The sequence below is a fragment of the Megascapheus bottae genome, chromosome 18, assembly GCF_031878675.1.
Source record: "Megascapheus bottae isolate mThoBot1 chromosome 18, mThoBot2.hap1, whole genome shotgun sequence".
NCBI classification, from domain to species: Eukaryota; Metazoa; Chordata; class Mammalia; order Rodentia; family Geomyidae; genus Megascapheus; species Megascapheus bottae.
Genome location: NC_143526.1, coordinates 11,738,767 through 11,870,121, shown reverse-complemented (window position 1 = coordinate 11,870,121; position 131,355 = coordinate 11,738,767). Strand labels below are relative to the sequence as shown.

General features: G+C 42.0%; 6 protein-coding genes and 1 pseudogene across 13 annotated transcripts; 6 read left to right on the top strand and 1 right to left on the bottom strand.

The window, feature by feature from the left end:
- The first annotated feature begins 2,792 nt into the window (after positions 1-2,792).
- Positions 2,793-7,001, top strand: Nxt1 (nuclear transport factor 2 like export factor 1). Of its 2 annotated transcripts, XM_090352766.1 has the most exons (3): positions 2,793-3,121; positions 3,413-3,553; positions 6,224-7,001. In XM_090352766.1, exon 3 carries the CDS (start codon positions 6,283-6,285, stop codon positions 6,703-6,705), a length of 423 nt encoding a protein of 140 aa, XP_090208892.1. In that variant the 5' UTR covers positions 2,793-3,121; positions 3,413-3,553; positions 6,224-6,282; the 3' UTR covers positions 6,706-7,001. The 2 variants fall into 2 exon arrangements, with proteins under 2 accessions (XP_090208892.1, XP_090208893.1); XM_090352767.1 differs by lacking the exon at positions 3,413-3,553.
- Positions 7,002-11,794: 4,793 nt separating this feature from the next.
- LOC150050108 (small ribosomal subunit protein eS4, X isoform-like) lies at positions 11,795-12,582 on the top strand (annotated as a pseudogene).
- A 6,391-nt stretch (positions 12,583-18,973) lies between these two features.
- Positions 18,974-30,271, top strand: Gzf1 (GDNF inducible zinc finger protein 1). Its single transcript, XM_090351913.1, has 6 exons — positions 18,974-19,047; positions 21,096-22,552; positions 24,165-24,259; positions 26,187-26,354; positions 27,540-27,697; positions 28,163-30,271. Exons 2-6 carry the CDS (start codon positions 21,117-21,119, stop codon positions 28,496-28,498), a joined length of 2,193 nt encoding a protein of 730 aa, XP_090208039.1. The 5' UTR covers positions 18,974-19,047; positions 21,096-21,116; the 3' UTR covers positions 28,499-30,271.
- Positions 30,272-34,083: 3,812 nt separating this feature from the next.
- On the bottom strand, positions 34,084-69,802 carry Napb (NSF attachment protein beta). 2 transcript variants are annotated; one of them, XM_090351911.1, is made up of 11 exons: positions 69,635-69,802; positions 55,672-55,751; positions 51,209-51,325; positions 48,429-48,475; positions 48,215-48,292; positions 42,669-42,724; positions 42,421-42,505; positions 36,997-37,101; positions 35,751-35,819; positions 35,035-35,085; positions 34,084-34,672 (listed from the first exon to the last, which is right to left on the bottom strand). In XM_090351911.1, exons 1-11 carry the CDS (start codon positions 69,730-69,732, stop codon positions 34,562-34,564), a joined length of 897 nt encoding a protein of 298 aa, XP_090208037.1. In that variant the 5' UTR covers positions 69,733-69,802; the 3' UTR covers positions 34,084-34,561. The 2 variants fall into 2 exon arrangements, with proteins under 2 accessions (XP_090208037.1, XP_090208038.1); XM_090351912.1 differs by lacking the exons at positions 48,429-48,475; positions 55,672-55,751; positions 69,635-69,802 and having other exon boundaries at positions 51,209-51,268.
- Positions 69,803-79,785: 9,983 nt separating this feature from the next.
- On the top strand, positions 79,786-83,734 carry LOC150050105 (cystatin-12-like). 2 transcript variants are annotated; one of them, XM_090352764.1, is made up of 3 exons: positions 79,786-80,057; positions 82,532-82,642; positions 83,541-83,734. In XM_090352764.1, exons 1-3 carry the CDS (start codon positions 79,863-79,865, stop codon positions 83,619-83,621), a joined length of 387 nt encoding a protein of 128 aa, XP_090208890.1. In that variant the 5' UTR covers positions 79,786-79,862; the 3' UTR covers positions 83,622-83,734. The 2 variants fall into 2 exon arrangements, with proteins under 2 accessions (XP_090208890.1, XP_090208891.1); XM_090352765.1 differs by lacking the exon at positions 83,541-83,734 and adding an exon at positions 80,778-80,847 and having other exon boundaries at positions 82,532-82,614.
- A 3,520-nt stretch (positions 83,735-87,254) lies between these two features.
- LOC150050104 (cystatin-8-like) lies at positions 87,255-95,156 on the top strand. Its single transcript, XM_090352763.1, has 4 exons — positions 87,255-87,409; positions 88,250-88,642; positions 91,028-91,141; positions 94,985-95,156. Exons 2-4 carry the CDS (start codon positions 88,412-88,414, stop codon positions 95,066-95,068), a joined length of 429 nt encoding a protein of 142 aa, XP_090208889.1. The 5' UTR covers positions 87,255-87,409; positions 88,250-88,411; the 3' UTR covers positions 95,069-95,156.
- An 8,523-nt stretch (positions 95,157-103,679) lies between these two features.
- On the top strand, positions 103,680-109,845 carry LOC150050103 (cystatin-13-like). 5 transcript variants are annotated; one of them, XM_090352759.1, is made up of 4 exons: positions 103,680-104,245; positions 105,854-106,209; positions 108,292-108,405; positions 109,627-109,845. In XM_090352759.1, the coding sequence occupies exons 2-4, from the start codon at positions 105,982-105,984 to the stop codon at positions 109,786-109,788; spliced, it is 504 nt and encodes a 167-aa protein (XP_090208885.1). In that variant the 5' UTR covers positions 103,680-104,245; positions 105,854-105,981; the 3' UTR covers positions 109,789-109,845. The 5 variants fall into 5 exon arrangements, with proteins under 5 accessions (XP_090208885.1, XP_090208883.1, XP_090208884.1 ...); XM_090352757.1 differs by having other exon boundaries at positions 103,680-104,255; XM_090352758.1 differs by having other exon boundaries at positions 103,680-104,301.
- Positions 109,846-131,355: the final 21,510 nt, after the last annotated feature.

Here is a 131,355-nt window from a genome sequence, read left to right as displayed (position 1 = left end):
AAATACCCTAGTGTAATTTGGCCTCATTAACATTTTCTGGATGTTATTTTGGGCTCAGTCCTATACAGAGCCCTTCCCACATGCTGTTTCCTTCACTCTTCATCACACCAGCCAAGAATATGAATAGTCACACCAGCTCCCTCTCCAGAGGGAGACACTATCACTTGATCCATATCTTCACTGCTGGGTTTTGGCTAGTTAACAGAGGTAAAAATCTCAGATTTGTCTGCTGGGGCTCACTGCAAGCCTCATTTTTTAGATCCCAGACTCCCATGTAGCTAGGCTTATAGGTGTAAGCTACCACCACCTGACAAGTAACTACTTGTGTGCCTAGCCTTCTACACTGACTCATGAAACTGCAAAGTTCAAAAGTGAATGTTGATTTGGCTCAACAGTCATCAAGGGCCTGATAGCTTCTTACTTGTCCTGTCTAACTCATCAACAATATGTTCCTTTTCAAGGTGACAAGTGACTGTAAAGGTGCCATTCACACACCAAGAGTGAGAGAAAAGGTTCCTTTCCCAGAATCCTTTAGCAGATACCTTCTCCAGGTTCTGTGGCCTTCAAATATGCTCAGGGTCTGTATTGCTGGTAGTAAGCCCCAGACCTAGTGGTACCTCTAGCCTCCACAAACTCAAAGACCACAGAGAGAATAAATCCCAGGGTTTCTTCCAAGAGAAGGGAGAAGTTAGTGAGGGCTCACTTCTGCTATAACTTTACAGAGCAATCATTTGAACCCAGGCTTGTATGTTAATTCAAACAAGATTTATTGAGGCTTTGCTGTGGCCAGATACAATTTTAGTTGCTGGAGAAACCAATCTGAATGGCATTTTGCCTTCTATCCCTCTGCTGTTGGCTCTGCTACCTGTTATGGTTGAAGTCTTATGTCCTTACTGTCATAGGACAGTTATGAGATAAAGGATCTCATAACCAGCCTTTCTAGGTGTTAACTGACTCTGTGACTTCCACACTGGTTATCTAATTTATCTCTAGGCCCCTTTCTCTATGCAAATCAGGATAACAACACATTCCCAAAGAAGTAGGAGACAGAACTGAAAAGAGGATGGTACATATGAGGAAATTTAAAGCAGAACAACATTCAGCCTACTGAGCTTTGGAATAAGTGTGCAATAAGTCAACCATCATTCTAATTTTCTCTCCATTGATGCTGTTATCTGGATTTCAGACAGGAAATCCTAATATCACTCCCCTGAGGGTTAGCCATTTTGGTGTGACCACTGCTCCAAAGACACCCATTCTCCCTCTCAACTTAGCCTCCAGATTCATTTTATTAACATATATTAGTTGTACAAGGGAGGTTTCCTTGTGACATTTCCACACATGTATTCTATTATTCTCCATTACCCATTTCCTTTATTAAAAGGTTTAAGAGTTTTCACTGTTCTATTTTCATTCGTGTACATAAATTATGTAGTATTTATCCTCCCACCTCCAGCTAGTATTTATACCTACTCACCTCCATCAGATCCTGTTTTTACTTTGTCACTTTTTCACTGTATATTAATCGAGGAGTTTCAATATGGCATTTCAGATGTACACCACACACACACACACACACACACACACACACACACACACACACAGCCTAGAAATACCCTCTCAATTACTTTCTCTTCCTGTGTGTGCTTGTGAGCGAGCTGGTTCTAGGACTTGAACTCAGTACCTAGGCAGTATCCCTTTCTTCTGCTTGAGCCTAGCGCTGTTCTAACACTTTGAGCCACAACGCCACTTCCAGTTATTTTGGTAGTTGGAGAGGAGTCACAATGGCTTTCTTACTTGGACTGGACTTAAAGGGTGATTCTCAGATCTCAGCCTACTTCGCAACTAAAAGTACAGGCAAAGCCACTGAACCCACCTACTTGAAGTAGCTTATATTAAAACAATGCAGGTGGTTTCTTAAGTTGTCTTGTAGTCTGAGAACAAGGGTCTTCAATGGTTGTCAATAAAGTATAAGTTAGGAAACTAGGGTGTGGCTTAGAGTAGACCACTTGGCTAACCCTGGTTTCTATTCTTTGCATAGGAAAGAAGGAAGGGAGGAAAGGAGAAAGGTAGGGAAGGATGAAGAAAAGGAAGTTATTTTTGTTTAACCAGACATTCCTAGAGTGCTCTTCCAGCCTGACAAAAGAATTATTTAAACCAGCAAATGAGCTTTATGTTGAGGAAAAGACGGTGTCTTGTTTTTCCTTTAATTTACATTTCAATCTCCAAAATGGTTCGATCTAATTTATCATTAGCTCCTCGTTGGCGTTCTTCTCCACGTGCAGGTTAGGACGTCAACTCTCAACACCTGAAACTAAAAAGGGGCGTGATCACCAGGTAGACTTCCAAAAGAACCCCGCGGGCAGATTCAATACTCCTGTGATCCCACGTCCGCCCGAGAGCCTTAGTTGTGAGCTGCGGCCTGCGGTGGGAGGCCGACCCAAGAAGTTTCACGAACCCTCACCGGAATCAGTCCAACACAGGTGATTGGAGAAGGCAGAAAAGACACCTTTGCCACACCCCAACACACCTTCTCCAGCTTCTTCAGGGAGCGCCGGAAGGCCCGCCCCACCCTCAGTTCCGGGGGCGGGCCCTGAGCTATTTCACCCAATCACACATCTGTTCGGGCCGAATGGCCCAATGAAAATCCCAGTATGGATTCGCTGGCAGCGTCTAAGAAAGAGTCTGACCCGGAAGCCACGTCTTCCCTCCAGCCACACTTAGGCGGGGCTAGCCTTAGTCCCACTGTCCTACTGGCTGATCAAGCTGCCCATGACGGGGAGGAGGGCGTGGCCAGGACGCCTGGTGTCGGCACCGGAGCGTGGCAGGCCGCGCGCGGGAACCTGCGGACCGCGCCGCGGTAACGCTCGTTCCCCGCCGCTGGGATCTGGGCTGCTCGGGCGGAGCCTCCTGGGAGGAAGAGGAGGGGAGGAACTAAAGAAAAACGCCACTCCCGAGCCCCGACCCAAGGCGAGCGGTGAAAGGTGCTGAGCTTCGGTAGGCCCACTCGGTTGACCTTCGGGGGCTGGTCCCCCTGGAGAGCCGCGGCCCGCGCGGGGGGCGCCCGGACGCCAGTGGCCGCCGGCGGCCGGCGCTGATCCCCGGGGACGTTACGGCGCAGGTAGGTTACCACCGGTGCCCGGGGTATCGGGGTGCGGGGGAGAGGGGAGGCGGGAAGAAGCGTTCCCCCCCTCCCTCCCTCCCTCGGAAATCCGTTCGCCGCCCCTCCATTGTCAGTTAAGATCGGGTCTTGTCGGTTTCCCTCCGCCCCCGACGGTTCTCGGGTCCGTGCAGTTGTGGGTGAGGTTTTGTGGGTCTGCCCCGCGGGGAGGAGGAGAGCGCTGCGGGGACCGGAAGACGGCCCCCGGAGAGCGTGCTGGTTAGTTAACGACTCCCGGCGCTACTGTTGCAGCTTCTCCGGCCCCAGCTCCCGAAGAAGCGGCATCGCGGAGATCATCGAGTACATTGTTTCAGTCTTAAGTCCCTTCGACCTCCCAGCCGGCCTGGTGTCGTAGGTTAACCTGGAGAACCTGAAGCCCGGCCTCGGAAAGGGGTAAGGGAATGGGAGCCGGGAACGCGGCGGCCCGAGGCGAGGCATGGCCCGAAACCGGGTGGTGGGAGAGGGAGGGACCAGCTTAGTAAGGGAGGGGGTGGGGAGAGTGAGCTACAAAGGGTGATAAGCTGAAGCTAGAGGATAAATGGTTGACCCTGGGAGGAAATGTCTCCTGAAGCACGCTGGAGTTTTCACACCGGTTCTCCAAAGCGCAGGAACTTGTGTAACAACAACAGAAAAAAAATAGAGCAACTACAAGAGCAGTGGGATCCTAACAGAAATACTTAAAAGCCCCTCTCATTTCTAAAATTGTGATAGTAATATCCTTCTCCATCCCCTTATGACAAATGAGGGACCACAGACACTTAAATACAGTCCCAAGTGAGACTTCCCCGAGGTTCTGAGAGTGAAAACATAGTGGCTTGGGCTGGGCTGGATCTTTACTGGTGAATAGATAAATTAAAAACAAACATGAGGCCTTACACCAATTTCGTTCATTATTTTTATTGGCTCAACTAAATTATCAGGTCTTCTCATTCATTCGTGCCTACTCTTCAAGTTATCAATAAAACTAAGCAGTACCACTGCTGTGTTTTCAGGATTCTGATATAAAACACAATCTTTAGTCCATTTCTTACCAGAAGAAACACCAGTTCCACTGATTCCTACACTAATTGAAACTATTAAGCCTGTTTATTCAGCCAATAGCTTAGCCATATGGTTAACCACAAATATTACAGCAGACTGCAGTTTAACCCACCAAGTTGGAGGAACAACCTTATTTCTTCAGAAAGTACTTGAGGTTTTTTTTTCACTACATTTATAATGTAGCTGGGTATTGACATTTTTTAAGGCACCCTGGTCACCAAAAAGTGTGATTTGTGTTTGGGTATGTCAGAAGTACCTAAGAGAGCTTATTTTGCCCTGCCTTAGAGGGCTTATAAGCTTGTTCCCTTCCAGCTCTTTGCCTTAACAGTACATAACCTAGCCCTTATAGAATATTCTTTCATATCCTCACATTAAGGGGAAAAAAGGTGACTTGGCACCAGTGGCTTACACCTTTTATCCTGAGATCTGAGCATCACAGTTCGAAGCCAACCCAGGCAAGAAAGTCAATGACACTTATCTCTTAATTAACCACTAGAAAAATGGACGTGGTTCTGAGGCCCAAGTAGAGTAACTAGGATTGAATGAAAAAGCTCAAGGACAGCACTAAAGTCCTGATTTCAAACCCCATTACCACCAATAAGAAAAAAAGTGAATCACTATTTTAAATTTCTAAGTCTACACATCTATTCCTTTGTACTATTCTCACAGATATTACCCAGAAAAACTCCCCCAGAATTGGGGAATTGTTCATTTCTTTGTGCCAGTAACGAGGCTTGAACTCGGGGATTGGCTGCTATCCTTTAGCTTTTTAGCTAAGTCTGGTGCTCTGTCCCTTCAGCCACAGCTCTCCTTCTGGTTTTTTGGTCGTTAATGGAGTCAGTATAGACTTTCCTGCCATGATTGACTTCAAACCATGATTCTCAAATCTTAGCTTCTTAAGTAGCTACAGTTACAGGCACCTGGCTCAACAGGTTTGTATTTTAAGTGAGTTACTTTAATTGTAGTTGAAAAATTGTGTCTTCAGATTGCTCGAGACCTGTGAATTCTAAGGTGTGTTTCTTTTGTGCCTTGGCAGCTACCCTGGACTTAACCTGGGTGCCTGTTAGTGCACCAGAAGCTAGGCCTCCTTAGGTTTGCTGCTTTAGCTTATGTGGATTGTGACCACTTATTCTCTTACCTTAAGCCTGCCTTCCCTGGGTATGGTGGCATTCAAGAAGCTGAGGCATCTTTACCCTCCCAGTCCTTGTGGGTGTACTGGTGATAAGTCTTTCCCAGACTCACCTAGAGATAGGTTTCTCTGTTTGGCCTTGGTTGGGCCACAATCTACTTGTTTGGCCCACCCCTCTTACCAGTACTAAAACAGTGTTCTTGATTGTCTGAAGGCTAGTGCTCCTTTTTGAAGCTTCCTGAAACTTGTTTCCAATGTACCTGGATTTTTTTAAAAGTCATAGTCATAGTGCTAGTAACTCATGCCTGCAATCCTAGCTACTCAAGAAGCTCAAATCTGGAGGATGGAATTTTGAAGCTAGCCTGGACAGAAAAGTCTGGGAGATTCTTATCTCTAGTTTACCATATGTTTAATAAAAGAAATAAAATATCACGGCTGGGAGTTTGGCCTAGTGGTACAGTGCTTGCCTAGCATGCATAAAGACCAGGATTCAATTCCCTGGTACCACATACATAGAAAAAGCTGAAAGTGGTGCTGTAGCTCAAGTGGTAGTAGAGTTCTGGCCTTGAAAAAGCCCACGGACAATGCTCAGGACAGTGCTCAGGCCCTGAGTTTAAGCCCTAGGACTGGCAGAAAATGAAATGCTGTAAGGTGAATGTATAGGTCTCACATTTCTTAGCACTTGATGTGTACATTGTCCCATTTTGTTCTACCACAGCTGCTATAGTAAGATTATAGTGAGCAAACTGAGGCTCAGTAAGTGAATTTGAGTTTAAAGCCATCCATCTGTAGTTTGTCATTGTTTTGTCACCAGTAGAAATGGAGGATGGCTTGGGCAAGATGCACTTGAGCAGTCACATGTGGTCTCTTCACCCTTCCACTTTCATTCACAGCCTCTGAGTCCACCAGGTCACGGGAGACCACTGGCAGGCACTGCCAACCACAACCTGAGATGGCCTCTGTGGACTTCAAGACCTACGTGGATCAGGCCTGCCGAGCTGCGGAGGAGTTCGTCAATGTCTACTACACCACCATGGACAAGCGGCGGCGGCTGCTGTCCCGTCTGTACATGGGCACAGCCACCTTGGTGTGGAATGGAAATGCTGTTTCAGGACAAGAATCCTTGAGTGAGTTTTTTGAAATGTTGCCTTCTAGTGAGTTCCAAATTAACGTGGTAGACTGCCAGCCTGTTCACGATGAAGCCACACCAAGCCAGACCACAGTCCTTGTGGTGATCTGTGGAACAGTGAAGTTTGAGGGCAACAAACAACGGGACTTCAACCAGAACTTCATCCTGACTGCCCAGGCCTCACCCAGCAACACAGTGTGGAAGATAGCCAGTGACTGCTTTCGGTTCCAGGACTGGGCCAGCTAGTAGGGGTGGAAGGCCTCTTGGCTTCAGTGACAGCTCTGTGGAGGAATTCGTCTCAAATCTCAGGATGTGATAAATACAAGTTTGGTTCTGTCTCTGCAGCAACCCTGCAGTCCACACTGTGCTGAAGTTGAATTCATGTGTGTGGTATGTGTGTGTGGATCCTAGCACCCCTTTTCCTGAGTATTTACTCATTTGTCATAGTTGCCTTTTAAAAGTAGTAAACTTTTTCTATTTTTCTACTTATCCAGTAGAGACATTGATTTGGGAATTCTGACAAATAAAGTACACAAATGTTGTTTCTGTTCCTTTGCCTGATGTGTTCAGCTGCTAGGTTTGGAAAAAGGAGAAGGAAGACATAAGGCAGAACAGACAGTAGTTGCAGAGTTGAGGTCTTGAGCTGAGCACCTCCTCCATGTACCTGTGTGTACCCAGGTGATGCAGAGCTGTGCATCTTATCCTTCTAAATGTTAAGTATCACATGAAACGCCGAAAATTATCCATGTCCAGACCCTAACCCAGACCACTACCAGAATCACTAGGGGAAGCTGGGAAATAGCATTTTATGGGTCATAGCACCCTAGTTGCTTGAAGGTATGATTCACTTCAGGTTATACCAGAATCACCTGACAGTGCTGACTTTGCTCTACCTGAGTGATGAGGATAGGTGAAATGTTACTAATAACTTTATACACGAGCAGTTACAGGATGCTTCTAAAAAGAAAACAACAGCACTGCTTTTAAGAAACACCAAAGTTGGGATGGACATTTGAATTTGAAGTTCCGCTTTTGACCCTAAAAGCTAACTCTTTAGTTGTACTTTTCCAATGTAAAGGAAGAATGGAAAACACGCAGATAACATCTCACCTGCTTCCTCAGTTAAGTTTTTGTTTTTTATAACAATGTGCTAGTTTAGGGGTAGATTGTAAGGATACTGAAATGGGGAACTGAAACCCTGGTCACATCCTGATAATCCCTCTCCTCCTAAACCTGCTGTTTGAAAGAGACGTTTACCTTAAAGATTTGGCTTTCTAGTCCAATATACAGCTTTTGGGTTTTTTGCTGGTACCATAGTTTGAACTCAGTCTTGTGCTTATTCAACTTGCTTGCTTGGCTGGTACTCTACCATTTAAGCTATGTCCCCAGCTTGGCCTTTTCTGGTTAAAGATAGAATGTCCTGAACTTTTCTGCCCAGGATAGCTTTGAACCTCAGTCCTTGGGTTTTCAGTCCCTGGAGTAGCTAGAGCTACAGGCAGGAGCCACTGGCATCCTAGATATAACTAGATTTAACATGATTAATCATGTTGATAAAGTAGAAGCTGAAGGATGAAACTAGTTGGAATTTTGCTTCTACCTTGCTGCCTGGAAGCAGTTAAAATGGCTAGACCACCACCCTGGCTCCATCTTGAAGGTTTGGTTCCTTAATGATTATGGAACTGCCAAATAGCTCTGGGTTATATACCACAAGACTTTCCAAATGAGAAATGAGCCTGATCTTTAATCATTATCAATTGAAAGTATATGACTGTAGCAATACTTCAAGAAAGACAAGACTGGTTTAGTATAGTTCTACCATGGCACCCTGGGGAACCCCAGGAGGCTATAATGCCTTCCTGGCACTTTACAGGCTTCCTAATTAATCAGGAGATACTGAATATGCAAATTAAGTATAATCTTGTGCAACCTACTGGTGTTTCAATATATTTCCTTGTATTTGAGCCAGTCTTAGTTGATGTTCACATAAAATGAGAACATGCCTCTGTTGGCCCTATCATTAAGCAAGGCAAGACTATAAATGAGTTTTAAAGCTCTATAGAGTGGTCAAACAGGTCCTACAGATTTATACATAACAAGCTGACGCAAGCCATTCAACCGAGACGTTAGTAACACGAGATACCAAAATGAGATTCCAAACCAGCATGCAGAACTGTTTGAGACCTTGGAACACTGAACATCATCAGACAGTAATATACCATGGAAGAAGAGTGGTATAGAGTGAGGAAGTTTTGATTTGACGGAGATGCTGATGTACTTTAAATCTCAGATGCCCTAGCCCTACCCAAGGAGTGAGGTAGGAGGTAAGCTTACCATTTTTCTCACCTAGGCCTGGTGGCAAATGTCAGAGAAGCCCTTGAGACATAGTGTGGTCACATACTGTGATCCAGAGATGCTCCTAAATAACAGGTCCTTAATCTTACTCTCAACATTCCAAATGAGCAACAACAGAATGGGTGTGCCAGGAAAAGATGAAATCCTGAATCATCCTAAATTTCTGGTACTCGAAATACTTTAACAAGTCTCAGAGTACCCCTTAGCTTTACTCAATGACCATTTCACATCCCATTCCACTCCCATTTCTCTTCTAGAATCCTAAAATGTTCTCTTTTCAGCTTTGTCCGTGCCTCAGACACCATGCCCTGTCCCTCTACACTGACCAGTTTTTTTATATCAGCCCATGTTCTTGAGCTGACCAGCAGTGGGGATTTGAAGAAATAAGACTGGAGAGTAAATCAAGGAGAGGGGAGGACGCCTTCTCTTTTTTAATTTTAAATGATCTGTTTTTATTGTTGCTTTGGAACAGGCAAACAGAATGTCTTTAAGGTTAGTCTGTACTGCACTTTTTAACCAAAATCACAAATCTTAGTTTGTGTAACCTGTATTTCATGGCCAAACTCAAGTCTAAATTTGCTGTTACTTGTATTTTGCTTTTGTAAAGACTTAGGCTGCTTTATAGGAAAGGTGCTGAAGGAAACCTGGGAATATAGCTCAGTGTAGCATGCTTGTCTGGAAGTGCCAGACTCTGGGTCCCAAACACAGCTCAGAAAAAGAAAAGTGTTGAAGGCCTTTCCCTTAAGCAATATGATAAAATCAATTAAGACCAATCACCAGGAACCACTTTCTCTTACCTGTCCAAGGCCTCAGTGACCTTGGCTGGGCTGGGTCTCTACCCCTAGGAAGAATTGTAGGGATAGGCTTCTTAACAGTTGGCCCCACAGGCGTTGGAGTCTCCTTTGTCCTCCCATCTCTTGTTGGATCTCTAGTTGCAGTCTCTCCTCAAGAGTAATACCTCCACTTTCCTTCCTGTTAATGGTTGTACTTCATTAGACATATACTCATTTTAATTTGTTACCTATTTGGGGGGGGGGGCTTTTACTATGGCTTCAGTCCTTCATTATCCTCCAGAGAGCTGGGGTTACAGATGTGTGCTACGAAGCCCAACATTTTATTGACTTTTCAAAGAACTAGCTTTATCATTAATTTTTCTCTACTTTTTTTCCCCCTTCTGTTTTCAGGTTAGTTGGTTTCTATTCGTTTCCATCATGCTTGTTTGGAAGTTATCTTTTTTCTTCTTGATATCTTAGAGATGTAGATAACTGATTTGAATTATTTCACTACAAGTACTTCATAAGCATTCCAGTACCATCAATGCTATCACTGCCCTATATTCTCAATTGGAAGCATTTTCTGGATGCTATTGGAATATTCTAAATATTCTTACTTAGACCTCCTGGAACACGGCCTAACTTGGAGTATTTTGGAGCATCGGGATCGCACATTAGGGATAACTGTCCCACAGGGAAGGGCGATGGTGTTCCTCCATTGGAGATATTGCCCACAGCCGAACAACAGCTATCCGCGGCAGAATTCTGCTTCCTCCATCTCCCCGTAAACCGAGCTGCCCGCGGTCCTCACTCAACACCCTCAGCCTGAGGGCAGAGCAGGGGGCGGGCGCGCCACCCGCGTGGCCTAACGTCGGGCCTCACGTCGGACCTTACGTCACTACTCCGCGACCTCGCCGGACCAATTGAAACACTGCATTTAGGAAACCCAGGCGTAGGCACCACGTGACTCCGGAGGCACAGCTCCGCCTTCGGTTTCCAAGGAGACCCGAACAGCGAGCCCCGCTGCGTGAGAGGGCGTAGGCTGTGACGTAGGCTGTGGTGTCGCGAGAGACCTGGGGGCGTGGTCTGGCCCTTTGGAAATTCAGGGTGTGGGCGGGGCCGGAGTTTTGTCCTCGTTGGGTTGAGTTCAGTACGGGACTTTGCAGTCCACTTCTGTAGCGTTAGTTGTTTAAATCAGATCAGGACGTTTGTGCAGTCTTGTAGCTCTCTTCCTCATGTAGCTCTAATTGGGTTAGCATTCCCGCAAGTTATAAAACAACGACAAAAACCAGTCTTTAAACAGACTGTGCTGGGACGGGGTGTGGTGGCTCCCGCCTGGAATACTAGCTACATAGGAGCTTGAGACCTGAGCATCTTGGTTCAAAGCCAGCCGGGGAAGGAAAGTCCGTGAGTCTCCAGTAAACTATTAAAAAAATAATAATAAAATAAAAACGCTGGAAGTGGAGCAGTGGCTCAAATGGTAGAGCACTAGCCTTGAGCCAAAAAGCCCAGGAACAGTACCCAGGGCCAAAATTCAAGCCCCACGTCCGACGAAAAATAAACTAACACAAAAACCACACAGGCTATGTTGGTGGGGGCGGGGGGGGGGACATGTACCAGGAAAAATGGGCCAACGGGAAAGAGTGAACGAGAGTGAATTGCATGGAAATACATCGTATGCGTATATGAAAATAGAACAGTGAATATGCTTATATAATTGTACACTCATTTACTTCTACAAGATGGCTAAAGGTGGGGCAAGTCTCTGTATACGGGTATATATATAATATATTAGGTATACATATGCATATTTATGCACATACATAACCTATATAGTGCATATACATATTTGGGGTTTATTTCCAACTGCCTCTGAGATTGCTTTTCTTTTGAATGCCCTGCAACATCAAGCATTGCTTAATGTTTTTGTCAGTTCCATGATGCTGTTTTGTCATTTTTGTTTGTTTTTGTGCTAGGCCTGGTGCTTGAACTCAGGGTCTGGATGCTGTTCCCTGGGCTTTTGATTTCAAGGCTAGCACTCTACCACTTGAGCCAGATCTTGATGTCAGCCTTTTAGGTGGTCTACTTTAGATTACATTTTTGTTTCATGGATTTTCTTGCCTGTGCACCACCAGTGTCTGAAATTTTTACAAAGTACTGTGTTAATGATTCTGGCTTAAAAGACTGTCTTTTTTCGTTCCTACACAGCCATGGCTGCTGGTCCCAGGAAACATCCAAAGCAAACGTCAGCCCCAAAGCATTGGATGTTGGACAAGTTGACTAGTATGTTTGCCTTTTGTCCATCCACCAGGCCTCACAAGTTGAGAGATTGCCTGCCTCTCATTGTTTTCCTAAGGAACAGACTTAAGCATGCACTGATAGCAGATGAAGTAAAGAAGCTTTGCTTGAAGTGCTTCATTAGGATTGATGATAAAGTCAGAACTGATATAACCTACCCTGTGGGTTTTATGGATGTCATCAGCATCCACAAGATAGAAGAGAATTTCCATCTGATATAGGACACCAAAGGTAGCTTTGCTGTTCATCAAATTACACCTGAGGAAGCCAGGTACAAGTTGTGCAAAGGGAAAAAAGTGTGGACACAAAAGGAATCCCTCATCTATTGACCCAAGAGGCCCACACCATTTGCAACCCTGATTCTCTCATTAAGGAGAATGACACCATTCAGATTGATTTGGAGACTGGCAAGATAACTGGTTTCATCAAGTTTGACACTGGTAACCTGTATATGGTGATTGGAGGTGCTAACTTGGGAAAAACTGGTGTGATCACCATCATAGAGAGACATCCTGGTTCTTTTGATGAGGTTTTTGTGAAAGATGCCAATGACAAAAGCTTTGCTACCCAGCTTTCCTACATTTTTGTTATTGGCAAAGGCAACAAAGCTTGGATTTCTCTCCCCAGAAGAAAAGCAATCCACCTTACCTCTGCTGAGGACAGAGACAAGAGGCTGGCAGCCAAACAAGGTAGTGGGTGAAGAGACTCTAGGTAACATGTTGGAAAATAGAAATTAAGTGATTTTACTAAGGATAATCTAGCAGGATTAAAAGAAGCCTCAGTGGCCATATTAAATTACCCCAAAAATGCTCAGAAATGAGAGTATTTTTGTATTTGTACCTTTTAATAGAATCTAAAGTCTTCCCCAAAGGATCATTTGTTAGTATGTTTCTCATTTCCCCACCAATTATAATTTTTTTCTTGTATACATTTTAAAACAATTCGATTTTTACAAATAGACTATTGGGCTAAAAATACTGTCTTATGTATTTAGACTACTGTCTTTAGAATGTTTTAGTACAATGGTGAAATGTGGAAAAACTGCCAACCGGTTCACTGCTGGAGGAATGTAAAAGAGGCAGCTGTTGTTCCTAAAACAGTTCATCTACATGGTAAAGCACATGCTTAGCAAACAGAAAGCTTTGAGTTCAAACTCCAGTATCACCAAAGAGGAAAAACAGAAATAATAATTGAGGAGCCTAGAAGTGTGGCCTAGTGGTACAGTGCTTACACGAAACCCTGGGTTTGATTCCTTCATACCACATACACAGAAAAAGCCAGAGGTAGTGCTATGGCTCAAGTGGTAGAGTGCTAGCCTTGAGAAAGCTCAAGGAGAGTGCCCAGGCTCTGGCTTCAAGCCCCAGGACTGGCACAAAAAAATAATAATTGAGGGGGAGAATTTGATCAAAGCACATGTGCATGTGCAGTGAAACTGCTTTGGACAATTAATATATACCAGTCAAAAAAGTTTGGTTCAAATGAATATGGGAAAAATGTAATCATAGACAAAAGGAAGAAAAAAGTTACAACACCAAATTAACACATGATCCAGCATTTCTATTTGTAAGTACGTACTTAAACTCAAGCAGGATCACAGACACACACACTATGTGTGTATATATTTATCTATCTATATTATATATATATATATATATAATTCAGAATGGCTAAAGGATGGAAGCAACCTACTCATCAATAATGACATTATTACCTAAACCAGTGATATTCTAGGGAGAAGTTCTAGGAAGGAGGCCTCTACCTGGTCCTTGGGCACTAAGTTTATGATGTTACCAAAAATAATTTAAGGACACATTGCAGTAGACACCATGAAAGTTTATTGGTAAAGCAGAGCAAAGATAATACTTAACCCAGACATACATGCATGCACATATGATGATGGAAATGGAGTGCTCAAGTCAGTCTATTTATGGTGAAAAGTAGATAGGGAGTGATTCTTCAGATTCTTCAGATCTGACACTCCCTTCTGATCTCACAGCTGGTACATTTAATTGGTCTTGCTGTAGCTTATCATCTCAAGGTTGGTGTACTTATTTGTCGGGAGCAAGAGTGGAAACAAACTGTACTTTGATTTGCATCAGATAATTGCTTGATTGTCTTATTGTTTTTTGGCCTTCTCCTGTTCAATTGATCTGAGATTTACCATATGAATGTAACCCTCAACAGCTCCCTGATTAACGATCTGGATGTAACACCTGGGAGGGCCCTGGTCTCGGGAGGGGATAAAAACTTTGTGTTAAGAATAAACGAGGCGGCAGTTTTTGCTTGGGCTGCAGACCTCCTGGACCCGATGTGTTTGTCTCTCTTCTAATTTTTCCAGTCCCTGCCCCTTATTTCAGGAACCCCAATTTGCTGCCGGGAGGCCCCGGCACTTATTAACATTTGAACACTCTTCACCTCTTAAAAAAAAAAAAGAAGCATGAGTTCTACCAGATGCTTGTTTAAAGACATTGGACATTGTTGAGATACGAATTTTTCTTTACTAATAGTTTTTGTGTTTAGAGGAGTCCATTTTAGAAGTGTCTTTCATTCTGGATAAATATCTTTAAGTTACTTAAGTATCTTTAAGTTGCTCAGGAAGTGGCACTGTGGCTCAAGTGGTAGAGTGCTAGCCTTGAGCTGAAGAACTCAGAGACAGCCCCTAGGCCCAGAATTCAAGCCCCATGGCATATATATATATATATATATATATATATATATATATATATCCTTGCTCGGTCCCAGGGTACAGTATTTATTTGACCAGGTTAGTAGTAGGGAGAGAGCCACTCTTTATACCCTACCCCCTTTATTTCTTTTGACTAAATGTAGCTTCCGGAGGGAATGTAAAGCTTAATGAGTGCCTGCATATTTTAATCAGGTTATTAATGCAGTGTTCGTCTCTGATTCATTTTCCCTGATCTATTTCCACCTCAAGATGACTAAAAAATATGAGGGGCTGGCCGGGAGTTTGGCCTAGTGGTTAAAGTGCTTGCCTAGCATGCATAAAGACCCGGGTTCGATTCCTTGGTACCACATACATAGAAAAAAGCCGGAAGTGGTGCTGAGGCTCAAGTGGTAGAGCTCTAGCCTTAAGAAAGTCCAAGGACAGTGCTCAGGCCCTGAGCTCAAGCCCAGGACTGGCAAAAAAAATAAAAAAAATAAAAAAAGAGGGGTATACATATAACAGAATAGTGAATCTTTAAGTGGAATAAAATCCTGATGCATAGTATGGCATAGATAAATCTTGAAAATAAGTGAAATAAGTCAAACACAAAAGGGCATGTATTGTACAGTTTTATTGATGTGAGGTACCTAAAATAAATGAATTAATGGAGAGAAAAAGTAGAAGGATCAGGCACTAGAGTGAAGGGTAGATAATTGTTTAATGGATACAGTTTCTGGTGTGGATGATTAAAAAAACAAAAGTTCCAGAACTGGCACGTGTAATCATGGGTAATGGCCAGTGTGATACAACAAAAAGTTAAATTAGTAAATGCCCTTATGCATGTTTTTCCATTATTTTAAATTAAGCAACAACCATCAAAGTGTCTTGAGAAGTTCTTTAAGGTTAGTATCTATAGTTAGAAAACATAATAGGCAAAGGACCTTTTTTACGTCCTTCAGTCTTTAGTGCTTAGCACCTTTGCCACATGGAGGACATGCATCTGTCACCAGAAGGCTGGAAAGATGCTACCTTCATTTTCAGTTCTTGGCAGGCAGGAAAGGAGGAACCATGTGAGATGATGTAGGACAGGGAGGAGGCTGGTGTCAGCCATAGTTCACTCTGTCCAAATGGCCATACATATCAAACCCAAAATTTATTTATTTATTTATTTTTATTTATGTTCACCAGTCCTGGGCCTTGAACTCAGGGCCTCAGCACTGTCTTTGGGATTTCTAAAGAACTCTACCACTTGAGTCACAGCACCACTTCTGGCTTTTTACTATGTATGTGGTACCAAGGAATCAAACCTAGGCTTTTGTGCATGTTAGGCAAGCACTTTACCACTAGGCCAAACTCCTGGCCCCACCAAAAATCTTTTTGAAAACAAAATTTAAGATACCAAGGAAGGATCTGTGTCAAAATCGAGTGCTGCTGGCTCAGCTTTGTCAGTAGGAGAGCATATGTTAGTATATCATCACGTCCAAGGGTTGGCAATAAGTGATCCCCTGAGCCAGTACACTGCTTTGAGTCTGGAGATTGTATATAGGTCAGGAAGAGGTTCACCTTAAGGGGTAGTGAACTTGATCTAGATGTAGCATTTTACTAATGTTTTAATCTCTAATCAAGGCTCTGGAGGCCTGTGGAAAGTTGCATGTTTATCTTCTTTGGGGAGTTGTTTTTTTTTTTTTTTCTTTTTGGTACTAATCTTGGAGCTTGAGATCAAGGGCCCAGATACTGTCCCTGATCTTTTCTTCTCTAGGCTAGGTTCTGTCATTTGAGCTGTAGCTATACTTCTGGCTCTCTAGTGGCTAATTGTCTTTGAACCACAATCCTCAGATATCAACCTCCCGGTAGAGAGAATTACAGGTGTGATCCAGTGGCTTTTACATGTTTCGCTCTCTTTTTCTTTTTCCCTCCCTCCCTTTCTCTCTCCCTCCCTCCCTCTCTCTCTCTCTCCCTCCTTCCCTTCTTCCCTCTCCCTCTCTCGCTCTCTATTTAATTTTATTTTCAAGGTGATGTACAGAGGGATTAGAGTTGCATATGTAAGGTAATGAGTACATTTCTGGTCAAACATTGTTACCACCTCCCTCATTTTTATTTGACTTCCCCTCCCTTCCAACTCCCCCGCCCCCACACACAAGTTGTAAAGTTCATTTCCAACATATTATCTTGTGAGTATCGCTGATACAATGGTTCACCCTTTGTCCTTTGTTTACTATTTTGTTGTTCCTTTTACATACCCAAATCAGACCCAGGGTACCAAAATTAAATACAGTGACACAGGGAGAGGAGGGAAGAAACGAAAGAAAAAAGTAATAAGTTCACACAGTGCATTAAAAGCAATAAAAACCTCTTTTTCCCATATCTTGGAGTTCATTTCGATTAGCATCATTTTATATGGTCATCTGTACATGGCTATTGAGTTATTGTGAGCTTCTGCTAGGACTATCCTAGACATATACTAATTTTACAAATGAGGGAAACTATGGAGCCTATGTTTCTTTGTGTCTGGCTTACTTCACTTAATATGATGTTTTCTAAGTCTTTACATTTCCATATGAATGGGGCAATGTCATTTTCTCTGATGGAAGCATAGACTTACATTGTGTATAAGTACCACATTTTTTTAATACATTCATCTACTGAGGAGGCATATGGGTTGGTTTTATATCTTAGCTATGGTAAATAATAGTGCAATGGTTTATGCTAGTAGCTTTAGTATGGCCTTGTTTGTGGTCCTTTTGGTAAATGCCCAGAAGTGGGATTGCTGGGTCATAGGGGAGCTCTCTGTTTAGTCTTTTGAGGAACCTCCACACTGCTTTCCAGAACAAGTTTACACTCCCGTCAACAGATGAATGGCCATGTAGTCATTCATTTCATAATGCATTTATATGGGCTCCATTCTGGTCAAAGCACTGAAGTTGTCTTTCCTAGGGAGGAGACAGTTGAATGGAGACTGAAGCTGTATGCAGGTATTAACTGCAGAACAGAGGAAAGCAGAATGGTGTGTTTAAGTGGCCTATAGCAAGGGGCATGTAGCCACTACCAGGCGGAAATCAAGACCAGGTAGTACAGTCAGACAGATTTATCTATCAGTCAGGTAGATTTAGCTGGCCAGATCTATCCAGCTTTTTCAGAAGCCACCATTACACCTCCCTCTGTCTCCTCTTGCTTCCCCCCCCCAATCTATTTTCCAGACACACTTCACAATCACTTTTGGATTTATGAAACCAAAGACATGCTTCTTAATCATTAATCATTAAGAATCTCTATTTAGTTCCATTTATATTATTCTATCTGCGAAGAAACAATTCCTTTGTGTAGTTGGAGAGATGATCTGTTCTGGGCAGAACTAGTGTTCTGAGAGTTCAAATCCAGGCACTGTGCTTTCTAGGATTATCTTTGTGATTAGCTAAATTTATTAAACATCTCTGTTTCTGTTTTCTCTTCTATAAAAGAGAGATACTGCCCCCTTCTGGAGTTTTGAGAAATGAGGGGCAGCAGTAACATGCAAAGCATGGTTCATCACTCCCTGGGAGAAAGAAACATGTTGTCCTTGTTTTCATTGTTATTCCACACCAGGACTCTGTTTGGAGACAGTTACAGGGAGGGGATATGCTTACAAGAAGAAGGCCTTGATTTGTTCCTGGATGGGATGCGGGAAACAAAAGTCTTTGTCTAGTCTAGGAAGTCTTCCAGGGAACTCAACAAATGGAGAATGGTTCAAACTACCAGGAAGGCTTCAGGGCACAAAAGACAAGGCTGGAGGGAAAGAGCCAGGGGAGGTGAACTCATCTGAGGCATTTGAAGTTTTTTTGTTTTTTGTCATCTATAAGGTACCTGAAACCACCCCCCCCCTTAAATATTGAGAAACTGTATTTATAAGTCGTTTACCTAACAGAGGACTTTTCCTCTAAAATGAGGATTTCTGCAACTCAATAATAAAAAGAAAATTAATGTTTTAAAAAATGAGCCAAGGGGCCAGGAGTGGCTGCTCATGTTAGTTACCCCATGTGCCCGGGAGGAGGCAGAGGTCATCAGGAGGGTCGCGGTCTTAGGGCCACCCAGGCAGACCTCATCTTAACGCACAAGCTGGTCCGCTCCAAGCCTCACCCGGGTCACGGAGTGTCCCGCCCGGATCTTTCTCCACTAGCCCCAGGGCCCCAGCTATTCTGTTAGCGCCGTGGCTGTCTACTGCGCAGGCTCAAGCTTTGCCCCGCGGCTCTGGTCTGTCTGGCGTTCCAACCACGGAAGCCCCGCCCATCTTACGTCAGATTACGTAACTCGTCGGCACTGCCTCTGCAGCTGGACGTGCGTGCGCAGCCCCTCCTTCACCCTCGAGGAGGTGGGGCCCGTGAGGGGCGGGGCTGTGCCTACGGGGGCCAATAAGCGGCGCCCGCGCTGGACTTCACCCCGCCCCGCAAGGCCGGCTTTTCCTGTGGGCCTGGTCCAGCCGATGGTAGCGAAGGTGGAGAAGGTGGCGGGGTTGCGGGCTTCGAGGTGAGCGCACCGTAACGCTGGGTCCTTGCTGGCCCCTCTCCTTCCCGCCGCTTCCTGACGGCCCGGTGCGCTTGGCTGTCCGGTGTGTGAGGATGCAGCAGAAGCAAGGCTGGGGACCGCCTGGGCCGAGGTCCAGGCCAGATCATGCGGTCCCGGATGCCTGCGCTGGGGAGGAGGGTTGACCCTGGTTGCAGTGATTTGTTCTTTCTCCCTGCGGTCTTTCAGGGTGCTGCGGTGGGGGTGGGGAGGTCGGGGTTCGGGGAGTTGCAAGATAGAGGCGACAGCGGCTGGCTCGGGGTGGGGGTGGCGCGGTCAGCGCGGCGATGGCGACTCAGGCTTGAAGCCCAGCGGGGGAACCAGGCTTTCTCTGCTGCGGGGCGGGAGTTGTAGAGCGGGGGAGTTCCTGGGGAGGGCCCTGGCCCGTGCGCCCCGGGACCCTCCGGGGGCTGCCTGCAGACCTTAGCGCAGACGCTCGGTGCTCCGGGAAGGCAGCCAGAATGCTAATGAACTGCTATGGGACGCACGCAGCCTTCGCCAGGCCGCGGATAGCCTCTGCTCTGGCCTGGACTTACTCTCCAGGCCGAGGCAAACTAGGAAAGCGTGCGGAAAACCCACTTCGTTACTTGAGAAGTCTCTGCCAGGCCACCTGTAAGGACGTAATGTCCTCTCCCAGGACTGATGGCAGAGGAATGGGGAAGTCGGGACTGCAGATAAGGGCATAAAGCTGAGAGAGAGAGGGAGAGAGCCATCTGTAGCCTTTTGTCGCCAAGCTGCTGTGGGATCACCCCCTCCCCCCTTCACCCCACTGTGCCCTTTGACTTGGGATTCCTCAGTGTTCTGTTTACCGAGAAGCGAGTCTCCTTCAGGCGACATTGCTCTGGCCTTCTGGATGCTGATTCTACATCTGCATGCCACAGTGGCCATGTTTGGGGGCTGGTGGCTGTGGGAGCAGTGTCTTTGATGGGATCAGAGAAGGGTGGGGTAGACTTTTCAGAAATAGGAGCTTCTAGAGATGCTAAATCCAAAGTAATGTCTAAAATCTGGGTGGTGGGTAGCAGTGTTTGGGTGGGTGCAGGAACCTAAGTAGATTTGGAAGAGGAAGGTGGAATCCGGGAACAGAAAGTCAGAATGAACCTGGAAGGGAAAGCTGGCCCTCAGGAAAAGCACAAGAGTGAAGGGTGGGATCCCAGGGGAAGAGGTCTTAGGATGCAAGCAGTCTGCCTTCTGCAGAGGTTGCTTTTCATACATGCCTAGCAGAGGTATACTGAACCCAAAGAGCCTCACCAGGCTCAGGCTTCAGTCTTCACAAATGATGTGCAGTTCCTCATCTGTGAAGAGGGGATCATAATAGCAAGTTTCAGGCACAGCTATAAGCATATAGGGGTGCTGCATTCATCGAACCCCTACTGCAACCTGTGAGCCTTCTACAGAGGTGGAAGCTAAGGTCCAGAGAGGTTGAGTTACCTGTTCAAGTTAACCCAGCTTATAAAAGTGATGGAAATTTTGTGCATTATTTCTGTAGAGTAACTAATTCAAATTGTGTGTTTAGAGGCCTTAGGATATGGAAAATTTTCCTCCTGGGGTGGGGGGGGAGTGTTTTATCAGTTACTTTCACTGATAGAAGTGATTTCTCTCCCCAGGCAGTGGCAGCTATGTTTTCATTTTCATTATCTGGTTTCCTGATCAAAATTCTCTTACAGCCTTAGGAGTGTGTTTGAGTCAAGGACCTTGATAAGCAAATGACTGCTTTAATGTATTCCCCTAGTCATAACTTTAGTCATTTGTGTTTATCATTGGGGAAAATCTTGCCAGTAGTCTGTTTGGATGCAAATGTCATAAGAATATTCCAGGAACTTCAGAAACCTGCTAAGAAGTGGAATGTGATTTGAACCTTTCAGTGAGAAAATTTGGGTTGTTAATCAGTGTACATCCCTTGAAGAACTGAAATAAGCTTCATAGTTAAGTGCTCTTGTTACTTTACACTTAAGCTCTCGTTACTCCAGTGGCTGTGAATGCAAATGAAACAACTCTTGTTTTTGTTTTTAAAGCTGTTTGGGGGAAGAAGAAAGATGGAAAGTGGTGCAGTTCTCTTGGAGTCAAAGTCCTCCCCTTTTAACATTCTGCATGAAATGCATGAGCTCCGCCTTCTGGGCCATCTGTGTGACGTCACAGTCAGTGTTGAGTATCAGGGAGTCCGTGAAGACTTCATGGCCCACAAAGCAGTGTTGGCAGCCACCAGCAAGTTTTTTAAGGAGATGTTCCTTAATGAGAAGACTGTGGTTGGTACCAGGACTAACGTCTACTTAAATGAAGTACAAGTTGTTGACTTTGCTTCATTTCTAGAGTTTGTCTACACCGCCAAGGTACAAGTAGAAGAGGATCGGGTGCAGCGAATGCTGGAAATGGCTGAAAAGCTGAAGTGTTTGGACCTATCAGAAACGTGCTTTCAGTTAAAGAAGCAGATGCTAGAGTCAGTCCTCTTAGAATTGCAGAATTTCTCAGAGTCTCAGGAGGGGGAGGCGAGTAGTGGCCCCCAGGTCACTGTTGCCCTCGGCTCCAGGACAAGTGCTGTCACCGCCAGGGACTGTGCTCACTCTGCCGGCCTTGTAGATTCCACAGATTACCCAGGGGAGAGAGTCAGCAATGGCCTGCCCCAGGATATGCCACCCAGGAAGGCCAAGGAGAAAGTAGATAAGAAGAAGGAGGTGGCTAAGCCTCCCTACCCCAAAATCAGAAGGGCTAGTGGAAGGCTGGCTGGAAGGAAGGTGTTTGTGGAAATCCCTAAGAAGAAATACACAAGACGCCTCCGAGAGCAGCAGAAAAGTGCTGAAGAAGAAGAAGAAGAAGAAGAAGAGGACGACGACGCAGAGGACGACTACAGGTGTCCCCAGGACCAAAGCCCAGACACTCTGGGAACGGAGATGGGACCCATTGTGCAAAACGAGGGTCGCAGTGCTGGTGTGGAGGTGGAGGAGGCGCTGCCCAAAGCCTCAGGGGAAGGGGAACGGGATGAGGAAAGAGAAGGGGAGGAAGGGGAGGGGGAGGAGGAAGAGGAGGAGGAGGAGGAGGAGGAGAAGAAGAAGAGCAACTTCCAGTGCACCAGCTGCCAGAAGGCGTTCCTGTACGAGAAGAGCTTCCTGAAGCACGTCCAGCACCACCACGGCGTGGCCACCGAGGTGGCCTACCGCTGTGACACCTGCGGCCAGACCTTCGCCAATCGCTGCAACCTGAAGAGCCACCAGCGCCACGTGCACAGCAGCGAGCGCCACTTCCCGTGCGAGCTGTGCGGCAAGAAGTTCAAGCGCAAGAAGGACGTGAAGCGGCACGTGGTGCAGGTGCACGAGGGCGGCGGCGAGCGCCACCGCTGCGGCCAGTGCGGCAAGGGGCTGAGCTCCAAGACGGCGCTGCGGCTGCACGAGCGCACGCACACCGGCGACCGGCCCTACGGCTGCACCGAGTGCGGCGCCAAGTTCTCGCAGCCGTCCGCGCTCAAGACGCACATGAGGTGCGTGGTGCGCCCCCCCCACCGGGGACGGGGACGGGGAGGGGGGCGCGGGGCCTGGAAACGCTGCTAGGGGAGGGGGTGGTGAAGTTTAAGGGCTCATCCAGGCCCAGAGGCCTCTGCACACCGCCTAGACATCACACTCGTCGGCTTGCCCTTATGCCACGGCAGGCAACTACAGTGGCTGTGAGAAGCTCTCCATCCTTGGGGGCAGGGTTGGAGTTGCTTATACCCCTTTTAGAGCTCCTTTCCTCCTCATCGACCAACTCCTGTGAACCCCTGGTGCCCACAGTCCATGGAGATGACCAGTCAGGGTCATCAGGGTTGTCCGTGGTTATAACCTTTTAAGTTCTGAGGGTGTGTGAAGTGGTCTAGTCACTCCACAAGTCAGAACAGATCAGGGTTTTCTGCTCATTTACAGTAAACTTCTCCAGAGTTCTCTTGTAGATGTGGGGGGATTCCAGGCAAGCACTGAAGTTTTTCGGTTCTCCTAGGTCTGCCTTTAAACTTAGACTAGTCCTTGTGGAGGTAGCATGGTGTTCATCTTTTAAGATGTTTAAGATAACTGTTTAGGAAGCTGGGTGCTGAAGACTCATGCCTGTAACCTTAAACTACTCAGGAGGGTGAGATCGGAAAGACTGATACATGAATCCAGTCTGGACAGAAAAGTTCATGAGACTTCCATCTCCAAAATTCTAAGCAAAGAGCTGACTTAGAGGGTGGTCACTAGCCAAGTAAGCAAGCTGAGTAAACATGAGGCTCTGAGTTCAAATCTTTGTATAGTATGAATAAATAAATAAATAAGTAAGTAAATGCCATTTGCTGGTGGCTTACATCTGTAGCCCTAATTACTTGGGAGGCTGAGGCCTAAGGATTCTGGCCTAAAGCCAACCCTGGCATATAAATCAGAGAGACTGGTATTTCCAATTAATCGGCAAAAAAGAAAAGAAAAAGAAACCAGAAGTGAAAGTGAGTCTCAAGTGGTAGCAACAGCAGCTTTGAGTGAAGAAGCAAGGACTTAAGTTCAAGCCCCACTACCAGTAACCCTTCTCCATGCCCCCCTCCCCACCTCCAATCCACAGATCAAACTTGTTTAGGAATGCTTAGTCTAGTGTGGTTGATGGCCTCATCATACTGGTTGTTATTGAAAATGCTACTCTCCAGAAACCAAGTTCTTTCAGCATTTTGAGAGCAACTGTCTTTTCCAGACTGGTTAAGTCATACTGTGGAATGATGGTAAAGTATTGAATCATGTGGTCCTTTGTCAGCAAAAGTTCCTACGGTGTGGCTGACTTTCCTAAACAAGGAAGCTTTATACATATTAGTGTTCCCCAGTATTTAAGAGGAATACTCAAAAGCATAGTAGTCTCTTTCCTGTGCCTATTCTTCAGTGTAAATATGGCCCAGGAACAGCTGCAGGTGATTATATACTAAATGTCAGATCTTGTACAGAAACTAATTTATCTGGGGGTAAAGACCATAGACTTCAGCTATTCCTTTTGTCACGCTCATCAGATCTTTTGGAGTAAATGATTTTTGCAGAACAGATGGGAAGTTTTATTGCGAAGTTAGCTTTGAAATACACCCCTAAGTTATGTGAATGTTGTACTTTCAGAATTCATACAGGGGAAAAACCGTTTGTCTGTGATGAATGTGGTGCAAGATTCACTCAGAACCATATGCTGATTTATCATAAAAGGTGCCACACAGGTAAATACCAACACTGTTGTCACTCAATGTCTTTCCTAGCTGTAGAAGGGAAATGTCATTGGCTAAGCGAGATGTTGGCATCCCCCGAGGTGATGAGGGTTAACATCATGTTCTAGCTTCTCCAGCTAGGAAGAAGAACTGATGAGCATTCCTGCTGTCCACAGTGCCGTGGCCTCCACACCCCAGGACATCAGGACCCGACAAATGGATATTAGGTGTCCAGCTGTGTGGAATCATCTGTACCAGTTCTAGCCTGAAACTGCTTTTCCAACAATCAGCCCTAAAGAAATGGTCCAAAATATAAGAAAAGCTACAGTGCTTTTCTTGCCATTTATAATAAGATAGAACTGGAAACATCCAAGAAATGATTCAGTAAAGTGATTGGCGGAGAAAGGACTGAATGTCTGGAAACATCATGGATGATGAATTTAGAAATGTACCAAGTATACAGTTAATTCCAATTGTATTGAAAATTTAATTATACCTACAAGAAAATGAGTTATGGTAAATTATCATATAAATGATAATGATAGAATTAGCTTCTTTCTTTCACGGATTTTGGTGATATAAAGGGATTATTTTTTTAATTATGTTTTTTGCCAATCTTTGGCTTTAACTCAGGGCCTGAGCAGCTTTTCTATGTATGGTACTGAGGAATCAAACCCAGGTCTTCGTGCATGCTAGGCAAGCACTCTACCAACTGGCCAAACTCCCAGCCACCCAATTTAAGTTTTGATGAAGTAAACTAATGATCAGAATCTGTAAGCTATAGTTATCCTAAACCAGTTCTTCCTCTACTTATTGTTTTACTTGTAAGTACTGTTGCACTGGCCTCAAGTTCAAATGTAAGTGAGAGTTGAGTTATTTAATGATATAAATTTCTAGACTGCAGAATGAGCAGAATTTGTGTCTCATGGAAGTTGCAGGGTAGAGACAATACAATATTTTAAAGGACAGCATTAAAATTGGTAATTTGATAAGAATATTATGATTTTATTAGTCACTATTTTTATTTTAATGTTTTCTTGGCCTTTTTTTTGTCTTGTTTTTTCTTTTCTTTTTTTTCTTTTTTTGTTTTTTATTGTAATTAGTAAAAGGGTTACATGATATTTGCCAGATAGAAGGTGCATTAATTCACATACATTGATACCCTTTCACATGTCTTGGTACCCATTTCCCTCCCTCCTATTTTAATGTTTTCTAAATCATGTTATGTCTCTTAAGTAGCTGAGTCCTGGTTGTGAGAACAGAAGAATTATATTTATTAGTATTTAAGATTGTTTCTTGCCTTCTTCGGTTGAGTTGGAGCTGCTGCTCTTGAAGTAGTCTATGATAATCCATTATAATCTTCCTCTCCTTTTAAGAGGAACTTTAATTCTGATAAAGATCTACTTTAAAAACAATCCAAGTCTTCTAAAGAGAAAGAAATTATCTTCTTGTTTGGAATGACTGAAGTTCTCAGATGTGACTGGCTGACTGTAGTTCAATGCTCTACACCACCTTTCAGCAAAAAGCAAGCATCTTGCATGAACAAATATTGTATGATAGTTTTGTTTTTATTTTTATTTATTTTTTCTGGTTGTGGGACTTGAACTCTGGGCCTGGGTGTTGTCCCTGAGCTCTTCAGCTCAAGGCTACCACCCTACCCCTTGAGCCACAGCGCCACTTCCGGTTTTCTGGTAGTTAATTGAAGATCAGAGTCTCACGGACTTTTAGTGCCCAAGGCTGGCTTTGAACCACGATCCTCAGATCTAAGCCTCCTGAGTAACTAGGATTACAGGCGTGAGCCACCGCACCTGGCTTTGTATGATATTTTTAATTAGAAAAATCATATTCTCCCCACCAAGGGCTAGCTGTGAATTTACTCTTTCCAATTTTCTTTTAAATGCTTGTCTTGATTTTAATTCTATTTCATCTTTTCCTGTAGGTGAAAGGCCTTTTATGTGTGAAACATGTGGCAAGAGTTTTGCTTCTAAGGAGTATTTAAAACACCACAATAGAATCCATACTGGATCAAAACCCTTTAAATGTGAAGTATGTTTCAGGACTTTTGCTCAGCGGAATTCTCTTTATCAGCACATTAAGGTCCATACAGGTATGGCTGCAGTGTCCTCAGGAAGAAAGTCTTTCCAGAAGTATTTAGAAGCATTAGGAAAAATCATATGCACTTTGGCATTCTTTTTAATTTTGAGTTTGTAGTTGATTGTTCTGAGAGCCTACAGAACGGAAGCACTGGTGTGTACATATGGGGGACAGCCAAGTCCCTTTGGAGCTTTTTTTTTTTTTTGCGGGGGTTGGGGGGGAGGTGTTATCTCAGGGCCTGGGTAGTCCTTGTGCTTTTGTGTTCAAGGCTAGTGGCTCTACCACAGCGCCATTTCCGGTTTTCTTGTGATTAAGTGATTTCACAGACCTTTCTGCCTAGACGGGCTTTGAAACATGATGCTCAGATCTCAGTCATCCGCATAGCTTGGATTGCAGGTGGGAGCTGGCAGCACCCAGCTGGGGTGTGGAGTTTTTATTGAAAAGGTCAGACAAGTGACATTGTCTGCCATGTGAATAGTTAATGTGTGTATGGATTTAAATTTTTCCTTTTCTCCCTTCCCTCTCAACATCCCTCCTTCCCTCTGTCCTGTCCTTTCCTTCCATCCTTCCTTCCATCCTTCATTCTCTCCTGCATTCTCTCCTCCCATTCATTGTTTTCTTCCTCTCCCCCCCACCCTCCCACCCCCCTGCAGGCATGGGGCTTGAACTCTGGGCCTGGGCATTGTCCCTGAGCTCTTCAGCTCAAGGCTAGTGTTCTACCACTTGAGCCATAGCACTCCTTCCTTTTTTTTTTTTTTTTTTGTTTCCTTTTTGCTAGTACTGAGGCTTGAACTTAGGGCCTCGGTGTTTTTTTTTTTTTTTCTCAAGACTGGTGTTCTAGATCTTGAGCCACATCTATACTTCTAAGGACTCAAGTTTCTTAACTGTATATTAGTTATAAGCACACACGAACTGAGCTACTATGTGACTTGCAAATTCTACTCCTTGTCATGGAAATATATTATCATTTTTATAGATATGGTATCAACCGCTGGCAAGGATTTTGGCTGGCTTTTGGTATCTTGGAATAGATCAATGCCTCCATCAGTTGACCCTGGAGTTGTTCCCAACACAGCCTTCCTTAGGTGGGAGTGCTAACACTTTCAAGGGGTTTGGAGACTTGAGTCCAGGGTTTGTACTGACTTAATACAGTGAGCTGAAGAGATCACCCACCTGTTTGTTTCTCTTCCTGCCTCAGGAGAAAGGCCCTATTGTTGTGACCAGTGTGGGAAGCAGTTCACCCAGCTTAACGCCCTCCAGCGCCATCATCGCATCCACACAGGAGAGAAGCCATTTATGTGTAATGCATGTGGAAGGACATTTACTGACAAGTCAACGCTCCGGCGGCACACCTCAGTGAGTGAGGGAGGCCTGTTTGAGAATGAAATCCTAAACCCTGCTGGTCCTTGATCCTGATCAACTAGAAATGCCTGTCACCATTCCCCTTAGAGAGGAGGCAGCAGCTGTTTGCTCCTTAGGCATTCTCTGTAGTCCTTCTACCCTGTGAAAGAAGGTCCAAGGCCAGCAAAGCCCCTGATAGATACGTTCCAACAGTGGCAATGGTAATCAGCTGTTTGATAGTTAACAGATTTCACTGCAATAGAACTGCAATTTGTTAGTTTCATGATGTAGCATGGGCTGGCCTCAAACTCAATCTTCCTGCGTCTTCCTCCTGAGTGCTAGGATAAACAGGTGTGTGCCACCATGTCTGACTCCAAAGAGACTATTTTACAAGCTGTACTTGTTATTTAAATAAGCATTTGTACATTGTGAGAGTTACAGAGACAATAATGGTGACTTGTATTTGTGTTTGATTTGTAGATACACGATAAGAATACTCCATGGAAGTCTTTCCTTGTTATTGTAGATGGCTCCCCCAAGAATGATGAAGATCATAAGACAGAGCAGCCTGATGAAGAATATGCATCCCCCAAACTTTCAGATAAATTGCTATCTTTTGCAGAAAATGGCCATTTTCACAACCTGGCCACTGTCCAAGGTGGTGTACCCACCGTGCATGAAAACACAGACACAACCTGCAAGGCCAATGACTCTCAGGACACACTGCTCACCACCACCATCAGTGAGCTCAGTGAGCTGACTCCACAGACAGACTCAATGCCCACACAGCTTCACACTCTGACCAACATGGAATGAAAGCTTGCTGTTGCGTACCAAGCTGTGATTGTATGGGATTGTGATATTCTTGGGAATTCCAGACTAGCTGAGAAAAAGAACGGTGTGCAGAGGTGCGCAAGAATGACCTCTACAGATGTTCCCGAACATCCACTCACTTGCATGGCTTTATCATACCACTTCTGAAGCTTTCCTGTAAAAATTCGGATCTGCATGATCGCAGCTACACTTTTATCAGCAAGCAAGGCAGATAACATAAGCTCACTTAAACCTGCTGTAGGCTGTGTGCACCAATCCTTCTAATGCTTGATTCTCTTGATATTTAATCCACTGCTTGTCTTAATTGCAGAGTACAGAGCGTTGACCCAGCTCATGAAATTGCTGTTAATAGTCTTCCTGGTCTCGCCCTGCCTTATTCTTCCTTGAGTGTTTACTTCTTTGATCCTCTAAGATATTTTTCTAGTAAGCTGAAATTAGAATGGGTCTACCTATTTTCAGCAATTTCTTCCTTGTGAGTCCAATCAAATCAGAAGACCCTTGAGTGGGACCGAAGAAATGAATTATTTCGGTCATTCCTCCCTAATCCCACTTACAGACACTAAAAAAGGAATGACAGCTTGAACTTTTATAAGGCATAATAGCTCCACTCACAGTGCCTGTGTAGCTGGGGAGTTTGTCATAGGACCACCTTTTGAACTGAAATGTGGTTGTTCAGCTTCATTCCTAAAATTCAAATTAGGTAAAAGCTGTCCTACCAAAGAGTCTAGTAAAACTGTAGTTAGTATTACTATTATTTTTGCAAAAGACTTGAGAAGTGAAGAGGCACTTGTACACTTGGGTAGTTATTTCATTCATAAGTAGCAAAAAGATGACTGGTAAACCTTAGATTATTAGTATTTTTGCTAGGTTTATCTCTAATTTCTCTTAATTCCCAGAAATTTGAGACTTGTTCATGTCCACACTGAGAGGTTGAAGCAGTCTAGTATTTGCCACAATCTTATTTGGGAGCATGTAAGAATCTTTAGAAGGGACCAGAAGCTTTGGCACACTCTTCACTGACTATGCCTTAACATGTGGATTGTAGAGAACCAGTAACTTTGTCTTAAATGCTTCTTTGGCTATACCACAGTGGACTTTATTGCTCAAAAAAAATTCACAATGAAAAGAGGATTCAACTTTGTTATTCCAGGCGTTTGGTTCCAAGGCCTTGGTGTGGCTGTGCCCTTTGAGTCACATACCTATTTTAGAAAAGCGCCTTAAATGGAGAATTCTTTTGAGAGTTGCTCCCCCCCTTTCTTTAATTTATTAAACTTGCTGTGAGACACTTTGATTTTCTCAGAGGAAGGTACCTTATCTTTAGGTTCTCAGGATGAACACCTGGCTACGCTGAGATACATTGGGGGAAGACTTTCTTCCTCGGTGCTCCTATCCTGGTAACTTTGACATTTTAGAAACTAGAGAAGCCACTACCAAGCATTTTGGGCACTGATGTTTCACAATCTGATCTTGAAGGTCACAGGACTCTGAATTACTTCAAGTTCAGTTATGACCTTGTCATTGAATCCTGTTTGTGTTTACAGAACAAAACAATAGTGACGGTCACACTACCATTGGAATCTTGGTAAGAGTGAACCTTCCCAGCAAATGATGTACTGTTTTATGGAATAAAGTCATCTTGATGAGAGAGAATTAAAGGATTATTTTGTTATCTACTGGAAGAATTTTGTCTTGAATTTGTTTTAGAAGTTCTACATAAAATTGTTTAATGTGTTAATAAATGTCTGCTTTGTAAAAGTAGATCTGTAAGTCTTTATATTATTAATAGTTGAAGAGAGAAGATTCTTTATTGGCATAAGCATAATGTGCTAAATAATATAATATAGCTAATGTGCCAGGTGCAGTACCAGGTTTGATTTACCAGCTTGGATTCCCTAGAACTGTTCAGGAGGGGGAAATAAGGGAGGGAAAACAGCCCAGTTCAGGTCCAGCAGTCTGGGGGGCATGCTAGAAGGTATAAGTCCAAGTGTCCCCTGCCCATTTCTTCACTATAATATCAGCAGGCACCAGGGCTTGTCTGCTATGTACATTCTCTGGCCCTTTCCCAAGAGCGTAAAGTTATATGCAAGAGCAGAGAAGCCAATGAACCCTGTCAAACACTGACTACAGGGGATTTTGTGGGGTGCCTTCTTAGTTTCTTTGAATCCAAGTACTCGTGTTGAATGTAAGGCCACCCTGAGCATATTGGTCCCAAGCATGGAATGATGCCTAGATAATTGTAGACTGCTTTTTCCAGGACATCAACTAAGAACACTGAGGAATTGTCCTGGTAGTGTTCCAACCACTCTGTCAATACAATTTAGGGCCAAGTTCCAAAGGGGTATGTAGTTTTAACCTGTTCAATGTTCTTCCTTGTCATACTTTTTGGGAACCAAAAGAGTGCTTGTTTATCTAACTATGCTCAATGGTTCCTATTATATTGGAAGTGATTTTCTAGCTGGAGGAGGGCTCTTATGGAAAAGGACCTTTGTTCACATATAACTAGAGGAGCAAACAAGACTGAGAGCCCACACAGGGCAAAGGACCATTCAGCACATTCCCCCAGCAGCCCCAGAGACCACTGGCTCTGGCAATCTATACAGGCCTCCTATCAAGGCATATAATGGCAGGCTTTGATTTCTCTGAAAAGGGACAGTTTAGTAATTAGACTTTCAATGACTAAAAGTACCCGGATTTCTGGATTGGGATGGTCTGTGCTGCCATTCATGCTTGAATTTCCTAAAGTCTGAATACATTTCATCAGACTCAATGCTCTGCAGGTCCTCTTCCTAGAACTCTAGTAGCTCATGGCTTGATGCTCCTCAGAGGCACTGACTACCCCAATGAGAGTAAAATAAATGTCCATGACTTTCTTGGAGGGAGTGTCAGTCTTAGGAGCTATTGGCCTCCCAACAAATCAACCATCTTTCAGCAGCCACTCCTCCACCTAACTTGCAAGTGATGGCAGACCACAAAGGATTCCATGGCTGAAATGAGAGAGTGAGGTCAGCCGTTTCCATGCACACTCAGTGGCCTGCACCAACAAAAGACACCAGGTTTCCTTCTAAACCTCAGCCCTCAGGTTCCATCAAGTGACCATGGTGCACAGGGCCAAGAGAATGGCAATGTCACTACTGAAGATCAGGTAAACAACCTCAAGGAAGCTACATTTGGTCTGTGTCAATTAGGCAAGACTAGTCAAAATATTACTCACAATGTTCACTTTATTTACTGTACAGGTTCACATAAAACATTCTGCTAAGGTAGATTTCATGTGATAAGGTTACTTCACATAATGTACTCTCCTGTCTGAGAATAACTTGGAATGTGGCAGGGCAGAAAGCCTGCTGCTGCTCACACTGCTCACACTGCCACACTGCAGAGGCGGTGGCAGCGGCTGCAGGACTTGGGGCATGCTGTGCTGCCAGGTCCTCTAAAGAGTCACAGAGGCTTGCACTGGTGGGGGGGTAGGGGGGCTTAAATGTACAATACCAGAGGAAACAAGAGATCACAAGGGCTGGTGCATATACTTTGGTTATAATGACACCACAACACGGTCACAATTGTGCAAAAATACTGTTTTCAGATCATGAAATAAAAAAAGGAAGTCACACAAGCTATAAAAATGTTGCCACAAAAAGGAAAGCTTTCCTGTAAGAAATTTTCTCTGACCTCAATAGTGAACCCCAGATTTGCTAAAGTACAAGAACTCTAACATAAATAATGGTTATATTTGGTTCATAATTAACATTCAACCAATCTCTGAAGCCTACCTCCTAGATATCTCAAAATATAGCACTGTCCTCCATCTGCTGGGCGGGGCGGGGAGTAGGGGGGGGGGAGAAGAGATGGATTGGCCCACTTCTACCACTTCTGTCTAGGCTTTCCCCCCCCCCCCCCCATCCTCCATTATCTTCTGGCGGATCTGTTCTTGCCATCTTAGTTACTTTCACTTTTTCATGTGAAATATTAAAACACTAAATTATATTTTGGTTTAGGGTCTTACTATATGTATATAGTCTAGGCCACCCTTGTACTAATGACCCTTGTGTATTAGCTTCCTGAGTGCTTGAAAAAAAATTAGTTTTTAATCCATGGGTCAATCTCAGCTTTTATTCCAATAAAAACATGGAACTCTGACTGACATAGCAAAATGGCACCAATAGTATTAAAACCTACCAAACAAAACCCAAACTCACATCCCCTCCTTCCTCAGACAGACAGGAATCTGTTTAGGGAACCATGAGGAAAGGCAAACAGATTTGCCCTAAAAGACACCATGTAGTTTTCACCTTAAAATGGTCACACCAGAAGATTATGTGTGTGTGTGCATGGTAGCTTCTTCACTCAATGCTAGTGCTTGACCACTTAAGTTCAGAACTCTACTTCTGGCTTTTTTGGTAGTAAATCAAAGGTAAAAGTGTCATGGACTTTCCTGCTCAAGATGGCTTCAAACTATAATCCTTAGTTCTCAGCCTCTTAAGTAACTAGGATTACAGGCATAAACTACTAGCAGTTGGCTCTGAATGTTATGTCACGGTGCAAAAACATTTTGTGAACTTTGTGAACAGCATGCTGGCTGGCTAGTTTTCAAATGTTGCTTACTAAAATCAAAACCACTCCCCATGTCTTATTTTTACAAATGTGCATTGCTAGTGGTAGGATATATTAAGTAAAGCCTGGGCACTGTCCTTGATCACTTTTGCTCAAGGCTAGTGCTTTGCAACTTGAGCCACAGCACCACTTCTGGCTTTTTCTGTGTATGTGGTACTGAGGAATCAAACCCAGGGCTTTGTGCATGCTAGGCAATCACTCTACCACTAGGCCACACTCCTGGCCAAGCTCTTTTTTAAGTAAGATATTCTAACAAGAGTCAGGAGGGATTAACTGGGTTCCATTTCAAAATTGACCTTCAGTAACATCTGGCTTTCAATTAAGAGTGCCAAAACTTTGAAGGGAGAAGGAATCCTCAGTAGATTCCAGTCACACTGACATCATTGAGCTTCTTGCTTCCCCAGGGCCTCTGGCACACTACTGTTACCTCAGCTGGGCTGAGCAGACCTCTACCATCTGCCTCCCCAGGGCCCTTTTCACAATGCTTCCTACTACTGCCTTTTACCCCAGATGAACTTGACTTATCAGTCCCTCAACCCATCCTTACTCAGCCCTTAGCCTGGAAGTGCTTGACAATAATCTACAGATTCTAATCCAGAGCCCTTTGAAAGTAAAGACACCATTCCAGTGCTACTTACCACCAGACACAACAGAAAATTTCATTATCTGTCACTAGTGACATCAGTACAATTTAGAAAGGACTGCAAGTTGTCAGGACATGCCAAATAAAACTCTCTGGTGCCAATATAAACTGATTTTTCACCATAACTCAAAATGGAAACTTTATCTAGGAAAGGGAAAGTTCTGTTTCTCTCAAATCTTACTTGTGTATGTTTAAGTACCAATCAAAGAAATCCACTTTGACATTCACCAACACAAGAAGCGCATCTACCAGGAAGCTTCTTTTCCTCACATTGCAAGCAGTTCCCCTGCCCATGGGTCTCAGTTTTCCCATGTACATAGGGAATAATACAGAAAGCAAGCAAATTCTTCACTGGCACCATCAAAATAATCATAGAAGAACAAAAGTAATTTCCAGTGAAGTTATAAATTCCTGGTTGGCAATCACTCCAAACTAAACATACACATTTAAAGAATACAGCCAGATGCCTATGACAGTAAGTGGGCTCAAGAGGAAGAATGTTAAAAAGAAGTGGCAACATTAAATGTGAGCTCTTTCGGTATCAAAAGAACAGGGATATATAGATTCGGAAGTACTCAGAAAAACTCTGGGGACTCTGATAACGTGAGAAACCTCCCTTTCAAATGCTTCACAGTGACACAGATGCGGGGCGCACGCACTTGGACAGTACACAGATTGTGTGGCTCATGTGCAACAAAATTAAGCCATTAAATGGGTATCTCATAAAGATCCAGTGGCCCTAAGACAAAACTAAAGAGACATTAGCTGCATGCCACAAGGACAGAAACCTTTCACTTTAGGTCTCCATCTCCTTCCCCATCCCCTTGGATGGATTTTTTGATACGAAGCAACATGGTGGTCAGCCATTGATCCAACCGGGATATGGAGTCAAATTCCTTCACCTAATCAAGGAAAGAGGAATGGAAATTATTCCAAGGAAATATATCAAACATCAAAAAGTAGCACTTTCCATCTACTTCTCTGATGTATGTCTATCTTTATGCCTGGCTTCATTAAAACTTCAGTTTTTCATTATCTTCCACTTCGATTTTAGTCATGAGTTCCTGTGCTTTTAATATCATTCTCCATGTTCAAAGTGCACAGCTAAGATTCAGAACAGTTATGACAACGTTATACCAGAAAAAATAAAAGGTCAAAATTTACTCTATAAAAAAAGGAAAAAAAGTTTCTGAAACTTAAATGTTGAAATATAAATATATATACATATATAAATATATATTGTATCCCAGAAGATCTAACTTACTGCTTCAGTGTAAGCTTCACTGTTCTGTTCTTCATGAGCTTCTAGAAGTTTCTGTAGCATATAAAAAATGAAAGAAAAACCACAATATTTTAATTAAGTCCAAGAATTTTAATTTCTTAGCGGATTCTTTTTAAATTATTGTTATTATTATTATTATTATTATTATTATTATTATTATTATTTTGGTTGTGGGGCTTGAACTCTGGGCCTGGGTACTATCCGTAAGTTTTTCAGCCCAAGGATAACACTCTACCACTTTGAGCCACAGCTCCACCTCTAGTATTCTAGTGGTTAAGTGGAGATAAGAGTCTCATGGACTTCCATGCTTGGGCTGGCTTTGAATCACGATCCTCAGATTTCAGCCTCCTGAGTAACTAGGATTACAGGTGTGAACAATTGGTACCAGGCTCTGAGTAGATTCTTTAGACATGGAGACAACCTAGTATCACTTAATTGATGTTGCTAAATAACTCACAAAATTGGGGAAATATTCACAAGTTGTCATAACCTAGGTTCCAGTGTTTATACTTGTATTTTTGAACAGCCCATTTTAAAACATGTCCCTGACCCTTTTGGCCTCTAAAGACCTACAACAAACAAGCAGCAAAAGACTGGATCCCCTCAGTCAGCAGAGTCATTGATTAAAATATCACTGTATAACCACTGAGGAGTGGTCACCCCATAGAAAGGTTTCTTTAAAGTTCAATTCTACTTACTTTCAGTAATTTACATTCTCTTGAATCAGTAAATGCCGGAAACATTTCTTCGTATTTCTCAAGAGCAAGCTGAGGAAGGAACACAACTAGTCATCACATTTAACTGTAAGAGGAAATGAAAAATTTCAACTTTCTATTAACGTCATAAGATATGTCACCATCTGTGTTTAAGTATGCTACTAAACTCAATGGCAGGATCAACACTGGTAACCATTTATTTTGAACATATAAGTAATTTCAAAACTGATTTTTAGAATCATTTTGGATTCTGGAGATGTCATCTGGAGATAACCCTGTAAATACAATTTTTTTCTTAAAATGTCACTGCCATGTATCTGCATTTTTCCCTTAAATGGGGGAAATTATTCATTAAAACCCTCCAAATATCAAATAAATCAGGTAAAAAGGATTTTAGAATGCCTTTCTCTTTTGGATTTAGTTTTATTTTTTTTAATAGCTTTTTAGATTCTGTTAACATCAAATCTGTCTGGTGCCCAGATACTTGTCTTCTAATTACCATCTAGCTATGCTGCTAAGGTTTTTCTTTTTTTTTATTTTCAAAATTAAAACAAAGGAGGAGGTATTAGTTTAGCCAGGCATGGTGATATACATGTATAATCCCAGCACTAGGAGGTTAAAGCAACAGGATATGTTTAAGGCCAACCTGAGATACAAAGAGACCCTCTGAAAGGCTTTAGTGAGACCAAAAACAAAACAAAACAAAACACCAGAAACAAAATAAACACAAAGATACTATTATACCTTTACTGTTCCCTTTTAGTTTGCTAACATCTTTAAGGCAACTAATAAAAGATTTGTAGCTATTACTAGATTCCAACTGGGAAACATGTCACATTTTTAATGTATACAGTCTACTTCTTGACACTAACATGAATATGTATATAAAATGACATCAAGAATGACAAAACAAACTGGACACCTGTAACTCACATCTGTTATCCTAGCTACTCAGGAGGCTGCGATGGTAGTTTGAAGCCAGCCCAGGCAGGAAAGCCTGCGAAACTCTTACCTCCAAAAAACTACCCAGAAAAAGCCAGAAGTGACGCTGTGGCTCAAGTGGTAAAGTGCTAGCCTTGAACATAAAGAGGTTCAGGGATAGTGCCCAGGCCCTGAGTTCAAGCCCCAGGATGAGCAAAAACAAAACAAAACAAAAAGACAAAATGCCTGTTTGTGTGATTTTTTTTTTCTTAAGATGTGTACAGAAAATGAGCACAGGCCTCCTTACCTTAGCATTCAACTCATCTACTATGAAGTGACAAAGGGCTGCTTTGAAGAAGTAATCCTTTGCACTGTACTTCAACAAAGGATTATCCATAGTGTTTGCTCCCACCTAGGTATAGAAAGCAGAGATACATTGGAAAATGTATTAGGCAAAATAATTTCCTGCTGCACTTGTTACCCGTTAGAAAATACTCATTAGTAACTTGCACTGGGTCAGCTATAGAATATATTCTTTTAACCCAATACCATATATACATCAAGTGGAAGCCTGTTAAAAATGATTCTGAAAATGATTCTAGGAAGAAGATATATTTTCTCAAATAATTCCTATTAAATACAAGGAAAAGGGCTGGGAGTTTGGCTTAGTGGTAGAGTGCTTGCCTAGCATACACAAAGATCCGGATTTGATTCCTCAGTATCACATACATAGAAAAAGACGGAAGGTGCTGCAGCTCAAGTGGTAGAGCTTTAGCCTTGAGAAAACCCAAGGACAGTGCTCATGCACTGAGTTCAAACCTTGGGACTGGCAAAAAAATAATTTAAATATGACATCAACTGTTCTAATAATATGAAATGCTATTTTCAAGTGAAAATCATTTGTAATACTAAAAGCAAGGCAGATTTGAAGCAGAATACAAACAGACAATAGACCATTTGAAAATAACAGAAATGTTAAGAATCTAACAAAGATTTTTAAAGGAGCCTTCAGGAGCCTTCATAACCAAATTTTTCAGCAGAAATTACAAAAATGACTTGAAAGAAAAGAAGGAGGAAGAAAGGAAGAAAGAAAAGAAGGAGGGAGGAAGAGAGGGAGAGAGGGAGAGAGGGAGGGAAGGAAGGAGGGAAGGAAGAAAGGAAGGAAGGAAGGAAGGAAGGAAGGCAGGCTTCTATATTTTGCAATGGTAGAGTACTTGCCTATCATGAATAAAACTAGGTTAAATCACCTGCACCAAAAACGAAAAAGCAAGAAGAAAGGAAAATATCGATGAAGACAAAGAAAGTCACAGGAAAATACCCCCGAGGATATTGAGCAAAAATGGAGATTACAGAACTGAAGATCACAGTGGCTAGACTTACTGGCAGATGGGATTGATAAGGGGTAGGAATCAAAGAGCTGCAAAGCATAAAAACAGAAATCAGACTAAACAACAAAGAAAGCAAGACAAAAGTTAATATATAAATAGAACATTGTGGACCCATGAAACTAAGACTGGGTATAACATTTGTGTTTGAGTCCTAGAAAGTCAGGTGAAAGAGAAAAAAGTACTTGAAGAAATTATCACTGAAAATGTCTCAAATTTGGCAGGAAACATTAATTTACAGGTTTAAACAGGATAAAAGTCAAGGCATGCATCTGAAGCCACATTACAATTAAGGAAAACACTAGAAAAGCTGAAAAAAACACTAGCTTATGTGGGAAAAGAAATCTGGTTATCAGTAGATTTGCTCATCAGAAACCAGGCAAGCTACAGAGTTCACATGTTCAAAAAATGTGAAAAAAGACTCTCAACCCAGAGTTCTATATCCAGGTAAAGTTTGTTTCAGAAATGAAAGGAAAGTCAAGATACTCCTAGATAAAAACAAGAACAAAATGTGTTGCCAGAAGAACGTTCCTAAAACCATGGAAAAAGTATGTTCTGGAAATAGTAAGGAAACAATTTTTTGTTGTTGTTGGTAGTAGGGCTTAACTCCAGGCCTAAGCACTGCCTGTGAGCTCTTCAGCTCAAGGCAAGCACTCTACCACTGAGTCACAACTCCATTTCCAGTTTTCTGGTAGTTAACTGGAGATAAGAGGCTCACAGACTTTTGTGCCAAGGCTGGCTTTGAACCTTGATCCTCAGATTTCAGCCTCCTGAGTAGCCAGGATTCCAGGCATGAGCCCAGCAGGAAACAATTTTTTAAAAGAAGAGTTCCAAGAACAGCAGGAGCAAAGAAAACATAGTAAGCAAAACTGAGTTTTTTAAAACTATGTTTAGTGGTTAAAGCGAAATTCTATCACAGACAGTTGTGGTTCTAAATGTATATACAGGAAATACTTAAGGTAATTACATATTGAAGAAAGATAGTTAGGACACTTAAAATGAGCCAGCAGTTCTGTATTTCACTGGAGCTGATAAAAATGGTGATTGTTAGTCTGCCATCAGCCATGTAAACATAATATCCTCAACCACTGAAGACCTATTCAAAAAACACGTTCCAAAGCACTGCATAAAGCCAATAATCCTGGAGAAGGCAGGAAAAAGAAAACAGAGAAACAACAATAACAACAAAATCCAGCAAAGACAGAAAGCAAAACATTCAACGGCAGGATTAAACTCTAATACATCAGTAATTACTTTAAATTTATCATGAACTAGCTGGCTGGAATCCTCCTATTCTGTCCAGATAGAAACTGTATGTAGACAGAAGAAACTCCTGCTCTTCTAGGCCTTCAGAGATGTTTGCAGCCTCAGTAATGGGTGACAGTGGACAATGATGGATATAGCCCAAAGCCTTCAACAACGAGGGCAGGGGCTTTGGGTTTGGTTCTGAGGCTCAATGCATTTATATATATGTTTATCTTGATGTTGACTTCATTTGCAGGAAGACTCTTGTCCTGCTCCTGCTGCTACCTCCCCAGCTCTCCTTTTCTGCTGCACCCTACGTGCAGGCCCAATCAGCCTTAAGTTACACATGTTGAAGGTTCCTGATGCTCTGCAAATCCCTCCGCTGCCACTCTCGCTGAAGCTGACTCCTGCAATGCCCTTCCTGCCTATGCCTCTCATGGGTCCTGAGGCTGCCACTGCCACTGCTATTCTCTTCACCTTCCTGGCTCAGATGTTCTCCAAGTGATGAGACTCAGAAGTGTAGGCAAGGCTCACGATCTGCTACAGCAACTCCAGGAGCTAGTCACAAGAGGGTGTCCCTTAGATGTTCACAGCTTAGAAGGCCAGAATGGGGTTGGTTCCAAACATGACAGTCAGTCCCTTCATGCACATGAAGGAGAGTGTGTGTATCAACTATGGATCTTCTTTTGGGCCACCAAGAAATAAACCCCTCTGGTCTGGGTAGGAATGGCTGTAAGGATTCTACAGTGCTCTGAAGCTTGTGGTGGCAGGAAGTCCAGTTCAACCTACTTGCTGGGGCAGTGCCTTCTAGGATCAGTGTGCTTTGGGGACTGGCATGAGGGTAGTTCAGCTGCCTGGCAGTCCTTTCCTCAGGGTAGCCAAGGACTTAAGAAGAGTCTAATGGCTGTCAGTGAGGTAGTTAAATCTCCCCGTCCCCCAGCAGCCAACATTCAGCACATTTAAAGGAAAAATAAACTATCAAAGGGATGTTTACATAAAACATTAATAGTACTATAATAGCATTTAGCAGCACTCTCATAATGTGTAATTCCTGCCTATTCTCCAAGGGATAAGCGGGTCCCTACTATTTGTTTAATTCATATATAATCTAAATTCACTGGTTAAAAGAGATACTGATAGATTTTAGAAAGTGATCAACTATAAGAAACTCAGTAAATTTTCTTCAACTATAACATAGGCAGGCTAGTGGTAGAGTGCTTGCCTAGCAGCCATGAAGACCCGGGTTTGATTTCTCAGTACCATATATATAGAAAAAAGCTGGAAATGGTGCTGTGGCTCAAGTGGTAGAGTTCTAGCCTTGAGAAAGCCCAAGGACAGTGCTTAGGTGTGAGTTCAAGTCCCAGGACTGGCAAAAAAAGAAAAGAAAGTACAAGAGACTATTACGTGGATAGACTTCAGAGAAATCACAGTTATTAAACATCATGAAGGAGATTATGTAATATTAAAAGGTCAACCTACTAAAAGCAGCAATCCAGAGCTACAACATATGAGAAACAAAAACTGACAGAATGAAAGAAGAGATGGACAAACTACAATGACAGCTAGAAACTTCAAAATACAGCTTTTAAAGTGAGGACTAGGCAGAAAAAAGAGCAAGAATGTAGAACCCACTATTTTATAACACAAGCTCCAAGCAACACTTAAGAGAATAGACCAACACTAAGAACTGGTGGCCCAGACCTGTAATCTTGGGAGGCTGAGATCTGAAGATCACAGTCTAAAAGCCAGTTGGGGCAGGAGACTCTTAATTCCAATTAACCACCAAAATGGCTGGAAGTAGGGCTGTGGTTAAAGTGGTAGAGTCCTAGCCTTGAACAAAAAAGCTCAGGGACAGTGCCTAGGATCTCAGTTCAAATCCCAGGACCAGTACCACCACTACCACCACCACTACCACAACAACAATAACAACAAAAACCAGACCATCCTACAATAACACATTACCAACACACACTATATTTGGGCATAAAATAACCCTCAACACATCTGTAAGATAGTTACTATGCATTCTAGATAAGATTAACATCAGGGATGGGGAGTTTGGCCTAGTGGTAGAGTGCTTGCCTAGCATGCACAAAGACCTGAGTTGGATTCCTTGGTGCCACATACATAGAAAAAGCCAGAAATGGTGCTGTGGCTCAAGTGATAGAGGTCTAGCCTTGAGAAAGTCCAAGGATAGTGCTCAGACCCTGAATTCTAGGCCTGGGACTGGCAATAAATAAATAAATAAATAAATAAATTTATTTCTTTAATAAACAATTAACATCAGAATCCGTAGAATGAGTAAAGCAGATTAGACTTCCTAAAGTAGATGGATCTATCTAATCTACTGACTAAATAATTTATTGAGAAATCCAAATCAAAACTTCAATGACACACTTCAGGTTCATTAAAGTTGTTAAATAAAATAAAGGAAGTGTTGGTGAGGATATACAGAAACTTGTGTATTGCTTCTTAAAATGTTAAGTAGTAAAAGCACCACGGGAGTGTGGATTCCTTAAAATATCACTCTGGGCTTACCACATTGACCCAGAAGTTGCAATTCTATACCAAAGCATAGAATAAAGAGAACAGAAAGCAGATCCTTATACAAATCTAAGTGCAAATGTTCACAACAGTATTCTCCACAGCTCTAAATGTCATCAATCGAATGAATGAATATACTATGGAATATTACTTGAAGAGCCACAAAGTACTGGTCCTCATTACAATGTGAATCTTGACAATATCCCATGAAAGAATCCAATCACAGAATGACACATGTATGATCCCGCATCTATTCAAGGTCCAGGAATGGGAAAATCCACGGAGAAAGAAAAAAGATTGTTTAACAGGGACTGGAGAAACAGGGGAACAGGGTAGTGGCTTTTGTAGGGAATGATGAAAATGTGATAGAATTAAGTAGTGGTGGTGTTTCCATGACTTCTTGGATATACCAAAGGCCATTGAGTTTACTCGCTGAAAGGATGAACTACATAAATTCTCTCTCAATGCAAAAAATTACATAACACATCGAATGTAAAAAAAAAGCAAACAACCAAAAACCCACTGGTTTCCAAATGAGGAGACAGCAGTGCCCTCACCTGCTCGTAGATTTCAATGGCTTTCTGGTACTGCTCCAGCTGTGCAGCGTAGGCTGCCACCTTCAGCAGACACTTGTTTGCGGAGCTAAAATTAAGAACCAGAGCAGAGTAAGTAACCCACAAGGAAAATGAAAGATGCATGTGCATGGATCCCATGAATGGGAAGATACTTGTATTTCGTCCAAAAGCAGCTGACCTGTATCACAGTATTAAAACTCTTTTACCAATATTAAAAATAGAATACTTGCCTGTTAGATTCTTCTCCTTTGTAATAATCAGCAGATTGTTCATAATGTGCGATAGCCTGAAAATACATACATTTCATTCACTAATAGTTCATTTGAAGCGCTATCTTTAAAACTATGTTTACAGCCCAGTGTGGTTGTGCACGCCTACTGGTTGTTCATCCCAACTTCTTGGGAGGGGAGGAAAGAGGACAGCCTGTGAGCTGGCTTTATAGTACAAGACCCAATCTGAGAAACAAAATAAAAGCAAAGGACGGGGCATGGATTAAATGGTAAAGCTCTTGCCTAGTGGTGAGGCTTAGGGTTCAGTCCTCAGTCAGTACGGTCAAAATACCCCATTACATTTATACGGGTTTTTTTTTTTTTCTACAACTCAACCCTATTCAGGAAATACAGGAAAGCATATAAGTCTGTAAACCTCACAGTGGTAGAATGCTCCCTATTAATCAAATCTGTTCTTTTTCTTCCTCACAGCAAACACCTAGAGATGCCATCTTCCTAGCCTCCGCTGTAGTAAAGGTGGTCAGACGACTAGTTTTGTTTTTTTGTTTTTTTTGATGAACTATGAACAGACCTGTGTGGGCCTGGTACACACATCTTACTTGGCATTATTCTTCAGATCTCATACTTTCCATATGCTGGAATGACAATGACCAAACCTAGTGTGATGCTGGAAGCCACAGATTTCTAAATAATCTCAGCCTGCCTCCCAAATAACCTCAAAGGCTAGAATGTACCCATCACTAGAAACACACACCTAATTTTATTTTGGAAAGGAGGGAAGCCCCGTCAGACCTAAACAAGTCTATACTTACTACTGCAACATTGACTGCTCTCAAGACCAGAGTGTCATCTTGAGTAAAGACGTTATCTTCCTTCTAGAATGTGTGATACCCACTGAAAATGGAAGCTGAAAAAATAGAGGATGTAGGCCAGAAAGGCTAGAAGGGCTTATCATGTTGCAACAGAGGTTTAGTGAAATAAGTGACAGGACAATTCACAAGGTAGAACTTATAGCTGCTGGAGCTGGAATGATACATAGCGGCTAAGAGTTTTGTGAGTATGTCTTGCTGTTTCCTGCTATGATTAATGAACTCTGGAAGAAATTAGCTGGCTTATAGGCAGTTATGAAAGGCAAGAGGCCAAGTCGATAGAGAAGGGTCTCATGAGTTTAGAAAAGCTAGTGACTTCTATATCCCACATGGGAAGAGGTAAGTCTGCAAATGCTTTAAGCTGGGAATCTGGAAAACTTCTTTAGCAGGTCAGAAAATAAGTACTTTGGATTTTGTGAGTGAAATAATCTCTGGGGCAGCTCTCAGCACCTACTAACAGCATGTCATGAACACAAACATAAGTAAGTGTGGTTGCATACGAGGATACTTTATCCTTGAACGATGACATTTCAATTTCACACTATTTTAATGTGTCACGAAATGCTTTTTCTCTTAGTGAGAATAATACAAAACCGATTCTTACTATGCAGTCATAAAGAAACAAGGTTTCTAAAGAAACAAGTTCTTTCTTTCTTTTTTCTTTTTTTTGTGGGTCATGGGGCTTAATTTCCACTAGGACACTGTCCCTGAGCTCTTCAGCTCAAGGCTATTATTGCCCTACCCCCTGGGCCTGGGCTTTGTCCCTGAGCTCCTCAGCTCTAGGCTACCATTCTACCCTTGAGCCAAGCCCCACTTCCCGTTTTCTATGTTAATTAGAGATAAAAATCTCAGGTCCTTTTGTGCCTGGGCTGGCTTTGAAACTTGATCCTTAGATCTCAGCCTCCTGAGTAGCTAGGATTACAGGCGTGAGCCATCGCGCCTGCAATAAACAAGGTTTTTAAATTATAAGTTTCTCTATAAGCCCCAGAGATCAGAGTGAAGGTGCTAGGCACAGGCATAAAGAAACAGCAAGTAAAACAGGCTTGGAAACTATGTGTGAATACCGTATTAGGCTCTTATTGCCACAAGGAGTGTACTAGAAGCAAACAGGCTTGGCCTATACACAGTACAAAGCAGACAGAAGTAATAGCCACTGAGCAGCGCTATCTCTAAAGTCGCAGGAAGAAGGTAGAAGAGCCTTCTGTATCGCAAAGTACCTACACCATTCAACTTTGCAGTTTTATTTAAAAAAAAAACAACAACAACAACAGACATTTCTAGTGTTTTGGAAAGATTGGGTCCATTTAAGTCTATCTTAATTCATATATAAATTATTTTTTACCTGACAATTGTGCATCTTCTCCCACTGAGACACAGGGTCTGAAAGGGCTGATCTCAGGATGGCTGCTCACCATTACAGCCCTGAGCCTAGTTTATAATGCCCGGTATAGGATAGGTGCCCAGTGAATAAATATAAACACCATCAAAAATGAAAGGCCCCCTACTGAGATACTGCCAATAGTTTGATCAATTTGGAATTTCAGGAAAAATGCTTTTCATGTATTGATAGTTAATTAAAACAATAACAACAACAGCAACAACAAATCTTCTTGAGACTAAAGGTGTACCTCAGTGGTGGAGCATGTACTTATTGGCATGCACAAGGCCCTGCCATCCCTACCACAAAACAACCCCTTCTTTGAACTGTTCTCCTTCTCTAAAGTGTTTAGTACCATTTCCCATTGTAATAAAACAGAATAAAAATTTAAAAAAAACTAACAAAAAACATTCTGCAGAGTAGATGAAGGGGTTACTTAATATCCAGTGGACTCTAACAGGTAGTAAAATCTTTTAGGCATGAGCAGGAAAATGCTCTGCCTGCTGTTTCTGCTTCTGATGATTTCATGCTTAAGAGTCCACTGTGTAGGTGAAACAGCCTTAAGGACCCCTAAAATGGGACCAGTGCTTTTAGAAAAAATGCTCTGAGACAGTACCTAACATCAGCCTGTCATATATGCCTAGTTCAGCTTCAATAAACAGTTTTAAATTATGTTCTTCAACAGCTGAACACAAAATTGAGTCATTGTTCCCTTGGATAATTTAAAACATTACCTAAAAAGACTCATATTGCCAGGTTCACTGTTTGACCTCATGAAGTTAAAGGTACTAACTGAGTTCATGCCCAATAGCTTAAATCTGAGTTACAGAATAAGCACTGGGTAGTATTAATAGAGAATGAATCTATTTGTAATAAACAAGACCCACAGTATCTTGGTGAAAGTGATTTTCATACATAAACTTCATATACTACTGACCACATTTTTTTTTTTTTTGGAAAAAGAAGGAAAGAAAAGGCAATAATGTTTATAAACAAAGCAGGAGCCTCAAATGAGGAAACACAATACGTATAGTAATATATTTGAAAAAAATTAAGGCAGGTCTTACTGCATAGTCAGTCTGTCCTTGAACTCCTAATCTTTCTGACTCCACCTTCTGAGTTCTAGTATTACAGGCATGCACTACCACTTCAAGTCCATACTCTCTAAAGAAACTCTTTAACAGAACAGGCCACAGGAGTGAAAACAGTGCCACCTACTGGCAATTCATAGAATAGAAACATGAAAGATGGGGATTTTAGAAGCTTTGACAAATCAAAGGGGGAAAAAAAAAGTTGCAGATACTTATACTCTGGTAGCAGAAACGACCTGACACTGTGGACTCTGGACTCAGAGTGCACTTCTGATTCTCAGGGATTAAAGAACTAACCCGCAAAGACATTTGTGCAGTGTTTGTCTCTGAAAGAATCGGTCAACCCGAAGAAAGATATAGTGCCCATCACAGACACTCCAACAGAGGAAAGACCCCAGCCACACCAACGCTGTGTCCTTGTGACCCAATACTAAGCCCACATGAGCATACAGATGAGAGTTCTACTCCAGGCTCCTTTACAGTCATCTAGGACCCACAGACAGCCCTAGAGAGAATATTCATATGCATCTGCCAGGGCACAGGGTGGCCCTGATCTGATAAGATCACAGCCTCCTCGGCAAGGCATGGCATGGCAATGGGTTAGGGACAAAGAATGAGTAATATGTGGTGAGATGGAGCACACTCCGTGTTGAATAACCAACGGCGGTGTGGTCAGCATGTCCAAAGGGCCTTCTTCATGTTAACCAGCCTCAGTACTGCTTCAAATATGAACTAGGGATGTGGCTTGCTTATTCAGTTGCTATTTATTGAGGGTCTCCTATTTCTGGGACCTTGATACCTATCAGAGAAGTGGATGCAAAGCTCTCTGCTGACAAAGGAACCATATCCATCAGAGAGCAAAGGGCACAAATACTAGGAATGATACAAATACTAGGAAGTAAATATTGACATACAATAAAAGGTGATGCCTGTTGCATAGTGAGAGAGAAAAATGGGTGAGTTATTCATGTGTGGTGAAATAATAATCCTGTGGGACTGAGGTTATGATTTTTAACTGGACAGCCCTCATAGACCTCAGGGAAAAAGTGATACAATAGAGATACATGGGGAAGTCAGCTAGGTGGATGTGTCCTGAGGAGGTAGTTGTATGGACATGTGAGGCAGCTGAGTGGGCAGAGGGATAGGTGAATATGTGGTGCACACCTGTAACCCCAAAACTTGGGAAGCTGAGACAGAAGGATTTCAAGTTCAAGGACAACCTTGGGGAGAATTAGCTCAGTGGAAAAGCATTTGTCTGGCAAAGCCCTGAGTTTGCTCCTCAGCTCTCGGAATAAATAGAAATGAAGAGAAAAGTCCTCAGGCAGGAGCTCATCTGGCATGGGTAATAAGCAGCAAGGAAGCCATGGTGGCAGGAACCAGATAAACTAAAGGAGGAGAAACTGAAGTCACAGCTGTGCATGAAGAGTGCGGGACAGGGAGGGGGCAATGAAGACTCTGGACATGGCTCTTTCAGCTCCTGGGAATAAAGGTGGTGGGAACAAAAGCTGGAAGCTGAGTCTTCCCGGAACTCACAAGGTTCACGCTGGTTTCTCTGTTACAAGGGGTGTAGGTGGGCAGGGAAGCGAGGAGACCAGTTAGGAGACTCCACAGTGATGAAGTGAGGCTGAGGCCAGGTATTGAGAAGTGCTGAGGCTGACGAGCAGGGAGTATGGCCCACAGAAACGGCTCCCATGTTGGGTGAAGAGTGAGAAGACATGGCAGCCTGCCATTTGGAGAAGATTAGGGGGGATGTGGCTCTTGGGCTCCCCCTGCTCTGGCTCTCAGATGGCATGGACCTAAATGGAAAGGTGAGCAGGCGGGTGGGTTTCGCCTGGAGTTTGGAGCCAATGTGGGCTGCAGAGAGGCCTGTGTTTCACTGGCACACAGATGGAAAAGCAGCACTGCCAGAGGTGCTTCACCTTCTTCCCAGGGCCTCCAGAGACCTTAGCTACGTAACTGAAAAAGACCTAGGTCATGCTGATGTCCTCGTATGAATTAGTGTACCAACAATGGCTGAATTTGGTGAAGTCTCAACAGCTATCTTAGACACTCACTGCAGCACAGCCAGCCACTCTTAGAACTCCTGGGAGATGCTCCTTGTGCCTCCCCCCACCCCCTGCCACCATGATACTGCAGCCGTGGGGAGGGGGCTGGCTTCCTTCCGCTTGCTTTGCATTGACTTCACTGGGAGCCGTGTCCTGCACTTACCTTCTCAATGTCCACAAGCTCAGTCTCATAGATCTCAGCAATAGTGATGTGGTGCTTTGCTGCGATGGTAAATCTTCCCTAGGGGGAAAAATCCAGAGTCACACATCTGTTTTACCTATGTGAATGCCATGCAGTTTGGAAGCCGAAAAAGAAATGACTCTAAGCCATGTTAGGGATTCCACCCCACAGCCACTCAAGCAAAGCAACGTCTTACCATGTCTGTGTAAATGTCGATGGCTGCATTTAAGCAGTTGATAGCCTCTGAAGCGTAGGCATTTAAGAAAAACAATGAAAAATCCATTCAGTCAAAGAGGGTTCAGGTGAGCCTATCTTCTAGGCTATTATTAGGGGGTAATGAGGTACAATTTGGGCAAGAGGATGGGCAGGTCAGTTAGTAAAGCAAACACAAATCATGCAAAAGTCCAAGTTCATGAGCATGGCAGCTCATGGTAGCAGCTATAGGCTGACTGAAGGAAATGTGGCTGGAGTATTATTGGCTCAGTGTTCTTCACCTTAAAGTAAAAACTCGATCCAAGGTGGGAAGACTGTGTTACAAAGAAAACACAAGTATGGGGGTTATCACCAACACTGATACACCGTGTCTGCTAGTATATAAAGTAAATGTATTATTCATTAATGTAATGTGAAGATATATTCATTTTAGAAGATGGTGTCACAAGAAATCCTAGTTCAATCAATTCTCCTATTCATAAGGCTGCAATCAAAAGAGATGCCTTTTTAGACAGCTCAGCAAGCTCAAAGATGCGTTTGATATATGAATGTATCCCCCCCCAAAAGGAAGAAACAAATCTAATAAATGGTCATGTTAATAAATTATATTAATTTCCTGAAACAGTGAGCCAAGAAATTTCCTGTCACCACATGGAGATATTTATACTGCTGGCCTGTGACTGACAGCTCCAAGCTTATTGCTTTTGGTTTGAAAGAGGCACAAAGAGGCAAAGCTTTACCAAAGAACTAGAATGGTATCTACAACAATAACAATTAAAAGCAATTTTTCTAAAACTATATAAACTATATAATTCACTGTTATACCTTTAAAAATACAGGAAAAAAAAAACAAGAGTAAACACAATTTGCCTCTAACTCCACAGAAGCACAATTAAGTGTTCTATGTTTTTGATACATTTCTATGTGTATAAACTTGCTTTCATTCAGTCTCATGGGCATCTTTAATAATGCTGGGAACATTTTACTAAGTCGTGAAGAGTCTTTGAAACCAGGGATTTTTTTTTTTGCCAGTCCTGGGGACCTGAGCACTATCCTTGGGCTTTCCTCAAGGCTAGTGCTCTACCACTTGAGCCACAGCATCACTTCCGGCTTTTCTATGTATGTGTTTCCAAGAAATCGAACCCATGTGTTCATGCATGCTAGGCAAGCACTCTACCAGTAGGCCAAACTCCTGGCCTTTTTTTTTTTTGAGATGAGGTCTTGGTATATAGTCCAGCCTGTCCACTGCTGTCTCCCGAATGCTGGGATAATAGGTAGGCACCTCTATTAAGAGGCTTCAAAGTAAGGATTTTACTGCCTGTTTCATGTTCTAAAATACTGATCTACTACAAGCATACAAGTGTACTCCTCCTGCTCGCTATGCCATTTCTCACTGTAGAAAAAAGAGACTGTGATTAATCTTTACACAAAAGCCCTTGAAATACCATCTTTCTTTATGACTAATTCATAAAAATTGTGACTTAGGTGTTAAACAAAATGGACTACAAACAAACAAAAATGGAAAGAAAAAGGAGACTCAAAAAAGGAGGAGGGCCTGGAGTTTAGCCTAGTGGTAGAGTGCTTGCCTAACATGCACAAGGACCCGGGTTCAATTCCTTGGTACCACATACTTAGAAAAAAGCCAGAAGTGGTGCTGAGGCTCAAGTGGTAGAGCTCTAGCCTTGAGAAAGTCCAAGGACAGTGCTCAGGCCCTGAGTTCATGGCCTAGGACTGTCAAAAAAAAAAGGAGGAGATTCATGTGCATATGTGATATTAATACTCAATTGTTAAGTATCATTTTCTCATGAAAAAAATGACAGTTCTAAATTTTACCACTTTAAAGATCCAATTTTATTCTTTTCTCCTTAAGATACTTTAGAAAAATATATTTTTTTTAAATGACAACACAGGCATGATAAGTAATACTTGTCATTTCAGCTCTACGAGAGAGGAGACCAGAGGGATGATAGAGCAAAACCAGCCTGGGCGATCTTCTATCCATAAGCTGGGCATGGTAACATAAGCACCTGTGACCCCACCTTTGCAGGGACTATGGCTGGGACTGTCTAAGGCTGGGCCAGGGGCGTGGGGAAGCAAGACTTCTTCCTGAGAAATAACTAAACCAAAAAATGTTGGGAACATAGGTCAAGTGAGAGAGCACCTACCTAGTAAATATGAGGCCCTGAGTTCAAACAAAACCCCCCAAACAAAAACAAAATGAGTGTTGTGTGCCCAAGGCATGTTTTCAAACAGGTGGTCAGTCCCATTTCCCACGAAATAGATGTTAACATGCAATGAGAATTTAGGAGGAAGGAAACATTAGAATTTTCTTGTTGGTTCAAGAACATATTTCATAAACTGGAAATACAGGAGTCAGATGTGGCACACACCTGTAATCGCAACTTGGGAAGTAGAGGCAAGAAGACCATGATTACAAGGTCAGCCAGGGCTACAAAGTAAAACTTTATCTCAAAAAATGAAAGTTATAAGAAGTCTTAGATAAAATTAAAGATGATTTTCACAAGGTTCTCTATAATTCAACAGAAAGTGAACTTAAGAAAATGGTGTCAACAACTAAACAGCCAGGATAATTTAAAGTATTTTCTCTTCATAGAAGCCCCCACATTTCCTAAGTTTCTCTATGCTTCCAAAATACAAAAATTCCTCTTTACCAGGACTCTGCAAGTGGGCCACACACATTGACCTTGACTCTGAAGAGAACACCGGCTAGTCTGTTACACAGAGATGGAGGTATTGCCTTACCTTGGGGGTCTGCCTTCTTGTAAGCATTCCCGGCATCCACAAAGCTGGTAGCAGAGTCATGTTTGCTCTGAAGCTGCATGTGGAGCTTGGCTGCTTGACAAAATGCATTTCCTGCAGCTGAAGAAGAGACCATAGTTAAACCCAGAGGAGTAAGTCTCCCTGAAGAACTGCCCTGGCTTGAAGACTGGAACCGACTAAAGTGTCTAGTCCAAGGGACATGCAAATGTGTTCATTTGCTTCTCCATCAGTCCTAGGAGACTTGCCAAGTGCCCTAGCCATCCTTCACTGGTCCAGTGTACAATGCCAGCATGAAATGAATATCCATAGGTGTTTCTAGCTGTAAACAAAGGCAGGCAAAACGCGGAAGCCACGGATATTTCTTTATACTTTCCAATCTGAGTATCCACAGAACTTATTTGTCATCACTGAAGAACCTGCTCTACTGGAAAACACATGATTAAGAAGATGGCAGAGCTCTAGGCATGGTGTGATACACCTGTAGTTCCAGTACTTGGGAGGCTGAGTCAGGAGAAAGGAAAGTAAATGCTACACAGTGAGTTCCTGTCTTAAAAAAACAAAGAAAGAAAGCAAAACAAAAAGGAGAAGAAAAACAAAATTCCTAAACCTTAAGGCGTGTGTGTGTGTGCAGCCATCTGTGCTGTAGGTCCTAGGGCTTGAACTCAGGGCCTGAGAGCTATTCCTGAGATTTTTTTTGACAGTTCTGGGGCTTGAACTCAGGACCTGAGCACTGTCCTTGGGCTTTCTCAAGGCTAGAGCTCTATCACTTGAGGCAGAGCATCACTTCTGGCTTTTTCTATGTATGTGGTAACGTGGAATAGAACCCCGGTCTTCACACATGCTAGGCAGGCACTCTACCACTAGGCCAAACTCCTGTCCCTATTCCTGATTTTTTTCCACTAAGGCTAGTACTCTTTTTTTTTTTTTAAATTGGGCTCTCCAAGGCTAGCACTCTTATCATTTGAGCCACAGCTCCATTTCTGTTTTGGTGTGTTTGTTTTTTGCATTTTTTTTGGTGGCTTTTTGGATATAACTTTCATAGACCTTTCCTGTCTGTGCTGGCTTTAAACCATAATCTTCATGGCTTTGATCCACAATCCTCAGATCTCAGTCTCCTGAGTAGCTGGGATTGTAGGTATGAGATACCAGTGCCTGACTTTAATAAAGTTCTTTTCTTTTTGTTTTTTTTTTTTAAATTGTGGTTATGGTTTGGATATCAAGTAACACTCCTTCTCCAACCTTCATAAAAGGCTCTTGTATTAAAGGGACGGTCCTCACCAGGTGATGCTAGTTTGAAAGATACAACTTTTGACCAGGGGAAGCTGCTTCCTGACTGGTAAGAGGTAAAGAACCTCCTCTACTACACGTTCCTGCCATCATGATCATCTTGTCAAATGTTTAGGATCAGGCAATCGTGAACTAAATAATCTTTTCTTTGTTATGCTGTTTGGTCACAGCCCTGGAAAGCTCACGAACACACACATAACTAACACAACACTAACATAAACTAACACAAACACTGCCAGTGCTTAACATTTGCTTTAAATTGATTTGTTAAACAATATAATACCCAAGTTAGTTCAAGATTTGTCCTAGGTAAGCACATAGTTCCTCTCACATAGGTGAGCTTTTGAACTTTAGCTGCCTCCACACTCTGCACAAAAGGCAGTACTAATTCTGCAGCCAGCCTATCAGGGTCCATTCATGCTCTCTTGCATAGGTTTTTGTGAAGAGGAAGCAAGAGAGCAAGCCAGCACTGAATCTGCTGGCACCTTGAACACAGAGCTTTTACCTTCCAGAATGGTTCCCATCAACTACCCAATCTATTTTGTCACCACAGTAGGAAAGGGCCAAGGGATGCTGAGTGCGAGTAGATGCTAGCCTTAGAGCTAAAATGAGAGAACCATTGCAGGCCAGTGGAGAATCTGAGGGACAGGGGGTCCTGAGGAGGGACCAAGACTACTGTCAGGATGGGGATGGGGAAGGCACCTGGGGTATTTAGGGCAACAGCTAACCTACCAAGTGGCAGTCTGGGAGTATGCTAACTATAGAGTAGCTTAGAGGGACTCTGCCTCAGAAGAATGTGGTACTGGCTGACTCCTAAGTTAAGTATTTAAAGAGTCACAAACACAATATATATGATATGCATATGTATTATGTATAATATATATTATTGTTATTGTAAAGGTGCTACACAGAGGGGATAGTTACGTAAGTCAGGTAATAAGTACATTTCTTTTGGAATAGTGTGACCTCAACCCTCATTTTCTTCCAGTTTTTCCCCTACCAACTCCCCTCTCCCACAAGCTGCACTGTTCATTTTCAACACAGTGTTCAGTATCACTGCTGCATTTGTTTAGCTTTTGTCCCACCATTTCTATGCCTGTCTTTACCCACCCCCAAACAGGTAAACTTACATATAAGACAAAAGGTAAGGGAAAAAAAGACAAAGGAGGAAAGAAAAACACAAAACCTCATTTTCATTTTTTTTGGAGTTCATCTCAATAAACATCATTTTATATGATTATATTCCCAAAGCTATTGAACCTTTGTGATCTTTTTCTAAGAGTATCTTCCTTTGGTTTCATATGTGAATGCCTAGAATCCTCTATGATTTATCATGTCCCATTGTATCTTTATTTGTCTTTTACCATCCGGTGTGTTACTTGAAGACTTTGTAAGGAAACAGAAAGCCTTGGAAAATGTGAAATTAAACCATGTAAGCCAGACCCAAAGAAACACAGGCTGCATTACTTCCACATTTATTGTAACTGAAAGTGATTAGAAGGGTCTTTCTGAGGTAATGCTGATTTCAGACATTGTTGCTCAGCTTTATCCTGGGTTCATACCTGTGCTTTGCCATGTTTAAAAACACTACCACTTTGTTACAACTTACATATTTAACCTCCTCATGCTAGCATTTCATTTTTGGAACTTTTGTGTTCATTATCCCAGAATCCATCTTTTTTCCAGCTACATGTAATATTACAGATTCCAGGGTTTTCCTGGCCTACTTATATTTCTCCAATGACAGAGTATTTTAACTATACCTTTTGTACATGAACTTTTCATATCAGTTGCTGGACACTTACTCATTCCAGTTACTGCAAATAAGTGCCAGCTGAATATCCCCAGACCTGGAAGTGTCTTTAAGGGAATATATGAAACTCAATGGCCTCTGGGAAGACACACAACTTCTCAAGCTAAAGCTCCTGATCTAATGCTGATAAGAATCAGAAGCCTTAGCTCAATCACAAGAGAACTTTAAAACCATAAAGAGTGGAAATAGTGTTATGATCACCACCAATGCACCACAGTGTACAGCTATAAAGGACCTTTCAGATTCATCCCGTTGAAAGCATTTTCTCCTTGGAAATGGCTTTTGAAGTGTCTGCCTTAAAGACAAATGAGGAAACAAATAGCTTGCAGAGAAGCCAGGGGAGCCACTCCCCCATCACCTGGAAGTTGTGAGCAGAACTAGACTCAAACCCCCATCTCTGGGCTAAGATTGTTTCCATCTTTACTTACTGGGTTATGAAGTCTCTTTTTTTCAGGATAAAGAGACATTTTTTAAAATCAATGTCAAAAAGGGCCATTCTTTCAGAACGAATAAATAAAAATAATAATGCGCACGTTCGTCTTGTGGAATTTTACTAGGTAAGAAGGCATTTTCTAAGAAAATGAAGTCGGGTATGGTGCTATAATCCTGGCACTGTGTGGATGTGTCAGAAAAATGGTGAGTTCCAGGCCAGTTTGAGCTGAATAATGAGTTTCTTTCTCAAAGTTAATAAAATAAAATAATAAGTGATGAGTCTGCAGGAGCTCATCTAAAGATCCTCTAAGGTTTCAGCTCTCAGGATCTCTTATCTCAGAAGTAGTGGAGGATTAGAAATTTTCAACTGATGTTTGAAGAAATCAGATATTTCTATTTTTTCCCTAGATCTCTAAGTTTTAAGACAACGTCCACTCCTTATGGCACTGTATTATCTGACACTAGTAAGAAGCAAGGATGGCTTTTCCTAGTTCCAAGTAGTTTTTACTTGTCAGCCTCGTGCCTTAGGGACCATCCCTACTTAGTTCCCTTATATGATTCTGCAAGTGAATGTATCCCTGATAGTTGTCACTGGGGATACCTCTGATTTTTTTTTCTTTTTTTCCCACTAGTCCTGGGGACTGAACTCAGGGCCTGAGCACTATCCTTGGGCTTTCCTCAAAGATAGTCCTCTACCACTTGAGCCACAGCACCACTTCCAGCTTTTCTATGTACGTGGCACCAAGGAGTCGCACCTGGGTCTTGGTGCATGCTAGGCAAGCACTCTACCACTAGGCCTAACTCTCAATCTCATCATTCTCATTCTTTAAGGTAACACAAAAGTTATTTCTTCCTACAAACTGACTTTAAAGTATCTGTCAGAAAAGCAAGAAAGTAAAACCTTTGTACATACCACTCCAGTTCTTAGCCATCTTGAACATATTTGCAGCTCTGGTATACATTTCACAAGCCTCTTCTATTCTTGTGTTTCCTCTATAAAATAAATTTAAACATGAGGTTACATTTCTTTACAACAACCACCCACATTCTTCATCCTCTGACTGCTGGTGGTTCATACCAGTAATGAGATCTGAGGATAATGTTTTGAAGCCAGCCCAGGCAGACAAGTCTATGAGACCACTGTTGTCACTAAACTACCAAGAAAGCCAGAAGCAGAGTGTGGCTCAAGTGATAGAGTGCTAGCACTGAGCAAAAGAAGCTTAAGGACAGGGCCTACGCCTTGAGATCATGCCCCAGGATTGATCCAAACAAAAACAAAGCAATAATAAATGTTTTGGGTGGCACAATACCTGGCTTGACTCAGGAAAACAATGAACATTTAATGAACACTAGCTATATGTCAGACAAATGGGAAAGGCTATTACTATCACCATATTCCAGATGAGAAATCTGAAGTATATAATAGGAAAGTCACCATCATGTAGTATAGCTACCACAGAAATGAAATTCAAATATAAATCTAGCTGAATCGAGAATTCTCTACCTTAGCCAGAGTCATGTTTATGCATATATAAAAACTATTTCTCAAATAGGTTAAATTTGAAGGACAAAGATGCCTTTACCTTGTTGTTTTTCAAGAGTTTACCACTATCTCTATTCCGACTGAAAAATTAAAATAAAACTTGAAGGCTGGTCCTAGTGATACATGCCCGCAATCCCAGACCTCTAGAGAAAGAAGCAGGAAGGATAAGAAATGCAAGGTCACCTTAGATTTGTAGTGAATTCAAAAGCCGGGCACTGGTGGCTCACACCTGTAATCCTAGCTACTCAAGAGGCTGAGATCTGAGGATTATGGTAGAACTAGCCTAGACAAGAAAGACCATGAGACACTTATTTCCAATTAACTATTAGAAACCAGGAAATGAGTTGTGACTCAAAATAGGAGTGCACTAGCCTTGCGCTGAAAAGCTCATAGACAGAGCCCAAGCCCTGAGTTCAAGCCCCAAGTTCAAGCCCCATAATCCACAAGGAAAAAAAAAGACTACAAATTCAAGAAGAGGCTGAGCAAAATAATGAGACCCTGTATCCAAAAAAAAAACCAAAACAATACAATAAGAATAAAAACAAAAATCAAAGCCTGAATCCACAGTATCTAGGAAAGTACCACACTATTCTACTTTTGTATTATATCAGTTTTGGCAGGGACAGGCCTTTACCTCAACATAAGAGGGTCTTTAGAGTGCAATCCTTACTCAATGCACCAAGGCATCTGACAGCATCCTGAGAAGGGGGCACTAATTGCTGAATGAATATAAGTAGTTCTGAAAAGCACAGTAAAGTTCTTCAGGGGGCAGGAGATTCCATTGACGGATAGCCATAAGATGCTCCACAAGTTTTTCAGCCAGAAAACCCCAACTGCTCTTTTGTAATCCCTGCAGACTTTTCTAATGCAATACTGCTTTTTCTAAGCCAAAGCCCTTGTACAAAAGACATTTACCTATACCATAAATACAAAATAAGAGGAAAATCGAGACACTGGAGAGACTTCATTATGTGCAGAGTTCACATAATGAAGAATTCAATTCAGAGTGGAGTGTGGACTCGGGGACTCTCATAATATGGATATGAATGAGTGCAATGACAGGTTCCAGGAACTGGATATAGCTGAGCTGCACCAAAGGGTGTGCAATTACTACTGTGTCAAAGAGAACTATGCACAGTCAAGGCTGGGAGCAAAGTTAGGCCTGAAACAGGAATAGTCTGACTCTCAGAAAGCCCTTTACTATCTCCTCTCAGATATACATAAACTATGGATATCATCTATAGCTTGGGTTATTATAAGGAACAAAAGAAATCACACATAGATAGCTGTTGCTGTGGCGACTGGTACACAGTGGGTCCTCAATCAGGATGTTCACTGTAACTAGATTCATGCAATGAAAGCATAAAACTCAGGCTGAAACTTAATTACACTGCAACAAAATTGGAATGTAGGGCCTAATGAAAGGGTTTGGACCTGTGGGAGTGGATTTCCTCTCATTCTCCTGCCATGGGAGAACACAATGCTCATTCTCCCTTCAGCCTCCGTAATTCTAAGAAATGTTTTGTTCTTTGAAAATTCGGGCCCTGGGTATTCTCTTAAGCAGCAAAAAGGAGAATAATATATCTAGACCTCCAAGTATCAAGGAGGCATGGAGGGGTGACAACAGCTGAAAGGAACATGGTTTCTTTCTGGGTGAAGATGTCCTAAAACTGTTGCAATAGTTGCATAGCTCTAGATAGACAAAAGAATCGATGATAATTCAGTGATTTATAGAGATGAAATATATATATAATGAATTATCTGTCTATCTTACTGTCCCTAAATAAAGCTGTTGCCTCCACCCATTATGTAAAACAAAACAAAACAACATAAAAAAATCCTCTGGGGATTATGTGTTACAGTGAATGACAGGATAGCAAGAAGACATACCAAAAAGGAAGCCAGAGAAAGTAGAGCCTTATTCTCACATACCTTTTTCTCTTCTTTAAATCGACATTTGTAAAACCCAATTTGCAAATAGGTTTCCCTAATAGAAAATTCTTAGCATGTGAGGGTCCTTGATTATAAACATGTCTCCCTGGATCTAACAAGGGTTGTCTACTTTCTTGGATCCTGCTATTCTAAAATGTACCAGGAATTTCGAAGTAATTACAATGCTATCATTCTTATTAAGGGTTGCTAAATAAAGCTAGCTTAATTAAAATGTACTCCATCCTATTATTTTCAGAGATAGACATCGCTAAGAATAAGAGAACTCCTGTATTCCCACATGTTATGCAATTTTCATTATTACAATAATCACAAAAACCACTATCTCTATTAATTTTATTTTTGCTAGTCCTGGGGATCTGGTCCCTGAGTTTCTTTTGCTCAAGGCTAGCATTCTACCACTTGAACCACAGCACCACTTCCAGCTTTTTCTATGTGGTACTAAGGAATGGAATCCAGGGCTACATGCATGCTAGGCAAGCACTCTATCACTAGGCCACAATCTCAGCCCCACTGTCTCTATTTAACAGAAAGGAAAATGGGATCTGGAGGTTAATGGCTTATTCCTATCACCCAGCCTAGGAGAGTGATACTGCTGACTCCTGACTTCAGGGTGAGTGATCTTTATAAACAATGGGAAAAACCAGCTAGATCAAGAGACTGCATCTCCTTGAAACAATCACTATAAGTACTCACATTTAAAAACTTCTAAAAACTCATTTGCTATAAAGAGTATGCAGCTGTAAAACTTTATGAAAAGTTACATTTCAGAAATCATACAAATTGCTTACTTATTCTATGTAAAAATTAATTGCCATATTTGAGGATATTCAGAATTTACATTCAAATTATCCAAATGATTGTTAACTAGAGTTCTCAACAGGGATAGAAGTTCTTGAAAACAGAAAGCAGATTCTGTGAAATTATGCAATAAAGTAATATAGTACATGATACTAAACTGATAAAGCTAAATTAATATTTTGGTTATTATGGGATTCATACCTTAAAGAACCAAATGCTTTCTCTACCATAACAGAAAATACTGGCCAGCTGCTACTCTTTTGGTCCAAGCTGGGCAAACTATCTCAGTTCTAGTAGCAAGGTGAAGTCTCTTTTCCTGACCAAGAAACAAACATTTGTTGACATTGATACATGCCAGAAAACACTAGGAAGAGATTATATTGCCCACAGCAAGGTTAGAATGCTGCAACAAGAAAATGAAAGCTCAGGGATGGAAGAAGTGCAGGACAGCACAGCCAATCCTACCACGTTCCATTGAGGTTAAAGTGCCAACAAATCCAAACATTAGAAACCAATGACTCCTCAGACAATCTGGAGTCTTGATTTCCTACATCCTGAAGAATCACTGCTTTGGGGCATTGCACTACACTGGTAATGATAATGAATACTATTTTAAAACTGTAGGTGGGAGGAGGGAGATATCAAAGTAGACATGTGGGAATTAATGGCACACACGCCCTGAGATACAGCTGAAAGAAAAAGGTGACATACGCTGGGACAGAAATAAATTGCCTTAACATTACAAGATATTATAGTAACATTATCTCCAAAAGTGACAGTGACAGTGTTGTAAAAATGTACATGCAGAGCTGGGGGAGGGGGAAATCCAATTCTATCATCAGAATATTCTGATGAAGTTTCAAGCCATATCAACAGACTGGAAACAGGTCCAACACAGGGCAGTGTGGCCACATGCTGCCTTTTCCTCCTCCTTTCCCTCCTCTTCCTCTTCTTCCTCTTCCTCCTTTTCCTCTCCTCGTCCTCCTTCTCATTTTTTACCACTAACATCTCCTTAATCCCTAACATCTCATTAATTTGGTCAACAAAAACATAATATACAATTGATATACTAAAGTAGTGTGGCAGTTAAAAAATAATCACATAAATAACTTTCAGGCCTGTTCACAAAACAAAACTCATCATTGTGCTCAATACAAAAGGTGAAAGTAAAGCTATTCTGAAAGGCTTAACATAGAGACAGTTTAAAGTGTACCAAATATATAAACCAACATTTGCTAATTTGTCACCCCCACAAATAACTCTGACATCTCTGGAAAGTTTCTCTTGCTAATTTCCACCTGATACTGCAGGCTAGTCCTTTGTGCAAGTTCTTTCTCGGGTTCTTTTTCATCAAGGCTAGAGTTGTATCACTTGAGCTATTTCTTTACTTCCACACTCTTACTTCCAGCATTTTGTGGGTTAGTTGGAAATAAAGAGTCTTGCAGACTTTTTTTTTTTTTTTTTTGCCTGGGCTGACTTCATCAGATCTCATACTCCTCTGTAGCTGGGGTTATAGTATGTATCACCAGCACTAGACTCTTACTTTCTTGCAGAGTGAATAAATAAAGCCACAGTGGCAGCAGGGGAAGGTCACTACACTTTTGTCTAATGGGAGCATGTGTCCCTTCCACTTGTACCACCTCAGTGGTAGTCATCTGGCCACCACAGGCTCAACAGGGGCTGTGGAACACAGGCACAGACACTGGCTAAGTGTTTAATCCCCTTACATAATACGGCTCTAAAACAGACACACAAACAAGTAAGAAAAGATTGCTAATCTGAAATCAGACAATGTAAATTTTAGGCTCAAAGCACACAATATGTTAAACAAATATATTTCATAGCACAAAAGGTAAAATTCCTAATGAAACTAGATTAGATGTAAATATCTAAACCCCAGTAGCCACCTTTTGAAAAGAGAAACCACAAGAGATGTATGAAGGTAGAAACACAGTTAAAAGAGACATTAATGTACTCCTTGCTACCCAAAGCTTTGAACTTCACCCTAAACTCTTGAATCAAAATAAAAACAAGCCCAAGCTAAGTACTGGTGGCTCACACCTGCAATCCTAGTTATTCAGGAGACTGAGATGGGAGGATAAGGGTTCAAAGCCAGCATAGTAAGAAAGTCCACGAGACTCATCTCCAATTAACCACCAGAAAACCTGAAGTGGTGCTGTAGCTCAAAGAGGTAGAGGGTTAGATTTGAGCACAAAGAGCTCAGGGACAGCACCAGACTCTGATTTCAAAACCCACAACTGACATTTAAAAAAAAAGGAAACAAGCTAAAATAAAATCCCTGTCCACAGTGAACATTAAACTAGATTAAAAATTCATCATCTCAAACATTTGGTTCAGACAAATAAAAATTGAAATAGCCAACTACCCACTCTTCCCCCAAGAAGCCAGAGAGAAAAACAAAAGGAGAGTGAAAAGAAAACAATAAAAGTAAAAGCAGAGATTAATTAAGTAGAAACAGAAAGCAAAACAACTAATAAACCAAATCTAGGTTATCAGATAAAATTAGAAGAATCAAAGAAGTCACAGTGTCAGCTCCCGAGTCTGCACTGTGTCCCTGGCCGGTCATCACCATCTACTTCCCCAATACATTCACCTTTTTATATGAAAAAAAAAGAATCAAAGAAAAAGGAGAAAGTACAAACTATGAAGGAGGTAACGGAAACTAACAACTTGTACAGGCCATAAAAGACTTGTTTTGCACAACTCTACAAATAAAAATTTTAAACCTTAGCTAAAATTAATAATTACCTAGGAAGATAAAATGTACTTCAGTACAATTAAAAAAATTAAACACTCCAAATTCTAAAGAGAAGGTTATCGAAGAACTACACACCAAAAAAAAAAAATCCCCAAGACATCACAATAAGAGTATTCTACATAAACTTTCAAAGAACCTGGATGGTTTTTTGATGGTGCATGTTCTGGATGGAATATGCCTGTAAATTTCAGTTCTTAGGAGGGTAGGCAGAAGGATAGCAAGTTAGAGACCAGCCAGGGGTACATACATAGAGAGATCCTATTTCAATTCTCTCTCAATAAAATTAAAACAATACTAAAATAAAACTATAAGAACCTTTCAAAGACCACAATCTGAAAGGAAAACTCCCAAATGCCAGAAGCTGGTAGCTCCCACCTATAATCCTAGCCACTCAGGAGCCATTGTGTGTGTGTGTGGGGGGGGCTGTGAGACTCTTATCATCAATAACTACTTAGAAAATGCCAGAAGTAGTACTGTGGCTCAAGTAGTAGGCTTGAGCACAAAAGAAGCTCAGGGATAGCTAGCACCTAGACCCTGAGTTCAAGCCCCATGATTTGAAAAAACAATAAAGAGGTACCTGTTACACCAGTGCTAAGACTTGATGAAATACTAAACACAAAAGAATTTTAAGTAAAATAATTCTAAATGAACTATGCAAGGAAAGAATCTGAAGGAGCTTATTAATTAAAAGATTATTATTAAAAGATCATACAGGGGCCTATAGTGTGGCCTAGTGGTAGAGTGCTTGCCTAGCATGAACAAAGCCCTAGGTTTGATTCCTCAGTACCACATACACAGAAAAAGTCAGAAGTAGTGCTGTGGTTCAAGTGGTAGAATGCTAACTGTGGGAACACCCAAGGACTGTGCTTAGGTTCTGAGTTCAAGCCCCAAGACTGGCAAAACAAAAAAGATAATATAATATAGAGGTAGATGCATTCCTGTAATCTTTATGCTAAGGATGCTGAGGCAGAAGGATTCAGAGTTTGAGGCCACCTTGGGCCACATAGTAAGCTTTGTCTCTAATCATCGTCGTTACTACATCATCATCACTACATCATCATCATCATCATCATCATCATCATCATCATCATCTAGAGAGGTATAATTCAGGAATGCAAGGATAATTCAATATGAAGTCATTCATTACTAAATATATTAATAACCCTAAGGATAAAATCATGTTTATCTCTACAGATATTGATAAGACCTTCAAAATACAACACTAACTCCCAATGAAAACACATAGTAAAATCAAATTTGAGATACTTCCTTACCATCATAACTGTCTCCATTCAGGGCTGACTTGAAATAGCAAACTACCCACTCTTCCCCCAAGAAGCCAGAGAGAAAAACAAAAGGAGAGTGAAAAGAAAACAATAAAAGCAGAGATTAATGAAGTAGAAACAGAAAGCAAAACAACTAATAAACCAAATCTAGGTTATTAGATAAAATTGAAAGAACCAAAGAAGTCACAGTGTCAGCTCCCGAGTCTGCACTGTGTCCCTGGCCGGTCATCACCATCTACTTCCCCAATACATTCACCTTTTTATATGAAAAAAAAGAATCAAAGAAAAAGGAGAAAGTACAGATACAAACTATGAAGGAGGTAACGGAAACTAACAACATGTACAGGCCATAAAAGACTTTAATTAATTTATCATTATTTGCATAAAAGGCCATATAAGTGCCAGCAAATTCCTCAACATTTCCAGAAGAATCAATAGATACTGTTAAGAATTCAGAAGTGTCCTAGAATTATTTAGAATTATTAGAATGACTGAAACAGGACTGGGCACTTGTGGTTCATGCTTGTAATCCTAGCTACCTGAGAAATTAAGATTGGAGGATTATGGCTACTGGCCAGTCCAGCAGAAAAGTTAAGACTTCATCTCAGCATTAGAAGCTGGGCACAGTAACATGTGCATGTCATATTATGGGAAACCTAAAGTGGGCAAATTGTGGTGCATGCAGATACCTGGGGAGGAAAAGAGGTGGTAGATTGACTACCTGCCTAACAAGTATGAGACCCTGAGTACAAATCCCAGTTTCCTCCCCCAAAAGATAGTACTTTGAGGTGAGGTAACATTAAGAAAAAGGATAACTGGAAGAATTTTACTGTCCAACTAAAACACTTTGTATTCTTTGTACTTTTCCTGTATGCATGAAAAATGCATAACACTTACTTACTGTAACACTTGTTTAAAATAAATGTTTAAGTAAAACACAGAAGAAAATAACAAATACCACTTCACTTATTTCTCTCCCTCTTTTCCTCTCCCTCTGTGTGTGTGTGTGTGTGTGTGTGTGTGTGTGTGTGTGTGTGTGTGTGTGTGTGCGCGCGCGCGCGCGCGCGCGCGCGCGCATGCGCGCACGCGCCAATTCTGGAGCTAGAACTCAGGACTCAGGGGCTGTCCCTGAGCTCTTGCTCAAGGCTAGCATTCTACCACTTAAGCCACAGCTCCACTTTTTGTTTGTTTTTGTTTTTATTTTGGTGGTTAATTGGAGATAATGTCTTATGGAATTTCCTGCCTAGGCTAGCTTTGAAATATGATCCTCAGATCTCAGCCTCATGTGTGGGTAGGATTACAGGTGTGAACCACCAGTGCCTAGCTATACACTTGCTTAAGAAAAAAAAAACAGACGGTGTTAATATACTCAGCTTCCCCACCAACACTCACAAGCTGCTTGTTGCATACCACTAGCTGGGTGATGTGTTAGACCCTCGCAACAATATATGCTCCTACCCTTCTCTGAGAAATTCTCCCAAGAATGAAATAATGAATACACGTTAAACATTGAAAACAGAAATGCAAGCAGACAAAAGCCAGGTTGGGTTATATCATGTGATACCCAACTGTAATGAACTAAAACTAGAAATTTAAGTGATTCAAATTAACAATAATATATCTCTGTGCAGTTGAACAGGCATGCTGACATGGTGACATCTCATTCAAATCTAGCAACCCTGCCCATTTGAAAGTTAAAACAACAAACAGAAGCCCCCTGAGAATGACTTACTTAGCTCACTATGCAGAGAACCAGAGACACAAATACTATTGTATTTGTTTTACATTATATAGGAAATAACTATCTATAGATTATTCTAGTTATTACACTATAATACACATTTTAAATACATATAATTTGTCTCTATATGTAAAACTTACCCTAACAGGTTAGGGGTTTTTCAGTGCTGGTAATGAGGTTTTTGAACTCAAGGCCTTGCACTCCGGCTTGGTTTTCTCACTCAGGGCTGGTACTCAATCACTCAATGGTTCAGCCTTAATGATTTTTTTTCTAAAAGTGTGATCTGTGCTTAAATATTAATAATTATAACTGAGAAGGCTCTAAATGCCTTATGAAGACTATCACAGGAAAGTACATATTTAGGCAAAATGTAGAGACATGATCTTCACTAAAATAAAGTCAAATGAACTCTAATAATAGCCTACAATGCTTAAGGTATTTCCAGCCTTTACAAATAGCTAGTTAGTTGTAGATTCATGATAGTATCAATATAGTCAGTAGATCTCGTCACTAAATTTACACTGACACTGCCAGACTTCTAGCTCTTTTACAAGCTCTGAGTTTAAGAACCACAAGAAAGGGAAGATAGCACTAGTACTTCTGCTGTCATTTTGAAGCATCACTTTCTCAGATGGCACTGTTCAGGTTAACCTCAATTTCTGGTTTCCTAGCAACAAATGGAGCTGACAGTAAGGAGGTCTTTGTAGTTCAAAATGACTTCTGACCAGTTTAAGATGATACTACTACCTCATTAAGATCTAAGTTAAAAACCTGAAATTACTGCACGATTTCTATAGCTCATTAGTGGCAAAGAACAATATGACACCACAGCTTTTAGAAATAGTTTTACTATACTAAACTATACTATCCTATCCTATCCTATCCTATCCTATCCTGTTCCTTTACCTACCCTGGGATTTACATTCCAGAGACCCCCACAGTAGGTGAAAAATCCAAGTAGAAACATTACATAGCCATCCCTTGATATATGTCAGTTCACTTATTGCTATTTCATGAGTTTTCACCTAACATAGGGTTCTCTGGAAAATAACTCCTATGACAGCTGAGGGTTCAGTATTTACATATTAAAAAAACAAACAAACACGATACAATGAAGCCAAAATAAGCAAACTACAATATAGTGAGAGATGACTGCATACCCTTTAGAAAAGTAAGATTTAATTTTATCCACAGCAACATCACCATTTAACTAAACAGTAATCACAGAAAAATAAAGTGGAAGTAGCAGAGGTTCTCACAATGTTTATATCCCCTTTTGGGGAAGAAGGGTGTGGGTATGGGAGAAAGGTATGCTGATAACTTGCCTAGGAAACAAAGCATGGAATTTGTGCCTAACTAATGAAATATTCACTAGCCCTTTTTTGTGAATATCTGTGAATATTTTCGTCATTTTATTGAAAGCCACAACAAAAAAATAAGAGCTAGGGAATAGTGCTGAAAATCCACTATCGCTATAAAGCCAGTGTGGGTGGGAGATTAACACTGAATGAAGGAAAATGTAAACCCATGATAGGCTTTAATCTGTAGCTAGGGTATTACGAATGACTGTGATGTAAAACATCTGCAATATGCCAAACACTTTTTATTGGCTGCCACATCCTCAAGACAGCATCATCTATCCCCTTGTAGTCACTAACTCCTTAGCTCTTAAATTATGTGCGCTCCAGTTATATTCAGGTACATGTCTTGTGAATTCTGGTGTTGTGAATTCAGGAGTCTGGTGTGAGTACGGACTACACCACTTTAAAGAAGTATAAGTGGAAGAGGATCAGGGTAGAATAACTTGTATTCCAACCTAGAAAGATTATGACAGGTGCATGTGATGCTACCTACCTAAAACATGGGATCCTAAGCATTTAATATTGATAATAAAGTCTTAGTCTCATTGAAATTAGCAACAAAGGTTGTTTTTTTTTTTTTTTTGCCAGTCATGGGGCTTGCACTCAGGGCCTGAGCACTGTCCTTGGATTTTTCTCAAGCTAGTACTCTACCACTTGAGCCACAGCACCACTTCCAGCCTTTTTTTTTTTTTCTGAGTATGTGGTATGAAGGAATCGAACCCCAGTTTTTGTACATGCTAGGCAAGCACTCTACCACTAGGCCAAACTCCCAGTTCAGCAAAATATTTTTTTCCTTCAAATGATGTATTATTATTAAACCTCACAGGACTATAAGTATTCTTCTTTCTCTAAGCTTGCCAGAAGACAAGTATTACAGGAAACAACACAGTCCTCAAAAATATAAATAATGTTTGCATGGCAGGTACTTTAACTGATTACAATCCCTTTCAGGCTATTTCATTACAAGACCAATGATCAAGTCTTTGGATCTGAAATCCTAGAAAAGCTACTTAATTTATTCTCTCCTCTATCTTTCTTGATAAATACCTGGAGCTGAAAATTTGAAGATATGCAAATTAATTTCAGATAAGCATCATTTCCAATATCCATAATCCTCAATGTTTCACAAACATAAATTCACTAAATTCTCCCTAATTATTAGATGTACTATTTAGTCCCATATTATAACAGATGAGAATTTTTTACTATCCCATACTATAACAGAGAAGAATGAGGCTCAGAGGAGCAAAGCTAACTTGCCAAAGTTCCAGAAGCCAGGATAATAAACTGAGTTCCTATATCCAGGTTAGACCTGGATACAATGATTTATGTGCAAATGGAATGTGAATAAAGCTGAAAGTCTTTCTATATGACTTCTCAGTGATGTACGGTAGCAATAATCAAAAGATATTTCCTTAAAAGCCAAGATTTCTCGGAATCCTTTCAGGATTATTGCCACAAGATTTGACCTAGTTTTCAAAAAACAAAATGTCCCTTGACCAAAGGACCAGAGCTGTTTTTCTCCCTCTGCCAATTAAGATTTTTCCCAGGATGTATATCCTGATTTGAAATGTAGTGTAACATTAGGATCTCCTCCTAGTATGAATTGCTATGGCTTTAGAATTCATTTGAATGAATTCTGAATGTCCTGTGAATCAGACAGAGGAGTTTCTGTTTGGCATTAGCATTAAATACTAGACAACAGTCCTGGTAACCTTTATAAGTGAAGCAAGGCATATTCTTTGAGCCACATTTCACCTGAGAAGTTTAAAAACCAGCCGTAAGAAATGCCCTCTGTGAGGTTCTTGAAGACAGGGATGCTATCTTTCTACATCTTTGCAGCCTAGACTACCATACACTTTTGAAACTTATTCATAAGCCTTTCCTGGAGTGGTATCTATAAAGCTTTATCATTAAAATATCACATAAGAGAAGGGATATCAATGTATGTGAAGTAATGCACCTTCTATCTGGTGAATATAATGTCACTCTTCTATTAATTACAATAAAAATATATGAAAAATAAATAAATTTAAAAAGTATCACATAATACTTCAGTGTTATAATCTGTAACCAAAAGAATGAACTTCGCAAAACCAGCCAAAGTTCACTCATCAGCTGTGTTTCCTGAACTAAGAGACAGAACTGAATTTGTTCAGCAATAAAATTGTGTCTAGCAATGCAGTGGTTAACTATGTACCACAGCTCCTTGAGGATAAAATGGTGCTCTTGGTGACAGCGGGGGCCCTTCAATTAAAAAAAAATATTGAAATTTCTTTCCTTCTCATCACAAACAGCTGAATCATTCACATAATCAACATCCCCGCCAGCACAATCTGTCCGTGCAGGCTCTGCTTTTTGAGAGCTATGAATTTAAAAAAAAAAAAAAAGAAAGAAAGAAAAAGAAAAGAAATGAAATACCCATTCTGAAACAGTGAGGCAAGACTACAGGACTACAGGAAATTCCCCAAAAGGTGTTAACTTAAAATGTTATCTTCACTGGTGGCACTGGTAATAAACCCACCTTTGGCAGAGGAAAAAAACAAACAAAACAAAACACAATACTGAGGAAATGAATTCCTTTCATCCAGAGAGTATTTACTAAATGTCTACTGGTCGCCAGAGCCCAGGGCCAGAGCCAGGGAGCTATTCCCCAATGGGGAACGGGGACTGTGGCCTGGCACTGAGGTGAGAGCCAGACACCCGGCTGGAATCCCTGGACAGCACCCCTCACCCCTTACCCCGCCACAAGGGTCTCCCGGGGCGCTGTGGGCTCGGTTCCCAGGAAAACCGCAGATCCTACGGAGGAGGCCAAAGGCGACCCTACCAGCAGGACTCAGATCAGCCCTGCCTTAGATCCGGGTGAGGAATCCCTGGATCCTGGCAAAGCCAATGCTGGGGGCAGGCTATGAGGGGGGACTTGGAGGCCTCTGGAGGCGTGTCGTGGCAGACAGCACCCCCCACCCCGGGGCCATTCTGGGGAGTCTTTAGGGGAGTTTGGAGGGAGGTCCAGGGCTCCTCTAAAGCGGTTGGGGGGACGGGGGGAGGTGTTACTCCGGACAGGTGTGGTGAGGGATCTGGAAGGCGCGCGGGGACTGGGGAATCCGAAGCGTTTTGTAAGGGATGCAGAAGAGAATGGGGACCTGCTAGAGTGCGGGGCCCCTAATGGGGTCCCAGGGGCTATTCTGGAGGATCCAGTGCGGGGCGCTGGGAGCCTAAGAAGGTCTCTGGAGGATGCTTGGCGTCCTCAGGCGCAACCTGAGTGATTCAAGGGTGGCCCCGGGGCCTGAGGGACCCCAGGAGGGTACCGGGCACCCCGAGCGTGTGCTGGGGGCCATGCAAGGGCAGCAGCTGGGGTGTGTGGTGGGGGGGGGAGTACGGAGAACCCTCTGGGCACGCACACTGTGACGCTCACCCGAACAGCCCTCGGAGGAAGGAGTGGGAGGCCTTGACTCGTTTCTCGGCCTCCGCCATCAGCTGCACCGCTTCTCGCTCCTTCCCTGCGTTGTCCATTTTTTTTGCCAGGTACTGCTGCCTTCTGCTACCTCCGCCCGTTCGAGGAGCTCTGCGTGCCTTGGCCTTCCCCGTGGGGTAGCGCAGGTGCGGGCGCGCGGCGCCTGCTGGGACTTGTAGTTCGAGAGTCTGTCACAGAAGTTTGAGTACGAGAGGAACCAACTACAACTCCCAGAAGGCCGCTGGGCAGGGCAGGGAGGGATCTGCACTAGCCTAACTCGGTCTCCCCAGAGTCTGGCGTAGGGGGCGTGGCCCTCTATAGGGGTCTTGGGCCAAGGTGAACTTTGGCTTTTAAGTATGTGAAGTTGGTAAATAACTCTTGGTTTGCAACAGAGAGCACCGGAACATGCAGCATTAAGCCATCATTGTTGCATACTGGTACATAGCAATGGACCGATGGGAATGTAACAGATTGGAATGCTCAACCTACATGTAGTCCTTTCTAACAGAATCTAATACAGCCACTGAGAGCAGTTTCATCTACCATGTGATTCCCTCCCCCACTCTCCAAAATAAGGAGCAACAGCTGGTGGGAAGAGCTATTTTTAATCACTTAGGAGCAAAATGTTTAAGAATGCATCATCTCCCCCAATATAAATTCAGAGTCGTTCCCTAGTCTCCCCAAGCTGCAACTTTCTGCCCATCCTCTTTTTAGTTAGAAATGAATTGCATAAGTGCCATGTATACATAATCCACTCTTATTGACTGACTTCTAGTAAATGAATACGACTCATCGACCTATCTTATCCCTTATATAATACTGGACACGGGGTAGATCTCTTAGGACAACATTCTTGTCTGCCAGCAAGTCTTCAAATCTCCTAAGAGAAATATCCATAGATAGAGGTAGTCCTGTGCCAATGATTTCCAGTGGGAATTATTTTTAATACAATGTCTAGACCAATTGTATTTGGCAATGCTGACACAGAGATGATGAAACAAATAGAATCACTTCCAAATGAGAATGCATGACAATTTAAAACTATTAATAAGGACACTGACAAGAAAAGCATCCTTAAGCAAATGAACTTATTTTTAGGGAGTAAGGCAAAAGTGGTCAAACTCCTAGGAAGACAAGTTAGCAAAGCACACGTTAAAGAGTCCATACATTGTAGAACACTTAAGAGAGCTGAAACTTCTGGCCAATTTGCACAGTTCATTTACAATTATTGTGTATATTTGCCTCATTTTGAAAAGCTGATTTGTATTTTTAGCAGTTTGAAGAAAGAAGGGAGGAATTTGGTATTGGAGGTGACAGTAATGCAGGGGAAAAGTGATGAAAAACTGTAAAAAAAAAACTGGACATAAATATTGAAAAGCAGAACAAACTATAACTTAGATCAAATGGACCAACTTAAAAGTCCTAAGTCTATCAAACTTGGTACGATATAGAAATACTTCAGGATGTTAAGAAATACAGATCCCCAGGCAACCAGCATTTGTGTTAGAATCTTCTGGAACTGGGATCTAAGAAGTACACCTTTAAAAAAGAAAAAGAAGCCTTCACCCTTATTCTAAACCGAGAGAGAGAGAGAGAGAGAGAGAGAGAGAGAGAGAGAGAGAGAGAGAGAGAGAGAGAGAGAGAGAGAGAGCGAGCACATGCTAGAATGGACCCCCTCCTCTAAGAGGGTTATATCCTAACGCTTTTGATTTTCTACCAGTCCACTCCAAAGAGAGAGAAAAATCTTCCAACCACAGCTGCTGCGTACAGAAGTGTATAGAGACAGGATAAGAGGAGGAAGTAAGGAAGAAAGCCAAAACCCTACAGAATAATGACTGACTATATTGAGAGATGAAAGCTCAGGAGTGAAAATAAGGAGAATGACTCACTAGTATGGGCCAGGGATGAAATAAAAGCATTTCTGATAGGAACTGTCTTACAGAAGATGCAGGGATAATTTTACCTACATTATGTATTACCTACATCTCTAAGATGGCCAAATGGTTTAAACATTTAAAGTCAACACTATTAAATAAAATTAAATGTCTATTTCTTAGTCACAGCAGCCATACTTCAGATGTTCAATAGCTACACCTAGCTAGTGCTTATGTTATAGAAATATACAGATGTAAGACAATCCTATCATTGCATAGAGTCCTCATGGATGACATTGAACTATATTCACCACAGATAATAGTTGGCCTTGCATTACTATGATGGAATGCTTAGGGAAATTTACCTATAATAACTGGCTTCTCAGGAGCTCTGAGCACTTATTAAGAGGGAAATAATCCCCAGCATTTTTTGAGTGGCCCAGGAGTGGTACAACCTGCATCCTGAAATATAGGTCAAGCAGATTGCTAACCTTTCTTTCTCTAAAAGAAAATCCGGAGGGTCCATGGGCACCCAAACCAAGCAGTACATCAGAGTCTAGACTATCAGAGAGACAGGCACAAAGGCAGGGCTGAAGCTGTAGGAGAATCCTCAGATTTCAGATAGGCAGAATTAGAAAATGACCTAAGTGATAAGAAGGTGTGGCCCTCTACATGGTTTCCTAGAAGGGGGTAGATAGAGTGCCAGATAGAGTGGGATCACCTTTTTTATAACCTGCTCTCAAAAGTAGTAGAGCATCACTTACCACAAGGAAATAGGTAAGGCTCATTCATTCAAGGGGAAGGGTGTCATGTCTTGATGGGAAAATCTCAACAGATTTGAAGACAGTTTGTAACCCCCACTCATGTTAGGTTTAGACATGATTCCACACTCTGGTCCACTCTGATTACACTGATCAAGTTGTGATGCTAGAGGCTCCAGGCAGAGGATCAGCCCTGCCTCAAATAGTCCTGAAGCTGCGAGGGGCCCGCCTAGGATTTCAGCTGTGCTCTTTGAGGACTTCCCAGCCTCAAGTCTTCCTGCAAGGGTAAGAGTGGCTCAGAGGCACTGGACAGGGATAAGTCCACTAATAAAACAATGGACTCTACCTTAGAAGGTAAGGGCCAGTGGAGACATTTCCAGAAATCTCTTCACTAAAATCAATAAGCAATGCATTAATGAAAACAAATATCCTCCATTCCTGTGGATAAAGTTGAGGAACTTTAGGGCCAGAATTTAAGCGCTCTATTGATGTAAGGAGACTGGGTCTAAACAATATGCCTTGAAGCAATATGCCTTATCCTTACAGCCAACTTGGTGCCTTTCTGGGTGGAGGGGGCTTTCCACACAGCTCTGAAAATCTCTAGAATAGAGGACATTCTTTGGATTACGAATGTGTCTGTCTCGAGTTGTTAAGCTTTAGGAAAATCTTACATCCCTTACTTACCCTTGATTTCCCCTGATTGTTTCCTCAGATGGTGTTGTTCATCAATATTTAACACCTTTACTAGGCTTAACTGTCCTTGTCTTATTTTCTTTGTGTAATACTTGTTAGGATAAATTCTTCACACCTTATGTGGCTTTGGCCTATATAAACTTTGTGCTAGCTGCATTCGGGGCTTGCTGGTATTTGAGACAAGAGTCTACCAGCAGTTTCATCGGGTTTCCAATGAAGACTCTCAATTTGGCACCTCTTAACTGGTAGCTTCACTGTGTCTCATGACTGAGTTCCCTTACAGCACTACTTACAGTAATTCTTTTCAACTTCCTTATGGACTTGCTAGACCCAAGAATATTTGAACTTTTCCTTTTAGCAATTCTGCAATTTGAATTCAAGACCTGTACTTGATAGGCATGTGCTCTACCATTTGAGTCATGCCCTAGCCTCTGGAAACTCAAGAACATATGATTAGTAAATTTCAGAGAAATTATTAGCTATTTTTTTTCATTGGAGACTGTCTTGAACTCACTATCTGACTCTTTATGCTTATTGGCACGCTCCCTCCTCCTTGCACCTCCTATTCATAAATTCCTTATCTATAAATTCACTTACATGCAAAGATGTATTTGTAATCCTCAGATCAACACTTGTGCTTTCATAGTCCCCATTCATAAATTCCAGCTAGGGTAGAAGACAGTGAAACAGGCCTTATTGGTTTAGTTTTCTTAGTGTTAACAAGTGTCCCTTTCACAGCTTGTGTAGTGCCATGTGTTGCATTTTTGTGATTTTATAATAGGTGCTTTCCTGGATCTCTGACAGATTATGTACTGCCCAGACTCTATAATCACATGAACCACTCTGTCATAATATATCGTTTCATATATGCCCAACAGCGTACACAAAGAGATATTATATTTCTACTAATCTGTGACTCTGAAAAACCCTAGTACACTTATTCTATGTTTCCTTCTACCCTAGGACACAAGCCAATAGGAGCTTCATCAATGGGGCTCCTGTGACCTGTGATTCATCCTTGTGTTTGGCCAGTGAGGTGAGTGCTTATTGGAAGGTGAATGAGGTTACAGCACTTGATCCCAGGGCTCTCCACAAAGTAGCCAGCTGATGTTCTCTGACTCTTCTAGATTATTCCTGTTCTCATCCTTCAGGCTTTGGATTACAAGCATATCTTCTCTTAGTTTCAGACAACTGCTTTGTTCCCTAAGCTCCAGGGTTCCTTTACACCTTTCTACTATATAGACATCCTATATTATATAGACAGACTACGTCTTTCTAAGTTTTTCCATTGCTGTGTGCCTCTGTTCCTGGTGAAGCTCCTGACTTACCTGATACCAAATGCATTGTATGACCAGTACGACTTTAAAACCCAAACCAGGGCAGAACAGTATGGGAAAGGACAGCCTTATGCCCTTCATACAGACTATAGGTGCAAAAGGTCTGAAATAGACATTAGCAAACACTAATATGGATTATGGACACAAATAAGTAGTGACAAACTTCAAAATGTTTGGAAACGAACACAGGAAATTAGCTTTGTTGAAACATTTGCATAGATCTATGACCCTGAGTTCCTAAATAAGACATCAGAAATATAAACCAGAAAAGAGAGAAACAAATCAATGTATCCATTCCATTATGGTTAAAATTTTCTTTTTACCAGTGTGCCATAAATAAAATAAGACAAACCACCATCCAGAAAGATATTTGAGTCACATATGCCCAAATCAAAATAAGAAAAAAAGATCAAAAACAGAGAAATCTTATGAAAAAAACCAGCATAATACAAATAACCGCACAGAAAAATGGGCAAAGGCCTTGAACTTTCACATTTAGAGAATGCTAGTAAATACTCAGCCTTCTTTCACTTTTGCCGCCCATTGCTTTTGTGAGATGATCATCTCCTCACAGAAAGATGGAAAGATGGTGGCAGGAAGCAAAAGCCACTTCCATTTTATTTGCTTTCATGGGGCAAGGGGTCTGATGGAACCACTCAGAGCCTGTCTTCTCACCATTTGGAAGTAAATATTAAACCACAGTCAGGGGCCGGGAGTTTGGCCTAGTGGTAGAGTGCTTGCCTAGCATGCACGAGGACCTGGGTTCGATTCCTTGGTACCCCACGTACATAGCAAAAGGCTGGAAGTGGTGCTGAGGCTCAAGTGGTAGAGTGCTAGCCTTGAGAAACTCCAAGGACAGTGCTCAAGCCCTGAGCCCAAGCCCAGGACTGGCAAAAAAAAAAAAAAACACAGTCAATTATGATCACCTTACTATATTATAAACCAGTATAACTTATTGTTCCTACTCATCTAAATTATTCTTTTCTTTCCTTTTTTTCTTTTTCTGACACTGGTGTTTGAACTCAAGGCTTCATACTTGCTTGGCTTGCTTACTCATGTCTTGTGTTTTTCCCACCCCAGGGATCCTCAGGGAGAAACACTGTAGACCTAGGAGACGCTTTCTGAGCCTTGTGATTTCTCAGGTTTCTTTGTCTGGAAAAGGAAATGTATGCTAAGCCCCTTGTGACAATGCCAACTCGAGCCATCTGTGGCACCACCTTGTCCCATCAGCATTCTGTATGCCTGCTGCTGGCCTGATCTGCAGCACCACAGGGCATTTCCAGTCAAGGTCAGCCATGTCTGTCTGCAGCAGCTCTAGGAATAAGGACTTGGGGCTGCAGAGAAGGCTGCCATGGATGGTCTGAGTGCTACAGCTACATGTGGGATAATCAAGCAAGTCTCAGACTACAATTGCACCTTCCAGGACCTCCTTCTAGGGGTGCTTGGCAGTAGGATGAGTCTCAATAGATTTGCTTCCTGTACGGGATATAGTCAGTTCAGTAGCCAGTCAAGAGCAGAATAATTAAGGGCAAAAGAACTTATCAAGACTACTGTATTAAATGAAAAAAAAATAAAGGCTAGAGGGAGAAAGCAAATAAGATTAACTCTTGTCATTTGCGAACATTGGTTTGTGTGTATGGTGGGTAGGGGGGTGGCGTAAGTTGTTACATTGTGACCCTTCTCCAAGTCCAGATACCATGGCTATCAGTAAAAAACAGTCTATCAGCATCCATGGGAATCGTTCCAGGACTCCCTGAAGATAGTAAAATATGCAGACGCTTCAAATCCTTTGTAATTTGCATAAATCCTTTGGGCATCCTCTCATATACTTTAGATCATCTCTCGATACTTTATTTTTATTTTTCAAAAAAGTTTTAAAATACTTAATGCAATATAAATACTATATAAGTAGTAGTCATTTGGTATTATTTAGGGAATAATAATAAAAAACAAGAAAAATACATACTTGGCACAGACTCAGTTATTTTTCATATATTGTCTATTTGAGTTGGTTAGATCTATAGATGCAGAAGTCACAGCCAAAAGAGTCCATTTTACTGTTAGAATGGATGGCAACAGCTGTGGAAATAGCATGAAGCCAGGGTATTTCCCCTCCCTCTCCCCTCCCTCCCTCCCCTTTCTCCCTCCCCTTTTCTTATTCATTTTCATGAAATATGGCAATAGAAATATTATAGAGAAAGGAAAAGCTGTTTGAAAGCGTTTACTTATTGGTCCAGTCTCCTCTCGAGGTCAGGTAGTAAATTATGTAAGTTAGAGAAGAGACAATGTTACGTCTTAGATTTGGGGGGGGGGGAATAATTGACTAGGGGAAAATACGTCTATCTAGAGAGAAGGACAAACATCCGAACCACAGAAACAGCAAGAGGAGAGGGCATGGGGGATGGGCCAGGCAGTTAGTGTGACATATAGAAGGCTGTGTAGACATTTTTAGGAGTTGTCTCAGTTATGCACACTTACCACAAGATGGTGGTACTCTCATTCAACTTGTGCTCTTGGATCAATTTTTCCAGGATAAAGCTGAAGCCCTAGAGCTGTGAAATCAATCCCCTATTGTTAGGAGATAGCTGTTAAAGAGCTATCTCCTATGTTTATGGGTCTGGGAGTTCGGCCTAGTGGTAGAGTGCTTACCTAGCATGCACGAAGGCCGGGGTTTGATTCCTAGGTACCACATACATAGGAAAAAAAAAGCCAGAAGTGGCTCAAATGGTAGAGTTCTAGCCTTGAGAAAGCCCAAGGACAGTGCTCAGGCCCTGAGCTCAAGGCCCAGGACTGGCAAAAAAAAAAAGAATAGTTTATGAGATATTGAGGCATGGTTCATGTGGTAGAGGGCTTTGCTTATCTGCAGAATGAGAATTTAGCAAAGTGCCATCATTTAGAAATTCATAAAAATATTCGCAGCTACTATGACCAGTCTTTATTCTTAGCATTCAAAGCTAACAGTAAGAAGACATGCCACATACTGGGATGTTAGTTCAAGGTATGGTCAGTGCTAGTTTTTTTCCCTACATGCAGCCTGTTGGCACTTGGTCAGTGTGACAATGTCTGCCTAGCACAGCTCTACAGGTTGCCAATATACAGGCAGAGGTTTATCTGGTCAGGAACCAGCTTACACTTCCATACAAATAGACACACCTGTACACTCTTACCTGCACACTCTTGCATGAATTCACACGCACTGACTACATAGGAAATGCTTCAGAACAATTTCCACTGGGACCAGCCACCTAAATTCCCTGTACTTCCAATTCAGGGGCCAGGCTCCCAAAAGGTGGCCTTCTACAGAGAGAGACCAGGCCAAGGGGAAGGGGCAGGCAAGTTATAGGAGGCTCTGCCTCATGGTCAGTGAGGCTGTTGGGAAAGCCTAGAAGGAAACCTAAGATGCTAGTAGGAGAAATTTAATCACTTTTCTCAGTAACTGACAGCTCTCCAGAGTAAAAATCACAAGAGATATATACAACTGGAAAAGCCTATTAAATAATTTTGAATTTCCTTTACACAGAGCTTTAACTCAATCACTTTAGTACATGCCTTCCTTTCTGAACCTATGTAAGATTTATCAAAACTGAACATCTTCTGATTCATACAACAAGTTTTCATGGATTTCAGAGAACTACCACCACACATTGTTTTTCTGGCCACAGTGAATTTAGGCAGAAATTAAGGAGAGAAAAGTATAAAAATTTTGCCATATAAGTCTAAGATTAGGATGATATCTCTGTGTATGTATATATCTATGCATATGTGTCTATATGCACATAAAAATTAAAACATTATGAATAACAATCATGTGTTGAAACAGGGCTTCAAGAAGCAAACTGTGGATGCAGAAATGTATATTCTGACCTCAATTTCTATCTCCAAAACCAAACAACTTCTATCTGAACCTAGATGAAATAAGAGGGAATTTTACTAGACATGTATAAAAAGACAAAGAAAGAGCAGAGGTGGATAGAAAGAATCAGGGAATGCAATGGCCAGTTCTTTGGAGGTCATAACTGTTGACCCTTAGAAGAGATCTAGAATTGAAAACAGTTCTGTTTTCACTGCTGTTCATACGAGCAATGCACAAAGAGACTCCTTGTAGATGTAGCATACCTTAGGCTGAGGTATGACAGTCAACCTGCTACCAGGAATGGTGAAGATAAAGAATGGGGAGCTTGTAATTTCTTGGGTAGCAAGAAGAAAGGGGCTCACAGATACGTTGAAGTGTATGTGATAGCACAAAGATTCCCTGTAGTCCTCAAGTCCACATGCTTCCATTTTCCCCTATTGCAAAGCTTCAGAACAGTGTTCAAAATTGTGTTGACCATTCTGTCCATATTTACATCTCTCTCTCTCTCTCTTTTTTTGTCAGTTCTGGAGCTTGAATTCAGGGCCTGAGCAGTCTCCTTGGGCTTTATCAAGGCTAGCACTCTACCACTTGAGCCACCACACTACTTTCAGCTTTTTCTGTGTATGTGGTACTGTGAAATCGAACCGATGGCTTTGTGCATGCTAGGCAAGCACACTACCATTAGACCTCCCTCCCGGCCCCATATCCCCATCTCTTGTATCAGCTCCATTTCTGCCCTTACAACCAGTCCTCAAGGCTGTGGCCAGATCTTGGGTCCCTTTGTGGAGTCAACCAAGTTCAATTGTTCCAGTACCCCAAGGAGAGAAAATGGTTCCAATATCAGCATCTTTCCCTGACATCAGCTGCCTGCAGGCTTTCCCAGCATGCTCAACCTTTGTGTTTACTTTCCAGCAAGTATCCCAAGAGGGAGGTAGAGTATGGGTCAGATCACCATTGAGGGCTATGGCACTGCCATAGTAAGGATAGGACAAGGATGCATGTCCAGCTCCTTTCCTCTTCTTTTCATGGCTACCTTCCACAACCTTCTCTGCAGAGCTACTGCCTCACACTCTGCGTCCCTCTGGCTCATTCTTGCCATTGAACACAGCCTGCCCAAATCTCAAGGAAAGAAAAAGAGTTGAAAAATTGGCCAGCGGGATGCAGAGGTAGTGGAGGGAGCATTATCCAATTCTCATGCTGGCTTCTCACTCTGTGACCTCCTGGGGCTTCCTGAGAAAAGAGTATGGGCTACAACCAAAGTAACTCATTCCCCACCCCCACCTTTGCTCTTGGAAGTTCCCATGGCTCTTGCCAGTCATAGGATTCAGGGTTATGAGAGCAAGCCCGAGGGCTGAAACTTCCTACTCATTCTTATAGGAGAGTGCATGAGGCTGCAGCAGGCAGCTCCAGAGATAGGTGGGCAGTGGAGATGTTGCCTTAAAGCCTGTGAGTCCATGGCTGTCACCAGGGGGCAGAATATGTAATGTCCTGCTCTGCTTTCTACTTGGGAAAGATGGGAGGGGTAAGGCAGGGGAGTTGAGATAAGGCCCTGGACAGAAGGGCTGGCCAAAGGGACTCTAGTGAGCAGGTTCATGTGGGGTTCAGAGCTAGGCGGGTGTTACCCACAGCAGCAGCTGTCCCTAGCCTTTAGTGTGAACTGTAAGGACAGCCATGTTTCGGAAGGTATTCCAGCTGGTGGGGCTCGTAGTGTTGGCAACCCATGTCTGCAGTTACCAGTTTAATAACATCGACAGAAACATGAAGTATTTTGCCATTTCCGTGGAGTATGTGGTGCATAAGTTCAATGAAGAGCAGGATGACGAATTTGCCTACAAGTTTCTGAAAGTCTGGAGAAGCCAACACCAGGTGAGTGATCAAATAGCCCTTGGGGGTATCCATATTTTAAAGCTAGTAGAGCTGGGACAGTCTTGGGTGTCCAAGAAAGAGCAAGTGAGTTTTTATTTTGGTGTTAAAACCAGTAATAGCAACCATTTTTAAAAATAAAAAAAACCCCTGTTACTAGAGGAGCTTCCACTTGATTATTTTAATGAACGTGGGTCCTGAAAAGCAGGCAGAAGGAAGGAAGGCTTACAGAAAGAAAGACTCTGCATCTGAACATGGCCTTGGCATGAAGGAGGAACAAGATCTGCTATTTCCTCATGCCAGAAATCAGCGGAGAAAAGAAACTGTCCTCATGAGTTGCTCTGTTGGTAGAAGAAGAGAGATAAAATAGCTCCAAATCCATGAATGGAATAGTGGGGAATGGATGGTATGAAGGTCGATGCAGTAATTCAGAGGCACAGGAGGCGAGGAAGGTTAGAAGGTGGTAGCTCCTTGGGTGGGTGCCTTCTCCAATGGGCATACCACATGGAGGTTTGGAGAACAGAAGTGAAGGCACTAAAAGAATCTTGGACTAGGATAAGCCAAATGTACTCAGGGAAAGAGGTGCTGAGGCAGAGGTATGGTGGGGGGAGATGAAGGCTAAGGATTTGGGGATGCAACGCTTACAATGCCAGGAAAGCATCGTATGGTGTTTCTCATATGAACTGATAAACACTCCTTTGGATGTTTCCTCAATGTCAGTAGCCAAAATTGACAGGCCTGGACAGACCTGAGACCAACAGCCCAGGAACAATAGTGCCCTCGTCACTGGCAGGTGGGCATTGGGGAAGATGTGAATGAGTGTATGGTTGGTGTGTCAAGCATGGGAGGATATCATTATTACCTGAGTGAATTCCTGAGCCCCTAATTGAATGGGATTTTTTTTAAACAATTTCTGAGTCGGTCCATGAGAGATATGGCCCCAATCTGGGAGCATACCCTAGCTGGTTTTTTTCTCCATGCTTGGGGATTTTCTCAGTTTTCATGGATCTCTATGAAATGAAATAACTTCTTTTGTGTGTGTCTATGTGCTGGTCCTGGGGCTTGAACTCAGGGCTCCGGCACTGTCTCTGAGCTATTTTGCTCCAGGTTCTTGAGCCACAGCTTTACTTCTGACTTTTTAATAATTAACTAAAATAAGAGTATCTCGGACTGTCCAGCCTAGATTGACTTTAAACCATAGTCTTCAGATCTACACCTCCTGAGTAGCTAGGATGACAGACTTGAGAAAATAACTTTTAAAGACTAGTGGAGAGGATATGGTGGTAGAATGCCTGCCTAGGAATTGCAAGATCATAACTACAAGTTCTAGTAACTGCCAAAAAAGAATTTCTAATAATGTTTTTAGGATCCTAATAAACATTCAGAATAGCACAGGACACATAATATTCACCTCACTGAGTGTTTACAAGACCAAATTTCTGTGCCCATAGTGCTGAGCGAAAGAAGTGAAAGACAACTTCCTATCTTTAAGAAGCCCTCTTGGTTTTTGTGTGTTAACTTACATAATGGATTTCTGTGCCAGACAAAGGAAGCCATTCAGCAGAAAGCAATACAATATCTCACCCCCTTATAACAATTGTCATATCAGTTATATTGTTAGAAGTGGTTGTGCTGTAGTTCTTTGCTGTGTAGGACTCTCTCTCTCTGTGTGTGTGTGTGTGTGTGTGTGTGTGTGTGTGTGTGTGTGTGTGTGTGCGCGCGCGCGCGCGCATGTGCCAGTTCTGGGGCTTGAACTCAGGACCTAGGTTGCTATTCCTGAGCTTCTGCTTTGCTCGAGGCTAGTACTCTGAGTGACAGCTTCACTTCTGGTGTTTTTTTGAGGGGTTGGATAGGTTTTCCTGCCCAGGCTGATTTCAAACCAAGATTCTCATAGCTCAGCCTCCTGAGTAGCTAGGAATACAGGCATGAGCCACTGGTGTCCAACTGTGTATGTTGTTTTTTTTTAAATTTATTTTTTATTGTAATTAATAAAAGGGTTACATGATATTTGCCAGATAGAAGATGCATTAATTCACATATATTGATACCCTTTCACATGTCTTGGTCCCCATTACCCTCCCCCCCCACCCCTATGTTGTGTTTTTGTTTTTAGAAAAGTTCTCCAATGATTGAGGCTAGCTTAAAACTTTCTCTATAGCCCAGGTTGGCCTCAAACTCAAGATCCCATGCTTCAACCTCTGAGTGCTGATATTATAGGTATAGAGATAATAAATGAAAATGATAGGTATACCTGCATTGATATACATAAGTACCTTTGTATTCTTTTACTTTTTTCTACTTGGTTCTGTATAAGAATATTGCATAACAACTTATAAAACATTATAGGTATAGAGAAAATAAATGAAAACGATAGGTATCTCTATTGATACACATAAGTACCTTTGTATTATTTTACTTTTTTCTATTTGGTTCTGTATAAAAATATTGCATAGTAACTTGTAAAATTTCTCTTAAAGAGGTGGACTTGGATATTTTTAGTAGACTTGGAGCTGGGCCGTACAATTTGCAAGAAATACGAGGAAGACATCGATAGCTGTCCATTGCAACATGGCTCAGGAGCGAGACAGGTTTGAGAATAAAATCAGTTTCACAGTATATCACAAGTCTTTGGGAATGAACATGAGGTATTAAGGAAGGTCTGAGGACAGGTTTGGGAAATACGTTGAGGGCTAATCCTGGGTGGAATGAGGGTGCATTACCTCTGTCCAACCAGGTTTCATTGATCTCCCCACCAGAGGCATGGGCAACTAGAAAACGCTCATGTGGCCTTCATCTGCAAATGGAGCCCTCCCTTAGGTCCCAGTCCCCTAACCTTCTGAGACCCTAGAAGCCCTTCCTTCACTTACACCCTTGGGGGATTATGCCTTGGTCCCATTCATTGGCTCAGTCTGCCTCTCCCTTTAGTTTCTGTGCCATAAGGATGATTCCTAGAGAGCCTGAGTTCTGATATGCGCATTTTATGGGTGACATGTGATGTTTAGGATTTCAGAACTTGGAGTGGTTCTCTGTCAAGGTGGGGAGGGGAGGCTGTTCATGGATAATCTCACTCCCCACCCAATAGCTATGGGGGCGGCCTCCTTTGGGGTTGCTTTGGTGCTGTTTGGTGGATGATACCTGGCAAGGGCATCTCTGTGGGACCCCTCAGACCCTTAGGGTGGGAACATATTATTCAGTCTCATCTATTCTGGGAAGGCTACGAGTGGACAGGATGTCATGGGAGAGGTGAGGAACTCAGTCAGGAGGGAGGGAGGGAGGATTCAGAAATCTCCACATTTTGTCATGGGGAAGCCCTTTGCTGTATCTATAAGGACTGCCCTCAGGTGACTGACCTTGCTTTGGCGTTCTTTTTGATTTTAATGTTTATTTTGACTCAAGATATCATTCAAGTGATTCTGTATCAAATACTGATAATATCAATGCACATTATAGTTTTCAAATTTATGTGTTGCTATTATTTCTTTTCAGGTTCGCTGCATTTATATTGTGGAGTCTCTAATCTGGATTACCCAGTTCAAAGTTATGAACAGCACCTGCATACATACATAGGTGACATGGGGCCTTGGGTCACCCACAGCAGAATCTCCCCCGCCCCCTGGATTAGGACAGTCTGTAAAACAAGGTCTGTGTAGCACCAGCACAATTAAAGGCATCTCACAGCATCTTCCGTGTCCCTGAGCCATTTTGAGCTATTCCTGTTTTTTTTTTATTTGTCATAAATGTCACCATCAATGATAAGCAAGAGGTGGTTTATTGTTATTATTAGTTGACCTTGCCTCTGGGTGCAGGGTGCCTAGTTAGTAAACTTTGTGAAGCATCTGATCTTTCATGTGATGATCTCCTTCATTTGTTCTTTTGCTGTTTCTGTCATTCTCCAGTTCTCTGTAACTTTCACTCATGCACTCAGAAAGAATGTCTAATAATTTTTAAGACAGTGGTAGCCTGAATCGTTGGTGCTCCCATCTCAAGGGCAAGGCATTTAATGCTTGGCCCTTCTGCAAAGGCACGAACCCAGACCCAGGTCTGGGAAAGGAGGAGGGTAACTGGAGGCTTTATCTTTATGGACACTGCATGTTGCCCGACCGAAGAAAGGCATCCTCTCCAGGAACGAGAGCTCAAGAGACAATGGTTCTCATCTCTATGTCCCCACCTTCTCCTTGCTGACTGTGCTCCATATCTGGGGCCCCTCCTGGCTTTTACAGCTGTCAGCAGTATTCCTAGTTCCCGAAAGAGGTGCCATAGTGTCAGATCTCCACCCTGAGGAACAAGTCTTTCTCATCAGAACTTGGTGGGGAGAAGCTTTGGCAGGGTAGAGAGACAGGATAATGGAAATGAGGTGGCCAGGAATATGGCAGAGAGGCACTGGACATGATATTTGGAAGAGCCCTCTTTCCTCCTCCATCCTTGGTCTCTGTGGATTCAGGTGACCCTGGACAAAAAGTTGGCCCCCTTTCCTGGATAATATGTGCCCATGATGTTTTCATAGTGTTGGTGGGACAAGATTAATAGAGGTAGGCCTGGATGGATTCTTTGACCTGTGTGTGTAGGGTTTGTAATACACCTGCACTGATAGTGGCATGCTTATATTTCCACGTGCAGATGTGTGATCAGAAAAGCTAGGTTGTTACTGGCTCCAGACTCAGCAGGGTGGAACCCTGAGTTGTTTATACAGGGCTCAGATATTTATATTTTCCAAGCTTGTTGTTCATGGATCTCATGTTAATTTTCACAACGGACCATACCTTTGCATTCTTGGTTTACCATCCCCATGTCTGTTTTCACAGATGTTGTGCAATATCCTAAACACATGAAACATCAGTCGATTGGCTTTTGTGACCAAAATCATAAGCTGATTCTCTGGATAATTTTAATATTTTAAGCAATTATGTGAATAGTTCTCAGGGGAATTCTAATACTTCAGCAATTGTGAATTGTAGCCAGTATGCACTGTCCAGGGCCTGTGTCTGACCTCTGATTCTAGCTATCACAGAAATAACAAACACGCTCCTTGTATGGATTTCATTGAGTTGATGCTTAAAACTGGATAAGTCATGGCTAAGAGTGATAAATTTTGTGCCTGCCATCCTTGTCATAGGATGAATGCAATTTAGTATATTAGCAATGCAAACAATATGTTGAAGAAATACTTGTATTCCCAGAATCTCTTTAATACTTTCACAACAGCTAAGATATAGAGTCTACTAAAATGTCCAAAAATAGATGAATGCAAAAGGGAAATATATAACATATATAGTGAAATACTATTTAGTTATAAAAATGAAATTATGCCACTGATGACAACATAGATGGACCCGAGGACATTATACTAAGTGAACTAAGACAGACACAAGCAGACAAATACAATTTGCTCTTACTTATAGGTACAATCTAATAGAAAATCTGACATAGTAGCAGTAGGATGTAGAAGAATGTAGTCATAGGAGGACTGTAGCACCAGGAGTTATATAGTGAGAAATGCAAGAGTACAAACATTTAGTTGTAAGATGAATGAACTCTGCAGACCTGAAGATTACAATAAATAATAATGTACTACTCAGGAAACTGAGATCTGGGAATTGCTATTCAAAGCCAGCACAGGCTGGCAAATACAAATGATTCTTATTTCCAATTAAACAACCAAATCCAGAAGCAAAGGTGTGGCTCAAGTGGTAGTACCAGTCATGCCATGTTTGGTTATTTTAGGCTCAGCACTCAAGTGACCAAAACCAATAAGCAAAAAGAAGATGTGAGGTAATAAATTTTCTAAGTAGTGGTCCTTTCATAGTTTATAGATATGTCAGAACATACCTTTTACATTTTTTATTTGTTGGACATATCTCTAAAACTATAAGAACAGAAAAACATAAGAATGTGGCAACTACCCCTTCTACCTACAAAAGGACACATAAGAATCACTAAAGGGGAGAAAAGAATAAAAAGCAGAGATGTTTGGAGATGCATTTTTTTCCTAAAATTAAAGGAAGAATTTATTTGAAAATCAGCTATGAATAAATTCACAAGAGGGAAGACCCATTGGACAAGTCTTGCTTTACATATTTAAAATGAAATATTAATTGCTCCAAGATTCCTCTAAGATTCTTAAAAGTTAATGAAAAAAGGAAAGGTAATAATTAGAAAATAATAAGTAGGATAAGTGACAACAGAAATGCTGAGTAAACTTTGGATATAATTATCATATATGATATCATATCATAATGTCAACAATGTGAATCAAATCAATATAGCATCATTACTTTTCTACCTGAGTTGGAATATCTGGACTGAAACAAAATAGTAGACATCAAAGATTGTCATTTAACAGTTCTCACTTCAAAACCATGACCAGGAAACAGGTAGCTTCCACATCGCCTTGCAGCTGGTTAGATATGCAGAATCTCAGGCTTCACCCAGACCCATCCAATCACACCTGTGCTTGTGCAAGACTCACAGAGGCTTCTTGGACACATTAATTCAAAAGGCACAGGTGTACCGAACTGATTCTTAGACTCCATTGTACATTGGAATCCTTGGGGAAATTAAAGTCTTGGGTTTTCTGAACTCTTTGAGAGATTCTGCTTTTTATTGATGAAGTCTCAAGTGCTAAAATTAGGAAGTTGTGGCTACATCAATAATTAATCAGTGACTATCAATAAATACTATGAGTTTCTATAAAGGTTCTGCAACAATTCTTCATCTAATCTTTTGTGCAATCCCTCAAATATATCAAAAAGTATTCATACTGATAACCACAGCTGAAAACATCCACGAAATAACAGCCAGTAGACAAAAAGCTTAAATACAGTGTGATGATGCATTTTATATGCTTACATTTATTTGTATTTACTGCACATTTCCACTCCTCATCTTTGCAGGCTGCAGCAAATGTCCAGCTCTTGTCTCTCCAGAAACTTGCTGCATGCTGAGTTTGGATTTTCACAGAGAACAGGAACTATGAGAGCTTGAGAGGTATATGTCCACGTTCTCTATCTATGGCCCAGTTCCTGAACAGTAGGAGAGACACTGTTGTCTTAAACAAGTGGAGTACAGAGAACAGACATTCGTGAGGCTGAGTAGCGGTGCTTGCTAACTGTTTAGACCCAAAGATCCGAGGTCAAGAGATGAGAGGTAACTCCCAAGGCAAGGTCATAGGTGCTTGATTACATCACAAAGTGTGGCCTCCTTACAGTTCCTGGGCCCAGGGGATGAAGATGGACCAGAGATCAGGATACATAGAATCTCCTGACCAGGTCATAAATGTGAACTGAGAGACCTGGGATCCAGGACAGCTAGCTAGAGCCCAGTTCCACAAAGAAGAAGGGACCAAGCAGGAGGAACAGGTTTGAAAATCACAGTGGATTTGGGGCCAAGAACCTTGGGACAGAACAATTTTCATAGTCCCATATTACAGCATTGAGCTTTAGAAACCAGAGTGGAGTGAGTGGTGGCAGACAGAGGGCCAGGTGAGGACATACCAGTGTCTACAGAGGGAGTTGCTTCTAGAAATACAAGCTATACTTGGGATAAAAGGAATGGAAAACTGGTGGAAGAGACTAACTAGGGTGTTACGATGAGGAGAGGGGTTGTTGTAAAGGGTAACCCTGACTGCTTGATCTTGAATCCACATAGGTTGATTGTGTGAGTGATACCACACAATTGATTTAGAATCAAACTAGAATCATTTTTGGTCAAGATTTAACCAAAAGAGACTAAATAATTTCATAAAGTTGGGAGGTTGGGAGAGAGGGGACCTTATGCACATGATCCTAATGATAAAAACTTCATGAAAGACAGCCATGGATTTTAACTGTTTTTAAAACGTGTAATCATCCTTAAGTAGCCACACAAAGGGGTTTGGATTCAACATTTTAGTTTCTGGGTACAATGCATCTTGATAAATATCACTCCTTTTATTCATTGTTCCTCCCCAACCCTCCTGACTGCCTATCACACCGCAGCATTCCCCAAAGCTACCAGTCTTACAAGGAAAGACTTCTGCAAAGACACCCACTCCGTCTAATTATCTTGGGCAAATGCCACCTTTACTATCAATCCATGTAACCAAAGTTTTGTTTCAAAATGTCCCATGCGATCTTCATCTCGCCTTTAAAACCACCCTCTCCTCTTATTCTCTTCGAATGTCCTTATGGCTTACTGTGGCATGTGTATTCCCATCACAGGCCTCTGATGTTACCATCTAAGTGCAGTCCATCTTTTAGAGAACCTCTGTGTTCAATCGCAGCAGCAACAGCAGCGACAGCAGTCATCCCTTTCCGAGAATCAGCCCTGAGAAGACAGGAGAATCCCATTTTGTGTTTCTTGACTCCCGAGATTCTGGGACCATGACCAGATCCTGGTGGTTCTTCCTGTTCCTCCTCACCCTTCTTGTGGCCGTGGGAGACAGCAGAGATGCAGACAATAATGAGATGAAGGTGTTGAGGTCATTCAAACCTGTCAACGTTTCAAATGCCAATGTGAAGCAGTGTGTATGGTTTGCCATGCAAGAGTACAACAAAGAGAGTGAGGACAAGCACATCTTCCTGGTGGTCAAGATATCCCATGCCCAGATGCAGGTAAAGAGATTCTCTCTGAATGGGACATTTGCATGTGATTGCACAGGTGGAGCTCAGAATGAATGGGCATGTGAGAATGAATGGGCTGCCATGCTTTAATATTAAATATATGGTGCTTAAGTGCATATACGACAGTGGCAAACACCTACTTTGGACTGTTGTTCTAAGTAGTCTGCATAAATCATTTTATGGTCATGAGTTGCTCAACTCAAGTATTGTTGATATGAATTCTGTTGGACATGAGTGCTTCTTGGAGTTTTCAATATGATAGTAGTCACTACTCTATTTAGTCAAAGGCCCTTAAGATTGGATTGACGTTGACTGCAGTGATCTCAGCTGGGTGATGTGACTGGTAATTACATCCTGAAAGTTGGAGGAGGATGGAGTTAAAGAGGTATTTGATGGATAGGTCACTGTTGGGAGAACTCACATCCCCTATGCCTTGGGAGAGTATTTCACCAGTATTGCACTTCCAAGATATGGTATTGGCAATATAAAATCCTTCATTGACTGGGCACAGTACGCAATCCATCTTTGAATGTGACTTCATGAGGAAAAGGGATTGATGTTGGCCTTATAATGTCCCCAGCCTCTTTCACAGTTCACTTCCTTTGGTATTCAAGTAGTATGTGCATTCAGGAAGTTTCTCATAAGCCACTTTTGTACTAGCTGCCATAGCTAGGGCGGTGAGAATGATAAGGATCATAGTCCTTAGTACATAGTCAGAAGTTAGGTTGAAGGAGAAACCCCTAAACCAAGAAGTGGAGCTATGTCATCTGTTCTAGTGGCATTGTATATGGGACTGCTGAGTGTCAGGGTGAAGCTTTCTTAGATAATGTTGTTTGACTAGAGAAGTAGTGTGCAAATTTCCTACTATACAGGCTATACTATTCCTATGAAAATGAGGCCTTTGGGTGAGACTTAAGTCTCAGTAGGGATTAAAGACTTTCAATGGGATCGTGGTACATAATCATTATTAAGAAGCACCACTTTAAGACCTTAAGGCAGAGCAGGAGTAACATATGAAGTGATGAGAAACATTTCATTTTGGTTTTCCCCAGAAACAGATCCCAATGGTAGAATTCACAGGCAAGTAGTTTACTTGGGAGACCAATTCAGGAAGGGATCAGAAAGGCAGAGGACAAAGGAGACAGGGTTAGGAGAAGGGGCCAGTGTCAGGTAAGTAAATGAGAAGGTGACTACCCTGGCAAGCTGGGGACTGCAGAGAATGCATTGGAGAATGCAGAGATGAACGAAAACTACCTAGGTCAGGCACCAGTGGTTCTAGGTTCTCAGGAGGCTGAGACCAGATGATCACAGATTGAAGCCAGCCTGAGCAGGAAAGTCCATGAGATTCTTATTACCCAAAAAGCTGGAAGAGGAGCTATGCATCAAAAACTAGTTTTGAGCAAAAGAGCTCAGGGACAGCACACAGGCCCTGAGTGCAAGCTCAGGACCAGCACCAACCAAACAAAACAAGACAAAGACTTACCTAGGAGTTAGGCTACATTACAGCTGAGGAAGCTGAGTTGTTTATTGACCTACTCCCGTCTGCATTGGGAGAAGTTCTGGGAGCCCTTAGGTTCTATTGGAGGTGGAGAGCCCCAGGAGCTGGTATGTATTCAAAAATATTAGGGGGAAAGAGGTAGGACTCACAGCATCAGCTACAGTAGGGAGATGAGGTTTGGAGAGTACAAGGATAGCTGTCTGCAGATGTGAGCAGAGACCACACTACCTTGGACCTTGTAGAACATGGTGAAGATTTTTAGTTTATTTTTAAGAACACTAAAAACTCCGAAAAAAGGCTAGAGAGTCCTTGGGAATTCTGTGAGACCAGTGAGTTTGTTTGCTGTCACAGGGCAGGGGGTAAATCCTGGAATTTGGATTCAAACTGAAATTAGGTTTTACATTCAAGAGGCCCTTGTGTGTGTCTCTCAGTGTGCAAATATCTCCAGGAAGTGGGTCACGTTTATTATCTTTCTTGTTAAGCCTGGGAGAAGAGGACAGAGAGGCAGAATGAGAGGGATTTTTGTGTTTGTTAAAACTTGCAAAAATTAAATGAAACATTGCGTGCGTGTGTGTGTGTGTGTGTGTGTGTGTGTGTGTGTGTGTGTGTGTGTGTGTGGTGTGTCCATACTAGGGCTTGAACTCAAAGCCTGAGTATTATCCCTTAGCGATTTTACTCAAAGCCAATGACCTTCCACTTGAGCCACAACTCCATTTCTGGCTTTTTACTGGCTAATTGGAGATGTGTCTTACAGACTTTTCCTGCTTCAAACTGTGATCCTTAGATCTCAGCCTCCTGAGTAAGACTATAGGTATAAATCAACAGCACCCAGCCAAATAAAACCTTTTGAATAAATTTGCACCATTGTTAATCCACAGATCACAGATCGCTTGGAATATCTAATTGATGTTAGAATTTCTCGCAGCAATTGCAGAAAACCCTTGAACAATAATGAAATCTGTGCCATTGACACAAACCCCAGTCGGGAAAAGGTAAGTGGCAGACAAACCATCTGCAACAGTCCTGGTGGCTTCCCAGCCTCATGTGGGTTGATGAAGGTTTCTGGGTGAACTGAAAAACCTGAGGATGCCCACATTCCTTTAGAGGTCTAGATGGCTCCCAAGCCTCAGCCCCAGAATGTCAACACTGTGGCTTGTAGAGGAGATAGGGCCTTGGTTTGGCCTTTTCCTGACTCTCCTCCAGGGGAAAGGTGCTGTCAACCCCACAGTCATCTCAAGGTTCTGGACTTTTGATGCAAGATGACTTGTTGACATATGACCTCAGAAAGTCTATCCTTTTGGACTCAGACTAAAAACCCATCTGTTGTGGAGTCACAACGCTCAAGTCTGTGTAAGCGAAAAGAAAATCCATTTATTTACTCCTCTGCTCATACAAATTTAGCACCAGTTCCAAGTCAAAGCAGCTATTGGCAATTAGACTGTGTCTGAACCAGATGATGTCCCTCTCTTTGCCCAGAGCTCATCTCAGAGTTAGATAACTTTACATGTAAGGAAATTAGGTTATCTGACTCCCATCTATCATTGGCTGATTGCTACTCCAAGAGCCCTTGGCTTGTACTCTCTTTGGCTTAGTTCATTCTTGCTGAACTCAGGTTACTATGCATGCCAGGAAATAGCAAGTCAAAGGCTTATTTGGTCTAGATACCTTTAGCCTTAAACCTGTGTCCTACTTTATTGGCAGTACAATAGTGAACTGATGGCCTTGAGCTTGCTAGATAAATGCTCTAGATAAGAGCTCTATCATTTGAGCCATACACCCAATCTTTTTTACTTTTGAATCTTTTATTTTTGCCAGTCCCAGGGCTTGAACTCAGGGCCTGAGCACTATCTTTGGGCTTTCTCAAGACTAGACTTGAGCCACAGCACCACTTCTGGCTTTTTCTATGTATGTGGTACCAAGGAATCCAATCTGGGTCTTCGTGCATGCTAGACAAGCACACTTACCAGTAGGACAAACTTCTGGTTCAGTCTTTTTTTTTTATTAATATAGAGTCTCACTTTTGCCTGAGGCCAGCCTAGGACCACTATTCTCCTCCTATAATTAAAGCTACAATTAAAAGCAAGAGATACTTTGTCTGTCCCTAAGTCTATACATCTTGACCTTGGCTAAAGTCCAGACTGTTCATTCAGGCTGATCCTGAAATTAAGGAAGTAAATCCCTAATTGGGCAAGTTTGCCTAACATGTATTCTGGATAATCTTAATGTCTTTTATTAGTATCATTAAAGTAATAGATTCACTAGCATAAAGCCAGTTTTTAACATTTAGTATTTGGTTGACTTTGGCTGTTCCTGTGGTACAGGCGGTTTATGACTATTTGTTAGTGGTTAGTTCTCATTCATATCACCCACACAGGTTTGTGAAAGTTGGGACAAGTATATAGCAACTACCATAGGAACCACAGGAGTTTGCCTGGTGAATCTTTAGCTTTAATCTTTTCTGGATAAAGATACCAAATACATGAACATGGTATGAAATATTATTTCCTGGTTACTTTGGCCCAGGCAGCTTTGTTGGACTTTGTTTTGAGATGCGTGTGTGTATGTGCGTTGTGTGTGTGTGTGTGTGTGTGTGTGTGTGTGTGTGTGTGTGTGTTTCCATCTCCTTCATGACAAATTTCCAAATGACTCTAAGTGCTCTACCACTTGAGCCACAGCACCACTTCCAATATTCTGGTGGTTAATTGAAGAGTCTCACGGACTTTGGTGTCTGGGCTGACTTTGAACCACAGTCCTCAGATCTTAGCCACCTGAGTAGTTAGGATTACAGGCGTGAGCCACCAGCAGATGAAAGGGGTCTGCTTCTTAAAAGGTGAAAAAGTGGCCTCCTTATTTTATTAGATAAGTTGAGATTATACTTCGTTTTCTATTACATTTAGGTCCAGAATTTTGATAGTCTGATGCAATAAGATGGCTTCTTTCCGTCTCTCACCTTCCACACAGTCTGAATTCATCGAGAGACTGAAAGGAGTTTGCCTTAAAAAATACTGATTTGGCCCTCCATTTTCTACCCCTTTTCCCTTGCTCCACATCTGTTGAAGTTCTAGGCCTCTGTGATTCACTGCTGTCTTTCACATGGCCAGGGGCAGGTGTAGTTTTAATAATAGCAGTTGTCATAAGAGTTGGATGCCATCAAGGAAGAATATTGTTGGGGAAAAAAAATATCGGAGAAGCCTTGTGCATCATCCCATAACTATTCAGCTTACCGATGAGAAATTTAATGTTTTAAATTTGGTACCAGACTAGAAGAAACCATATACATTCATGTATATGTATAATGAATATATATATGTGTGTGTATGCATACCTGTTATATACATATATACACAGTATGAAATGGCATATGTTTATTCTGTTTTAACTTTTTATTAAACTATAATCATTTCTCTTTAAAAAAAACTCCAGTTCCTGACACAATTTCACCTTTCTAAAGAACTATACTCTTTGTGTTCTCAATAGAATCTATTATACTTCAGTAATTAATTTATAATCACTTGGAAACCACACAGTGTGTTTACTTCTAGATTCATAGGCACATTCTAGCTACCACAAGGCAGAGGGGTAGAAGCATGAACATGGGAAAGGAATAGAATGTAGGCAAGCATACATTGTATACGTATTAAGAAAAATAAGGAAAAGGAATGAAGATATTGAAGGGATGACAGATATCAAGATTAACTATACATGTAAGTTCTTTTGGAAAATGGCAACACAGTCAATACATAATCTAAATATTAAGAAAAGCAAAGGAAGGGATGGGCTGGGATGGATGGGTGAGAACATTAAAAGGGGTAACATTGACCAAGAGCCCCTATATTCATAAACTGTTCTGTTGAATGGCAACTCTTTTGTATAACTACTTAAAGAAGAAATTTTAAAAATATTGATTTGGGGGGCCAGGAGTTTGACCTAGTGCTTGCCTAGCATGCATGAAGACCCAGGCTCGATTCCTCAGCACCACATACATAGAAAAAAGCCAGAAGTGATGCTGTGGCTCAAGTGGTAGAGCTCTAGCTTTGAGAAAGCACAAGGACAGTGCACAGGCCCTGAGTTCAAGGCCCAGGACTGGAAAAAATATTGATTGGATATTTTATATTGTATATGTCTGAAAAACAGTAAGCAGCAGGGACCAAATCTTCTTCTTTTTGACTCTTTTGCCTCTTAGTTCCTAGAAGTGGCTCAATGATATCCACTCTGTCAGACATACAGTTGTCAGTGTGTCTGTCTATCTGTCTGTCTGTCTGTCTGTCTGTCTGTCTGTCTGTCTGTCTATCTATCTATCTCTATATCTATCTATCTATCTATCTATCTATCTATCTATCTATCTATCTATCTATCTATCTGTCATCCATCCTATTTAGTCATTTCAATAGGATTTTTAAAGGGATAGAACTCTTTGGTACAAAAGATATGTTAGGCTCTAGAATCTTCTAAGTCATCTTATCCTGACTGGTTAGTACAAAAGAATATACTTAATCATTAAGACAGCATACGATAGTCTGTGTTTAATAGAGAATCTTTTATTTACGCTGAAGGCACTATTAAGAAGACTTAAGCCAAGTTTATGTGTGACTTACCATCAGAATGGTAGGAGTGCTAGCATTTGTTGTTTACCTGTGGCCAATATGGAGAAGAGAGCCCTTGGTAAAATTGCTGGCCACTGGTAATTCTCAGCCTCCAGCTCTTCAGACCCTTGGGGGCAGTCCTTCATGGGTGAGGTCCCATCCACCCCTGAGCAGACACCTAGCCACAGGATATTGTTATTTCTTTCTGTTGCATCATACTACTGATTTTCATTGTTGCTGTCTTTTTTTCAGAGTGTACATTGCAGCTTTTTGGTAGCAACACTTCCCTGGAATGGAGAATTCAATGTGTTGAGGAAACACTGTTTTGACATCTAATTGTGACCTGGAGACCCATCCACCACTGTTCAACTATTCTCTGTGATAAAAAGCATCTTCTGGCATAAAAGTGTCACCAATGTGTTTACCTCATGTGTGTCTTTTTTCCCACTGCTCAATTGTTTTAATAACATAGTATGTGAGGATGAAAAATAGGGTCTCCCTTGGCAATAAGAATAGTCACTGACCTTTAAACAGTGCAAGGACCCACCCCCAGGGTTAAGTTGGTAACTAAAAATAAAGAATAGGGTAAGGGATGTTTCCATTTTCCCATGGCAGAGGGAAGGGGGAATTTCTTTCGTTTGGATAATAATCCCTTGCACAGGCCTGACTGCAATGGGTGCTAACAGATTTCCTCCCCATGCTTCCTTGGCCCTGAAGTTTCTTGCTATCTGAGAGCTCTGATTGGACCTCCCCTGGGCCAGAGGATTGCAGTGACTTGGGAGGAACTTGTATTTCTTCTTCTGTTCATGGGAACAATGGTTAAAGAGCAATAAGGTGGGCCAGGAGTTTGGCCTAGTGCTCTCCTAGCATGCATAAAGACCCACGTTCAGTTCCTCGGTACCACATACATAGAAAAATGCCGGAAATGGTGCTGTGGCTCAAATAGTAGAGCTCTAGCCTTGAGAAAGCCCAAAGACAGTGCTCAGGCCCTGAATTCAAGCCCCAGAACTGGCAAAAAAAAAGGAGGGGAAAGCAAGATGGTGAAAGTAATGACATCAGGAGGGCGAACTGAATTACCACGGTGTTCATCTGTGTGTGTATGTGTGTGTAAGCACACACGCGCATGCTTACATGAGAGAATGACTAAATGAATGACTGAGAAGGTGGAAAGTGAGGAAAAATATGCAAACAGAGACAATAGCAAGAAATAAATTATTTTTCAAAGCGACTTATCATAGGTGTGTCTAATGAGGATTTATTTAATGACTAGAGAGATTCAGTTCTGTAAGAACTCAGTTCTGGAGCTAGGTTGTATAATGTGAGTAAAATTGATGTATCTGAGTTTTCCATTTAAAATGGTTAAGATAAATTCATGCAATATGTATTTTACCACAATTTATAAAACAATCTTTTACTTTTTGTTGTTGTGGTGGTGGTGGTGGTCACAGGGCTTGAACTCTGGGCCTGGGCAATGTCCCTGAGGTCTTTTTTTTGTTCGATCTATCACTCTCCCACTTAAAGCCACAGTGTCACTTCTGGTTTTCTGGTGGTTAATTGGAGACAAGAGTCTCGTGAAGCTTCCTTTTTGGGCTGACTTTGAACCATGATCCTCAGATCTCAGCCTCTTGAGTATCTAAGATTACAGGTGTGAACCACCAGTGTCTGGCTTTTCTGGCTTATTTTTTAAATTTATTTTACTTTTTTTTTCTTTTGGTCAGTCATGGGCCTCAGAGCACTCTGGGCCTCGGCACTGTCCCTGAGCTCTTTAGCTCAAGACCAGTGCTCTCCATTTTATGCCACAGTGTCACTTCTGTTTTTCTGATGATTAATTGGAAGCAAAAGTCTCATGGACTTTCCTGCCCAGGCTGGCTTAGAACCGTGATCCTCAGATATCCTCAAATATCCTCAGATATCCTCAGATATATTCTCAGATATACTCAGCCTCCTGAGTAGCTTCCTAAGCCACTGGCACCAGGCTCTATTTTTACTTTTTTTGGTGTTGGGGCTCCATGTTGGGCTCTGTCCTTTAAACATAGTGTTGGGATAATTGAGTGGGCCAAATGTATTTCCAGTGTACACACATGAGCCAGATTTTACTTTCTGACTTGTTAGACAATGAAGAGTTTCCTATGTCCGAGGAAAAGGATAGGCTACAAAATGGAAAGGCATAGGGCCTTGCCCACATAACAACCCATACTTGGGTTAAGCACCAGGACTTTCTGCTGCTGAGTGGCTGGGTGGAGTTAGAAGCAATACATGGGCCTGCATAAGCCCCTGAGGGAGTGACTTTCCCTTTCTACATACATGGTACATTTGTACACATCAGATACATTGGTCGTGTCTAGATAAGAGCTATGGTTACTAGGACTTGGGGACCTAGGGCTGCCCCTGTGGAAGTGACCCCAAGGACAAGGTATGGCCCTCCAGTTACCGTCTCAGCATCTCTGATGGAAGTTGGACAGGTCCTGCTATAATAGAGCTAAATTTAGGGACAACCCACAGCTCAGTGGCAGGAGCTATTCTATCTCTGGCCTCCTGCTATGTTCTATGTACCTTACTTTTCTGTGACTGCAATGAAAGAAATCACTAACCTGACATTTGGAAAATGCCTAAGGGGAATAAGTGTGTGTATGTGTGTGTTTTATGATCCTAGAACTCTGGGCCTGAGAGCTATCCCTAGGCTCTTTTTTGCTCAAGGCCAGTGCCCTCTCTCTTGAGCCACAGTGCCACATCCCACTTTTGTTGTGATTAATTGAAGATGAGAGTCCCATAAAGTTTCCTGCCCATGCTGGCTTTCAATTGTGATCCTTGGATTTCAGCCTCCTGAGTAGCTAGGATTATAAACAGAAACCTGGTGGAATGGATAAAAGAGGCAACTTGCCACAGGACATGCACAGAAGAGCTCTAGCCAGGGTTGTTACTCTTGGCGATAGGACTGGCTTGAGCCATAAAAGGCAAAGGATTTGAAGAGTGGAGGGAGGCAGGTGTGACACCTTTGCAGGCAACAGTGTCCACTCACTACTGCAGAGTAGTCCTGGTTAACGATTGTCTTTCTCTACCTTGTTGGAGCACATGGCAAACAAGTGTCATACCTTGGCTGACACTGGGAATCAGGTTGGTGATCTGGCAGTCAGGTCCAAAGCAGAGATAAGTTCTGTGGGATCTATCTACGCCTTAGACCTTCCCAACCCCACCTGAAGACAGAAGATACAGCCACTGGACAATTTATAGATATGAGATTTTATCCCAGCCCTGTCATTTTCTGGTTTCAAGATCTTTCCTAACTCACTATCTAGTTGCATTCCTATATAGGAAAGAACCCCACCCCTGTGTACTTCTGAGATAGCAGCTGGGGTTCTGGGATTGGTGGTAGGTGGTATGAGCTGAGCTGCTTCAGTACCCTTTGCTTGGTTATGGCCACATGTATATTTGGAGACTTGCATTTGGAGTCATACCAGAGTACTGGGGATAGATAACTGAGTGGGGAGGAATAGAGTCTGGCTGGTGCTCACCTCCTCCCATTATTTCAGAGTAGACCCTGTCCATCCAAAGAGTTGAAACATATTACTCCTATGGCCATAGTTTTGTTTCTAAGCTGACACTGATTGTTCCAACTTTCAACTAGGCCAAGGACAAAGACTGCCAAGCTTTTGTCCAAAGAATAGAAGGCTCTCAGATGGGGAAGATGGGGAGGGATCGAGTTTGGCAGCTTCCCAGCCTCCATCTCAGCCCAGCCGAGCACACAGCCTTCCAGCCATGTTACCCTGAACGTGAATCTGGGGCCAGTGTCATGAAAGCACTCACTGGAGGTAACAATACTATTTTATTCTTCCTGGCTTTGTTCCCTATCTCACACTGACGTGTTTCCTCCGTTTTTTGGTAGTTAATTGGGATAAGAACCTCATGGACTTTTCTAAGACTTAGGTCTTAGCCTCCTGAATGACTAGGATTACAGATGTGAGGCATTTGCGCACGATTGTTATTTTCTTTATTTTTAAAAAATTTATTGTCAGAAAGATGTATAGAGGGGTTATAGTTACATTTTTAAGGTAGTGGATACATTACTTCTTGAGCTTGTTACCCCTTCACATGTTTTTCTATTCGTTTCCTTCCTCCAATCCTTCCCAAATTGTAAAGTTCATTTCCAACATATTGTCTTGTGGCTATCGCTGATATATTGGTTCACCTTTTGTCCTTTGTCTCATCTTTTTGTATTTCCCCTTTCTTTCCTTAATTCAAATAAACAAATGTATATAAAATCAGATACAGTAATAATAGGATAAGCCATAAGGGAAAAAAGAGAGAAAAGAAATAACTTCTCATAGTACATTAAAAACAACAACCACAAAGACAAACTTCTTGTTTCCATATCCTAGCATCATCCTATATGGTCATATGCACATAGCTATTGAGCTACTGTGATCCTCTGCTAGAAAATTCCTAGGCTTATACTAATTGTTACAAATGAGGGAATTCATGGAGTCTATGTTCCTTTTGGTCTGGCTTATTTCACTTAATATGATTTTTTTCCAAGTCTTTCCATTTCTTTACAAATGATACAATGTCAATCTTTCTGATGGCAGCATATAATTCCATTGTATATAAATATCACATTTTCTTGATCCATTCATCTACTGAGGGGCATCTGGGTTGATTCTGTATCTTTGTGATGATAAATAATGCTGCAATCGACATGGTTTAGGTTTAATATGGCCTTGCTTCTGGACATTGGGGTAAATGCCCAGGAGTTGTATTTCCGCGGCATCGGGGAGCTCTATATTTTGTCCTTTTTTTTTTTGCCAGTCTTGTGACTTGAACTCAGGGCCTGAGCACTATCCTTGGGCATTCTTAAGCCAGAGCTCTACCACTTGAGCCACAGTACCATTTTGGAATTTTTCTAGGTATGTGGTGTCCTAGGAATTAAACTGGGGTCTTTGTACATGCTGGGCAAGCACTCTACCACTAGGCCAAACTCCCGCCCCCTATGTTTAGTCTTTTGAGGAATTTTCATACTGCTTTCCAGAATGCTTGATCAAGTTTACATTCCCACCAACAGTGTAATAGCATTACCTTTGACCACATCCCCATCAGCATCTGTTGTTATTTGATTTCTTGATAATGGCCATTCTAACTGGGGTGAAGTGAAATCTATAAGTTGTTTTGATTTGCATGTCTTTTATGGCCAAAGATGTGGAGCATTTCTTCATGTGTCTATTGGCCATTCTTACTTCCTCTTCAGAGAAGTCTCTACGTCTTTGGGCCACCTTGTAATGGGTGGTTGTTTCTTTGAGGGTTTGTTTTTGGGAGATTTACTTTTTCTTGAGCTGTTGGTATATTTTAGATATGAGGCCCTTGTCTGTTGTATGGCTAGTGAAGATGTTCTCCCACTCGGTGGGCTTTCTGTTTTTCTTTCTAGCTATGTCCTTTGCCATACAGAAGCTCTACAGGTTAATGCAGTCCCAATTACAGATTAACCTTTTCAATAAAAGCAGTTTTTCTTTAGGAAGAGGCCCTCTAATTTGAACATAACTACCAGGGTGAATTTCTTATTTAACCCTTCCCCTCAAGTAAAAGCCTGTGAATAGTTCAGAACTCCCATATTTGCTTTCCTTTAAGCTTAACAAAATACTGTCTTTGTTTTTTGACATATCCAGATTTTTTAATAAGTTTCTCACAACCTATTTATAACAACTATGTATGGATCTCTTCCACTTCAGGAAATGCATATATTTTAATTTTATTTTATAAATATTACATATTTTATGTAAGTCTACTATTGATACACACTTGTGTTGTTTTTTTCTTGCTCCCTTACTCTTTCAATGATTAGTAATTTTGTTGTATCAATTTTTTTGTTTTTGTTATTTTAAAAGATTTTATTGCCAGGGTGATGTTATGAATTTATTTTTACCAACTTTGTACAGATAGACAAATATTTCTGTGGGATAAAGTCCTAGATGCTGAATATTGTGCTGATGAAAATGTAACTTTTATATATTTAACAGAGCTTGTTAAATCAATGGTTATGAAAATTATTGGATTCCCTCCCTTCTAAAGTACACAAAGGTGATTCATCAACTTGTCCTTGAGATTCATCAACTTGTCCACTGATTGCTAATATAGATTTTTGGTGTTCAAAAAGTTATGCAAATTTTCACCTGTATATTAGCAACATTCATAGTTCTTCCTTCCCCTCCCCTACCTCCTTCCCATTCTCTTTGTCTTTCTCTCTCTGTTTCTCTCTCTGATTCTCTCTGTCTCTCTCTGTCTCTCTGTCTCTGTCTGTCTCTGTCTCTGTCTGTCTGTCTGTCTGTCTGTCTCTCTCTCTCTCTCTCTCTCTCTCTCTCTCTCTCGCTCTGTCTCTCTCTCTCTCTCTCCCTCCCTCCCTCCCTCCCCATCTCTCCTCTTTTTTTCTCCCTTTATCGGTTGTAGGGCTTGAAGTCCGAGTCACTGTTCCTCGGCTCTTTCACTCAAGACTAGTCTTCTAGTCTCTACCACTTTGATCCACAGCACCACTTCTAGTTTTCTAGTGGTTAATTGGAGACAAGTATCTCACAGACTTTCCCTCTGGAGCTTGCTTCAAACTGTGATTCTCAGATCACATCATCTAAATCTCTCCCGGCCCCAGTCCTTGTCTCTGTCCATCTCTCTGTCTCTCCCTCCCTCCCTCCCTCTCCCCTCTTGCTTTCTGTCTGGGCTGGTAATAGTTCTTGAACTCAGAGCTTCACATTCTCACTAGGCTTTTTTGCTTAAGGTTAATACTATACCACTCGAAACACAGCTCCATTTCTGTTTTTTTTTCTTTTCTTTATATTGGTTAATTGGGTATAAAAATCTCATAAATTATTTTTGGCCTAGTCTTCCTTTGAACTTTGATTCTCAGATCTGTTTCCTGTATAGCTAGGAGAATGGGCATGAGCCATGCGCACCTGACTATCTCTTTTTTTCTTTTAGTTGTGTGGCCATTACTTTCCTCTAAGCTTTCTATTGGATTTCCCCGTGTTTAAGAAAGGACACATAGGAGCTCTTGGATATAATGGAAATTAAAATTTCCTGTGACACACTTGTCAACTTCTTATCATTTGTCTCACTTCCTAACCACTAAGATGGCTATAATAATATTAAAAATAGGTTATAGATCTTGGCAACGCTGTGTAGAAACTGGAGTTCTCATGCATTGCTGGTGAACATGTAAAATGGTAACAGCTACTGAGGGAAAACATCTTGTACCTCTTGTCATGTAGTTCAGCATTGAGTTATTCCATTTCTCTATGAGAAATAAAAATGTATCTACAAAAATCTTACATACCATAGCTAGACCATAGCAATCCTACTTACTATATAATCAAAAGTAGAAACAATGCCAAGGTCTGTCAATTGGTAGGTGAATAAATAATGTGCTATCAAATTTTATTATTTGGTGACCAGAAGAAATAAAGTAACAATTCAAGGTACAACATAGATAAAACCTTGAAAACACATAAATAAAATAAAGCCAGACACAGGTGATTATAATGATTCCTTTTACATGAAATGACCGGTATATGCACACCTCTAGGAAAAGAAAGTAGACTAGTGATTTCCTAGGGCTGAAAGTAGATGGGAAAATTGGTTAGTGATTACTTAGGACCATATGGTTTCTTTTAGTATAATAAAATGTTCTCTATCTGGCAAATATCATGTAACCCTTCTATTAATTACAATAAAATATATGAAAAAATGTTCTCACACTGTAATGAAACTCTGTGAATACATTAAAAGTCATTGAATCGCATACTCCAAGGGGAGAATCATGAGAAAGGTTAATTATATTTCAATAAAACAATTATAAAACTTTCCTACCCGTGAGTACTGACACTTTCTGACTATATTCCAGGAGATACTCCATCGAGAATCTCCTTACTGAGTTCTTCCTGAATTCTGATGAGTTCTACAATTGTGAGCAAAATGAAGCTTCCTACACAACAGTAGAAGGTGACACAGTCAGTTCCTGTGTTCCTAATGACCTCACAGTACCTAAAGTACACTTGGCGAGGTGTCCTTGTATTAGAGGGATGGGATATTGCAAAGAATAACCGAGGGGGCTCTCTTTTGTCCTCCATAACCAGAAGAGGCTCCGGGGCCTCTGCAAGACCCTTCCTGCTGATAACAGATATTTTCCTCCTTCAGATCTGGGGTTCAGCATTTGGCAAATAGTACCCCTGCTTTTCCTCTTATCAGTACCACCTTCTCCTGGGGGTCCTGTGAAGTGCGGGGTCACAATACCTGTTGTCTAGATCTGGAAAAGACTACCTCTCTCTAGAATTTCTGAGGCCCTCCCCATGGCCTTGAGCAGTCCCACATGTAGGCCTCTAGAAATCACATCATTATGGCTTTGAGCCTTCTCATGTGGCAGGCCTTGACTACCAGATGGTCATCTGGAAGACTTGCACATGAGCAGTGGACTGATTGAACCCTAGGGGTGTATATGGAACCAGCACCAGTCAGAGAGGCTAAAGGACACATGGAGAGCTCCTACAGGCTAGGTGGAGTCTCTGATTGGGTCTGGGAACTGCTGTGGCCCATGGTCTTGAGAGAAACATAGCTTTCTTCTAGAGGCACATTATTAACCCCTACATATAGATACCCCAGGCAAGGTCCTCTCTCGAGACTCCCTCCTATCTAGTAGGAGCTCTGCCTATCTTTGTCTTCGATATTTTTCCCTTCTGTGTCACAGATTCATTCTCTGGATCATAGTGACAATGGGGCCAATACAGATGTTGCAGTTTTGTAGTATCAAAAGGGAAATCGATGGGCACAGTGAGAAAGGACTCAATCCAGGCCATTTGTCTTCAAACAACTGATGTGTGATCAAGAAATGGATTTCTTTTGAGTATATTTTCTACTGTTTGTAAGCTAGGAACTTAAGAAAATTGTTTTTCTTTTTTGTTCCTAAGAAGGAATTTAATCCTTTGGTTGATCTTTTCCAATAATGTAAACTGTGCTTCCTTCTGTAGATATATGTGTGTCTGTGTGTATGTGCTGATGCAAAATGTGTAGTCAGTTTTATTGTTTCTATGAGCTTTGTGTTATGTACTTATTAGAAAGTGCTATGAAATCCTTGTTTCAAACATTTAAAAGTATAAGCATCAGGTCTGACCTCTTTTGGGATTTTTATCTTTAATATGACATGCTCTTTGTGTGCTGAGCTGTATTTTTTCTTGGAAGGATACATACTAAAGTGTAAAATTCTGGGCTCTTGGACATTCAAGTGTTGCCTCCTGAAGCTTGAGTGGTACTTGTGAGAAGTACCCTCAGTTGAGCAGCATAGGAGAGCTGACCTCATAAAGGGGCTGTAGGTGTGGCCACCTGACAAAGGAGTGGAGCCAGAGGGCAAAAGTGCCCTACAGCTCAGGCATCTCTAGATTTCCAGCCTTGAGCTGAACGTGAACGGAGTGTGCTGGTGACAGAGTCCGGTGGGGGACAGAGGCCAATCAATTCTAGGCCTCAAGACAACCAAGATACCACCTGTGGGTGAGGGCAGGTAACTTAAGGCCCAACAGCCAGGACTTTAAAAGATTGCTTCAGACGTAGGTCTATGGTATACTTTTGCATAGTAGCTTCCAAGTAGCTTCCCGAGAAGCAATTCAGAGGTCAGGCAGTGGAAAGACATACCAATCAGAGTTTGCTGATCAAATCTCTCTTTAACAGACCAGTATAAAACATGGAGCAGGAAATAGGGCAGTGAGTTGGATCAGGCTACCACACTAGTGGTATGGGCCAAGGGGCAGAGGTGGAGAGATCATGGTGCTTGGACCCCAGGTTACATGGGCGTCTACTGTATCTGCTCCTTACAGATAGTGAGATAACAGGGACCTCAGTGGAGATCCAGGAGGCAGAAGGTGCTTGTCAATGTAGTAATCCCTCTGATCCATAGAGGATGTGTGCCCAGACTTTATGTGGGTACCTGAATTTGGGGGAGTACTCAAGCTTATATATACTATGTTATTTTTTCCTATACACATACATGATGAAATTAAATTTAAATTTAAATTTAGACATGGGAAGAGAGCAACAATAGGTAATGAACAATTCTAACAATAGGATGTAATAAAATTATTTGTTTATAAATTGTTTCTGGAATTTTCCATTTAATAGTATTTATAGATTTACCAATTATATATTTAATATGTAATGATTGGATTATATATTTAATAATTGTATGTTGTATAATAATATATTAGTATTTTGGACTATTTTTTAAAATTTAATTTTATTGTCAGGGTAATGTACAAAGGGGTTACAGTTACAGGAAGGTAGTGAGTACATATCTTGTTGAACATTGTTGCCCCTCCCATGTTTCTCTTCCCCTTTCCCTCTCCCCACCCTATTACTAGTACACCCTAGTACTATTATGAGTAAATGACACCAGGGAAACCACTGATGGGGGGGCTGCTATGCATATAGACTAATTTATGGGACAGATTTACGTATACTAGGCCCAACTCTGCACCTAGATAACGTTTTTGCACAGCAGAATAATTCATTTGCATACCCAGGGCCAGGATGGTGTTACTAGAGTGTAATCTACTTAAGATCTCATGAATATTCTACATGTATGGATCACATTTATACTTAGTGCCTGAGGAGGTCAGGTGTCTCTTAGTTTTGCCTTCATGTTCTCTGTCCAACTTAGATATAATCTACATTCCCCTTAGGTTTCATAAATTATTCTTATATCTCTAATATATGTATGTACACACATGCATATATGTATTCAACAAAGTCTCCAATAAGTAGGTATGATGAGTGAAATTGTCAACCACTTAAGATTAACTCAATCTCTGGCCCCTCAAGTTCAAGGGTGGGGCTGAAATCTCTAACCCTCAAATTCCACAGGTTGGTTCTTCTAGCTACGGGTTCCATTCAGATATTTTCTAGGAGCCAATCAAAGCTTCTTCCTCAGTATGAAGCTAGATCTGGAGGAAAAGGGATAACAAATAAGATTCTCCTATTTCACCTTCTCATTGGGGAACTCTCAAGAGTTTTAGTTTTGTATGTCTGAAACTGAGCATAAAGATCAAATATTTATTATATTATCATAGAGTCACAATGATGGCAATAGCAGTTCCTTTCTTTCAGCCCACAGCAATAACAAAAAACGAGTGTGGGGAAGGAATCCTGAGCACCTGCAGAGCAGCAAAGGCTTCCTAGACTACATTTATTCCAGCATTGACCCAGCTTGGTGGGTGCCACATGGCTGAGAGGCTATGACCAGACTGTACCATGCCCTGCTGCTCCTGATGGTTATACTGGCCCTCATATCCAGGAAAGTCCAGGCCTGGGGCTCACCGAAGGTGATAAGACCATTCCAAGACATCCCTAAAAGCTATGTCTATGTGCAGCAAGCACTCTGGCATGCCATGAAAGAGTACAACAAGGCCAGCAGGGATGAGTACAACTTCAAAGTGATAACGATCCTGAAATCCCAGGAGCAGGTCAGTGGAGTATTTGATGCTGCATTTTCATTAGTACTTGGGTTTAAGCTCAAGGCCTTGTGCCTCACCAGGCAGATGCTTGGCCACATGGATCATCCCTTTGCTCTCTTTTCTATTTTTGCTAGGGGCTTGATTAGGGACTTTGATTTTCCTATGTATCCCACCTATGCACCATACTAATTGCCAAGCCTATTAAATGAGATGAGGGTCTCACTGGTTTGTGTTTTGGGATTGAGTCGGTTTTAAACTTTGACCCACTTCAGCTCTGTCTCCCAAGTAGTAGTAGCGAGGATAGTAGGTTTGAGCTGCCTTAATTGCCTGGGCCTTCTCCAGGCAGTATTTGTTCATTTGTGTGTGTGTGTGTGTGTGTGTGTGTGTGTGTGTGTGTGTGTGTGTGTGTGTGTGTCTGTGTCTGTGTCTGTGTGTGTCTGTGTTGGCCCTGGGGCTTGAACTTAGGGCTTGAGCACTCTCCCTGAGCATCTTTGCTCAAGGCTAGTACTTTACCATTGGAGCCATAGTTTCACTGCCACCTTTTTGGTAGTTAGAGATAAGAGCCTCACGGTCTTCGAATCACAATTCTCAGGTTTCAGTCTTTTGAGAAGCTGTGATTACAAGCATGAGCTACTGATGCCCATCTGGTATTTGTTCTTCTATTCCCAGTTCTCAGCTAGAGAAGTTGGCATACTAATTGCAAACTAGGCATGGCAACCATGGGTAAAAGATAGCACCAGCCAGAATGTGTTAACCTTAAAGGTTTTTGAATGAAAATTCATTCTAGTTCATTCTTTATTAATTCAGAAATGGAGATGAAACATAAAATAACCATTAAAATAACTTAAAATTGGTTATAGTCACATAAAATGTAGAGATTAAGCTGCGCAGAAAGTTGATGGGCCAACTTTGGGACAAATATGCCATTGTCCACATAAATAATGACAAGGGCTGGGAGTTTGGCCTAGTGGTAGAGTGCTTGCCTAGCATGCACAAAGACCTGGGTTTGATTCCTCAGAACCACATACAAAGAAAAAGCTGGAAGTGGTGCTATAGTTCAAGTGGTACAGCTCTAGCCTTGAAAAGCGCCAAGGACAGTGCTCAGGCCCTGAGTTCAAGGCCCATAACTGGCAAAAAATAATAATTAATAATAATGACAAGAATACATATCTGTGAAGTTGAATAGAAATCTAGAAGTAGATTGCTAAACTCAAGGGTATATAAATTTCTGCCTATCTTCCATCTCTGAATTTAAACCCTTCAGAAGGTAAAGCCAAGCCACCAGACTACAGGGAAGATATATCATGGGATAGAGAACTTGGGGAAAATTCGGAATTCTGCTTGCTATACTCATTTTGGTCAATGCCCAGGAAACTTTTCTAGAACTTCTAAATGTTTATTACGTGTTCATATTTATCTTTGATTCTTCTGGGACCAATTGTTAAGTTTGATTTGGTCATTCTCTTGCACATGTTCTCTTCTCCAAGTTTAATAAACTTCATTCTCTAGTAATTATCAAAGCCCATGTTCCCTCCTATATTGTGACTTTTTCCATGAAGAGCTCCATGGATAGAAAGACTGTCTGGGCTCATTGCAGCCAATTCACCCCATGAAGCTAGGCATTTGAAGGCTATATTATGTGGGATGAGATATAGACTGCTAAAACTGCCAACAATGGAAAGTTTTAGAGTGAATCAATATGGAAACTTTTATGGAAACATTGATTCTGAAACAGATCATATCCCTTCTATGTATTACACGTGCAGAAATGGTACAATGTTTCCTATTTCTCAAGCTCCAACACATAAGCAGCTCACGTCCCCCCTCTAAATAAAAAAAAATTCTTTGAAAATTGTTTTTCTTATTGTATCATGGGATTGGTTGCCAATACTTTAAGATTAAATTCATAATGAGAAAGACATAGAAACAGACAATCCTTTTAAATTATATCAAAACTTCTGGTGAAGAACCGTAAAAGTGAGGAAATATAAAATATAGCCTTGCCCTAAGAAATTAAAGGTATATTTATCTACCAGAGGAAAAATGGATGCTATGTTCTTTCATGATGTTTAATTAATCACTTATTGGCAGATCACAGATAGTTTGGAGTACTATCTTGAAGTCCACATAGCCAGAACGATGTGTAAGAAAATTTCAGGGGAAAATGAAGACTGCTTATTGCATCACGATCCTCAAATGCAAAAGGTGTGTACTAGACAATAGAAAACTGGTAAGACTGATTTATTTTTTAGCTACCTTTTTAAAACAAAATCACAGTGTAGATATCCTTTTAAACAAAATAATCTGTGTGGATATCTTCAAGACAAGGTCTATATGCTCTAAATTGACAGACCTTTATTCTCTTTCCTTTTTCAACTGTTGGTGTACTATGTATTTTGACGCATCCTTCCTTCCTTCCTTCCTTCCTTCCTTCCTTCCTTGCGTCCTTCCCCTCTTCTCTCTGTCTGTCTCTGTCTCTTTGTCTCTGTCTCTCCTCTCTCTCTCTCTCTCTCTCTCTCTCTCTCTCTCTCTCTCTCTCTCTCTCTCTCTCTCTCTCTCCCTCTCTCTCTCTCTCTCTGTCTCTGTCTCTGTGTCTCTCTCTGTCTCTCTCTCTCTGTCTCTCTCTCTCTTTCTTCTACTAGTCCTGGGGTTTAACTCAGGGTCTGGTTGCTGTTCCTGAGCTGTACCACTTGAGTCATAGCACCACTTCCAGCTTTTTCTGAATAATTTATTGGTGATGAGACTTTCCTGCCCAGGCTGGCTTTGAATTGATCCACAGTTCTCAGCCGACTAGCTAAGATTATAGGTGTGAGCCACTGGTGCCTGGCTCAATTTCATTTTTCAAAACTTTGTTTTCACTCTAACTGAATAACAGAAAGACGAGGGGAACAGTGTGCATCGTCTCTACCACAAGCCTGAAGTCATGCCTCTGTGAGAGGAATCTGGGACCCGATTGTTGTGTCTTCTCTTAGCAATCCAACTACAAGCTTTTATTTGCTTGGTCTTTGTCTACATTTTGACCCCTCTCTTCAAAGTATGCAGATCCCAGTACTATTTTTTTATTTGTTGCCTTCAGGGAGGGACCCACTGGGGACCTTGGTGTGGGCTCAGGGAAGTGATCAGTATGGCTGGAGATGGGAATTTTCCAGGAATAACTGGTTCCTGAGTTCAGATCTTGCTCTCCTGAAGATCACAACCAGTGAATTGATAAGGGGCCATCTTGCTGAGTGAGGGTGGCTCCTCTACTATAAGGTTCAAAGGCTGTGGACTGAGCCAGGCTCATTCTATCCACTGTGTGGCCTCCTGAGATAAATCCTGGGTCTTGAAAATGTCTTATTCCTCCACACCTTCCCCCTTTCCCTTTCACCCAGCTAATTATTGTTAATTTTTTATTTTTTAGAAGATTTTTTGCATTTTTATCGTTAGATCCAAGCCTTGGAAATTCGAACTCAGTCTGCTGAAGATGAAATGCAAAGATCTCTGATTATCTTCTTGCACATTCTGACCCATTCACTTCCATCTTCAAGAAGTAAAATACTTGCAAGATGTTTGAACAGCACAATGGGTCCATTTGCTTCATTGTTGTGACTTTTTTTTTTCGCTTTATGTAGTGTTACTTTAGAACATAGGGCTGTCTAATCTAAGTGGCTACTTCCTCTCCCAGCACAGACAATCTGCTGCCAATAAACAAATACTATACCTAAAACTTTCCAAGAATAAAAGATCTTCCACAGACAGCTCTTCCTTTAAAAGTATCCTCAATTGCTTCAAGCATGCTTAGAAGGTCTGACTGACTGAGGGTATCCTTCCATGGATCTCTGTAGAGATCTCCCTTCTCAAGACTCTTGGAAAAACACCACTCATCACTCAGAAATGTTGTTTTATTTCTTTGGTGGTGCTGAAGATGAAACCCACATCCTTCAACAATGTTAAGCAAAGGCTCTACCACTGAGCTACATGCCTAACTTAGGAATAGTGATTTTAACCTCAAAACTCAGTCAGGACTACAGATGAGACAATTGGAGATCGCTTTGGTTTTAAATTGAGGCAGAAAATGTCCAAGAATAAGGCAGCTTGGAGATAGGTTGTGTGTATGTATGTGCACAGACATGTGTTTGTGTGTTCATAGCTTTATGTATGTTTCATGGATTAGCTACCACACACACATATACCATCTATACACACACACATACACGCACACACACAGACAGACAGACAGACAGACAGACAGACACACACACACACACACACACACACACATACTACCTATGCATAAGGAATCTGGGTTTGGCTTGCCTGCGTGGTTTCAGAATTCATCTCTGACATTCACACAGACATTGGCTCTGCTATTATTATCTGAAAATATCTCTGGAGAATCTACTTCAGGTTGCCTTATTCACATAGCTACAGGTTAGCAATGGTTAACGGTCCTTTTCTCTTCCAAGTGATTCTTGACAAAAGGCTATACACAAGGCTGAGCAAGGCAGCTGGCCTCCTCCGTGCAGTGCTCCAAGAGACCAAAATAGAAGCGATGACATGCTGGATCACCGAACATGAGACATCACGCCATAGCTCTGCCATAGCTCTGATTTGTGTTGTTAAGTTAGCCTTGGCCTCATGTGAGAGGTGTTTTGTGAGGACCGAGAGATGAGAATATGCTGTGATGGATATATGCATTTGTGCATGCATGTATATGCATGTGTGTATACATATATGCATATGGATACACAGATGTGAAGGGAAAGGACAAGGCGATGGACAAGGACAGTAGGACCAGAAAAAGACCCTTTATAATACTCAGATCTGGGACGTGAGTGTGGCCTCTAGTGGTAGAGTGCATGAAGCCCTGGGATCCATTCCTTGGTACCAAATACACAGAAAAAGCTGGAACTGGTGCTGTGGCTCCAGGTATAGCCTTGAGGAAGCGTTAGTGCCTAGGCCCTGAGTTCAAGCCCCAGAACTGTCAAAAATAAAAATTAAAAAAATTACTCAGATTCAGAACACTCAGTGTTCAGAGCAAGACCAGTCAGAGAAATATCAGCAACAACCATGTCTAATTTAGATGAAAAGAAGGAAAAAGGAAAGAAAGAAAAAAGGAAGGAAGGAAGAAAAGAAGAAAGAAAAAGTGACATTCAGAGGCCACCTGAGTGACCAGCTGTTCTGCAGGGCTCTTCTCACACAGGAATCAGCCATCTGGACCTGAGCACTTTCCTCTGTCAAGGACAGGGGCAGGGTGAAGTGCCAGATTAGTGCCTGTGGTTAGGCTGCGGTAAAGGTTGGAGCAGGAACAAACTAAGGCACATGCATTTAAAGTTATATTTCAAGTGTGGCTTCTACAGGCTTCCACTAAATAGTGGAGCTCAGGTCCAATGTAAGGGACATATAGGGGCTTGCCTGTGAGCAGTAAGGCAGTGGACCCTTTTGGCTTGCACCTCTCACCCCTTAGCCAATCAGCTGTGCTCTGGGGAGGGCAAGCAAAGTGGCTCTCATTGGTAGTTTGCCTTACCCTAGCCTTCCTCCACCCCCTGTGTGGTCAGCCTTCTGGGGGCACAGTCACAGCAGGTCTTGTCACATTCTTCCCCCTCCCTCCATTCAGAATAGGGCTTGCCAGGTTCCCTGCCATGTCTGTAGACTTCACATTTCCCGTTCATCTCTGCCCCTCAGGCCAAAGGGCTATGGAGGTACAGCCTGTGCTGCTAGATAGAGGTGCTCCATGGCGCTTAGCAGGATGGCGCTGGCCTCCTTGCCTGGTTCTATGAGCTCTCACAAAGAAGAGCTGTCTGTGAGTGAACGACTTGAAGGGACCTGAAGTGTTCATCCATCCTGGACTGGTCATTCTGTCTTGCCTATGTTCTGGCTTGGGATGCACCAAATCTTACTGTCCACATCCAAAGCTGAATTAGAATGCACAAAACTCTTCTAAACTCCCTGGCCCTAGACCCCATTAAGTCAGTAAAGATGAGGAATTGGGATCGAGACAGTTCTAATTACTCAAAAAGGTTTTGAGCTGGGCACTAGTGGCTCACAGCTGTGTAATCCAGCTATTCAGGAAGCTGAGATCTGAGGAATGAAGTTCAAAGCCAGGTAGGCAGGCAAGTCCTTCAGGATCTTATCTCCAATTAACCACCAGAAAACTGGAAGTGGCACTGTGGCTCAGAGTGGTAGAGCACTAGCTAACCTTGAGCAAAAGCTCCACAACCAACAACAACAAAGACAAAAATTGCGGTTTAGTGACCCAGAGCTGTCAGTGTTGGTATATGACCACGGAAGTTACTGGAATGAGTGGACACGGCAGGGCCTGAGAAACCTTCAGGGCTGGCTTGTTCTCTGTTAGAGCTTGTTGGCTTCCCTCCCAGAGGGGCAGGTTCAGACAGTGTCAGGCAGAGTCCCCCTTTCCTGCTATTCACCCTCCCCTGATGAGCTCTTGCTCCTAAGGTGACAACATGAGTGACAAAAATATTGGCTTTGTCATCATATTGTTTTTTATTGTCAGGATCATGTAGAGAGGGGTTACAGTTACATTCGTCAGGTAATAGGTGCGTTACTTCTCATACATAGATACCCCTTCTCATGTTTTTGTCCCTGTTTCCCCCCCCACACCCCCCCCCTCATCATGCCATTCTTTTCCCTTAGCTGAATAGTTATTAAAAGGAAAAGGTAAGTCTAGGAATTAAAAAAAAATATGAGTCTGCAAAATTCTCTCTGGGTCACACCTGTTTGTGCTCAGTCCTACGTGTATCTTAACACCACGAGGAAGTGAAGGAATAGGAATAATCCTGGCCTGATTCCATATGGATACCCAGGGCTGGAGCCCTGCTAGCATCTACTCCTACTGCAGTGTGCACTCTGCAGCTTCCTTCCACATCTCCCCATTCCTGTCCTCCTCATTCCTTCCATGTCCCTCCATTCTTCCTGCCCAGGCTATCATACTGGCCCTACAGTTGCCAGTCAGGACCCATCCCCCCTCACCTCCAGGTGAGACCCCAGTCTGAGAGCATGCCACACAAGAGACGTCTCACAGGGGCTTCATCTCTGTGCCAAGCTAAGTTCCCTTTGCATTTATTTGGGGTCCTTGGTGCCAAAGAAGAAAAATAAGTTCTTTCAATGAATAGCCAAAGGGTGGTGGCCTTAGGAGATGGTTGCTGCATTCCCAAAGACATTCCGTCGGAATTCCACTAAAGGGTTAGGAAGATGGTTGATGGAAGTGTTCCATGACATAGATGCACCTGGGGGACCGTGGAACGCTAAGCACTCAACAGCTGTTGGGTCTAATGAATCCTGCTGTCCATCCCCTCCCCTCTCCTGTTTTCCTTCTCATCTCTTTTCATGTTTTCTCTGTGAAATACGCCACCGTTCCTTGCTATGGATGTACACGGTTGGCTCTTTGCTTCCTCGCTATGTTTCCTTAGTTGTGTGCATTCTGAAGTCATTTAAGATATGGGAAGTATCAAGCAGAAATGTATGGTATTTAAGTATATTTGAATTTAAATCTTTTCTACAAACAGAAGGTCATTTGGTCATTTTTGGTTTTACTGGTTGGATCAAGAATGCTGAACTAAGACCCTATGACAAGCATGAACTCCCCTAAAGTTCCTCAGTGAGGAACAGATGCACAGGAGCAGGGCAGGAGAAGATGCAGGACACACCCACCCCCCCCTGGAGGAATTCAGGATGTGCACCAGTCTGTAGGCTTACTTGGCATTGCTTTCTGGTTGAGACAAATTCTACTGTGACCCAGATGTAAAGGGCCATTGGTGCTTTGGTTATCTTCTACCTGGTATATTGTATATACGTTCATTTGTTTATTTGAAATAGGAAAGGGAAGGGGGGAAAACAAGATGATTGGGAGGGAGTTTGGGGAGGGAAAGTGGGAGAAAAATATGAGAAGGGGTATCAAAAAATATTCGAGACCTAATAAACCCACTACCTGATGAATGTACCTGTAACCCCTGTAATATGTTACCCTGACAATAAAATACAATTTTAGAAAAAGATTGGTTTTAAGCTACTACTATCTATTTGGTAGGATAATGTGTTCCAAGAAATTAGTGAAGATGGATACATAGTGCTGAGTGTTGGTGGCATCTATAAATTCTAGCCATATGATAGGCACAGATAACTGGCTTTAAGCAAAAACAAGTGAGAATATATATATATGTATATATATACATATATATATATCCTAAAGCAAAAAAGGGCTCGAGGCATCTTTCAACTGGTAGAGCACTTGCCAAGAAAGCACAAGAACCTGAGTTTAAGTCCTAGTCTCATTAAAAAAAGAGAAAGGGGGGGGGGGCTGGGAGTTTGGCCTGGTGGTAGAGTGCTTGCTTAGCATGTATGAAGACCCAGATTTGATTCCTCAGTACCACATACATAGAAAAAAGGTAGAAGTGGTGCTGGGGCTCAGGTGGTAGAGCTCTGGGCTTGAGAAAAATCCAAGGACAGTGCTCAGGCCCTGAACTCAAGTCCAGAACTGGCAGAGAGAGAGAGAGAGAGAGAGAGAGAGAGAGAGGTATATATGTATAATACCTGTTTATTTTAATGCAGCAGGTTACTGTACAACCTATATGCACACACACACACACACACACACACACATATTCTATATCACACCCAGGTTCCGCAGGTGCATGTTAAGGGACTATTAAAAATCATGTACGAAACAAGATGAGGGGTGGGGGAGGGGGGAGGGAAATGGGGACCATGACATGTGAAAGGGTATCAATGTGTGGGAATTAATGCACCATTTATCTGGCAAATATCATGTAACCCTTCTATTAATTACAATAAAAATATATTTAAAAAATCATGTATGATCAACCAAGGCTCAGGGACCATTTCCACAACTCTGGCAGCTGTATAAATAAGATTTATTGGAATGCAACCACTGTTCTTTTTTATTTTCCTTCTCAACACAATTTATAAATAAATGTAGCAGTATTTCTTTTTCATTTTTATTGTCATGTATAGAGGGGTTACAGTTATATTCACCAGGTAGTAGGTGCGTTACTTCTCACACATTGATATCCCTGCTCATGTTTTTGTCCCCATTTTCCCTCCTCCTACCCCGTTTCTCATGCTTTCAAGGTATACAGCCAAGGCTGAGTTATTGAGGAAGACACCATATGGGCCCCCAAACACAAAGCATAACTTTATGGGTTTTTCTTTCCCCAGAACAATGTAATGTGTCCAACCTTGGTCCAGGAACTTTGTCAAGGTTTTGGTAGAATCAGGAACATCACAGCATCTCATTGTTCATCTCACCAGACATTCATCTCTGGAGTACTCTCTTTGAACTTCACTGAGATGATGCTTAGGACCTCTTGACTGAAACACCAGATTTCCTCTTTCTTCTCTAATACTTCAACAGTGCCTTCTGTGGTAAATAATGAAATAATCAAAATGGACACAGTTTTCCAGCCATCCGGGACACAAATCTAGTGAAGGGAAAGTAGGGGAGAAAAGAGATTCAAATGTGTGAGGTCTAGCCAGCCTAATGCTCTGACGGTTACTGTAATGGTCCACTTTGGTTCATTCTCTTCACTCAGAAAAGCCAGGGACTTAAGCACAGGCTGTTGGGCAGGAGAAAGGTAAGTCTGGAAAGCTAGCAAACCCATGATGTGGAGGCTATCACAACAAAGACTGTCTTGCTTGATGGTTGCTGGCTAAGGCTTGAAAATGAAGCACGTGTGACCTCCCAGGGCTTCAGACATGCAGGATAAGCCCAAAGATACTCCCAAACCCCCGTGCCACCCACAGAATTTTCTCAAATCCCCATCATAGATTCCCAGTAACCTAAAATCTCCTGCCCACATGATTCCCTACCCCTATCCTGAGACTAGTTTCTGTGTGGGTCCTCTGCAAAATAGAAAAAGTATTCATTTTGGCCTTCGGGAGCTATGTAGTGTGCCCTTCAGGACTTCATATGCTGAGGCAGTTACAGGCCGTGTGTCATCAAGGAAGAGTGTTCCAAGAAGGCACTTGTGATACATGCAGGCAGTGGGCTGAGCTGGCTGGGGGGGGGGCACAGTTTCCAATCCCTTACACAAGGACCTTCCAGGTACTGCTGTAGCTCATGTCCAATTACCAACATATTGCCAGTATTCAGAAGACCCGCCAGTGATTTGCCCAACTCAGTTCAGACTTTCCCTGGGCTAAGGAATATTCATCCACAGAGCAAGTATCTGGATGTGGGTCCTCAATACCAAGGACACTGTTCTTGTTCTGTTCCTTGGTGGCACTGGAGCCCATCTGCCTACCTGGCCCTACCCTATAGCAGAATTCTTTAAGACATCTCATCCCACATACGTCCAATCTGCCCCTTCCCTTGCTCTTTCCCTAATCATGATTCTGACCACAGAGAGTGCTCCTTACCAAAGTAATTTCAGCAAGTGTTTTACAATGATCCAGCTCCACATATTCAAATCTAGCACGTATTCCAACGTGGTTCGCAGAAGAGGATTTCTCTAGGGTCATAACTCTGGGTGTGCCATCTGTGTTTCCTAAGAGAACAGGTCCTCTTCTCGATCTCAGGGGACTAGAGCTCACAAGGCAGGCCTCTGAGGGTCTGGATCCTGCTAGGAGATGCCACTTCTTTCCTGATGGTTCTTGTAAGTCTTTTTCAGGCCCTAAAAATGGGTCTCCCTGAAGTCAAACACTCTTCTTGGTTCCTATTGTGTCTTCAGGGTCCAGAACTGAACGTGCCAAAGGCTGGGTGCTTGGACTTTGTTTGTGGACAAGTCTAGTGTGAAGGATGAGGAAGGCCTTTCTTTCTTTGCCTCATCCATTCTTTCTGCTCCTAGAAAGTGGTCATTTGACCCTGTGTCCTCTTTCCCGAGTCTGCATAGTGACAGGTGAGGGAATTATGTACATGAATGCTGAGTATGGTCATAAGATGCTCCTATAGGGAAATCCTATCCCACAGGCTAAGGCTGGACACTTTTGGGACTCCTCAATTTGCATGGAATGTTCTCCTGAAATTCATGTGTAAGAAACCCATCTCTGATGTGCTGGTGTTTGGAGATGAGTCATAAAGGCAGACTACCAGGAACAACCTGCTCCCTCCTGCGTTGGTTGGGCAGAGTTGATCCACCAGGTTGCTCCTCAGTCAGACACTTTATGACACGGGCAAAGGAGGTGGTGGTGGAAGGTGATCTCTGAAACTGCCAGTAGATGGGGATAAGGAGTCATGAAGGGACATTGTGGGAGAAGGGAGTGTTGTGAAGAGAAATGACCACTGCTCAGTGGGCTCCACTCTGTGTTCATTTTAGAACCACAAGAAGGAGCAGGGGAGGAGTCTTCTCACCCAGTATGATATCCTCAGAGTGTCTGGGATCCATTGTGTCCTCAGCTTTCTCCCCTCCACACATGGGAAAACCTCACTGGGTTCTAGAGAATGGGAGTATCTAGAGTTGAGGAATTCCAGCAACAGCAGTGCTGTGAGTAGACTTCATTTTCCTGAGCCCAATTTCTTAGTCCAGGATTTACTGCCCTGGCTGCTCCTGGCAACCTGGCTGGTGATATAAATGCATTCCTCCACAGAGGCTGAACAGAGTAGTAGCCATTTGTAATTAGAGATTATGAAAAGGACAGAGAGGGCAAGTTGCCCAGACTAGCTGAGATGTGTCTTTCTGGAAGGTACTGATGCCCCCTTGTGGTCAGCATTGTCACAGTTTAGTACGTGAAGTTGCTATTTGCCTTCAACTCTTACAGCAAAGGGACTAACACAAGTCTTACTAACATGTCTACTAGACAAGACTTAGGCCTTGTCCCTGGGAAGTAAACCTACCTGTAAACTTCAAGGGCCCAAGGACTTTTATATGTCCTTTTACCTTTTTCTGGGCCAGCACTAGGCCTTGAACTCAGGGCCAAATACTTTTGCTTATGATTTTTGCTCAAGACTGATAGTCACCACTTGAGCTATACCTCCACTCCCAGATTTTTGCTAGTTAACTGGAGATAAGTCTCACAGATTTGTCTATATAGGCTGGCTTTGAACAGCGATTCTCATATCTCAGCCTTCTAAGTAGCTAGGATTACAGATGTGAGCCACCAGTACCTGGCTATCTCTTCTTATATTGATCATTTTGTGTGACCTGAAAATGATGTTATAACTATACAAAATGGCCCTGAAGAGAAAAAAATAATGTTTCCTACTCCTAGTAAGAGTCACTTCTGTCATGGATTCATTTTCTTTGCACATGGAGATAGTGAGCCAAAGGATAGGCAAAATTAAGATAGGCTAGACAGGCATAGGGAAAATACAGGCAGGTTGCAGGGTGGCTGGGGGTTGAAACAGTTTTATAACAGAGGGCCATCATGAGATACTCAAACCAGCAAGGTCATAAGACCCTCCCTCCCCCAAATTCACCCAGTCCCAAATAGCCAACTTCTATAATTGTCAACTACCCTTTGCTTTATTATAATAAATGTTTTAATATAATTAATCTTGCAAAATTGCATGCTGCCACCTACATCTTTGAAATCATGGCTTAACTAAAAATCCTTTAAAAAACAGTAAAGGAGAATACATTGTATTCTGGGAAAATCTTCAATAGGGTTTTGCCAACACAAGGGGGCTCAAGTGGTGAGTATCAATCTTGAGCAAAAACCATAAGCAAGATTATATGGCCCTGAGTTCAAGGCCTAGATTAATGAATTACTTGAGAGTGGTTCTGCTTTGAGAGCCAGTTTAGATGGATGTCTGAGAAATCTAGTTCATTCTTGGAATTTCCTTCGCCTTCGCTCCATATTAAATCTTGGATAATCCTCTTCTCTATTAAGGCTTGCCCATGAGATGCTATTTACACTCCCAGTGATTCAGCCACCCTTGAGAAACCTGGACACCCTCTTAAGTTTATGCCTTCGCCCTGTAATAAAACCTCCTTCAAATTCTTTACTTTGCCTACCTCTGAATTCTTTCTCTGATGACAATAAGAGCCAGAAAGCCCTGGATAAAAGCCTCAATCTGTCAGATCTCTGAGATCTCCCCAGTCTTCACCACCACCAGTAGATCGAGCATTCCTAATCAATTTAACACCTGTCATATTTCAAAATCTGAAACTTTGAGCACTCTCATGATACTGCAGGCCGAAAACTCCATTCAGACTTCAAGGGAAGATGGCTCACACTCAAAGCACAGGTACACACAAAGGGTTAAAGTTACTTTTAGGATGTGTGTATATAGGAAATGAATGAATTTCATATTTAGACTTGGATCTCATCCCTAAGATTATGTGTAAGTAAATAATTCAAAATCCCAAGAAATCTCAAATCCCAAACACTTTTGGTCTCAAGTATTTCAGATAAGGGACAGTCTGTGTTAGGTTTTCTATTTTTTAACATTTCCCACTAATTACCAGGCTGCTATTCTTACAACTTGACATTTTCACTGGTATTGTAATTATGAGAGCCAGTGTTGGCATTTGTCCATCTTCTTCCTTGATGATCCCTGTTTTGCTCTATTTATAAGAACCTGTACCAGCCAACTAGTTAATTAAATCATTGCCTACTGAGATGATTCTACTCTTTCTGGGTGTAATGGAGAAACCTAAGTCTGTGCCAAACTATTAACATTTCCTTGCCAGAGTGTGGAATAATCTCTAATTTAACTTTAATTGGGTCACTGTATGGATGACTTATTTACTATATCGATACAAATCCCCCAAGACTTCTTACTAGGTTTGGTGGCAAGTGCTTGTAACCCCAGCTACTCATGAAGTAGAAATAGGAGAGTCAAGGTCTAAGGCTGGCCTGGGCAAAGTTAGCACAAGATCATATTTGAAAACAAACTAAGAGCAAAGAGACTGTGGGAATGGTTCAAGTGGTAAAGCTCTTGACTAGGAAGCATGAGGCCCTGAGTTCAATCCTCAGTACTGCCATAAGTAAATAAATAAAGGACAGTGGGAATGAACTCACACTGGAACTACATTCAGTCCTCCATGAGGACTTACAGCCTAAAGTCCCAACACTTCTCAACATCATCAAGTCAAACATCAAGCTTCAACCTGAGTCTTGATGGGACACACCATATCCAGATCACAGCAGATGAGAATTATTCTTCTTTACTTTTTAAGACTTAAAAAAAAACCAAAACAACAAAACAAAACCTTTCCAAGGAACTGATCTTCCTGTGAAGCAGGATTTTTTTTTGAGACAAGCAAGTAAGCAAGCACTCATCTTGTAGAATAAGGAGGCAGAGCTGGAATCCAAGTGAGAAAGGCATCTTGGTTGACTGTAAAGAAGCCCTTGCAACGCTGGACCTTGCATCGCTGGACCCACTTGTAGAACCAAAAATTGTCAGATGACTTTTCTATTCAGTATATCTTAGACTAAAAAAGAAACAGGCAAAGCAGGGCTGAGGAGATCATGGGAGATGAGCACACTGGAGTTAAAGGTCTCATTTGCACCTCTTGCTTAATTTTACTTTCTGTGAGCTTCACTTTTCACAACCATAAAATTGGGAATTATTTGGAATTGATGGAAATGTCTTGGGATCTTGGGATGTCGTGTAAAAATGAAAACACCAGCTTGAAAGGAACTCAGGCAAGGCAAACTTGACGGGCACAAATGTTTGCTACTGACAAGAATTCCATGTTTGCAAGAACACTGGGCAGGAGGTCTGTCCAGGTTTTAACTTGTAAGAAGTACTAATTCTTATTTTGACTGGTCAGACCTTAGGCTCACAGTCTTGCCCAAGTGGCTAATTAGAAGAGAGTTAAAAAGTATTTTTAACAGGATATGGCTTAACTAAAACAAAAACAGATGTCTTAATTAACAGGAACAGGATGTAACCATAATGCAATCAACCAGAGCCAAACTAACTGGCCAAAGCAGGAACATTTCAGAAAAATCAATTTCACAAGGTTGATCTACAGGAAGCAACTTGACAGACAAAATTTTAATTCTTGCAGTATTCCCCCTGAGAGGTGGAAAATGAATGCGATGGAGAATGTAAGGCATCCTATAAATGGCACCGTGGGTTTCTAAGAATTAACACCCCAGGAGTGTGATTTTATTATTGAAAAATGGCTCCTCATGAGCCATGTTTGTTTATGACAGCCCCTCCATATCTGGCAGAGACAAAGCTATGCAAAGCTCTATACATTGGATTTCAGGACAGTGATTTTGGATGGTGTGTGTGTGTGTGTGTGTGTGTGTGTGTGTGTGTGTGTGTGTAGGATGAAGGTTTTCTATGGCTTTGTTACCACTTACCAGGTCCCCTGAGATGCTGTTGATGCAAGTACAGAAATGGTATTATGTATTTTCTTTTGACTTTTGAGTTTAGACTTGTGCTTAGATTGAGACTGAAAGCAGAGTTCCAGAAGATGCATTCTGAATAGCTAAATATGATGGCTATCTTTGAAAGGTTTTCTTACGCACCTTTCCGTGGCTGTACAAATACTTGAGATAAAGAGTGTGAAAAGAAAAAAAATGGTTTACTATGATTCTCAAGATTTCAGTAAATGGTCACTTGGCCCTATTATTTTGGACCTGTGGTGAGGCGGAATGTCACCATGAGGAGTGCATTATGGAGCAAGTTCACAGTGGCTAGGAAGCAAAAAGAGTGAGAAGGAGTAAAGTCCCATTATTTCCTTAGCGGCAGTTCTCAATGACTTAATTTCCTTCTTTTAGGTCCTATCTCTTAAAGGTTCTACCACCTCTTTCCTGGGTGCCAGTGGTTCAGGCCTAGAATCCTAGCTACATAGGAGGCTGAGATCTGAAGATTATGGTTCAAAGCCAACCCCGGGCACAAAAGTCCTTGAGACACTTATCTCCAATCAACCACCAGAAAACTGGAGTGGTGCTGTGGCTCAAGCAGTAGAGCACTAGCCTTGAGCTGAAGAGCTCAAGGAGAATGCACAGGCTTAGAATTCAAGCCCCACAATTGACAAGGAAAAAAAAAAGTTCTATCACCTCTTAATTGCGCCACAAGTTGGTGACAAAAACATTCACATTGAACCTTTGGAGGATAATTCAAACAGGTTCTAACAATCAGTTTCACTTTTCTGAGCTTCAAAGAAACAAAAGAAGGTTTTTGTGGGGGTTTTTCCCCCCTTTTTTTTTTGCCAGTCCTAGGCTTGAGCTCAGGGCCTGAGCACTGTCCTTGGACTTTCTCAAGGCTAGAGCTCTACCACCTGAGCCTCAGCACCACTTCCGGCTTTTTTTCTATGTATGTAGTACCAAGGAATTGAACCCGGGTCTTCATGCATGCTAGGCAAGCACTCTACCACTAGGCCAAACTCCCAGCCCAAAAGAACCTGAGACTCTTTTTTTTTTTGCCAGTCTTGGGCTTGGGCTCAGGGCCTGAGCACTGTCCTTGGACTTTCTCAAGGCTAGAGATCTACCACTTGAGCCTCAGCACCACTTCCAGCTTTTTTTTTTTTTTTTCTATGTATGTGGTACTGAGGAATCGAACCCGGGTATTCGTGCATGCTAGGCAAGCACTCCACCACTAGGCCAAACTTCCGGCCCCGGATTTGTTTGGGTTTTTTTTTTTGTGCTGGTCTTGGGCTTGAACTCAGGGCCTAAGCTTTGTGCTCAAGGTTAGCAATTTACTACTTAAGTCAGAGTTCCCTTTATGGCTTTTTATGGGGAATAGTTTCTTGGAGATAAGAATCTCATGGATTTTCCTTGAACTTCAATTCTCCTACCCCAGCATCTTGAGCCCCTAGCATCGCAGATGTGAACCACGGATGCCTGGCTTCTGGGCTTCACATTTGGTGTTTGGGTGACTAGTTGTCACTCAGTGGACAGGAGAGTGTTTAGCTAGCATGTTCAAGGTCCTGGTTCTATTCTCAACACAAAAAGAAAATGAGGTGGAGGAGGGGAGAGAGGAGAGGAAGGGTGGAGAGGAGAGCAGAGGGAAGAAGTAGGAAGTGATCTCTGAGCCATTTATATGCAAGTCATTCTATGTTACCATCCTTGTAGCTGTGAAACCCTGGCAAATCTCAGGCTTCCCAAGCTTCTTTCTCCTCTTCTGTAACATAGTTTTGTGCCAAGTTTAAGTGCTGTGTGATTTTTCATGGTATCCTGAAACCACGGGGTAATAGAATTCCCACCATCCCTTGTGCCCACTCCAATGACAGAACAACCCCTGATATTCTTTCTTTACAGGGAGCAAGCTTTGTTTCAGAGTAAAATAAGACATAGGCAGCAAGAGACCTTCCTTTCCAACCACTCCATTTCCTTCTACAATGGAGCTCTGTTGCCCTGGGCCCTTTCTGTAGAGGGGCCATTGGGATTTTCCTGACTTGGACCACTTTGGACACTATGCAGTGTTCTCAAGTCTTTTCATTTAGTCAGTTTTGGGCAACACTTTCCGCTCCTCCTTCCCAAACATTTTCTTTAGACTTGGCCAATTTGACAAATGCGCTCTTATTTATTTATTTATTTATTTTTGCCTTCCTTAATGGTTGTCCTGTCTTGGACAAACAGCTATTTTCTTCTAGAAATGATTCTATTCAGAGTTCTTTTGGGATCTCTTGAAACAGTTTCCACCAACTCAGCCAAATTCCTTCTTCCTCTATGAGTGTTATTTAGAAATCAACCTCAAATGTCCAACATCAGCACTTATTTCGGAAATCAGACAGTGAAACCACTGCCCACCATGGTTCCTTTGGGGGAACAAAACACTAGTTTTCTTTCTTTCTTTCTTTCTTTCTTTCTTTCTTTCTTTCTTTCTTTCTCTCTCTCTCTTTCTCTTCTTTCCTTTCTTTTTCACTTTCTCAGGCACATCAGTTGTCCTTGACTAACTACTATTTTACCTAAGCTTCACCACAGTCTGTGAATTCAGGCAAAAATAATTAGATTTGGAATATATCTCTTCAATGCTGTGTACAGGCTCTAGTTAAGAGAAGTATTAAACTACCAAATGCCAGAGGTGTATTTGTACATGGACTGGGTCAATCACTGTGTTTATTATTAATGTTGGGCACAATAGAGTAGATCTATGATCCTGATGGGTTGTGGGAATAGATACCAAATTACAACATGGTCGTGTGCCCACGGGGATTGATACAAGGGCTCGACATAGGGCTGTGCTACTTCTCATTTTAAGCAGTTCTGAACTTTGGCAAAAATACTGTCTCATTGTTATGATTCTCAGCCTTTTGCATCCTCTTGAATTCATAGAGAAGCTGTCTGACTCAAGAGGCTCATATGAGTGGAGGATCAGGGTAGGAGAGCAGATAGGATGAAAGAGAGCACCTTCTTTCTTTTTTTTTTTTTTTTGCCAGTCCTGAGCTTGAGCTCAGGGCCTGAGCACTGTCCTTGGACTTTCTCAAGGCTAGAGCTCTACCACTTGAGCCTCAGCACCACTTCTGGCGTTTTTCTATGTATGTGGTACCGAGGAATCAAACCCGGGTCTTCATGCATGCTAGGCAAGCATTTTAACCACTAGGCCAAACTCCCGGTCCCAGCACCTTCTTTCTTAGAGGATGTCCCATCTTCCTTTCCAGAGGAGGGGCAAGTGGAAGGAAAAGGAAATGGAAGGTTTTCATGTAGAAAACTCAGTGAGTCTCATGGGAGTAATCTGGTGGCACTTGACTGCAGATATTCTGAGTAAATGATCTGAGATAACTGTGTGGAATTCACTACCTTGTATTTCAAGAGTTTGAGGCTGGCGATTTCATAGTCAATTGTAAGGTTGTGGAATTTGCTTCCAGGGCTCTACTCCCCTCATCGTCCATCTTCCCTCTAAGCTCTCTTCTGTTTCAGATGCATTCCACCAGAGTTTGCACATTTTCTGGTCTCATAGGCCTGGAAGATCATATTGGCAGAACCAAATTACCACAATGCTTACTCACCATGGTACTTTAAAACAAAACAGGAAACATTAAAAAAAAAAACAGCAGTACAAGGACTCTTTGGTGAAAACTCAGTCCATTGAATTCAGTCTGGGACAGTAGATTCTGGTCTGTTTGATTATGCCCTTCAACAGAATCTTGGTCTCAACCTCTGTTTGCATCCTGGTAGAGGATACCAAAGGACTATTTTTTCCAAACCACCTAGCACAACTGGGAACCCACTGAACCCCAGGACACCCACACAGACCACAACTGGGAACCCACTGAACCCCAGGACACCCACACAGACCCTCCAACTCAAAGTCACACTACCCCTCTCAGTGATTGACTATTCAGCCATTCTAAACAAAACAGTTATTTTTTCCCATGACATCCATCAAAATCATTTAGGAGCCAGGTGCCAGTGGCTCTTACCTGTAATCCTAGCTACTCAGAAAGCTGAGAGCTAAGGATCATGGTTCAAAGCCAGCCCAGACAGGAAAGTCAGTGAGACTCTTAAATAAACTACTCAGAAAAGGCTGGAAGTGGTGCTGTGGCTGAAGTGGTAGCATGCTAACCTTGAGCAAAAGAAGTTCAGGGATAGCACCTAGGTCCTACATTCAAGCCCAGGGACTGGCAAAAAAAAAAAGGAAAAAATAAATTGGGATCACTGTATAGTAAATTCATTTGCATTACCATGTTCATTTGCATAACCATGTTCATTGCTATACCCTTCACCATAGCCAAGGAGTAGAAATAGCCCAGTTGAAAGCAGTATGGCAGTTCCTCAAAAGACTAAACATAGAGCTCCCCTATGACCCAGCAATTCCACTACTTGGCATTTACCCCCTCGTCCAGAAACAAGGACATACTAAAGCCACTAGCACTACGATATTCATTGCAGCACTACTCACCATAGCAAAGATATGGAACCAACCCAGATGCCCCTCAGTTGATGAGTGGATCAACAAGATGTGGTATTTGTACACAATGGAATTCTATGCTGCTGTCAGAAAGAATGATATCGCCCCATTTGTAAGGAAATGGAAAGACTTAGAAAAAAATCATATTAAGTGAAGTAAGCCAGACTCAAAGGAACATAGGCTCAATGGTTTCCCTCATTTGTCATAATCAGTAGAAACCTTGGGCTCTCCTAGCACAGATTTACAATAGAACCAAACCTAGATACATAAGACCATATAGTATGATGCTAAATGAAAGAACCTCCAGGATATAGAAACAAAAGCCATATAATGAGTGATTGTTGTCCTTAAAGTACTATGCTATCTCTCATCTCTTTTGCTGTCCCTTGGTTATCTCATATTGTTACAGTATTTTACCTTGTTATCTGATATATTGCATATATGTTTATTTGGTTATTTGAAATAGGATATGGAATGGGGGAACAAGATGAGGGGTGGGAGTGGGGGGAGGGAAATGGGGACCAAGACATGAGAAAGGGTTTCAATGTCTGTGAAGTAATGCAGTAATTCACCTTCTATCTGGTGATGCTCCTAGTAGATTTTGCCCCACCCATGTACATGCTCAGTCCTGTGGGTTTCCCACTGAGCAGGCTGCACCCTGCTAAAGGCTTTCTTAGGATCTTAGATTTGAGGTGACAGATCCAACATTCCATTAAGTTATCTATGGAAGCTATTTATGTGAAATTCAAAGTGCAGCATTAGCTTGCTAAGTAAAAGCAGTAAGCATTGGCAAGGTAAAATTGAGAGTAGAATCTTTGCATCAAAACAAAGGAGCATCAAAGGAGTCCTGCTCAGTTGGAGAAAGCTGCCTACAACATGATGTCACAACCTCTTATCCTGGGTTGTAGTTGGGATGCCCATAATTATGACATTGGGAATTTAGTGATCTTACTTTAGGGCCCACACATCAGACTGTCAGTTGAAATTTACACTGAGTTGTCATCTTCAGGGTCTAGGCCTTTACAAATGATGGAGTGTTTAAGAGAATTTCTTTACAGGATGAGACAAACTCACCAGCCACTAGTTGTCCACAATAGATGAAAAGGTATAACACAGTATTATTATAAAACTTAATTTTTCTCTTCTTAGTCCCCCCACCATTTTCAACAAAGATTATCAGGTCAATTTGTCTGCAGAGTAGCTCTGGTCTCCTGATTATTTGTTCAAGGCGAGCCGTACTAATCAACCACATAAACTCCTTAAAGCTTATTCTGTTTCATTGTTTAATCTGTTAAGGCTAGAATGCCATATTAAAGAAGTCAGTCAGGTGTTTTGTGGACAATCTGAAACATTACATTTAAACAAGCCAATATTTCCAATTATATCCTATTCTAAAAAGAGTAACTTTGTGTGTGTGTAAAATTTAAACATTGCCATAAAAATAAGGGTCTCAGGAATCACTAAATTCCAATTTTGATTTACAGAAGTGTATTTTACTAGAATGGTATAAACTATAGGTAACTAAATGGGGGAGGGGAAATTCCCTTAAATTCAGACAAGAAGCCGTAAAAAGAGTTGGCAACATTTTATCCCAAGAGCCATAAAATTGTGTTTTTCTGCATTAACTCATTCTGTTTCATGTATCTAAATGTTAATTTGCTTGATCTTGACTAGTGAGTTTATAAAATTACTAGTTTATTATTAATGGTTTAGATGTTTTTGCTCAGAGTGAACTTGTCAGAGTTTCACAAAATTTTGGATTGTCGTTGCACGCAAAAAAAACAAACAAACAAACAACTTATAGAAAGGGCTGGGAGTCTGACCTACTGGGAGAGAATGAAGGAAGTGGTAATACTGATCAAAATGCGTCTTGCTCCTAAATTGATAGGTTGAATTGGAATCTCTTTGTAAAACAACTTAAAGATCATTTTATGTATGTTTTTGTTCACTGAGAGTTTAAATTCTCAAACATATCTCAGACAGGAGTTACAACTACTTTTCTCAGTTATGTAACTACTGTCTTTCTTGCTTTGCATGTGCTTTGCACTGCTGGCCCTGAGGCATTCTTGCCAAGTGCTCCCAGTTGAGCTCTATACAGGAATGTTGCCAGTGGGGACTAAAGAAGAGGCATTTAAAAAGCTATTCTCTAGACAAGGCGGGACCAGAACAAATGAGGCCAGGAAGAAACCTCACAGGCACCAGATTCCTTGATTGTGAAATCATGTGTATGTGATGGTGTAGATTGCACTCACATGAGGCCAGGTCTGTTTAATTCCCTGGGCATTGAGGTAAACTGTAACAGAATATGGAAACAGACACTCATTTTTTGTTTGTTTGTTGTTTTAAATGTGAATAACGGTTGGGCACATCTGCTGACTTTCCTTCTTTAAAAATAGATCTTTGAGCTGTGATTTGGCTCCCGCCCATCCACTGAGAAACCAAGTCCCAGCTCCTTGGCAGCTGCGTAGAGCCAAGTGAGAAATGTTTGGCCAGAGAGATACAAGTAGAGACATGTAGACCAGTGAGGATCTGGAGCTGGGTCTGCTCAGCTGCCATGATGAGGAGAATTTGTTGTCTTCTCAGCAATGTGACTGCACAGCTACTGGCCAGGAAGGCAACAGAAAGGCTGGAGTTAGAACATTCTGTTCCTAAGAATCATATTTCCTTGGGCAGTTAAGCACAAACAGACAGTAGTATTTTGGAAAAGAAAAAAAAATAAAAGCTTCAGTCTAGCTTAAAAATAAAAATGGAAAGGAAGAAAACCAACTGTGATGGTTCACATTTGCATATGTCAGTTTGATTTAGTGGCGGCGCTCACCACGCCTCTCACCACAGTGAAAGTCCTGCGTCTGGTTCCTTGGCTCAGTGTCCTCTGTGAGCTTTCCCAGTGCTGCTTCCTTATCATTCTCCCCAGACAGAGAGGATGTGGCCAGCTGGGTATTTTGTGGGCTTGACAAAGCCCTCAGCTCTGGGAGCATAGGCCTGGGTTGCAACAGGGAGTGAAAAAGGCAGCAGGGTGTTCTGTATAACTATTAGTTTTATTTCTTTTCTCACCTATGTGCCTGAAAGTGGCCTGTGGCAAGTCACAGACAAAGTGGCAAGCTTTGCCACATTTGCTGGAGGTCTTTAAAGTGCACCCAGGGCTGTCTTGGGAGAGCTGAAGGCAGTGGTCAGCCAGGGGGAGCTCAGTCTGGTAGTGGGCTTTGGGAGGGGCTGCGGGTGGACCTGGATCAATAGGATTCAGGAGGAAGCTTAAGGAAAGAAGCATTTTAGTAACAAAAATTGAAGGCGAAGTAACAGGCATCCGACACTGCAGTAAGTTCTGTGCTTCCACAGCCGCTAAGAGCTTTGATAAAGGGCTACAGTGAACCACAGCTATTCAATGTGTATTAGATGAAGCCATCTAGAAAACTCTTAGCTCAAGAGCTGTCAAGGCCAGCCTTCTAAGCTTTGAGGGACAGGCTGACTATTGCCAGGGGCCAGAGCAGCTGAGGACTTTTAAGTAGAATCCAATCTGCCATTCTGAAAATTCTAGGATCCTCAAGAATTAGGCTAAATTGATTCTGTACTTTCTAAGCACAACAAAGCCTGAAGGTCAGCACATCTGTTTGTAACACTGTTCTTTGTGTATGTTAAGTCCACTATTGAGAACTACTGCTTGGCAAGATTCCTTTAAGAACAAGCCTGCAGCCAAGGGCTGGGGGCTCACATCAATCATCTTCACTATTCAGGAGGCTGAGATCTGAGGATCATAGTTTGAAGCCAGCCCAGGCAGGAATGTCCATGAGACTCTTATTGCCAATAAATTACAAACAACAACAACAACAACAACAACAACAACAAAAGCCAGAAGTAGAGCTATGGCTCAAGTGGTAGAGTGCTATCCTTGAGCAAAATATAAGCACAGGTACAGTGTTCAGGCCCTGAGTTCAAGCCCTAGCACCAGAAAACAAAACAAAACAAGACTGTTCACTGACAATGCTCCAAGAGCCTTGATGGAGATGGACCAGGAGATGGACAGTTGAGCAGTAGCTCCTACAGCTATCAATCACCTGGAGTGGTACTTCAGGGTTTTGGTGTGGAACTGTCACACAGCTTCCAGGTGATTCAGTTGTACAGTCAAGTCTGAACACCACTGAGTGATCTGGCCATATTTCTATCAACTTCACCTGCCTGCAAAACCCACAGCTCTGCTGGTGGCCTCCCAGCTACTACAGACTTGGTAGGTGGAAATCCAGGTTGGTCTTCAGGCCATAAGATTCTTGAGTAATTCAAGAACAGCAAGACAGAGTGCTACAGAGGTGGGGCTACCAATGGGGAGCTAGCTAAAGGTGGCCAGGGGTGTGGTTGTGGGGGCTTGTCAGGCATTCTGACAGGAAATTCACCTGGCACAGGACAAGAGAATGGAAAGACCTACTTCCACAGTAGATATCTGGAGGCTGATGGGTAGTTGCCAGCAAGGCTCTTTTTTGGGGACCCCTTCGGTGTAGTTTGGAAAATAGTATAAGAACAGGAAATGAGTGAGCTTTGAAGCAAGGGGAAAGTGGAGGTCAGGCAGAAAGGCTCAAGCCCATCAGAGTTGGACAGGTGAGGGAGTAGCCTAAGGGACTGGTGGAAGGAACAAAAACTCACCAGCCTTCTTGGGAGGTAAAAGATAGAGAAATGTGTGGTCTTACTGGAGACTGAGGATCCTGAAATGAAAACAACGTCCCTAAAGCTCACAAATCACAGAGGGCCTTGTGGCATAATTAGACATGATGAATAGCAAAGCCTTGATAATAGGTGTCTGTGATCATGCGGTCTATATAGGTCAGAAATCCAGGGGTGGTACCATCAGGATCCCCAGCCCATGGCTTCTGAGGAACGAAGTCATGCTGCTGCTGTAGCTGCAGTAGCTGATTGGCTATGGTGGATAGGCAGGGACTGTACATATTTTCCCAGGTGGCCAATGACAAGCCTCATCTTGTTTGTCTCTCTATTGTTCAACTGCGTGTCTTGCAACCGAGCAGCTTTTGTGAAGAGAGCCAGAGTCAGAGATGTTCAAGGTGACATGTCACTTCTGCTGTGTTTAGAATGTGCATTAGAAGGTTGACACTAAGTCCTGCCTACCTCAAAGCCAATGGCTTTTATAAGAGCTTGAACCCCAGGAGATGAGCCCAGGGGAATTGACCAGGAGGCTTACTTCCTGTTGCCTCTTAGCATCCATACTGTGAATCCCAGAGTTTCTGATGCAGCAGGCTGGAGTACAGACTGATAATCTGCATCTATAGCAAGCTGTCATTGCTGCTGCTCCTGAGCCTGAGGTTTGCACATTACACAAATTCACAGCCAATTATGGTGAGATGATGGCTTCACATAAGCAGGAGCCTTTCCCTTCAGACATATGACTGGAACTTCAATGCTCAGGATTTAATTCTGATTCAGTTGAATAATTTGGGGACATACTT

Coding starts and splice junctions, on each gene's coding strand:
- Nxt1 (XM_090352767.1), top strand. CDS start 6,283: ATGGCCTCTGTGGACTTCAAGACCTACGTGGATCAGGCCTGCCGAGCT.
- LOC150050104 (XM_090352763.1), top strand. CDS start 88,412: ATGACCAGATCCTGGTGGTTCTTCCTGTTCCTCCTCACCCTTCTTGTG. Junction 88,643..91,027: donor TATCCCATGCCCAGATGCAG/GTAAAGAGATTC, acceptor GTTAATCCACAG/ATCACAGATCGCTTGGAATA. Junction 91,142..94,984: donor CAAACCCCAGTCGGGAAAAG/GTAAGTGGCAGA, acceptor TCTTTTTTTCAG/AGTGTACATTGCAGCTTTTT.
- LOC150050103 (XM_090352759.1), top strand. CDS start 105,982: ATGACCAGACTGTACCATGCCCTGCTGCTCCTGATGGTTATACTGGCC. Junction 106,210..108,291: donor TCCTGAAATCCCAGGAGCAG/GTCAGTGGAGTA, acceptor ACTTATTGGCAG/ATCACAGATAGTTTGGAGTA. Junction 108,406..109,626: donor ACGATCCTCAAATGCAAAAG/GTGTGTACTAGA, acceptor TTTTATCGTTAG/ATCCAAGCCTTGGAAATTCG.
- Gzf1 (XM_090351913.1), top strand. CDS start 21,117: ATGGAAAGTGGTGCAGTTCTCTTGGAGTCAAAGTCCTCCCCTTTTAAC. Junction 26,355..27,539: donor GCACATTAAGGTCCATACAG/GTATGGCTGCAG, acceptor TTCCTGCCTCAG/GAGAAAGGCCCTATTGTTGT. Junction 27,698..28,162: donor CGCTCCGGCGGCACACCTCA/GTGAGTGAGGGA, acceptor TTTGATTTGTAG/ATACACGATAAGAATACTCC.
- LOC150050105 (XM_090352764.1), top strand. CDS start 79,863: ATGTTTCGGAAGGTATTCCAGCTGGTGGGGCTCGTAGTGTTGGCAACC. Junction 80,058..82,531: donor TCTGGAGAAGCCAACACCAG/GTGAGTGATCAA, acceptor TTTCTCTTAAAG/AGGTGGACTTGGATATTTTT. Junction 82,643..83,540: donor ATGGCTCAGGAGCGAGACAG/GTTTGAGAATAA, acceptor ATTTCTTTTCAG/GTTCGCTGCATTTATATTGT.
- Napb (XM_090351911.1), bottom strand. CDS start 69,732: ATGGACAACGCAGGGAAGGAGCGAGAAGCGGTGCAGCTGATGGCGGAG. Junction 55,752..69,634: donor TTCCTCCGAGGGCTGTTCGG/GTGAGCGTCACA, acceptor TTTATTTTATAG/AGGAAACACAAGAATAGAAG. Junction 51,326..55,671: donor GATGGCTAAGAACTGGAGTG/GTATGTACAAAG, acceptor TCTCTTCTTCAG/CTGCAGGAAATGCATTTTGT.